We start from the raw sequence: 114,600 nt of genomic DNA, 5'->3' as shown, positions 1-114,600 counted from the left end.
CGGAGCACTGCTCCTTCACCTGAGGAAGACTGAACTGATCGGCAATATCCGGTGTGTAAGCAGGAGTCAGATATAATGCTTACTCGTGGTAAAAATCACTGGTTTGGTGTTTCCATTAAAGCGGACAGAGTCACAGAATAGGACCCCAAAGCAGTCGTGAAAATTACCAGTGTCATATAGTAGAAGCAGAATTTGACTAATTCCGCCAACCAATGATTGCTATTCTTCCTGATTCAAAACTGAGTTAGTTATACGTACAGTGCACTTGCTATTCGTAAATAGAACATGCACATTTCTCCCAAATATTGGACAGTCCTGCATGGGATAATCCAGCACAGTAGCACTGTTGCTTCACTGCACCAGGGGTTCAAGTTGATTCCCGGCTTGGGTCATTGACTGCGGAGTGTGCACGTTTTCCTCATGTCTGTGTGGGTTTCCTCCGGTTTCCTCCCACATGTCCTGAAAAGACGTGCTTGTTAGGTGAATTAGACATTCTGAATTCTCCTATGTACCTGAACAGGCGACGGAGTGTGACGACTAGGGGATTTTCACAGTATCTTCACTGCAGTGTTAATGTAAGCCAACTTGTGACATTAATAAAGATTATTAGTATTAATCCAGTTTCATTAAGTTTAAAATGTTGGCTTCTGCTACAGTATCTGTGTTTTTCACTATCACCCAGCATCAGATATGTCTAGGTCAGGTGTAACATGGATCAAAAGTAGACTAAATGTCTGCTCTATTTTAACAATGTCTTCGAACATTATCTTTACAAAGCTATCTGTACTGCATCTGTGCGATATTTCCATTCCCCACAAAGTGTCAATCTGCTGCTGCTTCTTAAGTGGGTTTGCCACCTCTTACCAATGTTATGCTGTGGCCTTTATCCAGTAGAAGATTAGCTAGGAATGCTCAAACTCACTTTCCAGAGAAAAAAAAACTTTATGGACATCAGCTGTATTTAAACCTAACTGTCAGAAGGATAAGTCATTTTACCACTCAGTTCTTTTTATTAAAAACATATAGCTTTACAACGTTGTTGGGTTCGGACATTTTAAAAATGATGACTTGGTATTAATGCATTTTCTCCACTCGCTCTTTCGCTGCCTTCCATTCTTACCTCCCTCGCCCCTCAGGGTGTCCCTGCTTTCCCTCTCTGCCCTGTACCTTGTGTCAATTATCTCTCTGCCCCCTCACCGCAATTGAGAGCTAAATATCTCCCTGACCTTGACTCGCTTTATGCAACATACGTATGAAATACATACTTTGTAGAACAGTTTCAATGGCCTGTTATTGTGCGGCAGATTCTATGTCAAGTTCCACGTGAGCTTGGAATCTTCAAACAACCCATCCGAGGGTCCCACTCTTCAGGCATTCGCCCATCACTGACTACAAAATGTGAATACCCGAATGTGCCTCCGAATAATGCTTTTCCCATTCTAACTACTTATTGGCTAATCATTCCTAAATTTTACTCAAGAACTAGTCCATGAACTATTTATATTTATAGAGTAAGAAGTCTGACAACACCAGGTTAAAGTCCAACAGGTTTGTTTCAAACACTAGCTTTCGGAGCATTGCTCCTTCCTCAGGTGAATGAAGAGGTATGTTCCAGAAACATATTTATTTTGAAGAATAAAGGGATTAAGAGTTATGGTGTTCAGGCCGGAATGTGGAGCTGAGTCCACAAAAGATCAGCCATGATCTCATTGAATGGCAGAGCAGGCTCGAGGGGCCATATGGCCTACTCCTGCTCCTAATTCTTATCTTCTTATATATATAGACAAATTCAAAGATGCCAGACAATGCTTAGAATGTGAGCATTTTCAGGTAATCAAGTCTTTACAGATCCAGTGATAGGGGTAACCCCAGGTTAAAGAGGTGTGAATTGTCTCAAGCCAGGACAGTTGGTAGGATTTCGCAAGCCCAGGCCAGATGGTGGAGGATGAACGTAATGCAACATGAATCCCAGGTCCCGGTTGAGGCCAAACTCGTGTGCAGAACTTGGCTATAAGTTTCTGGCTCTGCAATTGTGCCGAGTCGCACAAGTATGTACCGTGTACCTGGTGGGTGGTGTTCTCACGTGTAATGGTGGTATCCATGTCGATGATCTGGCAGGTCTTGCAGAGATTGCCATGGCCGGGTTATGTGGTGTCGTGGTCGCTGTTCTGAAGGCTGGGTAGTTTGCTGCAAACAATGGTTTGATTGAGGTTGCGCGGTTGTTTGAAGGCAAGTAGTGGGGGTATGGGGATGACCTTGGCTAGATGTTAATCTTCATCGATGACGTGTTGAAGGCTGCGAAGAAGATGTAGTTTCTCCGCTCCGGGAATGGACTGGGCGACGAAGGGTACTCTGTCGGTTGTGTCCCGTGTTTGTCTTCTGAGGCGGTCGGTGCGGTTTTTTGCTGTGGCGCGTTGGAACTGTCGATCGATGAGTTGAGCGCCATATCCTGTTGGTACGAGGGCATCTTTCAGCGTCTGTAGATGTCTGTTACGCTCCTTCTCGTCTGAGCAGATCCTGTGTATATGGAGGGCTTGTCCATAAGGGATAGCTTCTTTAATGTGTTTAGGGTGGAACCTGGAGAAGTGGAGCATCGTGAGGTTATCCGTGGGCTTGCGGTAAAGCGAAGTGCTGAGGTAACCGTCCTTGATGGAGATGAGCGTGTCCAAGAATGCAACTGCTTTTGGAGAGTAGTCCATGGTGTGTCTGATGGTGGATGGAACTTACTGATGTCATTATGTAGTCGTTTCAGTGATTCTTTGCCGTGTGTCCAAAGGAAAAAAACGTCATTGATGTATCTGGTGTATAACGTCGGTTGAAGGTCCTGTGCGGTGAGGAGGTCTTGTTCAAACTTGTGCATGAAGATGTTGGCAGATTGAGGTGCGAATTAGGTCCCCATGGCTGTTCTGTGCATCTGGATGAAGAACTTGTTGTCGAAGGTGAAGTCGTTGTGATCCAGAATGAAGCGGATGAGTTGCAGAATTGCGTCTGGAGATTGGCAGTTGTTGGTGTTGAGGACTGAGGCTGTTGCAGCAATGCCGTCGTCATGGGGGATGCTGGTGTAGAGTGCCGAGACGTCCATTGTGACGAGGAATGTTCCTGGTTCAACTGGTCCATGGGTGCTGAGTTTCTGTAGGAAGTCTGTCGTGTCGTGACAGAAACTGGGCGTACCTTGTACGATGGGTTTCAAGATGCCCTCGATGTAGCCAGTGAGATTCATTCATCCTCCACCACCTGGCCTGGGCTTGCAAAATCCTACCAACTCTTCTGGCTTGAGACAATTCACACCTCTTTAACCTGGGGTTACCCCTATCTCTGGATCTGTAAATACTTGGGGCAGTATTGTCACCCCCCCCACGGCGGGTGGGAGAATCGCCGGGGCGCCGCGCGAATCGCGCCCGCTGCCCTGACCCCGGTACGCGATTCTCCCCCCCCCCGAAACGAGCGCCGCACGTATCGTGCTGGGCCGCTCGCAGAATCGCCATAAACGGCGATTCTCTGACCCGGATGGGCCGAGCGGCTGCTCCGACACGACAGTTTCCCGCTGGCGCCATGCACCCCTGGTCGCTGCCGGCGGGAACACTGGGGGAGCGGCCTGTGATGGGGGGAGGGGGGGGGCTTCTTTACCGGGGGGGGGGGGGGAGGGGGGCTGCGATGGGGTCTGGCCCGTGATCGGGGCCCACCAATCGGTGGGGGCTGGCCTCTTCCCCCCCCCCCCCGGGGCTACCTCCTTCCGCAGCCGGCCCCAGAACACCGATGCCATGTTGGTGAGGTGTCGGCGCGCGCAAGAAGTTCCCCGCGCATGTGCAGGATGGCGTGGCCCAACTGCGCATGCGCAGGATTGAGCTGCCTCAACTGTGCATGCGCGGGTTGACGCGGCACCTGACGCTGGAGTGGCGTGAACCACTCCAGTGCCGTGCTGGCCCCCTATAGGGGCCAGATTAGGTCGTGCCCGGGACCTGTTTGCGCCGTCGTGAAATGCGACGGCGTTCACGATGGCGCGGGCACTTAGTCCCGGGAGCGGAGAATACTACCCTTGATTACCTGCAAATGCTCGCATTCTAAGTATAGTCTGGCATCTTTGAATTTGTCCATGTTTCCGGAACATACCTCTTCATTCACCTGAGGAAGGAGCAGTGCTCCGAAAGCTAGTGATTCGAAACAAACCTGGTGTTGAAAGACTTCTTACTGTGCTCAAAGCAGTGCAACGCCGGCATCTCCACATCATATTTATATTTTATTTACCCGAACACAATGTTCCTTGGTACTTTGGAGATTTCAGGACTACTTGCACACGCTGAGCACAGTAAAAGAATCAGACCCCGCGCCCCTTTTAATGCCCTGATTTTCCAAAACATGAACGCTGCGGATTTTAGTAGCTTAAATAAAGAGTAACATTAAATAAAGAGTAACATTGCCAACTCTCTGCATTGATTAGTGGTGCGGCTGGGCGGAACTGTCTCTTTGGGGGCCGGGGGGACGGGTTGTGCTGCGGCAGCCGGAAGCATGTGTTGCTGAATGTAGCAAATCGCCGAGTGTATCAGTTGTGGACGGTGCGGGCTGTCTGTCTGTTTCGGGTGGCGAGCCTCTCTCTGAGCAGCATGGCGTCTGCTCCACCCCCGGAGGAAGACGATGGCATGGATGAGTTCATGGACCAGTTCAAGGGGAAGAAGTATAAAGATGGCTTCAGTGAGGATAACTGGGAGAAGGTGGGATTTGGAGAGCTACTCAACAACTGGAGTGGGGAAAACCACTTGGAAATGTTTGGAAAATACTGATTTCCTCGGTTCAAGGAAAACAAACAAGCGATTCGGACAAGGCAGGGTTAAATAAATTGCCTAGGAATTTTGGCACAAGAGGATTTGACAAACACTCATTGTAAAACAATGTTTCTATAACATTGTATGGTTTCGAGAAGCAGTTAGACATAGCATTTAGGGTGATGGGGAAAGCGGGATTAAGTTGGATGATCAACCATGATCTGAATGAATGGAGAAGTGGGTTTGAAGGGTCGAGTGGCCTCCTCCTGTTTTTCTATGTTTCTATGGAAATGATGGCTGGCAAAAGTAACATTTGGAGCTTGATGAGGATGACTGAGCTGAGATTTGTTACCTCAGGGTCAGACAGAAATTACTTTTTAATCATTTTTTTCCACATCCATTGCTGTTGAATGTTGAACAGCGAGTGATTTGAGTGTCACTGGCTCAGGCAGCCCCAGTGATTGAAGCTTCTTTCTGATTCATTGCCACCTACTGTGGTCTCACAGTTGATGGTGTTGTAGATATAACCGTGACTTCACAGCGCCAGGGTCCCAGGTTCGATTCCCTGCTGGCTCACTGTCTGCGGAGTCTAAATGTTCTCCCCGTGTCTGTGTGGGTTTCCTCCGGTGCTCCAGTTTCCTCCCACAGTCCAAAGATGTGCAGGTTAGGTGGATTGCTTTGTCAAAGCTTTGACAAAGAGTCATCGGACTCGAAACGTTAGCTCTTTTCTCTCCCTACAGATGCTGCCAGACTTGCTGAGATTTTCCAGCATTTTCCCTTTTGTTAACGTCACCTAACTGTTGGACACTGAGGGGCAATTTAGCATGGCCAATCCCCCTAACCTGCACATCTTTGGACTGTGGGAGGAAATCGGAGCACCCGGAGGAAACCCATGCAGAAACCCATGCAGACACGGGGAGAATGTGCAAACTACACACAGTCACCCAAAGTCGGAATCAAACCCGGGTCCCTGGCACTGTGCTAACCACTGCACTACAACCTCAGGATGTCCCAAAGCACTTGACAGCGAAGAAGTGATATTGAAATTGTCATTGACTGTTGCATGACTCACGGATGATGTCTACTTGGAGTTGTCAGTCTGTTGTGGGTCTTTTTGTGATTGCACAGGCCAAAGTTCGACCCACAGATCTTTGGGCATGAGGGGCTTGGGTTCCCATGAGGCCGTGGGATCTAGATGGTAGAATTTTCTTACTTTTCCTTCCTTTTCCCCTGTTCTGCCTTATCATTAAGCCTTTTGGACTCGAAGCCTGCTGCAGCTAGATGAACAGGTTGTCACCATTTTGAACGATCGATAGCAAGCTCCTCCCTTGCATTGTTAATGCTGCCAGGCTTCAAGGAGAGCTTCAGAATGTTGTAGCGTTTTCTACGTCTACCTGTGGAATTCTGGCCTGTAATATGTTGAACACTTACAATACCTTCCCAACCAACTTCCTCAAAAGGCCACCAGTGACATGGAGATCAACATCGGCTCAGCTGCACTAGCTCAGTGTTAATGAAGACAAATGTAGGCTCCTTCCAGTCAGAAATAGGGGAATTTATAAGGGGAACAAAGAAATGGCTGGCCAACTAAATACATACTTTAGTTCTGTCTTTGCAAAGGGGGACACAAATAAGATACCAGAAATGTTGGGCAACATGGTGTTTAGTGAGAGGGAGATCAGCATTAGTAGAGAAATGGTGTTTCAGGAACTGATGGCTTGAAGGGCAATAAATCCCCAGGTCTTGATAATCAGATTCCAGAGTACTTAAGGAAGTGGCCCTAGAAATAATGGATGCATTGATGGTCATCTTCCAAGATTCTATAGACTCTGGAAAAGTTCCTACAGATTGGAGAGTAGCTAAAGTAACCCCAATATCTAAAAAGTGAGGTAGAGAGAAAACAGGGAATTATAGACCAGTCAGCCTGATGTCAGGAGTGGGAAAAATTTAGAATGCATTATTAATGATTTAATAGCAGAGTACTTGGAAACTGTGGCAGGATCGGACAGAGTCAGCATGGATTTACAAAAGGGAAATCTATTGGAATGCTTGGAAGATGTAACAAATAGAGTTGACGAGGGGGAGCCATTGGGTAAATGTGGCAGGTATTCAAGGGCAACAATATCTCAGCAACTGAGCAGGTTTTTGGTAAATGTATGAGGAACACCATAAGGACAACTCTTCCTTCATAATACTTTGATTTTCAAGTTTGCTTGACCAGTAGCAACATCTGAGCTTAAGTTTTCAGTTAAATGACAGCACCTCCAACAGTGTAGCCCACATTCAATCCTGCACTAGAAATTCAACCTGGTATATGCAATCGTCTTGAAAGTACAACTTAAATCAGCAATGTTTTGTTCCTGGAATAGGAATTCTGCCAGCTTAAAAGTTCAGGGATTGCTGTATTGTAATTGAGTTTATATGATTGTTTGAAATGTGAAAGCTGAAATGTGTTGTTAGCTACATTGTTGTGATTTCACTCTTGTGCTGCCTTCGGCGAGTGTAAGGCACTTCTGAGTTGTATTATTCAAGGCCATGAGCTTCACTTATCTACTCTTGGGTAGGAGTGTGTGATGTTTTTTTTCCCACTTATTCGCTTGCAACCACAGTGCCAGCCATTGGCCTCCATTCACCATGATAATCTTCATTATTGTCACAAGTAGGCTTACATTAACACTGCAATGAAATTACTGTGAAAAGCTCCTAGTCGCCACATTCCGGCTCCTGTTCGGGTACACAGAGGGAGAACTCGGAATGTCCAAATTACCTAACAGCACTTGTGGGAGAAAACCCACGCAGACAAGGGGAGAACGTGCAGACTCCGCACAGACAGTGACGCAAGCCGGGAATTGAACCTAGGACCCTGTAGACGTGAAGCAACAGTGCTAACTACTGTGCTACCGTGCCGCCCAACTTTGGTCTGTTCATCCATTCCTTCACCTCCATTTTTGATGCCCCTCTTTTCAAATAGACCGTTATTATTTCCCATCTCTGTAGTCTCGACTCCCAAAGAATGTTGACTTCATAGTATCTGGAGTACATCATGTTTAGCCTTCTATCACTAGATCTGGCTAGAATAGATTGTATCAAGCTCTACATCTCTCAGCAGCCTCTGTCAAAACTGATCACTGTTCCAGGATCAATCTTGAAAGCAAAGATAACCCCCTCTCATTTATTTTCTTCAATATTAACTGTCACCTTCAATCCCTCTCCTCAGCCCCCTCGGATCCAACAACAAGGAACCTATGGACTTTTTTGGCACTAAGACTGGGGTCATAGTTTAAAATCCCTGGTTGTCCTCCCCCCCCCCCCCCCCCCCCCCCCCCCCCCCCCCATTTGCCATAACTCTGAAGTTGGGTTTTTCCTCATAATCTTCATGTGTTTACTTGGAGCTGAGCTCATCCATGAGACCCACACCCTGTTCCAAGGACCCCATTCCCAATTTCTGAGTTGAGTGGTCACTCAGCCTCCTTTCCTAGCTTCCATGTCAGATGACATTTTAAATGTTTTTTTCTGCCCCTTTCAAAAACAATTATCAGCTCTGCTGTCTCAACCTCCCCTTGACCCCTCTTCCATGGAAATGACTGCCCATCTCCAACGTATTGTTCTCCTCCACCCATCTGAAATCCATGGCCATGTTTTTTGTGACTCTAGGTTTCGATTTCTCCAATCAGGTTTCTCCCCCTGTTGGAGCGCTGAAAAGACCGTAATTAAAGTCACAAATGATGTTGACTGTAACTTAGTATGATGCCTTTTCTCCTTTTTGTTCTGCTTGACCTCCTGCATACCGTCCTCCTCTAATCCCTGCTCTAGCTCAGTGGGTTTGCTCTCTTCAGTCCTCCTTATATAATTGTTGCCAAACCATCTCCACCAATGTTGTCTCTTCATGCTGCTTCTGTCCCTCAAAAATTTAGATTTGGCCCCTTTCTTAATCCGCAGATATGGGCAGCTTCCACCTGTATCCTGTGCACTTAGATCTTCCTGCCAAACCCTTGTTCTCTCCATTGAGGCTCCATCAACCTATCTGACACCCAGTCTAGGATACAGTGTAATTCCTTTCAATTAAACGTTGAGGAAACTGAAGGTAATTTATTTGTGTATACTCCCCCAATGCGAACCTATGCACACTCACTGGAAACATGACAGAGAATTGGTGAGGAAAGACAGCTTCCATAACATTTTTTCCAATGTTGTTGCAAGACAAAATGTCTTCCTGTGTCTTGAGAATAAAATACTCGCTTTATAAAGAACTTGCAAATTATGCCTTTGGAGGAGAGACATTTTCCCTCACTCATCCTTGTTAAGAAGCAACAGGAGCAAACGGAGGCAGAAAGGGACCGGGCAATGCTGACCACGTGTTTATTTTTTTTTCCTGTCCAGGAGTTTGACAAGATTCCAATGTTTATGAAAAAGGCACCTGAAGAACTTGATTCTTTGGAGCATCCGGAACTTGCTTGCATCCAGACAATATTGTACGATGAGGATCAATCTCCAGAAGGTACTGGAATCCACATCAATCAAAAAAGTTAAAGCAAAACCTGTTGCAATTTGCAAATTTTCATTTTGCAAATAACTGACTGACTTTAGGCAGATTCCTTCCTCAGAAAGGTCCGAAGAGTTAAATATTCTGTGACTGACAGAGTATTCAATGTTATGTATAGAACTGTACGAAGTCTTACAACACCAGGTTAAAGTCCAACAGGTTTGATTCAAACACGAGCTTTTGGAGCGCAGCTCCTTCCTCAGGTGAAGAAGCTGCGCTCCGAAAGCTCGTGTTTGAATCAAACCTGTTGGACTTTAACCTGGTGTTGTAAGACTTCTTACTGTGCTCACCCCAGTCCAACGCCGGCATCTCCACATCATGTATAGAACTGACAGCTAGTAATGTGATGATAGCCTGGCCATGTATATATTTTCACAAGATTACAAAGAAAAAGTGTACTCCTTTTTGAAATAAATGAATGTTTATTTATCAATGTAATTGGCATTGGAAAAAGTGCAGGTATTTATGGGAAAATCATTGGTGAGAATTGTATTACCATCTCTTCCAGAATATTGTTTGAAAAATATTTTTATTGGGATTTCTGGCATTTAGTAACAAGGTTTATACATGAGAGAACCGTTGGCAAAAAACACAAAAGAAGAAATCAAGCAACAGCAACTTCATAAACAATTTCTTACAGAATAATGCTGCAGACTTAACTCCTTTTGAAACATTTTGAGCCTCCATGTGAGATTAAATGACTAAATGGAGAAAGACTGCAAAAATTGCAGCACAGAGGGGTTTAGGGGTTCTCGTGCGTAAATCACAAAAAGCTGGCATGCAAGTTCAGCAGGTAATAGGGAAGGCAAATGGAATGTTGGCCTTTATTTTAAAGGAAATGAGTATAAAAATAGGGAACTCTTGCTAAAACCATGCAAGGCGCTAATTTAAAAAAAATGTTGAGTATCCAATTAATCTTTTCCAATTAAGGGGCAGTTTAGCGTAGCCAATCCACCTGGCCTGCACATCTTTGGGTTGTGGGGGCAAAACCCACACAAACACAGGGAGAATGTGCAAACTCCACACGGACAGTGACCCAGAGCCGGGATCGAACCTGGGACCTCGGCGCCGTGAAGCAGCAATGCTGACCCACTGCGCCACCGTGCTGCCCTCCAAAGCACGAATTTGATCACACTTGGGATATGTCAACCGTTTTGGTCCCCTTACCTAAAGAAAGACATACTAGCATTGGAGGTAATCCAGAGAAGGTTCACTAGGTTGATCCCAGGTATGAAGGGATTTTCTTGAGGAAAGTTTGAGTAGGTTGGGCCTGTATTCATTGGCGTTTAGAAGAAGGAGAGGTGACCTTATTGAGACATGTAGGATTCTCAGGGGGCTTCACAGGGTAGATGCTGAGAGGATGTTTCCCTTTATGGAAGAGTCTAGGACCAGAGGGCATAATCTCAGTAAGGGGTCGTCCAGTTAAAACAGAGATGAAGAGGAATTTCTTCTCTCAGAAGATAGTGAATCTGTAGAATTCTTTACTGCAGTGGGCTGTAGTATGTTCATTAAGTATGTTGAAGGCTGAGATAGAAAGATTTTTAATCAGGGAATCGAGGGTTATGGGGATAAGGCGGGAAAGTGGAGTTGAGGATTATCAGATCAATCAAGATCTAGGGCAGCACGGTGGCGCAGTGGTTAGCCCTGCTGCCTCACAGCGCCGAGGTCCCAGGATCGATCCTGGCTCTGGGTCACTGTCCGTGTGGAGTTTGCACATTCTACCCGTGTTTGCATGGGTTTCGCCCCCACAAGCCAAAGATGTGCAGGTTAGGTGGATTGGCCATGCTAAATTGGAAAAAATAAATTAGGTACTCTAAATTTATTTTAAAAGATCAGTCAAGATCTCACTGACGGGTGGAGCAGGCTTGATGGGCCGAATGGTCTACTTCTGCCCCTATGCATTATGGTCTTAAATCAGATTTTTTTTAAAAATCAGGTTGGTTGGCGATTTCTAATATTTATAGATTGTGTTAGACCTTTTCTTTTAAATTATATTTTACAGAGCTTGCAAAAACATACAAGAATGAAGGGAATCATTACTTCAAGGAAAAGAATTATAAAAAAGCTGTCATCTCCTACACAGAAGGGCTGAAGAGAAAATGCAGCGACTCTGAGCTGAATGTCATACTCTATACAAACAGAGCTGCGGCACAATTTTACTTGGGTATGGCTGGTTGGCACTTGCCCGTCCTAACTGCGTGGAAATGGGAGTGAACTGGGTGGCATGATTGTTCCAAAAATCAGATTTGAGGATGTAGAATTGAATTTAGGTCAGATAATGGGGGGGGGGGGGGGGGAATCTTGGCTCACTCGGGTGTAAACGCATGAAGTGAACTGAGTTTGGGACTGTGCGAATCCCAAATAATCGTGCTTGGGGATTGAAATGTTGTGTTCAACAGAAATATCACATTGTACGGTTGGGTGTGTTCTGGAGTGGGGCACAAGATTTAAAAGTGTTACTGTAACATGAGGTCAACTCTCAACAATTAGCTACAGGCCATAATTGAATACGATCAAAGGAAAAAACATGTGCCAGTAATAAAGTAGTGCCTTCTTCCACATGCCCAGTGCAGCCAAGTATTGCTCGTTCTTCGCTGGTGAACTGACACTGTGAACAAAGAAGTATATTTGGCTTTCTGACTCTTCTGATATTCTGTGTTTAAGGTAATAATCGATCTGCACTAAATGACGTGATTGAAGCTCGAAAGCTGAAACCAAACCATCTGAAAGCAGTAATTAGAGGTAAGGCTGAAGAAACAGTTATGTTTTATTTTGACATCCTTCCCACCTAAGGGGAAGGGCGTTCTGTTCCTCCCTTACTCCCCTCGCTTTTAGGAAGTCTACAAGGAGAGTCTGGAAGCACACGCTTCTATTTCACTTTTAATTTCAGGACACGGGTGGTATGAGGAACTCCAAATGCAGGGGACCACAAGAGTGAACTCAAACCCCACGATGATATATTGGAACTCCCAACAATTTGTGCCATGTACAGGGACAGATTAATTTAAAGCAATGCTGTGTTCCACTATATGATTTTTCTTTTGTCCTAAACTGAAGACGATAGTCAAAAACGGGATTTGAGGCAGAACAGTGTTGCACATAATCAATGTTTGTTACCAACTAGAGGTATGCTGGGTGATGATGTGCTGCCCCTTCCGACCTCTCACCCATTTTTGTTGCTGTTTCTTGTAAGGAAAATAAATTGAACATTTCTAAGAATCAGTACTTTCCCCAGAGTTCTTGCTTTGGTGATCATTTAACAGAGTCCATGTTTGATACTGAAAATGAATGCAATATTTTGGAACAGAGATGATGTGTTACCAAACTGACATCTTGCTATGACTTCTTGATTAATTAATAATCTTTTGGGAAATGGGTTCTTCCCTGTGGCTGCTGAAGTCTTAACTTTTGATTGTCGGTTTTGACAGGTATCCTTTGCCATATTGAACTGAACAATTACAGCAAGGCAATAGCATGGTGTGATGAGGGCCTTAAGTTTGAACCTAAAGAGAAGCAGCTCATTGAATTGAGAGCCAGCGCTGATAAGCAGAAGGTATGGTGCGTGACTGCAGGTTAAGTACTTGATTGTAGGAGATAGTCGAGGGTGACTATGTTGTGTGAGTGCTGAATATGGGAAATTTAGTCAAGTGTGTACTTTGCGGAAATGGTCAAAATGGTTCGGCATGGAAGAGCTTTGTTGATCTGGCATCTCATAGGTGCATGGGATTGCATAGTGATCTTGGAGATTGATTTGTGATGCCATCTTGTGCTCTCCAGGAACAGGTTGAGCCTGTCCAAACTCTTTTTGTTTAAAACCCGCAAGCAGAGAATGGTACCTGTCAGACAGTGAAGGGCATCCTCGGCTAGTGAGTGGGTCACATGTGCGGCCCACCTGCATCTCATTGGGCCACAAGATTGAAATCGGGCTTGTTCACTAACTATGACCCTTGAATAAGATTGAATATATTTAATGCACAGCGAATACTTCATAAGTTGCAGAAAATGCTTAATAATTCCTATATAGAACATAGAACAGTACAGCACAGAACAGGCCCTTCGGCCCTCGATGTTGTGCCGAACAATGATCACCCCACTTAAACCCACGTAACCCGTATACCCGTAACCCAACAATCCCCCCATTAACCTTACACTACGGGCAATTTAGCATGGCCAATCCACCTAACCCGCACATCTTTGGACTGTGGGAGGAAACCGGAGCACCCGGAGGAAACCCACACGCACACGGGGAGGACGTGCAGACTCCACACAGACAGTGACCCAGCCGGGAATCGAACCTGGGACCCTGGAGCTGTGAAGCATTGATGCTAACCACCATACTACCGTGAGGCCCCTATTAAAAGACCCGTCATCAATTTCAAGGATAAAAACAAAAAAGCTTTATGCTTGACACAGCAGGAGATGAAGGCTCTCACAGTCAATGCTGTGAGCAATCAGCATGCACCTCACTTCACCTGCCCTTATTCTATGTGCATCACTTCAATCATACTGGTAGGAAAAAGCTACGCAGGTGGAAACCAGCAAAATGTGGCAACTCTGTGCATGGGTAACAGTGAACAAAATGGCTTGTGGCCTGCACTCAGAACTTTAATAGGCTGTGTGGATCCCGGGCCACAGCTTGCCCACCACTGCTTTAATGCCATCATTTTGAACATGTTTTGAACCTCGGCCACATGTGAATGGTTCTGACTGATTATCCCACCTAGTCTTATGCTGAATTGTTAATTTTTTTTGTAGCGGGTTGAAGAACGTAATGTAAGGAAAACAAAGTTAAGGGAGAAGAAGAAACGGGTGCAAGCAGAGGCTTTATTGAAGGCTATCGAGGTAAGGAAATGTGAAACGTTGGAGAAAATGGCCAGACCATTCGAATGGCAGTGTATATTCAAGTGAAAATCAGCCTCGATGTAAAAGAGGATCAAATGACTTTTGGCTTAAAAAAAACAGAACTTTTCACATACAGGTTGAATATCCCTTATTCGAAATGCTCGGGGCTGAGAGTGTCTCTGATTCCGGAGTTTTTCGAATTTTGGAATACCAAGCTGCAAAGACCCTCGGCACTGCTCGGAGGCTTTTGGTGCTGTGACTGACGGTGGGTACACGGCTTCCCCCCCGATAGGGAATCGGGTACCAGGTTCAACTCTTTCGGTGCAACAAACCGGTGCTGTCAATTGGAAGGAAGCACACACACGCACGTGTGTTGGGCCACAGGAACGGGTCACAGTGCTAAGAGCAGCCGCATTAAAAATCGACCCTAGCTTTTAAGAGATCAGACTGAATTCTGATTTTTAATTCCCCAAGGTTAATTAATTTGAAGGTACAGACAGGAACTTTTAGGATTTCCCTCTGCCAATTCCAGCGGCCATCTCCCAGCCAATCGACAAGTCTGACGTGTAGCATGTAATCTATCACGATGTGGTGAGAAACAATAATAGGTACGTAGCTCAATTTAAAATGAATGTTGTAGCCTTCATCGAGAAGACTAATAATTGTGCGGCAACAAGAGAGGTTTACTGTTTGAGAAAATAATTAGGGAGACTGGAGAAAGACCTCCAATGAGGTAGAAAAACATTGAAGAATAAATGTGCCATCAGAGGAAGTCCGAGTAAGTGGCTTCACGTGGAGAAAAAGCAACCGAATGAGTGAACGAGCATCGGCTAAATGGTCATGTTATCACCGGGGGAGACATTTAACTCTGTGCCTTTAGAGAACAAGGAAAGATGGTAATCCAAAATTCAGGGCCAAAGCCGGATGGTGCACAAGATTCAAACAAGATCACCGACCCTTGTAAGGTCAACTGGCCACGAGAATCTGCAAATCGCAGTGGTTCACATTTGTATGACGGATGGCACGAAGTTAAAGCTGACGGTGATACTCAAGCGCAAAGCTCTCCCCAAAGAGAAATCCGGAAAGGGGTGGCAATTCATGTTCACGTGAAAGGCTGAATGGATGAAAACGGTTGCAGAAAATTGACCAAAAAAAATGTGGAATTACGACCAGGAGGACTAGGCAGAGAAAAAAGGTTTGCTTGTCTCGGGCATGTTCAGTTCCCACCTTATCGATGATGTAGTCCGTGATGTGAGATCAACTAACACCAACATGACAGTTATTCCTGACAGTCTTGTGAGTGTTATTCAGCCCTTGGGTGTGTGTAGAAATGAGCTTCTCGAGCACGGTATCCAAAAGACGTAGAGGGTGGAACAGTGTGAGAATCCTCACTAGCAACATTGTGCCCATAGGTCATGGACAAATACACTCAATGATACAGAGAACGATTACTTGTGGAACGACGATGCTGAAGTTACTGATAATGATGTTGAAGATGAGGAAGATCTATATGAGGATGCTATACAACCAGGCTGTTTGGACTAATTGTGCAGTGATTCAGAGTGATTTCAAATGATTTCATCGTGAGGTGTTGTAGTTAATACATTGTGATATATATTTATGTTGTGTTGGATGAATAGTGCCGTTTGTCATATTATAAAATAAGTAAATGCTAGAGAATCAATATGAATTTTCTGTGCTGTTGGTTTTTGCTTTATTCCTTTGCGACAGTCTTATTTGGGCACAAATCAAGCATGCATGCCAATCCCTCAAAAACATTATCCATGTAAATGTTGACCTCTTGACCTTTGATATAAAAACTTGGTCTCAAAAATTCAGTTTTTACGCAAGTATATATGGTAGACGTGTGTTTCGCATGAAAAGACTGGACAAAGATATGCTTTTAGAAATGTGGTATCTTGGGTTGACCCTCGTGTGAGAATCAGTGAGAGCTGCACCGGGGAGTAAAGGCACAGAGAGACAGAATGGGACTTCAGTGTTGAGCAGGCTTGAGAGGTTAAACGGCCTACTTCTGCTCCTACGTTCCTAGTGTATAGTGACTGTCTTGCAAAAAAAACATTTAAAAAATATCCAGTAGAGAGAAAGCAATGATGGAACAATGTTGAAATCATTTTTCAGAATCTCTAAAAACATTTATTCTGCACTGCTCCTCATGTGATTTTCAGACGGTGCCCAATCCTGAGGACCAGTGAATATCTTACCTTTGGGGATAAGAGATTGGATTGTTCTGCTAAGTGATGCAAGCATGCATTTTCCATACTCTCAGGTGTTTGCCTTAGTTTCATTTATTGTCTCTTGTAGGAGCGGAAGATAAAGTTATTTCAGCCTCAGGAGTTGTCCAGTCAAAATTCTGATGATGATGAAGGCGATGATGAGGAGGAGGACCGAGTGTTAAGAACACTGTTGTTCGATGGCATAAACTCTGAGAATGGAATTGTAGTCCATTTGGATGAAAATGGCAACCTAAATTGGCCTGTACTGTTTCTGTACCCTGAGTATGAACAAATGGATTTCATCTCTACCTTTCACGAAGACACCCGGTAAATATTAAAATAAAGATATCTTTCAGTTTAAGGCAAGTAATTTCAATGTCCTTCTGAGGTAGGCTATACTGTGTCTCAAAATAGCATCCGCAGTGATCTCAGCAAGGCAAGGACAGTTTGTTCCAGCTAATAGTTGATGTTCTTTTGATATGAACTGATATTTTAATTGTTATGCTGAAGAGAACTACGCACTCAATAGCAACTTTGAATAAATGAGCAACAACCACATCCAAATTAATTTCCACCTTTGTTAACTGAATGCTTTGTGTAAACACTAGTGTCTCAGTCCCTGCTTTTTCGAGATACTGAATATACTGGCAGTTTGCAATCTTTCTTTGTTCAAGTCTTTATGTGATGAAATTGGTATGAGACAGTTGAGTCGCAGACACTTTTCCAAAGGAAGTGAACCCAGGTCACAAGGTGAAAAGACGAATGTTCTGACTGATGCCACCGTGTCTCCTTGAACTGAATTATGACTTTTGTTAGTGCGTCAGGGAAGGGAAGGAATCTGGCCTTCCAGAGAATTAACTTTGGCTGTGTTTTCTTTTCAGGTTTATTGATCATTTATCTGTGATGTTTGAGAACTTTCCCCCTTGGGATACAGAAAAAAAATATAAGCCAATTAATTTGGAGGTACAGTATGACTTCAATTGCATTTAAGAATGTTGTCTTAATACACAAATAACATACCAGAAATATTGGGGAACGCAGGTTTTAATGCAAAGGGGGAACTGAAGGAAATCAGTATCAGTAGAGAAATGGTGTTAAGGAAATTGATGGGGTTGAAGGCTGATAAATCCCCAGGGCCTGATAATCCACATCCCAGGGTGCTGAAAGGAGTGGCCCTAGAAATATTGAAAGTATTGATGGTCTTCTTCCAAAATTCTGCAGACTCTGGAACAGTTTCGACAGATTGGAGGGTAGCTAATGTAACCCCACTATTTAAAACGGGAGAGGGAAAATAAGTGAATTATAGACCAGTCAGCCTGATATCAGTAGTGGGGAAAATTCTGGAGCCCATTAAAAAATATTTTAATAGCGGAGCACTTGGAAAACAGTGGCAGGATCGGACAGAGTCAGCATTGATTTCAGAAAGGGAAATCATGCTTGACAAATCAACTGCAATTCTTCAAGGTTCAACAAATAGAGTTGATGAGGGGAAGCCAGTGGACGTGGTATATTTGAACTTTCAGAAGGTTTTTGACAAAGTCCCACTTAAGAGATTGGCGTGTAAAATTAAAGCACATGGGATTGTGGTAGTGTATTGAAATGGTTCGAAACCTGGTTGGAAGCCAGGAAACTGAGTAGGAATAAACAGGTCTTTTTCCGAATGGCAGGCAGTGACTAGCAGGAATTGGTGCCAGGATCCCAGCTATTCACAATGCATATTAATGATTTAGTTGAGGGAACTAAATGTAGTATCTCCAAATGTGCAGGTAATACCAAGCTGGGTGGGAGGGTGACTCTGAGGAGGATACAAAGATGCTTCGGGGGTGGGGGGAGGGGGGGGGCGCGCGGTGGCACAGTGGTTAGCACTGCTGCCTCATGCGCGATGATCTTGGTTTGATCCCGGCCCCAGGTCACTGTCCGTGTGGAGTTTGCACATGGGAATGTGTGATGATGCTAGGGTGTCCTTTTACATCAATTGCTGAAGGTAAGCATGCAGGTGCAGCAGGCGGTAAAGAAGGGAAATGGTATGTTGGATTTCATTGTGAGAGGATTCAAGTACAGTAGTAGGGAGGTCTTGCTGCAATAAAAAGAGCCTTGGTGTGGCCACACCTGGAATATTCTCTTTATCTGAGGGAGGATGTTCTTGCTGTCACCATAGTCCAGATGACCACAAGTTGATTTTCTCTTTGACGAGAGAGCTGACTGGTGGTGATTTAGTCTGAGGATCACCACACCTCAGGCGAGGGACAAAGCTGAGAAGTTGCTGCAATAGTTCATGAATAACCTCTGCTGGGTTCAGGAATTGAACCCGCGCCATTCGCCTGCGTCACTATCCAGCCAAATGGCTACCAGATCCTGCTGTAGAGGGAGTGCAAAGAAGGTTTACCAGACAGTTTCCTGGGATGGCAGAACTGACGTATGAGGAGCGATTGAGTCGGATAGGATTATACTTGCTGCAGTTCAGAAGAATGAAGGGGGAATCTCATAAATCTTATAAAATTCTAACAGGACTAGACAGTGTAGTTGTAGGAAAGATGTTTCTGACGGTGTGGGTGACCAGATCATTTATGCCAACTCTCTATTTCTTGTTAGCAAGCTAATCTTCAGTACATGCCAAATGTTACTTTGCACTATGAGCTTTTATTTTCTGCAATAACCTTCGATGTGGCACCTTATCAAATGCCTACTGGAAATCCAAGTACAATACATCGACTGGTTTCCCTTTACCCACAGCACATGTTACTCCTTCAAAGAACTCCCAATAAATTGGTTAAAGGTGAATTCTCTTTCACAAAATCATTATGACTCTTCCCGATTGCCTTGAATTTTGCCCTGCTTAGCAGCTTTAATAGTGGCTTCTAACATTTGCCCTATGGCAGACATTAGGCTAATTGGCTTGTAGTTTCCTGCTTTCTGTCTTCCTCACTTTTTGAATAAAGGAGTTACATTTGCTATCTTCCAAACTAAGGTCATCGTCCCCAAATCCAGGGAATTTTGGAAAATTATAACCAATGCATCAACTATCTCATTAGACAATTCTTTCAAGACCTTGGGATGAAGTCCATCGGGATCAGGACATTTGTCAGCCTGCACACCCAACAATTTGGTCAATACCACTTCCCTGGTGATTGTGATTTTCCCACGTTCCTCCCTCCCTTTCATTTCCTGCTACCAGAGCAGGTGAAAGGCTGGGAATCCTACCTCTTGACCCCCCCCCCCCCCCCCCCCCCCCCCTCCCTCCCCCAAAGCCTGTCCACCACCTACAAGGCACAAGTCAGGAATGTAATGGAATGCTCTCCACTTGCCTGGATGAGGGCAGCTCCAACAACATTCATGAATCTCTGCACCATACAGGACAAGAGAGCCCGCTTGATTGCTACCCCTTCCACAAGTGATCAAAATCTTGGAATTCCCTCCCTAGCAGCAATGTGGGTATACCTGCACCACGGGGACTGCAGGGGTTTAAGAAGGCAACTCACCACCACCTTCTGAGGGTCAATTAGGGATGGGCAGTAAATGTTGGCCTAACAGTGACGCCCACATGTCATAAATTAATTTTTTTAAATTTGCAGCTATCTCTGGGATGTTTTACTTGTGTCCTTTTGTGAAGACAGATCCAAAATACATGTTTGTTTCATCCATCGTGGCCCTACTTTCCATTACCAATTCCCCAGATGTACTTTCTACAGGACCAATCTATTGAGTTGAAGGTTTGTGAGGGAGAGACTAGTGTTCATGTGTGGGTGGTGTGTTAACCATAATAAAATGGGGACAGGAATATTTATGTTTCTGTTGTGGAATCTGTAAACATCTAATACTTCACTGTTCTCTGCTGTAATAATTCATGAAATGGCAAAGTAAGTGAAACGTCTCTGGAGAATATTAAAACAATTGAAAAGCTGCTTTTTTGTTGACCAATGTCCACAGCTATACTTCGAAGATGAGCAAAGGGAGGATCTGTACCAAGTGGACCCCATGTGCACTCTCCGGCAGGTGCTGAGTCATGACAGGTGAATAGAGTGAACATCCTTCTCACCATGTGTCTGCTGCTTTCAGTTCCTGCTGATTCTGTGTCTTAGCTGAGTGTAGAATGGCCGTTAGGTTAAAGCCATTTAATTTTTATTTTAAATTCCATTACAAGTTGCAAAGCCAATGTGTAGAGTGGACAGGGCAAGCCCTTGTCACCATCTCCTTGCTTGCTCCAAAAACAATTCAAATTCAAATAGAATCCAATTCATGGTCCCCACAAAGGAAACATTTCAGTTCCAAGCTGACAAGAACAGGCTTTACACCTGATCTCGGGCTTGATCTTGGCCAAAAGACTGAGAAGTGATTAAGTTGAATATTCTAAAAATGATTTGATAACTTTTGTTGGTGTGTTACAGTTCACTCAAGAGAGTTTGAGTTGATGTTGCAACATGCACTTTAATCTGCATGTTTTATTCTAGAGCTATGGATAATAATGGTAGGGGCACCAAATGTTCTTTTCATCACATGACTGACCAGGAATCGCTCCCACTCTTACCACCCGCCAATGACATGTCTTGGAAGGATTTGCAGTTTGATACTCGACCTGTTTGTTCATATTATGAATATGCATTCCTTGGCCATTAAGAGCTGGGGTGGGACTTGAACCTTGAGTTTCTGGCTCAGAACATGACGCACTGCGCCAAAGTTACCTTTTGATAACTTGTATAGAATATTCGATATTACAAAATCATAGAAGGTGCTTGGGTAGTGTCGCCAGTTAGCCTTTTAATCTTTTTAATTTGTTGATTTAAAAACCTTTTGGACTAAGGCTGCTGAGTGAAGTGAAACTGGACAGTATCAACTCTGTACTTCTTTAATTTCTTCCTTCCCCAACTGCTTATGGGGTGTTGCCTGGCCTTTGGATCAACTCGGTTGAGATTGAAAACGTAGCAGAGTGACGGTTGCATGTCAACGTACAGTGACAGCAAATAATTTTGCTTCAACCTGCCGCAACATTGAGCTGGCTATCTGCTGTATTTTATGTTTCTAACTGAGTACAGATTTTGTATATTTGGACTGATGTTCCTTCTATTATATTAAAGTGGCTGTTGGTTGATAGTAATTAATACTTCATTGAATTTTTTGTGTGTCTAGATATGTTGTGAAGGCTGGCAATCCAAGAATCCTCGTTCTGGTTAGAGGTTCATCGTTCTTTCAAGACTTTTTATCCGGAAAGAAACTTCAAGGGGCTGTTTAGCTCACTGGGCTGATCACTGGCTTTGAAAGCAGACCAAGGCAAGCCAGCAGCACGGTTCGATTCCCGTAACAGCCTCCCTGAACAGGCGCCGGAATGTGGCGACTAGGGGCTTTTCAGAGTAACTTCATTTGAAGCCTACTCGTGACAATAAGCGATTTTCATTTTCATTTCATTTCAAGCAAATTGAAATAAAGACTTAAAGTGCTGAACCTACTCTGGTCTGGCAGCATCAGTGGGGAGAGACAGAGTTCATGTTTTGAGTCGTATGTGACTCTTCAGACCACCTTTTGATCTGCAAATTGAGTTGTCTAACTTCATATTAGTATATGAACAGCAATAAATGGAATACCACGTAAAAAAACACAAAAAAAGACATATTTATCATTGCCATTTGAGCACTCCACCCAAAAATGGGGGAAATAAAGGAGCCTGATCACATTTCAGAAATATCTTGAAGTATTTCCCATCAGAATTTTATTTGAAATGCAGCAGCCATTTTATCAATGGTGAAATTCCACAAATAATAACAAATGACCAGCTAATCTGATTTTAATAATGTTGATTGAGGAAGTAATGCTGGCCAGGACAGCTGGCAAAAACTGCCTGTACTTTTTCAAATAGTGCCTTGGAATCTTTAGGTAGTATTGGACTGTACTGTATAATAGCGTATAATCTCACCAGTTTTACCCCACATCTAAATAACTAAATTGGCTGTTTAAAAGGCTGTAATTGGTTAATTACTATAAAGAAATATTAACTCGAATTGTAGATTTCCCTTTGTGCTGGCTTCACTTTGACTATCGCTTAAAGAGGGAGACAGTTACCTCCCTGACGTTGAAGTGACGAGCAGTTGTCTAATTAAAAACAAAATCCTGCAGAGGCTGGAATTCCGCAATGGAATAGAAAATTCTGGAAACTCAGTAGGTAGGTCAGGCAGCTTATGTAGGGAGAGAATCAAAGAGAACAACAAAGAACAAAGAAAATTACAGCAGAGGAACAGGCCCTTCGGCCCTCCCAGCCTGCGCCGATCCAGATCCTTTATCTAAACCTGTTGCCTATTTTCCAAGGTCTACTTCTCTCTGTTCCCCACCCGTTCATATATCTGTCTAGATGCATCTTAAATGATACTATCGTGCCCGCCTCTACCACCTCTGCTGGCAAAGCATTCCAGGCACCCACTACCCTGGGTCCCACTACCAGGCACCCACTACCCACTCACGGTAGCATGGTGGTTAGCATCAATGCTTCACAGCTCCAGGGTCCCAGGTTCGATTCCCGGCTGGGTCACTGTCTGTGTGGAGTCTGCACGTCCTCCCCGTGTGTGCGTGGGTTTCCTCCGGGTGCTCCGGTTTCCTCCCACAGTCCAAAGATGTGCGGGTTAGGTGGATTGGCTATGCTAAATTGCCCGTAGTGTAAGGTTAATGGGGGGATTGTGGGTTACGGGTATACGGGTTACGTGGGTTTAAGTAGGGTGATCATTGCTCGGCACAACATCGAGGGCCGAAGGGCCTGTTCTGTGCTGTACTGTTCTATTCTATTCTATTCATACCCTCTGCGTAAAAAACTTTCCACCCACATCTCCCTTAAACTTTTCCCCTCTCACCTTGATATTGTGACCTCTTGTAATTGACACCCCCACTCTTGGAAAAGCTTGTTGCTATCCACCCTGTCCATACCTCTCATAATTTTGTAGACCTCAATCAGGTCTCCCCTCAACCTCCGTCTTTCCAACCAAAACAATCCTAATCTACTCAACCTTTCTTCATAGCTAGCACCCTCCATCCCAGGCAACATCCTGGTGAACCCCCTCTGCACCCTCTCTAAAGCATCCACATCCTTCTGGTAATGTGGCGACCAGAACTGCACGCAGTATTCCAAATGTGGCCTAACCAAAGTCCTATACAACTGTAACATGACCTGCCGACTCTTGTACTCAATACCCCGTCCGATGAAGGCAAGCATGCTGTATGCCTTCTTGACCACTCTTATCGACCTGCGTTGCCACCTTCAGAGTACAATGGACCTGAACTCCCAGATCTCTCTGTACATCAATTTTCCCCAGGACTCTTCCATTGACCATATAGTCTGCTCTTGAGTTAGATCTTCCAAAATGTTTACATCAGTTTACATTTCAGGGTGATGACCTGAAGGCCTGGTTTCATAAACTATAAATTTCTGACCGATGTTCAAGATTGTATTTAAAATAAACTGGTTAATTAGAAAATGCAGTGACGGCAGCTGAATTGCAATAGACTGTAACCCCTGCTGCCAACAGGAATTGATGTGCATGTTCACTCAGCCCCCACTGCGGCTACTAGCACATGCACAACTCCTGACACTTCAGCAGCAGGAGTTTGGATCATTGAAATATTCAGCGTGATTTTACAACAGGCTTAAATTCACATCTAGTTTGCACATCACCAGTTTTAAATTCTTGCTGTGTGTCCCATTAATCGACCTAGGTAGACATTTGGCCAGATCAAGCATGTTAAGGTTTGTGTAACTCAGTGCAGATAGCTCAATTGGTATCTTATGGGACTCTTAATCCCAGGATCATCATTGAGTCCCAAATTGGGTAATGAATTTTTGTTTAAAAATTTCTAGTCCAAGAATTTTTTACATTGATTTTTGCCAGAAATGACCTTAAACTAAATATACCATCAGTTCCCCATGTTGGAAGGAGAGAATCTCATTTACTGAAATTTTCTGATTATATATCTTCAGTATTTGCTGACTCGTCAGAAGCATATTTTAGAGAGGGATCAGTTGCTAAGTCAACGATGGACTAGATACAACAACTTGCAATCGGTTAAAGACTGCACAGGCCTGAAACTGGGGACTTGAACTTTGTTAGTCTGTATCAGTCCAACTTGCCCTCCAAGCCTGTGCCGACCACGCTGCCCGTCTAAACTAAAATCTTCTACACTTCAGGGGTCCATATCCCTCTATTCCCAACCTAATTCATGTATTTGTCAAGATGCCCCTTAAACTTCACTATCGTGGGCAGCACGATAGCACTGTGGCTTCACAGCGCCAGGGTCCCAGGTTTGATTCACCACTGGGTCACTGTCTGCGGAGTCTGTACGTTCTCCCCGTGTCTGCGTGGGTTTCCTCCGGGTGCTCTGGTTTCCTCCCACAGTCCAAAGACGTGCAGGTTAGGTGGATTGGCCATGATAAATTGACCTTAGTGACTAAAAAGGTTAGGAGGGGTTATTGGGTTACGGGGATAGGGGGGGAAGTGAGGGCTTAAGTGGGTCGGTGCAGACTCGATGGGCCGAATGGCCTTCTGCACTGTATGTTCGATGTTTAAACACTCTGAGACTGAACTGAGCATGTGCAGGAAGTATTAACTCCCTAGAGTTTAAGCATAAATGAATTGTGATAAAGCTGTTTGGTGTCAAAGAACAATACAGCACAGGAACAGGCCCTTTGGCCCTCCCAAACCTGTACCGGTCATGATACCAACCTTTGCCAAAACCCTAAAGAACAAAGAACATAATTGACTTGGAGACTCTCTTGTATTGAGCTCAATTTACAGCATTGGATTGGATTGGATTTGTTTATTGTCACGTGTATCAAGGTAGAGTGAAAAGTATTTTTCTGCGAGCAGCTCAACAGATCATTAAGTACATGGGAAGAAAAGGGAAGAAAAGAAAATACATAATAGGGCAACAGAAGATATACAATGTAACCACATAAGCACTGGCATCGGATGAAGCATACAGGGTGTAGTGTTAAGCATACAGGGTGTAGCATTCTTGGTAACACTCACTTGCAATGTTATTTTGACACTCCCACAGAAACCTGCATTTAAACAGCATCTTTAGTGCAGTAAAATATTCTAAATGTGTTTCAGAGGAATGTCACCAGGCAAAATGTGACTCAACCATGTGACAAAAGCATGATCAAAAAGGTATAGCGAAGAGCTTAAGCTCTAGGTAGCTGAAGTCACAAGTGTCAATGGTTGGGTGAAGGAAATCAGTGATGCACAAAATACCAGCTTTGAAAGAATGCAGCATTCTCAGAGTTGCAGATAATAGTTGCAAGGCACTTTCACCTATTTACCTGAAGGGCTGTGTATCTATTGGTATAGGATAACCAGTAGTATTTCTGCAGTGGACCTACACATGATTTATAGTTTACGGAGCCTGACTTTAGATTATTTTGTTTTCTTGTTATGGTGAAACCTGAGGAAGGAGCAGTGCTCCGAAAGCTAGTGTTTGAAACAAACATGTTGGACTTTAACCTGGTGTTGTAAGACGTCTTACTGTGCTCACCCACCCCAGTCCAATGCCGGCATCCCCACATCATGGTTCTTTCCGCTGACTTTTTGGGAGGAACTATCACAGCGAACTTTAAAAAACAATGCTGGAGTCACTTCATCTGCTATTCCTCTGTGCACACACACAACCAATTACATTTTGTAAGTATGTAAAGTTTAAGCCCACTCTGGGGTTTGAAAGTATGCCATGTTTCATTAGGATTCATCTCAGCACAGTCTGCAAACTCAGCTGTCATTTTCTTATGCTGTCGTTCTTCGGCAGGATGAATGGGATATATCTAAGTAACATTTCAAGTTCTCATGACTCGTAAATAGACTCCACCATTGGACATTGAATCTTTAAATATCTTACCCAGAGCACCTTTATAATGTGGATAACTTGGCTGCCATGGAGAAGTACAAACTTATCCCATTACAGTGTCCCAGTGCAGAGAATTTCTTCTGCTAGTGTCAATAACATCATTTGTGGTTATGCATCAAGCCAAGTTTAGCCCCACAATACAGTTTATACATAACTATTAAAATAGTATCCCATATTAATGTAACTTTCTGGGTCTAAACAAAATTATATGCAAGGGGCAAAAACATTATAGAAAAGTGCAATAATGGATATTTCCAAAGTTTATATAACATTCTGGCAATACTGGGTTTATTGACATTAGAAAAATATTTATTAGTGTTTATGATTCTACATCTTATACAATTATATAGAATGAGAAAATCTATAGAAGTCGATTGGCTAAAAGGTTGGTGAATATATGGGGCAGACAGCCTCACGAGGTATATCCTATTAACAAATTGGTAAGAACTAGGTAAATGGTTGATAAAGAGATGAGAGATAAGAATAGTGGATAACATTTTTGAATTTTGGGCTAGCCATATAGACCACCATAGTCTCTTCTAGTCCAATGTGTTCCTTGGAAAGGTATAATTGCACATATATCAATTCAGGCTAATCACCAGCACTAATAGTTATTTCACAAGATTATGATATGCACAATTCTCCTCAGTTGCACTCCCAAAACTGGGCAATCCCATCAATTTGGGGTGTGGGTGTGAAAAAGCCTGATAACCCACTTACATATACTCTTCATTACACATTGCCTGGGAGCCAAAATGAGGCTACAGAAATCTACTGCCCAGATTCCAGCAGTATGTCATCTTCCATTTTAAAACTTTCTGCTTCTGATTATTGATTTTCTTTCTGTTTGATTTATTTCCCCAAATGGTGACACAAGCACTTAAGTATATAATTATTGGACAGATCGTGTTGGATTATAGTCCACAATCATAATCAACACAACAAAGTGGTTTACATTTCAAGTTCTCATGACTTGTAAATACACTCCACCATTGGACATTGAATCTTTAACCCAAAGCACCTTTATAATGTGGATAACTTGGCTGCCATGAAGTACAAACTTATCCCATTACAGATGATGCAACACAAGTTACACAAAGAGGAGGTGTTGTGATACAGTGTTAGTTGGTGTGAAAACTTCTTGTATTTGGGATTACTCTCCTTCAGCTTGTTATAGGCCTCTCTGTTGATTGACAATCCAATATCCTTCCCCAGCCCACAACTCTGTTCAATCAGATGCATATCGGCCATGATTTCAGAAGTTATCTTGCCAAACCATTGGGCATTGAGCCCCGCAACAGTCACACAGATAAAGAGAATGATAATCTGAAAGAAAATAAATTGGATGTAACCATTTTGAATCATCATCGCTGACCAGATCGTATACGTCAGTCAAATGTAAGGCAATGTTTCTTCCAAGCTGCCGATTTAATGATCAAATTTAAGATAATTTCCATTGATCATCAGGAGTTAGGATAAGGCTAAGAAAACACGTTACACTTAGAGCCCCAGTAACAAAGCAAGCACCCCAATAAAAATGGCACGTTTAACAACTTATACCCTCATTTTGATATTTTAATACCTATTTAAAATAGGCAGAGAATATTGTTGAGTGTACTTGTGTGTTTGTGTGCACATTACAATCATTGGCACAAGGGACCAGACTTCAACCTAACACTATATTCTTCAATTCAGATTACTGCATTCTGCTTAATGTCCAACCCCTTAAGCAACCAGTTAAATATATAGTGTAGAGTCCTGCTCTAACACATCTATCCTGGTCCTCCCAAGGACCTGCAGTAGTATAGCACAAGATAGTGCTTTGATTATCTGCCATACCGAGCAAAACAATTCAGAGGACGTTCCCAGAATTCTGATCATTACTTAACACCCCCAGGAGGCTTTAGCAGTTCACAATGACTCTTGAATTTCTTTATATGATGGCAAATTACCAGACAGCACCAACATGCGACACTTCACCTCAGCCAAATTCTGTATATTGAGGAACCCCACAAAGGTAGCAACAAAAAAATAAATAAAGTTATGAGCTGCATTGCTGTTCAAAGCAGCAGAGCCAATGAATACATTGATGGGGGTTTGTGCATAATCCAGACAGACCTGGAAAAAAGGAATCAATAGGCTTTGAATGAAAGGGCTACATTCCATCCACAATGATGACCATTAATCCCAACATGCTCTAATCCATTCCAAACCCTCCCTTGTGTGACCACAAGCTCTGTGTGCAATACCTGAAATGTCTCTTCTTCGTTTAACAGTTCACTAGGGTGATACATTGTAAAGATGGTTAAGTTAAAGAAAGCACAGGCAGATCCAAGGTGAAAGTAATATGGAAAGAGTCTGCTCTGAATGAAGCCAAATGTGTGTCTTGTGAGGTTACTGCCCATGATCAGACCTGTGGAACAAACAAAGTGACATTAAGGACTTCTGAATAAACTGTTGGTGAAAGCAATGCAAATCGACCATAACTTCAACTGCAAAAATTAAACTTCAAATAAGGGAAAAAAATCATACAAAATCAGGCTTAGGCTATTAACTTTGGTTATCTTGTTCACTATTTACACAATATACATATGCAGCTCTGCATGAAATCCTTTACGCCACTCCCAAGTATATTTTGCACTGCTGAAAACAGTAATTATGGATGGCCACTCAGGCAGCTTTGCTGGAGCAATAATTTAATTGAAAAATATATATTTATAATAATCTTTATTGTCACAAGTAGGCTTACATTCACACTGCAATGAAGTTACTGTGAAAAGCCCCTAGCCGCCACATTCCGGCGCCTGTTCGGGTCACAGAGGGAGAATTCAGAATGTCCAAATTACCTAACAGCACGTCTTTCGGGATTTGTGGGAGGAAACCGGAGCACCTGGAGGAAACCCACGCAGACATGGGGAGAACGTGCAGACTCCGCACAGACAGTGACCCAAGCCAGGAATCCACTATAGGTTCTCTGATGCTAATATTAAACTGGGTGTGAGGGTACTTATTTATGAATGTAAATGTCTCCAGAGTCGATCATCAGACTGAAGTTTAAATAAAGCACAGTAGTTTTCACAAAGTAAGCCTGCACAAGTCAGCAAATGGAAATTCAGTAAGAGACAAAATATTTGGAAAGGAAAAAGGACAATTTGTGCAACAGATAATCGCTACAAAGCAATCATTCCGCAGAGCTTCATAATGCAATAGAGGGTGGACTCACGTTTTTCTGAAGCCCTTGATTCCCCAATCCAACACATGACTTGTGACCAAGCTTGCCTGAAACACCTCAATTTTAGAATAAAGGTAAATATTGGATTAACTGGTCCAATGTTCAGTCTTGCCTGCACTTGCAATGCAGAGTTCTGACATTTTGATTGGGTATTACTTTCCCATTTTAATTTGGTTACAGACACAGGAAAAGTAGTACAGGTTTGGCCTGCGGTACACTGCTGAGGGCAGGAAAACCTGGTAAGGGGGTAGATCATAAAAGGGCTGCATAGTCATGAAATTGAAGAAGAGGGAGAGCGGCTGGGAGATGGGGGTTCTAGAGCATAAGGCATTGTCACTAAATATGAACAAGGGGATTCGGAAATGCAGAAAAGGAGGAGACCAAATAATGAGAGTTCCACTGTGTTGGACAACTTTCAATGTTCTGGTACATCTGTGTGCTGCAGAGGCACATTCATTGTGACATGTTTGGACCTGTTCATAGATGGTTCTTTAGTCTGGAATTTAACTATTAAAAGCAATAGTTCAAGGTGGAAAGCTATTAGAATAAAATAAAAGAACTTGCCTGATATAAATGTGACCCATATCTGCATTCCCCAGAATGTAGACAGGAACATCAGGTGGAGAAGTTTGGCAAACGTTGTAGGTTCTCCTTCAGTAGCCATGGCAGCTGCAACAGATGGCATCACACAACCAAGGGAGGAAGAAACCCTGCACCAAGTCACAGAGAAGACATGGAATGGAAGAGAAGTGCCCAAAGAAAGTTAAACCAAAATGGTTATCTCTGACACAAATTGTGATTAACAAAAGGCAAAATACATATGCCCTCCAGAATTAATTCTGAAGAAACTAATAGAGGCTTTTAAAAGTATGAAAGGAGTGTATAAGAGTAGACAAAGGGAAAGTGTTTTCACTGGTGGAGAAATGTAGAACTAGAAGCCATCAAGGGGCAGCACGGTAGCATTGTGGTTAGCACAATCGCTTCACAGCTCCAGGGTCCCAGGTTCGATTCCAGCTTGGGTCACTGTCTGTGCGGAGTCTGCACATCCTCCCCCTGTGTGCGTGGGTTTCCGCCGGGTGCTCCGGTTTCCTCCCACAGTCCAAAGATGTGCAGGTTAGGTGGATTGGCCGTGATAAATTGCCCTTAGTGTTCCAAATTGCCCTTAGTGTTGGGTGGGGTTACTGGGTTATGGGGAAAGGGTGGAGGTGTTATCCTTGGGTAGGGTGCTCTTTCCAGGAGCCGGTGCAGACTAGATGGGCTGAATGGCCTCCTTCTGCACTGTAAATTCTATGTAAAAAAAATATGAGATTGTCACCGAGAAATCAAACAGGGATTTGAGAAGAAATATCTTCACCCAGAATGGTGAAAATGTGGAACCCACTATCACAGGGAGTTGTTGAGGCACATATTTTAGATGCATGCAAGAAGAAGCTAGGTAAGCCTCTGAGGGAGATGGTGTATGTCTAAGAGATGAGCACTCGCTACCCCAGAGTGCGGCGGATGCAGGGTCAGTGAGTAAATTTAAGGAGGAGTTGGACAGATTTTTAATTGGTACTGGATCGAAGGGTTATGGAGAACAGACAGGACGGTGGAGTTGAGGCCAGGATGGGGTCAGCCATGATCACATTTAGGGTGTTAGACCTGGAAGCCTAAATTGCCTACTCCCGCTCCTAGGTCATGTGTTCTAGGGGGGAGATGCTCTGGCTGATTTCGCAATCCAACTCTTGGTCTGTAACATTGTAGGTGGCAGATGAGGAACATATCAGCCATGATAGAATGGTGAAGCAGACCTGATGGGCCAAATGGCCTAATTCTGCACCTATATCTTATGAACTTATGAGAAAGGATAAGAGGTTTGAGTGGATGCCAGTATGCTCTCATTAGGCTAAATAGCCTGTCACTGCTATATATTCAATGTAAACATGGTCCTGCCTGTCCCAATACAGTCATTAGATCTTCTGCAATAGCTTTTCCTTCAGGTTCATATAGTAATTTCCATTCTGGAACCCATTTCATCCTCATCTACATATAAACACTTGGCAACATTATTTAATTTATCAAAATTGATTGATCCTACTAGGATGCAACATCTTAGCCCCCAATTCAGAGGTCCTTTTACACCCTGGTCTAAGCTTCAAGTCATCGTATTATCCATCAGCAAGATCATCTAATTCCACCTCCATAACACCAGTGTCTCTCTATACTTCATCTCCAGGATTACTGAAGCTCTCATATATTTAATTATATAAAAGCTGCGCATCTCCCACTTCCTTTCCATCTATATAATTCTGTATGTTCCTACCTTGCTTCAGTTCTGTATGACAGATCATTTAGCTCTGAACAAACGTTAACTCGTAGAATCATAGAATTTACACTGCAGAATGAGGTCATTCAGCCTATTGAGTCTGTACCAGCCCTTAGAAAGAACACTCCACTTAAGCCCCGCCTCCACCTCATCTTTTTGGACACTATGGGCAATTTGGCATGGCCAATCCATCTAACCTGCACATCTTTGGGTGCAGGACGAAAACTGGAGCACCTGGAGGAAACCCAGGCAGACACAGGGAGAACGTGCAGACTCCGCACGGACAGTGACCCAAGCCCGGAATCAAACCTGGGACCCTGGAGCTGTGAAGTAACTGTGCTGCCCTGCTGTGGAGCAAATCACTCACAGATGCTGCCAGACTTGCTGAGTTTATCCAGCATTTTCTGTTTTATTTAAATACGCATTGGGCTCCACAGCAGAAACTTCAACTTGTGTATAGTAATACGTTTCACTCACTTATCACAAAGTTCTGATGAAAGGCCATCGACCTGACACGTAATCTCTACTTCTCTTTCCACAGATACTGCCTGATGGTGCTAAGCCTTTCCAGCAGTTTTTGTTAACTAAGAAAAAAGAATCACACTGCTCGCTGGTGCATGGATTGCCTATTTGTGCCAGCAATTAGCACCCCCCGCTGCTTGCGGAGTATTACCATTTCTCTACCACCCTCTTTGTTCCAGGTTGTTTATCTTCCAGTTTTGAAACCTGACCAAGGGTTATAACCTCTTATTGTTTTTCTGCAGCTCCGTATGTTTTTACGACCGTACGTATTTCCAGCATTTTCAACTTTCATGAAAAGATAGACCAGAGAGGTTCTCAACTAAGGTTTGGGGGCAACAGTTTTAAATTCTGGGGTGCAATCAACACAAAATGGATCTGAAAAATGACCTTGTGGTGAGGGGTGAGGGGGATGTTAGTAGATGTGTGTGTGGTGGGGGTGGGAGGTAAAAGGACGATTGGCCAACGGGAACTGTGTGAGGGTAATCCATTTTCTGAGGCTGTTGCAGGCGTCATTAAAGCTGTGCAGAGTTGAACAAATCTGCATCAATTCCTTTGGAGGAGAAGACATTTCCACTCCTTAATGCATAAAAACATTCAGACCTTACTCCAGGGTTTATGCCAAAAAGACCTAGATCATGACAAGAAGTTAAACTTTTGAATCCGTACGGCTCCTCTATCCATTAGGAATGAAAATAACTTTACAGTTACATTTGCTACTCAATCTGCCACTGGGTGAAATAATTGGGGTGAAATGCAAGAGCGCTTACCCGGTGAGTTTTGTTTACCCCTGAGCTGGGCTATCCCAGAGCATTCAGCCTGCTTTGCTCCAGCGCTGCACTCTCATCCCAACTTGGATGTCAGCCTTCGTCACCCACCCCCCTTGCCGCTCTCCTGATTGGTTCCGGCGGCCGTCTGGACACAATGTCAATCAGCTGGAGCGTGACCCCGCCCCTCGTCCGACCGCGCGTGCGTTCCGACGAAACGCCTGGCGTCACTGGTTGTGTAGTCTTTCAAGGCCAGGGGGGGGGGCATAGAACAGTACAGCACAGAACAGGCCCTTCGGCCCTCGATGTTGTGCCGAGCATTGTCCGAAAGCTGGCAGTTTTATTTCAAAAAGCAGCGCGAGCGAACTTTAAAACAGAAACCTTGGTGGGGTGGGGCATAGCATGTAGGAGGATGACATCCAAGGACGGGTGGGGGGTGGCTTTGTGATTGTTTACATGGAGAGATGAGGGAACAGCGGGATGGGAAAGCCATCACCCTTGGAAACCTCAATCGCTTCGGGAGAGACGGAGAGCGAGCATCAGGTGGGCGGCTCCGCCCAAGCCCCGCGCGTGCGCACACGCACACGCACGGCCGGCAGCCGAGTAACTGATTTGGCGAATGGAGTTCGCGCGGGTGCGCGAGCTGGTCGGGGGCGCGATGACGTAACGGGAAGAGGAAGCCGACTCTGGATGCACCTCCCCTCCGCCGGGCAGCACTGAAGTGAGGATGGAGACACTGCGGACTCGTCTGTTTGGGGGCAAGCACTCCGCGGCTTCAGAAACTATCAGGCTGAGAAAGAGAAAATCCACGTTATACAGCAAAGAGCGCTGCAACACGGAGCTGGGCACAGGTGCAGACAGTCAGCTTTGTTATTTTATCTTACACCCCCCCCTCGTTTCGACACTGCTCTGTGCAAATGTTCATTACATTTCATCTCGCTGTATTGTGTTTGTAAAAACCCTGCAAAAAATTCTGTGCTGGGGAGATTTTTTTTTTTACAGCTGCCAATCCAATGGGTAGTATAATCTGCAGCAATGTAAGTGTCTATGAACATTATACATCGTTCCAAGTGCAGTATTATGATCTTGGTACACGTTAATCTGAATGCACTCTCTGGAGGGAAATGTTTCTCAAGCTGGGGTGAAGTTTTTCTAAAGTATTGAAGGATCCTGGAGGTCACCACAGAGCTTTATAGCATTTGATCCTCCATCTTACCTGTGTCAGATGTTTGCGAGAGCAATCCAAACTAATCTCATCTGGCCTGATGAAAGGCTATGGTCCGAAAACGTTAACGTTTCTTTCTCTGTATATATGATGTATATGTGGGGCGGCACAGTCGTTCGCACTGCTGCCTCACTGCGCCGGGGATTCAAGTTTGATTCAAGCCTTGGGTGACTGTGTAGTTTGCACCTTCTCCATGTCTGCTTGGGTTTTCACTGGGTGATCTGGTTTTTGCCCGCAGTCCAAAAATTTAGATTTATTGTCACATGTGCATGGAACATATGATAAATACACAATGTAAATACTTAGACATAGTTATGGGGTGAAGCATACAGCGTATTGTACTATAACAGTAGAGAAGATGCATAGAGATATCAGTTCAATCCAAAGAGAGTCATTCAGGTTACAGTGGGGAAAAAGCTGTTTTTGAATCTGTTCGTGCGTGTTTTCAGGCTTTTGTATCTTCTGCCTTATGGAATAGAGAATAGCCTGGGTGGGGAGGGGGTCTTTGATGCTGCCCACTTTCCTTAGGTAGTGGGAGGTGCAGACAGTCAGTGGATGGGAGACGGGTTCGCTTGATGGACTGGACTGTGTTCACGACTCTGTAGTTTCTTAAGGTCTTGGGCTGAGCAGTTGCCATACTAAGTTGTGATGGAGCCAGATAGGATGCTTTCTATGGTGCATCTATAAAAATTGGTAAGAGTCAGTGGATATGACGAATTTCCATAGTTTCCTGAGGAAGTATAAATGTTGATGTGCTTTCTTGGTCATAGCGTCAACATGAGGGGACCAGATGTGCAGTTAGGTAAATTGGCCAAGCTAAATTGCCCCTTAGTGCCCAAAGATGTGCAGATTAGGTGGGGTTGCAGGGTTAAGGGGATGGAGTGGGGGAGTGGGCCTGTGTGGGCCGCACTTTCGGAGGGTCGGTACAGAGTCAATGGGCTGAATGGCCTCGTTCTGCACTGTAGAGGTTATCGGCTTCTACGATGCCTGATCTAAATATATCTTTCACTTTCCTCCTGGAAAGGGAAGCTGGAATCAGATGTAATGAAAAAAAAAATGAAATGAAAATCGCTTTTTGGCACAAGAAGGCTTCAAATGAAGTTACTGTGAAAAGCCCCTTGTCGCCACATTCCGGCGCCTGTTCGGAGAGACTGGTACAGGAATTGAACCCGTGCTGCTGGCCTACCTTGGTCTGCTTTAAAAGCCAGCTATTTAGCCCTGTGCTAAACCAGCCCCTAATTGTATGGTATGTAATGGTATTACAATTAAATAAGGGTAACTAGAAAGAGGGAGTAGCTGGACAGAGTTGATTGTAAAGGGAGCCTAGCAGGGAATACAGTGGAACAGCAAAGGCAGGGCTTTTTTGGGTTATTGGGGAGGCACAACGGAAATTCATCCCAAGGAAGAGGAAACATGCTAAGGAGAGGACAAGGCATCCACGGCTGATGAGGGAAGCCAAGGACAGCATAAAAGCATAGAAAATGGTGAGGATTAGTGGGAAGCCAGAGGATTGGGAAACCTTTAACAGTGAGCAGAGGACAACTAAAAAAGCAATTTGGAGTGAGAAGATGAAATATGAGTGTAAGTTAGCTAGTAATATAAAAGAAGGTAGGGCAGCACGGTAGCATGGTGGTTAGCATAAATGCTTCACAGCTCCAGGGTGCCAGTTTCGATTCCCGGCTGGGTCACTGTCTGTGTGGAGTCTGCACGTCCTCCCCGTGTGTGCGTGGGTTTCCTCCGGGTGCTCCGGTTTCCTCCCACAGTCCAAAGATGTGCGGGTTAGGTGGATTGGCCATGATAAATTGCCCGTAGTGTCCTAAAAAGTAAGGTTAGGGGGGGGGGGGGGGGGGGTTGTTGGGTTACGGGTATAGGGTGTATACGTGGGTTTGAGTAGGGTGATCATCGCTCAGCACAACATCGAGGGCAAAAGGACCTGTTCTGTGCTGTACTGTTCTATGTTCTAAGGTAGGAAGAGTTTTTTTTCACGAGAGAGACAAAAATAGACATTGGGCCACTGGAAAATGAGGTTGGAGAAGAAGTAATAGGAAACAAATAACAAAGAAATGGCAGAGGAACTGAATAGTTACTTTGCATCAGTCTTCACGATGGAACACACCAGCGGGATTTCAGAGCTCCAAGAGAATCAAAGGGCACAGGTGAGTGCAGTGGCCATTACTAAGGAGAAGGATCTGGGGAAACAGACAAGTCTGAAGGTGGATAAATCACCTGGCCCAAATGGACTATACTCCAGGGTTCGAAAAGATGTAACTGAGGAAATTCTGGAGGCAATGGTGGTGATCTTTCAGGAATCACTGGAGGCAGGGAGGGTCCCAGAGGACTGGAAAGTAGTTAATGCAACACCGCTGTTTAAGAAGGGAGGGAGGCAGAAGATGGGAAACTTTAAGCCGGTTAGCCTGACTTTGGTCATTGGCAAAATTTTAGAGTCTGTTATTAAAAATGAGATCGCGGAGTACTTGGAAGTGCATGATAAAATAGAACTGAGTCAGCACGGCTTCGTCAAGGGTAGGTCATGTCTGATAAATCTGTTAGAGTTCTTTGAGGAGGTAACAAGAAAGTTAGACAAAGGAGAACCAGTAGACGTGATTTATTTAGATTTCCAGAAGGCCTTTGACAAGGTGCCGCATAGGAGACTGTTAAGTAAGTTAAGAGCCCATGGTGTTACGGGAAAGATCCTGGCATCGATAGAGGGTTGGCTGACAGAAGGGATGAAAGGGTCTTTTTCAGGATTGCAACCTGTGACGAGTGGTGTGCCTCAGGGATGGTGCTGGGACCGCACCTTTTCACTGTATACATTAACGATTTGGAAGAAGGAACTGAAGGCATTGTTGCTAAGTTTGCAGATGATACAAAGATATGCAGAGGGACAGGTAGTATTGAGGATACAGGGGGTGCTGCAGAAGGACTTGGACAGGCTATGAGAGTGGCCAAAGAAGTGGCAGATGGAATAGAATGTGGAAAATTGTGAGATTATGCACTTTGGAAGGTGGAATGGAGGCACAAACTATTTTCTAAATGGAGAAATGCTTAGGAAATTACAAGCACAAAGGGACTTGAGAGTACTTGTTTACAAGACTCTTAAGGTTAATGTGCAGGTTCAGTCGGCAGTTAGGAAGGCAGATGCAATGTTAGCATTCGTGTCAAGAGGGCTGGAATACAAGGGCAGGGGTGTACCTCTGCACTGTATAAGGCACTGATCAGACCCATTTGGAGTATTGTGAGCAATTTTGGGGAAGGATGTGCTGGCTTTGGAAAGGGTCCAGTGGAGGTTCATAAGAATGATCCTTGGAATGAAGAGCTTGTCATATGAGGAACGGTTGAGGACTCTGGATCTGTACTCGTTGAAGTTTAGAAGGATAAGCGGGAATCTTATTGAAACTTACAGGATACTGTGAGGCCTGGATAGAGTGGACGTGGAGAGAATGTTTCCATTAGTAGGAAAAACTTGAACTAGAGGGCACAATCTTGGATGTAAGGGGCGATCCATAAAACACAGATGAGCAGGAATTTCTTCAACCAGAGGAGGGTGAATCTGGAACTATTTGCCGCAGAAGGCTGTGGAGGCAAAATCACTGAGTGTCTTTAAGATAAAGATAGATAGGTTCTTGATTAATAAGAGAATCTGGGGTTATGGGGAAAGGCAGGAGAATGGGGATGATAAAAATATCAGCCATGATTGAATGGAGAGCAGGCTTGATGGGCCAAGTGGTCTAATTCTGCTTCTATGTCTTATGGCCTTTCAGCCTTCTGAGGGACAATTCCCTCTGACAACATGGTGTACTTCTCACTTCCCCAGAGCACCATCTTTTCTTATCTTCCAATCAAGCACAGGAGGTTCAACACCTGTCATTTTAACTGGTTCTGTCCTTGGCCCTCCTACATTGTTCCATCGAAGTTCAACATAAGTTTGTGGAAAAGCACGTCATCTTTTGGTTAGGTAGTTTACAATTTCTGCATTGAGTTCAATAATCTCTAATAACGTTTGCCCTCAGTTTTTCCGATGATGTTGATGACTGCTTTCCTATTTACATCCTCTTTTGGACCCATCTTTCGTTAATTATGTCATTAACACCATCATCTCTTTTGTTATTTGATCTCTTCTGCCAGTGACAGAACTTGCTTTCGTACTTCCCGTCTTCCTCCTTTCCCAGTCTCGTCTTTACTTAATATCTGTCACACTGCATACCTCTTTCTGGTGAAAGACTGTCATTGCAGTGTTAATGTAAGCCTACTTGTGACACTAATAAAGATTATTATTAGCTGAATTCTGTTTCTCTCCCCACTAATGCTGCCAGACCTGTTGAGTAATTCCAGCATCTTCTCTCTTTTACTTCAGATACAGTTTGGGATTTGAATTACTAGCACATTAGATTCCTCTGCCACTGAAAATGGGAACCCCTGTTGATATGTTTGTCTAAATAATATGTCTCAAAAACAAATGGATGGCTTTAAGCACAAAGGACAAAGCTACCTGCTTGATTTCTACTCCTTCCAGAAACATTCAATCCCTCCAACGTCGACAACAGGAGCAACAGTGTGTACCATCTGCAAGATACACTGCAGAATCTCACCAGTGTTCCTTCGGTGGCACCTTCCAAGCCCATGACCACCACCATCTCGAAGGACAAGAGCAGGTACCCTAACCCTGACCCTGGAAGTTCCCCGCCAAATCACTCGCCGCTTAACTTGAAAATATATCGCCGTTCCTTCACTGTTGCTGGGTTAAAATTCTGGAATCCCTCACTGACTGCACTGTAGCTGTACCTCCGTCTCTGGTACTGCAAGAATTCAAGAAGGCAACTCACAATTTCTGACCCTCATTACAGCCTTGGTTTAAACGTGGACAAAATAGCTGAATGCCAGAGGTGTAGTGCGAGTGACTGCCCTTGACATCAAGGAAGCATTTGACTGAATATGGCATCAGGATCAGGGGCTGAGTGATCCTGGCGGAACCCAAACTGAGCGTCCATGAGCAGGTTATTGCAGAGTAAGTGCCGCATGATGACCCCATCCATCACTTTTCTGATGATCGAGAGTAGACTGATGGGGTGGTAATTGCCCAGGTTGGATTTGTCCTGTTTCTTTTGTACAGGCCATTCGTGGCAGTTTGCCACATTGCCGGGTGAATGCCAGTGTTATAGCTGTACTGGAACAACTTGGCTAGGGGCATGGTAAGTTCTGCAGCACTAGTCTTCAGGCCTACTGCTGGAATATTGTCAGGGCCCATATCCTCTGCGGTGTCCAGTGCCTGTAGCCGTTTTCTGATTCTGATATCACATGGAGTGAATATAATTGCTGAGTACTGTCATCTGTAATGCTGGGGACCGCTGAAGGATGGCAAGATGGATCATCCATTCAACATTTCTGGCTGAAGATTGTTGCGAATCCTTCAGCCTTATCTTTTGCATTGATGTGTTGGGCACCTCGATCATTGAGGATGGGGTTATTTGGAGCCTCCTCCTCCAATCAAGTATATTTTCTCTGGACTTCTGGTGGCGTATGCGAACGGAGCGGTCGGGTTGGAGAGAGCCATTTTGGCTTTTTCTGGGGGTTTCCCCGTTGTTCCGCCGATCGGGATTCCTTCCGCCGTTGGGGCCTGAGGGACAAGTGCCGCGTTGGGCCGGTTTGGAGCCAGTGGGGAGCACCAGAGGAGGAGCAGGGACATTGAGCCCTAAGTGAGTGGTGGGAGAGGATCTTGAGGCGCGGCCTGAATCCAGCACTAATAAAAATCGCTTATTGTCACGAGTAGGCTTCAAATGAAGTTACTGTGAAAAGCCCCTAGCCGCCACATTCCGGCGCCTGTCCGGGGACGCTGTTACGGGGGGAGCAGCGCACACCGGGTGGCCCCCGTTGAAAATGAATGTTTGGGATGTTGGAATTCCGGTCCCAGGGGAAGAGATTTTTTAAAAGTTTGATTTTTGAAAATTTTGTAAAAAATGTGTTTATTTATTTATTATTTACTTATAATTTTTACTTTTATTTATTTATTTATTTATTTATTTATTGGAAGAAAGAAGGAGAAAAATACTCAGTGGTTATGGGATGCCAAAAACAGCTATGAAGAGGGGAGGAAACGCGAGTTTGCCGCCGAATGAGAGGACCAGTAAAAGCGCTGACAAGATGGCGGATGACGGACCCCTGGTGGGGCCGCACTACTTGCAGTGGAAAGTATGACCTAGATGATGGCAGTGGAGCTGGAGAATGTTGCTCGTTTTGCGAAGTGTGCTTTACACTTAATTTCTCTGTTTTATAACCTTGCTCTAGAATCGCCAGGTATCTTTATGATACCACCACGAGGTTCAAGTGCTGATCAATAACTCAATACACCAGCTAGTAAGGTTCAAATCAAACCACATTTATTATATACACAGTCAATCGCTACTCATGCATAAAATACTACAGAACTAGACTATTTCTACCACTAAAGGCCAATACTTAGCTTTGGAAAAGGAACCCACTGGGTCAGGGAACAATGGCCTCTCGTTCGATCCTGAGACTGCAGGCTTCCAGCTGGTATGGACTAAGGGTTAGGAGCGCCTATCTTGTAGCGTGCGTTAACTGGACACTTGCTTGTTGGTGCAGCTGCAAGGCAAGTCTCTCCGAGTTGAGAGTCACGGTCGAGTTCTTTGAGGACTGCTAAGAAAACCTGCCAAGAGAGCGAATTGAATTTGGGATTCTACTTTATAGTCCCCAGGGGCTTTGCGCCATTTTGGGCGGACCCCGTACCTGGTTCCAATTGATTGGACCATGTTCCAATCGATTGGTTTGATTTCCCCAATGATGGGACTGTTCCCTAATCGCTGGGCGGTTCCTAAGTGTCCGTTGGCTTCTTTTGTTTTGGCTCCTGCTGGCGCCGAGGAATCTGGCTTTGCCTCGATTATCTTAACTGTTGCTATTGTTCCCGGGGATCGCTCATCAATATGCAGATGGTCGTCAGTTTCAGTGCTGTCTGCTTTCTGCGAGTCTTAATATACAGGAAGCTTTGCATTCTGCTTGCTTCCCTGTACCTGTCCATTTTTCCCTGCGTTCTTAGTGAATCTCCATTTTAAAGTCGGGTAGTGGCCAACCCAGGTGGCTACAAGAAGCAGTTTGCGAGGCACATGGAGGTGTTGAGGAAGGAGATGGTGGTTGCACTGAGATCATTGGTGGAGGAGGCAATCGCCCCAGTGAGGGTGGATGTGGTAAAGACATTGGCCAAGGTGAGAGAACAAGGTGAAAACATGAAGGAAGTGGAGGAGGCCATGTTGCAGCATAGCAACCAGCTCACCATGATGGGGGACAAGCTGCGGAGGGTGGTGGAGGTCAGCAAAGGACTCTGAGCAAAGCTCGAGAACTTGGAGAACCGCTCGAGGCAGCACAATCTGAGAATTGTGGGCTTGCCTGAAGGGGCAGAGGGCTCAAGGCCAACAGAGTACTTTGCTAAGATGCTAGCGGAGTTGATGGGGGCGAATGAAGACCCCTCCTGGTATGAATTGGACCAAGCTCCTTGGTCGTTAGGGCCGAAACCCAAAGTAAATGAGCCGCCGAGAGCAGTAATTATCTGCTTCCATAAATACCACATGAACGAGAAGGTGTTAAGCTGGGTGAAGCAGAAGCGGGAGGTGAAGTGGATGGTGCTAGAGTTCGGATTTACCAGGACTTGACGGTGGAATTGGCGAAGAGACGAGCGGCGTTCAGCCAAGTGAAGGCAGCACTATAACTAGGGGCTGCGTTTTGGTATATATCCGGCAAAGCTGAGGGTGACGTACAACACCAAAGATTTTTATTTTGAAATGGTGGAGGCAGCTGAGGCTTTCATGAAGGCAGAAGGCTTGGGACAGAAGTGACGAGTGGAGCAGGAAAAGAGATCATGGACGATGATTGGGGAGCTGGAAAATGTATAAATGTTGCAACTTTCTTTTCACCGACCCTGTATTGTAACTTACTTGACTTCACATTGTTATAGAGTTCAAGTTTTTGTTTGGTTTGATTGGCATTTTCGTTCCTTTTTTTTGTGGTAACGGTTATATGTTATTTTATTGAATTGTATGGGTTAGATTGTTTTTCTTTTTCTTCTGGGACTGGGTGGGAGGGGACAGTATGCCTTGGGGGGGGGGGGGGGGGGGGGGGAGGGGGGGGGTGGAGGGAAACCTGCGTTAGCTAACTAAAGTCGGCTAGTGAGCGGAGGTGAGAGGAGGGTTGCGGGAATTGGAGCCTGGGTAGCAGGTTTCGATGGGCCTATGAGGTGAGCAAGTGGGGGATAGAGGATCAATACTGGTTGAGTTTTTTTAAGGAGGTGCAGGGGGGATCCTGGGAGGGGATCGATGTTAATAATGGATAGGGACGGGTCAGGCTTGGTGGGGCAGGGCCTGATGGTATGATGGTGGATAAGAAGGGGGGGGGGAGAGGAGTGAGAGATCCCCCCCCCAATTAGGATAGTGGGAGGCCCAGTCAAGAGGTTAAAGGTGCTTGCGCATCTTAAAAGGCTGATGTAGCAATGCTGCAGGAGACTCACCTGAGGGTGAAGGATCAAGTGAGACTTAAAAAGGGCTGGGTTAGTCAGGTGTTTCATTCTGGATTTGATGGAAGTGCTCGAGGGGTAGCAGTAATGGTCAGCAAAAGGGTACGCTTCCAGATGGAGAAGGTGGTTGCAGATCGGGGGTAGGTATGTGATTGTGACAGGGGCGCTGGAGGGGAGGCTAGTGGCGCTGGTGAGTGTATGTGGTCCCAATTGGGGCAATGTGGGGCCATCCCCGACTTGGATACACACGAACTGCTAGTGGCGGGGGGGGGGACTGGAACTTGGTGCAGGAGCCAAGATCGGATGGTCACAGCCACGCTTGCTGGTTCCGTCAGGAGGGGGAAGGCGCTGGCTTGGCTAATGGCGGAAATGGGAGGGGTTGATCCTTTGAGGTTTCTGCACGCGAGGGAGCGGTGTACTCGTTTTTCTCAGCGGTCCTTAAGGTGGGGAAGGCACATGCTGGCTGGGGTTAAAGGGTCGGAGTACTCGGCAATTGCGATATCAGATCGTTCTCCGCATTGGGTGGATATGTTACTGGAGAAGGGAATCGTTCAGAGACCAGGGTTAGATGAAGGACTGTTTTTATTTTATTAATTTAGAGTACCCAATTATTTTTTCACAATTAAGGGGCAATTTAGTGTGGCCAATTCACCTAACCTGTACATCATTTGGGTTGAGGTGAAACCCACACAGACACTGGGAGAATGTGCAAACTCCACACGGACAGTGACCCAGGGCCGGGATTCGAACCCGGGTCCTCAGCGCTGTAGGCAGCAGTGCTAACCACTGTGCCACGTGCCGCCTCGATGTGGGATTGTTGGGGGACCGAGGGTTCTGAGACAAAATTGAAAAAGTATTCGAGGACTATGTAGGTTTTAACTGCACAAACTCAAAAACAGCTTCTTCCCCACTGTCACCAGACTCCTAAATGACCCTCTTATGGACTGACCTCATTAACACTGCACCCTGTAGGCTTCATCCGATGCCAGTGCTTATGTAGTTACATTGTTTATCTTGTGTTGCTCTATTATGTATTTTCTTCCCTTTTCTTCCCATGTACTTAATGATCTGTTGAGCTGCTCGCAGAAAAATACTTTTCACTATACCTCGGTACATGTGACAATAAACAAATCCAATCCACAAGGGAGGAGTCGAAGGCGGTTGTCTGGGAGGCTTTAAAGGCGGTAGTGAGGGGTGAGGTGATCTTGTTCAAGGCTAGGCTAGACAAAGAGGAGAGGCTGGAGCATCCGAGGGTAATAGATGAGATGCTGGAGGTAGACAGGAGATATGCAGAAGATGGGGACCCAGCGAAGTTGGACAAGAGGAAGGAACTCCAGGGAGCTTTGAGCGACTATCTACCAGGAAGGCGGTACGCCAATTGAGGCGAGCAAGGGGGGCAGTTTACGAGCATGGAGAGAAAATATGTTCGCAGGTCTGTTCCGGAGGGAGGCTGCGGCAAGGGAAATTGTCCAGGTGCGGGACAGGGCAGGGAAGTTGGTAGCTCCAGATCAGATTAACAAGGTCTTTAAGGAATTATATGAGAGATTGTACACGTCAGAGCCACCTGGGGGCGGCCGGGAGATGCAGGAGTTTCTAGATGGCTAGAGTGCCCGAGGCTAGGGGAGGGGGACGGGCTACATTAGAAGGGGTGATAATGGAGCAGGAGATAAAAGATGCGATTGGGAGGATGCAGTCGAGGAAGGTGGCAAGGCCGGATGGGTTTCTGGTGGAATATTATAAAAAAAATTAAAAGATGAGATGGTAACGCTGATGGTGGGGATGTTTGAGGAGGCAATAGGGAAGGGGGTGTTACCACAAACTTTGGGGCAGGCAAAGATTTCCCTGTTACTTAAGAAAGATAAAGATCCAACAAGAGTGTCGGTCGTAGGCCTATATCACTTTTAAACGTGGATGCAAAGATATTGGCAGAGGGACTGGCGGGTAGGCGAGAAGACTGCCTCCCGAAGATGATAGGTGACGATCAGACGGGGTTTGTGAGAGGGAGGCAGCTCTTTTCGAACATTAGGAGGGTATTGAACGTGGTTATGGCACCGGCGTTGGGGAAGGAAACAGACGTGGTTGTGTCATTGGACGCCGAGAAAGCATTTGACCAGGTAGAATGGGAGTAATTGATGGCAGTTCTGGAGCGGTTTGAGATTGGGCTAAGATTTGTGGACTGGGTAAAGCTATATGAGGAGCCTAGGGCGAGTGTCCGCACAAATAACATCAGCTCGGAATACTTTCCACCGTGGGACTAGGCAGGGATGTCCTTTGTCCCCCTTGTTGTTTTCACTCGCGATTGAGCCATTGGCCATCGCGTTAAGAAGTTCGGGAGTATGGAAAGGGATAGAGCATAGGGTGTCCTTATATGCCGATGACTTGTTATACGTGTCAGAACCGAGTGTGTCAGAAGGGGGAATACTGGAGCTGCTTTGGTTGTTTGGGTCCTTCTCAGGGTACAAATTAAATCTAGACAAGAGTGAACATTTTGTGGTGAATCGGCTGCGGGTGGGGGCAGGGATGGGGGGGGGGCTGCCATTCCGTAGGGCAGGGACTCACTTTAGATAACTGGGGGTAAAGGTTTCTTGGGATGGGGGGGGGCTCAATAGGTACAACATTTCTAGGTTGGTGGGGTGGGTGAAAGCTAATCTGGCAAGGTGGGATGGTCTCCCTCTGTCATTGGCGGGTTGGGTACAGGTGGTCAAAACAAATGTGTTGCCCCGATTCCTGTTTATTTTCCAATGTCTGCCGATTTTCCTGCCAACGGCATTTTTGAGAGAGATTGAAGGGATGATTACCTTGTTCATATGGGGAGGGAAGGTGGCCAGAATTAGAGAGATACTACTACAGAGAGGAAGGCAGGCAGGGGGTTTGGGTTTTCTGAACCTGATGTATTATTAATGGGCGGCGAATGTGCAGAAGGTATGGAGCTGGGTCAGAGGGGTTGACTCCCAATGGGTCAGAATTACGGAGAGTTTGTGTCAGGGGTCGGGATTGAAGGTGCTAGCCACAGCGCCGCTCCCGACGGCCCCGGGGAGATACTCGGGGAGTCCTGTAGTAATAGCCTCGTTCAGAATTTGGAGGCAGTTTCGCCAGTACATTGGGTTGGGGGTAGGGTCAAGGGAAATACCGATTTGGGGAACCATAGATTTGAGCCAGCCAAGTGGGATGGAAAGTTTCGGAGATTGGGGGAGAAAGGAATTAGGACACTAAAAGATTTGTTTCTTCTGGGTCGGTTTGCAGGATTGAAGGAGCTGGGAGCAAAGTATGGGCTGGAGCAGGGGGAAATATTTAGATACATGCAGGTTCGAGACTTTGCCAGAAAGGAGATACAGAGCTTCCAGGATAGCCAGTTTGCACATTGCTGGAGGAGGTGCTGACGTCAGGGGACTGGAGAAGGGGGTAGTATCGGCTATTTTGGAAGGAGAGGGTATGGAGGAGGGGTTCTGGTGTGAGGTGCTCCGGAGGGTGAACATCTCCACCTCATGTGTGAGGTTGGGGCTGATGCAGCTGAATCTGGTATATAGAGCACACCTCACAAGGGTGAGGATTAACCGGATCTTTGAGGGGCTAGAAGATGTATGTGAACGTTGCAGGGGGGCCCCGCAAAACTCGTTCATATGTTTTGGTCCTTTCCAAAGCTGGTGGATTACTGGAAGGAGGCTTTTAGGGTAATCTCTAAAGTGGTGCACGTGAAACTGGACCCAGGCCCTCGGAAGGCCATATTCGGGGTGTCGGACCAGTTGGGGTTGGAAACGGGTGCAGAGGCAGATGTTGTTGCCTTCACCTCGTTGATTGCCCGAACGGGATCCTGTTAGGGTGGAGATCATCCTCTCCACCCTGTGCCCTGGCTTGGCAGGGGGACCTGCTGCAATTCTTAATGCTTGAAAAGGTCAGATTTGAACTGAGGGGAAGGATGGAGGAGTTCTACAATACATGGGCGTTATTCATAATGCACTTTTGAGAATTGGATTACATCGAACATTACGGGGGGGTGGTGTTGGGAGGGGGGGGGTGTGGGGAGAGGGGGACTATATGTGTTAATGGTGACTATGGATGATTCCTGATTCCTTTTTGTCATTTGTTTATGTTAGCATGCGCGCTGATGTTTGGGGGTTTGGTGGGAGGATGGGATCATTGTTATTGATATGGGGATTGACATTGCATTCGTTACTGATTGTTGATTATTGTTGGGTGTAAATTTGGGAAAAAATATGAAAAGGAGGAGAATAAAAATATATTTTAAAAAAAGTATGTTTTTCTCTCTCGTTGGTACTCTCTCCGCCTGTCTCAGTCTCGCAGCTATGTACTTTTCGGACCTGGCCAGCTCAGCCTGTGGTGCAATACCGAGTCACTCGGTGATGGACATTGAAGTCCCTCACAGAGAGTAGTGTATTCTGCCACCCACAGTGCTTCCTCCAAGTGTGCTCGAAATGATACAGATTCATCAGCTGAGAGTGTGTGTGTGTGTGGGGGGGGGGGGGGGGGGGGGGGGAGACTGTGCATGGTAATCAGCAGGAGGTTTCCTTGCCCATGTTTGACCTGGTGCCTTGAGACTTCATGGGGTGCAGAGTTGATGTTGAGGGCAGCTCCCTCCCGACGGCTGTCACCTCTGCTGCATCTGCCCTGCCAATGAGACAAGACATACCCAGGAATAGTGATGGCGGTGTCTAGGATGTTATCTGTAAGGTATGATTCCGTGAGTATGACTATGCCAGACTGTTGCTTGCCTAGTCTGCCAGAGAACCCTCTCAATTTTGGCACATGCCCTCTGATGTTAGTAAGAGGATTTTGCAGGGTTGACAAGGCTGGATTTGTTGCCGTAGCTTGTTGCTAGGTAGACCATCCGGTTACATTCCTTTGTGTATTTTTTTGTAGCAGTTGAACTGAGTTGACTTGCTCGGCCATTTCAGCAGGCATTTAAGAGTCAACCATATTGCTGTAGGTCAGGAATCGCATGTAGGCAGAAATGTAAGGATGGCACCTGTCCTTCCATAAAGGGCTTTAAGAATTAATTAGATCTTTATGAAATCGACATTAGTTTTTCGTCATAATTAGACTTTCAATTCCAGATGTTTTATTGAATTTAAATTCCATCATCTGTTGTGGTGGGATTCGATCCTTGGAGGTCCCCAGAGGATAACCTTGGGTCTCTGGATTATTAGTCCAGTGACAATATCACTGCATCACCGCCTTCCCTTACAGGCAGACTACATCTAGATGGGCACCTCAAGACTAGCATCTAGATTACATCGAGATTAGTATCTCTTTCACCAAACATCCAGTAAACTGAAGTCCTCTCCCAACTAACTTGCGCACACATCTCACAAAGCAAGGCTAATATTTAGTGCAAGAATACAATTTTTCGTAAGAATAAAAAAATGAATTGTGCACAGTTTTTTTTTGTATGTTTTTTTCCTTTTGAATTATGATTCTTATTCCTAAGCAATAACATTTACTTAATGTGTTTAGTGTGACACTGTCTTCCTCAGAAAAACACAGCTGGTAACTGCAGCCACCAAATTATTTTTGCTACTTTAGTAATTCTAATGTTTCTGTTTCTGAAATTTAGGATTATTGGGTCCAAACACCTACTTAATTATGTTCAGTGTAACGTTGAGGATGGTTAACTGCTTTCTGGTCCAGACAAGCTTCGTTCCTGATGAGTATTGGCAGTCACTTGAAGTTGCTCACAACATGGTCTTCAAATATCCTTTCCGTTTTCAATTTGTACATGCACTGTTGTATCTGTCCAATTCAGATACTTTGGACCAGTTCACTTAAAGGTTTTGCCTAGGTGTCTTTTAATAGCGAGGAGAACAAAGTGCAAAGACAAACACATGTTCAATAATCTTTTATTTAAACACAGAATTACCCGTATGTTATCCACAAAGTATTTCTAGAGGTACCCAAGATCAGTTTATACTGCCCACAAAGATGGCTTGTTAAGGCTGTGGATCCGGTCACTTGAGTCCCTCTGCTCCGTCGTCACGAGGGTGGTTCTTTCTCGCTTACAGTTTCTTTCCTTTCCCTTTCCCTTCCTGCCTGCAGGTCGCTGCATTTTAATTTTAGCTCTTCCAATTGTGTCAGTGTGGTGTCTTTCTCACTGATAGCGCACTGTACTTTTTGATTAGCATTATTGTACTGAACCTGAAACTGCTCATGTGGGGTTGAGACCGTATCTCTCCTCCCTCTGTGCTACATTGACTTCTAAGTGGTGAATGCACGGGGTGGCGTCCACCATGTCCTGTTGTAACTGTTCCTCTTTTTGTCTTGCTTTAATTTGGATATCTGGGCTTCACTGTCCTGTTTAATGCTGGTTACTACCATCTCAGTTCCACAGTGCTGCAGACAACTTGCGATTGCAATTGCTTTACAGAGTTTGGGAGCCTTCTTACCCACCTCTATGGGCACGGCGCAAACAATTTTCTCCTTCGGATCTCCAATCCGATGTCGGGGTGTCACCCCACTGTACTCAGTTGGGCCATTTATTGTTCAGATATGTATGGAGTACTTCCTTTCAGTCGGCATGACTGGCCATTACCCGTTCTAAATTTAGGGTTTGCCGTGGGGTATTGGAAACCGATTGGGATAGGGGTCCGGTTTGCAATAAATTCCCTAATTATTTTGACTATCCTAATACTAAATACAGTTTGTAAACCTCGTGTTCTGGACACCTAGTATATGGCCAAATTTACTGGTCGAAATTTGTATTAATCCTTCACTCACTGACCAACACATGGGATATTTCCCCTCTTAAGAGTGTCGGAGAATACCGTGTCGATGGGTCCCACTTCAGAGCAATGCAGTCACTTCTTATCAAAGGACCGAATCTGTCCAATTCTGATACTTTCAACCAGTTCGCTTACTCAAAGGTTTTACCTAAGTGGAGAACAAAGTACAAACACAAATACACGTTCAAGAATCTTTTATTTAAACACACAATTACCCATATATTACCCACAAAGTATTTATAGAAGAAGCCAAGATCAGTTTCTACTGCCCGCTAAGGTGGCTTGGTAGGGCTGTGGATCTGATCGGTCCCTCTGGTCCATCGTCACAACGGTGGTTCTCGCTGGCAGCTTCTTCCTTCCTTCTCTGGTCTGGTCAGTCAAGGTCACCTCCCACATCGAGTGTTTTCTCCCGAGGTGTCCAGAGTGTCTATTTTTATCCCCCTTTGGCTTTGCTCCCTTTTGCCACTTCCCCTGGCTTTCTACCAATGGAGTGTCAAGAGGGGTTTCAGTGTCCAATGATCTGATTGATGCCCAATTGACAGGGCACCTGGGTCCACCCTAGGTGTTCATCTCCAGTGGCGTTATTCACACATACACCTTTACCAAATAAGATAACGGCGGGAACTCTAAGCGACTGAGAGTCTGGCTCGATCTGGGCTTTCAACAATTGATCGATTATCTCTTGATGGCTGATTGACAAGACAGGCCCGGACATGTCTTGGCAGCCTGTCTGGCCTTTAGTGTATTTTAATTCCCATGGGGCTGTGTGCTGGAGTAACTGTGGCTTGATTTAAAGTGCCCAATTTTTAAATTTAAAATGCCCAATTTTTAAATTTAAAATACCCAATTTAATCAGGCCTAAAAGCTGGGCCCTGGTAGGTCACCACAGCACTTTCTAAAAATATTATCTTTTAGATCAGCCTTTTGAAACTCTCAAGTGTGCGAATCTTTTGGACATTACAGACCCAGTATAACCTTTCTGCTCTTATCAGTTACATTTTTGCCTATTCATGACAATAAGATAGTTGCATGGAATAGAATTGGGTCATAGGTATTCATGTGCCCCTAAACAAGGAAAGGAGCTAATATTTGTTTAAAAATAACCTTGAGTTCAGAAAGCTGCTGAGTCCCTTCAATTAATTACGTAAATAACATTTAAAAAAAATAAATTTATAGTACCCAATTCTTTTTTTTGCAATTAAGTGTCAATTTAGCGTGGCCAATCTACCTACCCTGCACATCTTTGGGTTGTGGCGGTGAGACCCACACAGACACGGGGAGAATGTGCAAACTCCACATGGACAGTAATCAGGGGCCGTGATCGAACCCGGGTCCTCAGTGCCGTGAGGCAGCACCGCTGACTAGAGGCTTTTCACAGTAACTTCATTGCAGCGTTAATGTAAGCCTACTTGTGACAATAAAGATTATTATTATAACCACTGCACCACCGTGCTGCCCTATCACACTTTTTAATTGCCGTTTATATTCTTCTCTCTCCCACACAAAATAAAACTGCTGGAGTAATAATAGAACTATAGAACAGTACAGCACAGAACAGCCATGATCACCCTACTCAAACCTACGTATCCACCCTATACCCGTAACCCAACAACCCCCCCCCCTTAACCTTACTTTTATTAGGACACTACGGGCAATTTAGCATGGCCAATCCACCTAACCCGCACATCTTTGGACTGTGGGAGGAAACCGGAGCACCCGGAGGAAACCCACGCACACAGGGGGAGGACGTGCAGACTCCACACAGACAGTGACCCAGCCGGGAATCGAACCTGGGACCACCATGCTACCCTGCTGCCCTATGGTTTAGATGCCTGGAGCTAACCGCTGTATGAAATTCAAATGAACTTGGGGAATGAAGGGGAAGTTGACCTTTCTTGTGGTTTTCAATGTACAGCTGTCTGATAGCAAGTCTTGTGCCCATCTGTCTTTGATGAGCAAATAGTAGAATCTTAGGAAAAGGAACAATAATTTCTCCTCGGCGTTAGTAGGTGGTACATTGCAAATGTAAATTTCCTTTTAATTGCAGATGCAAGCTTTGAAAACCATTCTATGTTCTGCAACAAGATCTCAAACTTGATCTAGTGCTGTGTATCTCATTTGTTGACTGGGATTGCGAAAACTAAATACAATTTGCATGTAGTGTGGAAAGATTTCGGAGCAGCTAGATTTGGCTAACAGAATACCGAAAAGAAAAAGATAGTGTCACCTAGTCGCATTTAAAATTAAATTGACAATGGTTTTGTAAAGTACAATTTTAGTCATCAGTGTCTTGATGAGTTTGACACATGAGAATTCTCAGCTGTTTTCTGTTGACCACAGTGCACTGTACTGAGAAAGATAAATATGCCATTTTTTAAAGAAAGCACTGGATGCTTGCATCACATACAATTGGGAAGGAAAAATCTGATATTATTAACTTAAACTTTCATTATAAATCTCCAAGTGCATGTCTATAATGTAACAGTCTAGGTAAACTTGAAATGTTTTTCTTAAATAATATTTTATTAAGGTATTTGAAAATTTTTATAACAGTAACAAAAACAATGACATCAACATGGTAAAATAAATATCCCCCCCCCACCCAGCCCAATCTTCACACACCTCAACCATACAACAACAATCCGCTCCCGCCCCCCCTTGGAATTCAGCATCTGCTGACATTTTAATTTTCCCTGAGAAAGTCGACGAACAGCTGCCACCTCTGGGAGAACCCTAACATTGACCGTCTTAAGGCAAACTTTATTATCTCAAGACTGAGAAACCCAGCCATGTCACCAACCCAGGTCTACACTCGGGGGCTTCGAGTCCCTCCACATTAATAAGATGTGTCTCGGGGCTACCAGGGAGGCAAAGGCCAGGACGTCGGCCTCTTTCGCCCCCTGAACTCCTGGATCTTCCGACACTCCAAAGATTGCTACCTCCGGACTTGGCACCACCTGTGTTTTTAGCACCGTGGACATTGCCTTAGCAAAACCCTGCCAAAACGCTCTAAGCTTAGGGCATGCCAGAAACATGTAGACATGATTTGCTGGGCTTCCCGCGCACCTCACACACCTATCCTCTACCCCGAAAAACTTGCTCGTCCGAGCCACTGTCATGTGTGCCCGGTGGCCTACCTTGAATTGTATCAGGCTAAGCCTGGCACATGATGAGGAGGTATTAACCCTGCTTGGGGGATCTGCCCATAGACCCGCCTCTATCTCTCCTCCTAGCTCGTCCTCCCACTTGCCCGTAAGCTCCTCCACCAGTTTCCTCCGCCTCTGAAAGCTCCTGGTAAATATCCGATACCTTCCCCTCTCTCACCCAGGTACTGGAAACTGCTCTATCCTGTATCCCCTGTGGTGGCAGCAGTGGAAAGGCCGGCACCTGTTTTCTCAGGAAGTCGGGCACCTGCAAATACCTAAAACCATTCCCTGCTGGCAATGTAAATTTATCTTCCAAAGCTTTCAAGCTGGGAAAGCTCCCATCTATAAATAGATCTCCCATCCTTCTAATTAATGCCCTCTGCCAACTCCAGAACCCGCCATCTAGCCTACCCTGGTACAAACCTGCGGTTGTTATAAATCGGGGTCCAAATCGATGCTCCCTCCACTCTCTTGTATCTCCTCCACTGCCCCCAGATCCTCAAGAGCCGCCACTACCACCGGACTTGTGGAGTATCGGGCTGACGAGAACGGCAGAGGTGCCGTTACCAATGCTCCCAGACTGGTGTCTTTACATGACGCCGCCTCCATTCACTCCATTGCTGACCCCTCCCCCACTACCCACTTCCTGATCATGGCTACATTAGCCGTCCAGTAGTAGTTGCAGAAGTTCGGGAGCCCCCCCCGCCCACTGCACTCCGGCAACACTTTCTTCACTCGCGGTGTTTTACTGCCCACACAAAGGCTGAAATAATGTTATTCACCCGCTTGAAATAGGCCTTGGGGATGAAGATGGGGAGGCACTGAAAGACGAGCCGTAATCTGGGGAGGACCGTCATTTTCACGGTCTGTACCCTCACCGCCAGTGATAGCGGGAGCATGTCCCATTTTTTAAAAGTCCCCTTCCATTTGTTCTACCAACTGAGATAGGTTGAACTTGTATAGTACCTCCCATTTCTGGACCATCTGGATTCCCAGATATCGTAAGATCTTCCCTACCATTCTAAGCGGCAGCTCTCCCAGTCTCTTCTCCTGCCCTCTTACCTGGATCGCAAACATCTCCCCATGTTCAATTTATACCCGAAAAATTGCCAAATTCCCCCAAGATTCGCTTTACTTCCCCCATTCCCTCCAACTGATCCGAAATAAGAGCAGATCACCTGCATAGAGCGAGACCCGGTGCCCCCCCACCCCATCCCAACCAGCCCTTTCCAGTTCCTAGAGGCTCTTAACACCATGGCCAATGGCTCTATGACCAGAGCAAACTAATGGGGAGAGGGGGGCACCCTTGCCTTGTCCCTTGGTGTAGTTCAAAATACCTCGACCTCAGCTGGTTCATACGCACACTTGCTACATGTGCCTGATAGAGCAACCGCACCCAGTCAATAAAGCCCTCGCCAAACCCAAACCTTCCCAGCGCCCCCATAGGTAATTCCACTCCACCATCTCCACCTCCTCTCCTTCTGAGGGCATCATAATAACATTTAGAAGCCTTCGAACATTGGCCTCGAGTTGCCTGCAATTAACAAATCCCATCTGGTCTTCCCCTATCACCCCTGGGACACAATCCTCTATCCTTGTGGCCAGTATCTTAGCCATCAGTTTGGCATCCACATTTAGTAGAGAAATCGGCCTGTATGACCCGCAATGCTCCGGATCCTTCTCCTGTTTCAAGATCAATGAAATCGAGGCCTGCGACATTGTTTTTTTTTTTTTTTTTTAATAATAAACAATTTTATTGAGGTAGTTTTTGGCTTTATAAACAGTTACAGACATCATCAGAAAGGAAGCAAAAAAGGCAAAAATGTGCAAACATCCACGTTCTTTCAATACTTCCACCGTAACATATTGCACAAGCCCGCTCCCCTCCCATCGGTACTACCCGCCATATTTGGGGGGAGGACTCCCTTCACTCGTGCTTCATTAAATGTCCTCACCAGCAGTGGGCTCAATATCTCTGAAAACTTCTTATAGAATTCCTTGGGGCCTTGCCCGACTGCATGCCCTCCTGCCCCTTGATTATTTCCTCAATCTCAATTGGGGTTCCTAGCCCATCCACCAGGTCCTTCTCCACCCTCGGGAACCTCAACTAATCCAGAAATTGCCTCATCCCCTCCACCCCAGCCGGGTGTTGCGACTCATATAATTTACAGTAAAAGTCCTTAAACACCTTGTTCACTCCTGCTGGGTCCAAGACACCAGCCTCTTTTCCTGAGCTGGTGTGCCAACATTCTGCTTGCCTTTTCCCCGTACTCATAAATCGCCCCCCTTGCCTTCCTCAACTGTTCCACTGCTTTCCCTGTGGTCAACAGCCTAAACTCCACCTGTAACCTCTGCCCCTCCCTCAGTAGCCCGGCGTCCGGAGCCTCTGAGTATTTCCTGTCCACCTGGAGTATCTCCTCCACTAATCCATCCCTCTCAGCCCGTTCCACCTTTTCTCTGTGGGCCCGTATCGAGATTAATTCCCCTTTGACTACTGCCTTTAAAGCTTCCCAGACCGTCGCTGCAGAGACCTCCCCCGTATCATTAGTTTCCTGGTAGTTCTGTAAATGGCTGCCACCTTCGGGCGAACCCTAATAGCGAACCTCTCGATGCGAACTTGACTTTCTCCAGGCCAAGAAAGCTCACCATGTCTGATAGCCATACCTCACTCAGCCTTCTGGGGCTTTGAGTCCCTCCATGCTAACAATATTCGTCGCCGGGCTACCATGGAAGCAAAGGCCAGAACGTCGGCCTCTCTCTCTTCCTGGACTCCCAGGTCCTCCAAAACCCCAAAGATTGCCACCTCGGGGCTCATTACCACCCCAGTTTTCAATACCCGGGACATGACATCTGCAAATCCCTGCCAGTACCCCTTGAGTTTAGGGCACGACCAGAACATGTGTACATGGTTAGCCGGCCGTCTGGCGCATCTAGCACACTTGTCCTCCAGCCGAAGAATCTGTTCATCCGGGCCCCTGTCATGTAGGCCTGGTGCACGACCTTAAACTGAATCAGGCTGAGACTGCCCCCACCCCCCCATCCCCAAAGCTCCTCTTCCCACTTTAGCTTCAGGCCCTCAGTCTGCGTATCCTCAGCTCCCATTAGTTCCTTGTAGATGTCTGAGACTCTACCCTCTCCCACCTCTCTCCTAGAAACTACCCAGTCCTGCCTCCCCTTCGGCGGGAGACGTAGGAAGGATGGCACCAGTCTGCGTACTAAATCCCGCACCTGTATGTATCTAAAGTTGTTCATTCTCGCCAGCCCAGATTTCTCCTCCAGCGCCCTTATGCTCGGAAAGCTCCCTTCCAGGAACAGATCCCCCATCCTCACAAACCCCGCCCTCCTCCGCAGTCGATACCCACCGTCCATGTTCCTCGGGGCAAATCAGTGGTTGCCGCAAATTGGGGCCCACACTGATGCTCTTACCTCCCCTACGTGCCTCCTCCACTGGCCCCAGATCCGAAGAGCCGCCACCACTATCGGGCTGGTGGAGTACCGTGCCGGCGGAAGTGGCAGAGGCGCTGTGACCAGGGCTGCTAACTAGTCCCCCTGCACAAAGCAGCCTCCATCCGCTCCCAAACCGACCCCGCACCCACCATCCATTTCCTTATCAGCGCTATGTTGGCCGCCCAGTAATAGTTGCTGAAGTTTGGCAACGCCAGCCCCCCTTCTTCTCTGTTCCTTTCAAGCATCACCCTCTTCACCCGCGGGGACTTCCCTGCCATACAAATCCCAGAATAATTTTATTCAGCCTCTTAAAGAAGGACCGCGGGATAAAGATGGGGAGACACTGAAAAACAAACAAGAACCGCAGGAGAATCGTCATCTTAACAGTCTGCACCCTACCTGCCAATGACAGCGGGAGCGCATCCCACCTCCGGACCTCCTCCCTCACTCGTTCCACCAGTCGGGACAGGTTGAGTTTATGCAACTTGTCCAAGTCCTGTGCCACCTCAATCCCCAAATATTGGAAACTCTCCCCCACTAGCCTGAACAGCAACCCTTTCAGCCTACTCTCCTGCCCCCTCGCCTGAATTACAAACATCTCGCTCTTCACCATGTTCAATTTATATCCTGAGAACTGGCCAAATTCCCTCAGGATTTCCATAATACCGTCCATCCCTACCATTGGGTCCAAGCAGATCGTCTGCGTATAACAAGACTCTTTCCCCCCTGGACCAGCCTTTTCCAGCCCCTAGAAGCTCTCCGTGCAATTGCCAGCAGCTCTATGGCCAGCGCAAACAGCAGAGGAGAGAGAGGGCAGCCCTGTCTTGTCCCACGATGCAGTCTAAAGTAGTCCGATGCCGTCCTGTTCGTCCTTACACATGCCTCTGGGGCCTGATATAATAACCTAACCCAGTCAATGAACCTCGCCCCAAACTCGAACCTAGTACCTCCCACAGATAATCCCACTCGACCCGGTCAAAAGCCTATTCAGCATCCATGGCTAACACTATCTTTACCTCCCTACTCTCCGGGGGCATCGTAGTCACGTTGAGCAGCCTTCTTAGGTTGGCTACCAGCTGCCTCCCCTTTACAAACCCGGTTTGGTCCTCCACAATTACATCCGGTACACAGTCCTCAAGTCTGGTCACCAAGATCTTGGCCAGTAACTTGACGTCTACGTTGATCAAAGAGATCGGCCTGTATGACCCACAAGCCTCCAGGTCCTTATCCCGTTTCAGAAGAAGCAAAATGGTGGGCTGCGACATCATTGGGGGTAAACTCCCCCTGTCTCATGCCTCGTTAAAGACCCTGACCAGCACCGGCCCCTATCCCGGCAAATGTTTTGTAAAATTCCACCGGATACTTGTCGAGCCTTCAGGCCCCCCAATACCTCTTCGAACCTGACCAGGGCCCCCAGTCCGTCCACCAACCCCCTCCCCACTCTTGGGAAGATCAGTCCGTCCAGGAATCCCCCCCCCCCCCGCTCCCATGGGGGGTTCCGAAGAGTACAGCTTACTATAAAAGTCCCTAAAGAGCTTGTTCAGCCCTGCTGGGTCACCCACTAGATTACCCTCCCCATCCACTACCCTCCCTATTTCCCTAGCCCGTTTCCCTCTTCCTTGGCAGTTGCGCAAGCATTCTACTGGCCTTCTCCCCATGCTCATAAATCGTACCTTCATACTTTTTCCCTTTCTAAGCTGCTCTACAGCCTTGCCTGTAGTCAGCACCCCAAATTCGGCCTGCAGCCTCTGTCGTTTCCTGAGTAACTCTGGCCTCGGGGATTCCGCGTAACCCCTGTTCGTCCGTAGAATTTCCTCAATCAGTCGGTCCGTCTCTGTCCTGTCCCTTTACGCCCGGATTGAAATCGGCTCCCCTCTCACCACTCCTTCAGTGCCTCCCAGAGCACCGCTGCCGAGACTTCTCCAGTATCGTTCACCTGCAGGTAATTCTGCATGCATTTCCTCAGCCTCTCTCACACTGCCTCGTCCGCGAGTAGTCCAACTTCCAGCCTCCATGGTGGGCGCTGAAAGCTGTCCTTATAAAACTGCAGGTCTACCCAGTGCAGAGCATGGTCCAATATGGCAATTGCCGAGTATTCTGGCCCCACCATTCCGGCCAGCAAGTCCCTACTCAACACAAAGTAGTCAATTCGGGAATACACCTTGTGGACGTGGGAGTAGAATGAGAACTCCCTCGCCGTCGGCTGGCAAAATCTCCACGGATCTGCTCCCCCCACTTGCTCTATGAACCCTCTCAGTTCCTTTGCCATCACTGGCAACCTGCCCGTTCATGAACATGACCGGTCCAGGCTTGGTTCCAGGACTGTATTAAAGTCCCTGCCTATGATCAGCTTACGCGAGTCCAAGTCGAGGATCTTCCCTAGCATCCTCTTAATAAAATCCACATCATCCCAATTAGGGGCATACACACTGACCAGGACTACTCTCACCCCTTCAAGCTTACCCCTCACCATAACGAACCTGCCACCCCCATCCACAACTGTGCCCTCCGCCTCAAATTGTACCCTTTTATTAATCAGGATCGCAACCCCCCTTGTCTTAGAATCAAGCCCCGGATGACCCAGCCCATCCTTAACCTAACCTGGTCTGCCACTTTCAGATGCGTCTCCTGCAACATGACTATGTCCGCCTTCAGAATCCGCAGATGCGCAAACACACGCGCCCTCTTCATTGGCCCGTTTAACACTAACATTCCAGGTGATCAACCTGGTTGAGGGGCACTTTGCCCCCCCCCCCCCCCCCCCCGCTGCCGATCAGCCATCCCCTCTCCTTGGCCAGCCCCCCAACCATGTGTCGCGCTTCTTCTGGCCCACCTCCTGACTGGCTCCACCCATGACCTCCTCACTGTTGCCATGCCCAGCTTCCATCCCCGTCAGCAGAACAACCTCCTCCCCCCCCCCCCCCCCCAACATCATCCCCTGCTCTAATCTAACTATACACACAGCTCCCACCTTGGCTTCCGTTGACTATCTCCACTCAGCTAGCCTGGGGCTCCCAGCCTCGGCGCCAGCATGTCTCCCACCATTGTTCCCAGTCACCCTTCCCCAGACCCATCCATACCACTTCCCCAGATCAGCCCTACTTAAGCCAACACTCTATGCAAGTCATAAACAGCCCCCACAATAGCACAATTCAAGTTAAGCAAAACAAAAAAAAATAAAGAGTTAAGAAGTAACAGGCACTCTCAGTCCTTCCCATACAGGCACAGAAAAGATTGTACAAAGTTCTGGCGCGACTGAGGGAGCCACCAAATGTACAATCTACTCCCTCATAGCCGCCACCGGAAGTTCCTCCTGGATGGACTTGTTAACCCACCCACAGACCGCTCATCCGCTAGGAACTCCACATCCAGTCTCCACAGTGGGCGTTGCCCTCTCTCCACACTAACCTGTAGATCCACCTAGTGCAGGGCATGATCCGACACTGCAATTGCTGAGTACTCCGTATCCACCACCATCGGTATTAGCGCCCTGCTCAGAACAAAAAAGTCGATCCGAGAGTATACCATGTGGACATGTTTAAAAAAAGGAAAACTCCTTCGTCCTCGGCCGTGCAAACCTCCATGGGTCTACTCCCCCATCTGTTCCATAAAACCCTTCAAGTCCTTTGCCGCAGCCGGTCTCCTCCCTGTCCTGGATTTTGAACGGTCCAATTCCGGATCAATAACTGTGTTGAAGTCCCCTCCCATGATCAGGTTTGTGACTCTATGCCTGGGATCTTACCTTACACCAATCTCTTACATTCCACGTCGTCCCAATTCGGAGCATATATGTTCACAAGTACCACTCGCACCCTGCAGCTTACCACTCACCATTATGTACCTACGATTATCTGACACGATTCTCCCTGCCTCAAATGCCACTCGTTTGCTGATCAAGATCGCTACCCCCCTGGTCTTTGAGTCCAGTCCTGAATGGAACACTTGCCTAACCCACCCCTTCCTCAATCTCGTCCGGTCTGTAACCTTTAGGTGTGTCTCTTGTAGCATTGCCATGTCCACCTTCAGTTCCCTCAAATGAGCGAACACGCGAGCCCTCTTGACTGGCCCATTCAGACCCCTCACTTTCCATGTGATCAGCCTGGACAGGGGGCTTCCAACCCCCCCCCCCCCCTCCCCCCCCCCCCCCCCCCCCCCTTGCTGACTAGCCATCGCTCTTTTTAGGCCAGCCTCGAGCTTGCGCCCTCCGCTTCCTCGAGCTCCCACTCGGGCTGTCACCGTTCCCGACCTCCCATTTGTCCCCCAGTAACAGTTCCTCCCCTGTCAGCAAAGCAGCACCCCCCCCCCCACCAACAACACTAAAACCCAATCGCCCAAGTCAAGCTCCAGCTTAGTAAACTAGAAATTATGTCATTACACCCTCATGCCAATAGTGGTAGTGCTCCAGTTTTCTGTGACATGGTTCCTCGGTCCATGCTGCATAGAGGATCTTGGGCTATATTTTTGCTACCAAGGCAGAAAGTTCAAATTGGTAAATTTCCCAACTCGGCAAGCCCACCTTGATACAAAAGGCCCGTCACATGCAATTTCACTCCATTGAGTTGGGCCTGTTGCCTGCAGACCTAGTTCAGATTTTAAACATTTTTTTAAAAAAGGTTCTCGAGTTGCTGGCACTCTATGGAAATTCGGCTCTAATCCTCCAACTATTTCTACTTCTCACCGTTGGAAACTGTTGGAAACTTTACTATTTAACTAGATGAATAGAATGTATAACTTTAAAATGCAGACTTATTTACATCTGTGCACACTAAGCTGATTATTCCCTGCTGTCTGGAGCATCTACAGAAATGGAAGAAAGCCTGTGTTGTTTTTGACAAGTGATACTTTACAGTAGCACAGTGGTTAGCACTGCTGCGTCACAGTGCCAGGGACCCGAGTTTGTTTCCCGTTTGGGTCACTCTGTGCGGAATCTGCAAGTTCTCCCTGTGTCTGCATGGATTTCTTCCGGGCGCTCCGGTTTCCTCCCACAAGTCCCAAAAGACATGCTTGTTCAGTGAATTGGACTTTCTGTATTCTCCCTCGGTGTACCCGAACAAGCACCATAGTGCGGCGACTAGGGTATTTTCACAGTAACTTCATTGCAGTGTTAATCTAAGCCAACTTGTGATAATAAAGATGATTATTATTACATATTTCAACATCCTCGTTTACATAAAACTTTTGTTAATCTACGAGGAAAGAGAAGCAGGGCCATTGCAAGTTGAACACGGAGAGGAGTAAATTATTTAATTTTGAGTTTTGCTGCTGAGTGAAAGATCAGGGAATTGTTGAGTAGAAAGACTAGCCACTATGGTGGTATGTGTATTGTATCAGAAAGTTGCTAAGCACTCTTAAGCATAAGCATTAATCAAAAAGTGGGTCATGCCCAAGCAGAGCTCACATTTTGGCGTTTGCATTGTACTCTATTAATTGATCATGATGCTTAAAACAAAAGAATAATTTTGTTTATTTAAAAAAAATAAATGTTTAATTCTATCACCTTAACATTCACAAATATGGTTATTTAACCTGGGAATGGAAAGAAAGGCTTCGAGGTTACACCTATCCATTGTTCTTTGCAAGCTTTTATAAATTGTTGCAAATATTCAAGAAGGATACAGTTCAGTTGCTGGTAAGGTTTTTAAAAATGTTGCTGGATACTAATCAGCCCTTATTTTGACTACCCTTTTACTATTTATGTTTTTATAAAATATGTTTGCGTTTCATTTTGTGTTAGTTGCTATTCTTCTACCCTCTTTGTCCCACTTTTTCCTTTTTTAGATCTCATCTGTATTTTCTATATTCAGCTTGGCTCCGTATGCATTATATTTTTGAAATCTGGTATAATCCTGCTTGTTGGGGCAGCACAGTGGTTAGCACTGCTGCCACACGGCGTCGAGGACCCAGCTCCGATCCCGGCTCCGGGTGGTGTTTGCACATTCTCCCCGCGTCTGGTATGAGTCTCACCCCTCAACTCAATATGCAGTAGGTAATTGGCCACTCTAAATTGCCCCTCAGTTGTGAACAGAATAATTGGGGTTCAAAAAAACCTTGCTTTTTACGCAAATAAGGAAATGTATTATTAAGTGCATCCTGCAAAAATATCAAATGAAATGCCATGATTCTAGCATATGGTTGATCTTCAAACTAGCCGGAAAATGCTGAAAAGGAAGGCCTTTTAAGTATTTTATTTGTTCCTTGCTGCACTGTACGAATGGTAGTATGGATGGGATGATTTTTGGTTCAATCTGTTGAAATTCTAAAGCAGAAGTGTTATTTAAATGAGGTGGCGACTTGAAAATGGGTGCTTCCTTCAGGAAACGTGCTGTCACCAAACAGCATTTACAATTTTGTTATATCTGGCTGAGCAGAATCTGAGGTGGAAGCCGGGAAGCAGGAATCTGTTGAAATCAGAAAAGCAGTAAAATTCTCTTTCCCAGTTTGTCATTTACATGCAGTTTTAAAAATCAGTATCTTTGTGTGATGGAAGTAGCTCTCCACTTTCCTGACATTTGTGCATACCAGGTTTGGTAAATAAATTATAAGTGTAGTGACCTGTACATCCGTACGTACATCTGCACATACACCAGGGACTGCAGCACAGATGTAACAGCCACAGCATCACTAGAGGGCAGCATCAGTGACGGGTATAAAGGGTCCAGCCCAAGGGAGGATCGCCTCTTTCAGAAGCACAAGGCTAGTGAGCAGCAGCAGACAGACAGCTCAGCATAGGTAGTTTGTTTACCTTAGCTTCACTGGTCTGTATTATAATACTGACTGTATTATATCTAGTTAAGCTCTGGAAACAGAACAAACCCACTGAATAAAGTATTTGTGTTAACTGGAAGTCTACAATCTTCTTTCAGACTTGGAGAATAGCATAATAAGTATAGACAATAGTAAAGATTAAGATTTTGCATGGTTCAATCTTTTCTATTCTGATACCCTCTCCTGTCTTTGTGGTGTGTTGCTGCTTATGTAAGTGAAATGAGCTGCAACCAGGCCTAATCTGGCCACAGTGTGTTCTCTTATTTCACCCTGCTTTGACACATTAAGAATTAGAATTTAATGGATTGTCGTCTAAGAGCTGCAATTTGTATTGTGTTGCGCAAAATGCAGGATTGAAGCAACTCAGATTATTTAGAAAATGTTTGATTGAACAGGTAACTAATCATTTTTTTAAATTGTAAGTTTCACATCCATCTGTGCTTTTGTTAGTAATTGTGCAAGAGGGCAAGGACAATTATTCTTTTGCTGTTGCAAGAATAGCATTCCCTAGACAATAATTTACTATCTGGACTCCAACATAAACTTTGCTGCTGTCAATAAACGTGCCATAATTGTTTTTGCAGATCTGGGTTCCTCGACTAGTCCAGTCTCTTCTAGCAGCCCTGGCTGATGTAAAACTATATTCTATGATGAAAAGACAGGAGAATGCAGAAATTGCGACATGGGTGGTAGGCAGATATCTTATTCTATCTTTCACATTTAATTTCCTTTCATTGTGGGATAGAATTTTTTCCAAGGCATGTTTGACTCTGCCTCATGTCTTTCTCAACCTCAAAGTGAGACTCAATATGTACATGAAAGAATTTATATACAACAAGATCTGAAGGCACGAGAGGTATTTGGCACACCAATAAACTTTATAATGTGACAAATTGTTGCAACAAAAGTGAACTGGAGCTTTCTTCTGTGAATGAAACTATGCCCATTAAAGAGGCTATTACCAAGCTAAATCATGCATGAGAGTGTATGATATCGAAAAGGAGGAATAGAAGTTGAAGAAATTAGATAAGAGGAGCACATACTTTTTAAGTATAAAAATAAATCCAACCCATAAAGAATATATTTGTTTTGTTGGCAATATTTTCTACTATCTCCAGTCTACAATGTTTTGAGTCTGATCTTCACGTCCTCCACTACTGTTAGTGCACACAAACTTGACTATTCCCTTAGCTTTAGCCTATAAGCAAGACCTTACAAGGTGCATTTTCAGGAAATCAAACTTTTATGTGCAAGGAAATTGCAGTTTAGAGATCTACAAAGTTCTCTACCTCATAGGATTAACACCATCATGAATTGAGTTTGCTGAAATGGACTGTGAAATCTAAAGGCGGATAAAATACATTGACGCAAAAGATCTTGGATTCTGCAGTCCACGTTGTGACCAAAGCCTTCCTTCCATTATATCATTCTGTAAATTTCACAATTGTACAGGTAGAAAGGTAGCTTGTGTGTCAAATGCACGGTTAACAACTTCTAATGTCAGTAAAGGGGAATTAAATTGCATTATTAAGATACACATTCAAAGCCCCAAACCGGAAATGAGTAGGTTTGTTATTCTTGACTGTTTTACAAATATATATTTTGTGTATTTAGAGAATTATTTCATGTAAACTTATTAAGTATCCATATAATTTAAAGTTACAAGGCTGTTACTTTAAAAGGATTTTTTTCAATTCTCTTTCAGTATTTTTCCCAACTGTGTTCCTGGTTCACCTGGTATTGCAGTACCCGGACAATTACGAATAGTATGGAAGCTGTTCTAACCAGCTTTACACTTTATTACTACCCTTTTCAGGGTACAAAGACTGGGAGTAGGTCAGGAAAATGTTACATAGTTTTAACTTTTAAAAATGCTATTGCATAATTTAGAACAGTATCTTAATGTGATGAGATGCAAGCTTTGTGCTCCTATCGTCCCAAACAGAGTAGTCTGACCTCGACTTCACTCTGAAGCAAACTATTCTACAGTATTTGTTACGATTTCAGCTGATACTACTGGACAGTCAGGTCCAAGAGCGGAACCCTGGCTCAATAGATCGTAGCTTTTATTTTTTGTTCAGAGATGTGGATGAACAGAGTTGAAGCGCTGTCGATTAACTTTTAACAAAAGAATAAAACATTTATTAAACATGAAAAGATTGACTAAAATATACCTTCACCCCACCTATATTGTTACTGGTATGCACAGATTTATAAGGATAACACAAGTTACAATTATCTGGTACTCTGATGTTCTCAGTAAGTACACAATCCATGTAAATCGATGTGCAAAATATGGTCCAACACATCATGTTCTGAAACCATATGACAGATGCTCCCCAATACAGCTGACTGGTCTCGCTGGAATTTTGACTTCCACACAAGTGTTTCCAAACTCCACTCTACAAAAACAAACTTGGAATTTTCTCCCAAATAATGCTTTCTCTTAGATGTCTTCACCAAGGATCCACTTCCAGGATTTCTCTCTCCTTTCAATATTCCTCTGCCTTGGATTTACATATGCATTCAAGTTTCTGCACTCTCTTTCAGGGACCCAGCCATTCCAGCAGAACACTATTGCTTGTAGGTGGTATTAAGATGTCGCCAAACATTTGAATTGCATCTGATTCTTGCAGCTGTCTCTTTAACTCTGAGCATTTTCTCTGCATTTTACTTTAACTCACCCTTTAACTCACCCAACAGGATCTTGTTCAACTTCTTGTTCTTTGTTCCTTTAACATAACTGCCTTCCTTTTTAATTTTTTTTTTTAAGGGGCAATTTAACGTAGCCTTCCCACCTACCCTGCACATCTTTGGGTTGTGGGGGGTGAGACCCACACAGACATGGAGAGAATGTGCAAACTCCACACAGATAGAGACATAGGGCTGGGATTGAACCTGGGTCCTCGGTGCAGTGAGGTAGCAGTGCTAACCACGGTGTTACCATGCTGCCCTATAAATGTCTTTCTGAGATATACTTTTTGTCCCAACTCCCTGGTTTCTGGACGTTTGTTCTTTTGGGAAGTCTCCTTTTTTTCAGCTGCCTGGTCCTGTCCAGCTTAAAACTAAACTCTATAAAAGTTCTTTCTAACCTAGGGTGGCCCTAGTTTGCTAAGCAACAACCTAGATTTTATTTAAGCTCTGTTTGCTTTCAAGTCGTAAACTTTCATTACCATTCAGGCACCTGGACAAAACTGAGGTCATTAACCCTCTCAAATACAGAACACAATATTGAACTAACTTAAAGCTATGCCTTATTTCTAATACCCACACATACAAATATGGATTTTTTTTGTAAATATTTTTATTCAAAATGTTTACATCATAAATAACAGAAAAGAAAAATAGAAACAGAAGAAAAAACAACCACCCACCCCATCCCTGAACACAGCAATGAAAACAGCAAAAATAAATAAACAACTAAACAATGCAATGTACAATGAACATTAACCAATAAACAATAATAGATCCCCAACCAAACATAGACAAACCCCCCACCCTCCCGGGTTTCTGCTGCTATTGACCATCAGTCCAAAGATGTGCGGGTTAGGTGGATTGGCCATGCTAAATTGCCTGTAGTGTCCTAATAAAAGTAAGGTTAAGGGGGGGGTTGTTGGGTTACGGGTATAGGGTGGATACGTGGGTTTGAGTAGGGTGATCATGGCTCGGCACAACATTGAGGGCCGAAGGGCCTGTTCTGTGCTGTACTGTTCTATGTTCTATCCCCTGTTGCCACTGACCATCCCCTAACGCTCCTCCAGGAAGTCTAGGAACGATTGCCACCGCCTGAAGAACCCCTGCACAAATCCCCTTAAGGCAAATTTCATCTTCTCCAATTTAATAAACCCTGCTATGTCATTAATCCAGGATTCTGCGCTTGGGGGCCTCGCGTCCTTCCACTGAAGCAGAATCCTTCGCCGGGCTACCAGGGATGCAAAGGCCAGAATACCGGCCTCTTTCGCCTCCTGCACTCCTGGCTCTTCTGACACCCCAAATATTGCAAGCCCCCAATTTGGCTTAATCCTGGAGTTCACCACCTTTCATAGCATCCTCGCTACACCCCTCCAGAACTCCTCTAACACTGGGCATGCCCACAACATGTGGGTATGGTTTGCAGAACCCCCCGAACATCTCACACACCTATCCTCACTCCCAAAGAACCTGCTCAGCCTTGCCCCGGTCATATGCGCCCTGTGCAGTACCTTAAATTGTATCAGGCTAAGCCTGGCGCAAGAGGAGGAAGAATTCACTCTTCCCAAGGCAGTCGCCCACGTATCCTCATCGATCTCCTCCCCCAGTTCCTTCTCCCACTTACCTTTTAACTCCTCCACCGAGGCCTCTTCCTCCTCCTGTATCAACTGGTAAATTGCCGAAATCCTACCCTCTCCGACCCACACCCCGACAACACCCTATCCTGAATCCTGGGCGCCGGCAGCAGCGGGAACTCCACCACCTGATGCCTGACAAACGCTCTAACCTGCATATATCGGAAGGTGTTTCCAGGGGGGAGCCCGAATTTCTCCTCTAGTTCCCTAAGGCTCGCAAACGTCCCGTCGATGAACAGGTCACAAATATGGATTATTTAAAACTACTGGTTTACTTGCATTGCCCATGGGGAAAAAGGCGGTATATTCACTTCCTAAGTTTTTTTTTAATAGAATGCCATTGTCCACTGCTATTAAATGTCATCAGCATGCTCTTTCCTGAAAGGCATGTTTTGTGGGCAGGATCGAATGAAGAAATGATAGAAGATGTGAAAGAAAACTTCAATTTCCAAGAAAAGTACAAACATTTGGAATTAGGTTGATGTAATCGTAACTATTAATCAAATATTCTTGTAATCAGTATCTTCACTAGGGATTTCTGTTTTTGAAACTGGCCAGTAGGGATGGCCAGACTCCTATTTGGGGTGAGAATGTGATTGTGAAAAGGTATAATCACTGGTATCATACGGGTGGGTCTATATAGCCTTGCATAATGCAAATACAGTGGTTGTGTAGGTTATTTCCTATGTGAGAGAACCCTTAATTGACAAGCATACTATGTGTGATTGAAAGAACAATTTAAATACTTCATCACATGATCTGATGTGTCTGAGGTTTCTTTGGAGTACAGAGAACAGCACAGGAACAGGCCCTTCAGCCCTCCAAGCCTGTGCCGATCATGATGACTTTCTAAACTAAAATCTTCTGCACTACCGGGGTCCATATCCCTTTATTCCCATCCTATTCATGTATTCGCCAAGATGCCTCTTAAATGCCGCTATATCTTCCACCACCTCCGTCGGCAGCGTGTTCCAGGCACTCATCACCCTCTGTAAAAACAAAAAACTTGCCTCGCACATCTTTAAACCGTCCCCCTCGCACCTTAAACTTATGTCCCCTTGTAATTGACTTTTCCACCCTGGGAAAAAGTGTCTGATGATCCATGCTGTGTCATAATTTTGTAAACCTCTACCCCTCAACTTCTTTCATTCAGTGAAAACAATCCGGGTTTATCCAACCTCTCCTCATAGCTAATACGCTCAAGACCAGGCAGCATCCTGGTAAACCTCTTCTGTACCCTCTCTAAAGCATCCACATCCTTCTGGTAGTGTGGCGACCAGAATTGTATGCAATATTCCACAGAAAATTTACAAAACCCTTGAAATGATCTAAATGCTAAAAGTGGCTATTGTGTACTTTCTGACAATCTTTTCCCTGAGTTACAGCTAAGAGATCAAAACATCTTTTTAGAATTCAGAATCATTGTATTTGGTATTTATAGAGTTTAAAATTATTACAAACTTTGTGTCAGCAATGGTTACTTCACTCCCACAAATAATTTGGTTTTCCTCCCCTACTTGCTCTCTAATTCCTTGCATAGAATATGCAAGAGCACATGAGACAAAGATACATTGTCCTACTTCATCCTTCAGGACTTGTCTGTAGCCTTTGATATGTTGACCACACCATCCTCCTCCAGTGCTTCTTCACTGTTGACCAACTGGGGTAGGACATTCTCACCTGGTTCCATTCAAGCCTATCTAACCATATTGAGTATCATCTTCAAAGGTTTCTCTTTGTGCACTGTTATCTCTGGTGACCCCCTACAAATCTATTCATGGGCATCCTCCTATTCCTGATCTACATGCTGCCTTTTGGTGACATCATCTGAAAGCACAGCATTAGTTTTGATATGTACACTGGTGACACTGAACCCTCCACTGTTGCTATATTGTCTGTCTGCTTATTCAATATTCAGTATTGAAAGTGCAAAAACCGAGAAGAATGAAGCCTTATTTTCAATCCCAGCTCCAAACTCTGTTTCCAAGCGACCAACTCCATCCTCCTTCCTGGCAACTGTCTGAGGTTAAACCAAATTGTTGGAACTTTGGTGTCATGTTTGATTTGAACATGAACTTTTACCATATTTTTGCAGCATTGGGAAGGCCACCTATTTCAATTTCTGTAATATAATTTCACTTTGACCTGCTTCTGCTCATTTGCTGATGACATTTTCATGCCTTTATTACTTCTAAACTTGACTATTTCATTGCGTTACTGGATGGTTCTCCCATATTCTAACCTTCATAAACTGGAGGCCTTCAAAAACTCTGCCCTAATTTGCATCTGCAGACAACAGCAGAAGGTTACACCGTGGGCTAAATAAAAGTGAACTGGTCAATCGAAATGAATTTATGATGTGAAGATGCCAGCATTGGACTGGGGTGAATCGAAAGCTAGTGATTCAAAACAAACCTGTTGGATTTTTACCTGGTGTAAGACTTCTTGCAAATGAATTTAAATTCCACTTCTCCGTGTAGATCCCTGCTCCCTGGCATTGAAGTTTCTATTATCAAGAGTTTTTTTGCTTTATCAGTGTTGGAAGCCATAGAGTTCAGTTTTTGTCCTCCCAGTAATGTTTTCAAGTGAATTTCCCCCCTGACAAAATTGGTCTATTTGTTCCCTTTTCTTTTGAATCACTGTAGTATGATAGATGTCAGAATTGTTTGTAGTTGTCCGTAAATAAAATGTGTTCAGCTCTTGGGGTGAGGGATAATTGATGTCCTTTGTAGTTCCTTAAATGTTTTATTTTTAACTTGCGCACTACTAAAAGATTGTGGCACAGTACTTGCTATTTCAGTAGATTTTTCTTTGCAGATTTCTCTGTGCTCAAAACATTTCTTTGTGGGATTTTGGGAAAATAGAGAAGAGAGAGAGCGAGAAATATACTTTAATAGTCTTTTTTAGAGACAGTAGGCTGACATAAATTAGTAGGGAAAGCTGTGGGAAATTGTTAAAGACTGGATGATAATGTAAAATTGGAAATGTCACTGAAGGGTAGAAACTGACTCGTATTATCACTTTAATAGGGAAGATGGCTAAAAATGGGTTAGTTTTGTAGCAGTGATGTTTATTTTTATGATAACATTTCAAGGGCAACTGATATCATATCTGATTGTGTCTGTTTATATTTTTCTCTACTTGCAGTTTAAAATATCTGGCCCTGACTGCTTTTGCAGTTGTTGTGCGCCCCACCGCTGTCATCCTTTGGCTGCCGTTGCTATTTTATCATTTCTGGCAGGAGCTGAAGAAACTGGATCTACTTTTGTACAAATGTCTACCAGTTGGGTATGTTCAACGGGGGGAGGGGGGGGGGGAGGGGGGAGAGGGGAGAGAGTTCCCCCCCCCATATTATTCCAGAGACGTACTACTTAGAAAAAACAAATTAATAACCTCTTTTATTTGCATTTTTTGCTGTTGAATACTATTCAGAATCGTCAACTAAATTCACTTGGTGAAGGTGCTTCGTATTTGCACTTCAGGTCAGGGTCCGAGTTTATACTGGAATAGAAAGTGGCAAAGTTCAAATCAAAATAATTTGTTGTAAAATTTTAAATGTGGGAGCAGTATGGCTCTGACCTTGATAAAGATCAATAATAAAGCAGTACAGTGCCTCCTAAGATTGTGGGACCAACTCTCAAAACATTATTGCTGGCATGGGCATTATCCACACCATCCAATGTTGGTGGTTTAATACGACTGACCTCCAGCCTGATGTTAATGGGGTATAACCCAGAAATGCACGATTACTATTCTGTCTGCTCTTGGAAAGGGGGATGAGGTAGGGATAGGACATTAACAACAGCAGCAAACAATTCCTCAACCATATTTCAAATCTTGTTCATCTTGAGAGCTGTAACTCTTGCCTGAACATCTTGAGACTTGACTTCCAGATAACCCTGACATGGGCAAGAATTTCATTTTGGACTCGAGTGAAAATTATTGACTACACAAATATGAATAGGATTACTGCTCCCACCATCTACGTGGATTGGCTCAAGTCCATTTTGAAATAATCTAGGCCACTTATTTATTTGACTCAACCCAAGAAGCTTTCTTGATTCCTGAGCGATTAATTTTTACAGAGCTTCTTGGTATTATTTGAACTTAAATTCTAATTGTGTTCAGTTGAAACTTTAACCATTTAGGCAACAAGAGACAATTTGAAGTAACTCAGGAAATCTTAAGTTGTATATATCTATTAAAGATGGGCTGAAACTTGACTCTCTTACTAGGGCTCTTGCTTTCCAGTTCAGCCTTGGGTCCAGGTTGACACTCGATCTCTGTTCTCTCTCGGTAACTTCAGCTTCCCTCTGGACAGCAGTCATTTGCTGCGCAAGTTGCTCAGTGAAAGCTTGTGCTTATTAACTTATTCCAAGCCACAACCCACAGTGTGATCAATGATATTGCATTCGAATTAGCCTAAATGAGACAATTGGTTTACGGGGTGCATGATCAACTAGGTAGGCATGAGAAGTTTTTAATTGGTTCCTTGGGTGTGATGGTCATCTATTGATGTCATTTCCAGTAGTCCCCTGATTGGCCCTCGAAGATGAAGGTGGCACATAGGAACTGGCTAAAGTCTGCACCTGATATGCGCATTGACCTCTCCTTTTGAACTTGATTCAAGTGAGATTGTGAGAACCAAGCGGGCTCCCCTTTCATGGGCCCTGAAGGTTAGCTGGTTGGCAAAATTGGGTCCTGGGGAAAGCAGTTTGAAAAACACTGCTATATGGTTTCAATTACTTGAGGAACTATCTCTAAAAGAATGTTTTGATATCTTGCCTATTAGTTCTGGATGGTGGAAATATGCTGTCATGCCCCCATGATTGATATCTTGAGCTCATAGTCTGAAAACCTAATTTAATTGGTATTAAATCCGACCCATACCAGTGACTGTGTTTTGCTGTTGCTTCTCTCCAGTTACTTGGAAATAGTTACTTTATTTTTAAAACTAAGGATAAAGTGATAAAGTTTCTTAACCTTAAAACTAATGAAGAAGTTTACAAAAAACAAATTTGAAATGTATAGTGTTATGTATACAATGTAAGTGAGAGTAGCTTTTATGGCTGCTTTTACTTGAGTTAAGACAGTATGCAATGTCTTGGCACATGGATTCATTGGATGGCTAATTGATCTATAGGACTTCATTAAAACAGGTGCTTATCAATGTGTTTTTGCAGAGACAACTGCTTTGTATGCGTTCTTATATTAGTCAATTAACCTTACAGAATAGTTTTTCAAACGCACAAATTACAGTCTATATGAAATACATATCAATACTTGAAAGTGATTGGTGTGCTAAACATAGCACAAAACATTCAATGAACAGATATTCAAATTTAAAAGAACTGCAGACTTACAAGAGTTAATTACAGAACTTAATTCTAAACTTACAAAATCAAAGATGGTTACATAGTGTGAAATAAAGTGACTTTCCTTGAACATCGCAAGTTAAACTGCACTAATTTAATGCACAAGGCTGAATGTTTTAATAATTGTTTTTCTTTGCATAATAGGACTTTGAATTTAGAGATCAAAGTTGATAATTTTAATTGCTAGTGAGGTGGATAGTTCCATGCCAATAATCGTTCAACCTCCACATCTTGCACCACTCACTGCTTTAAGGCCATATGTGGAGATGCCGGCTTTGAACTGGGGTGGGAACAGTAAGAAGTCTTACAACACCAGGTTAAAGTCCAACAGGTTTGCTTCAAATCACAAACTTTTGAATCTGATGAAGGAGCTGCACTCCGAAAGTGATTCGAAACAAACCTGTTGGACTTTAACCTGGTGTTGTAAGACTTCTTATTAAGGCCATATGTTTTTTGTCCCATGTCAGGTTTGCGTGTGATGCTAAGACTAAGTCATGTGGCGAGCTTGTTGATATACTTCAATTGTGTAAACAAAACTAAAACTAATCATCAAACCTCAATTTCCCTGCATTGTGATAAACCTCTCTGTAATTTCCATTGACAAAACAGAGAATCTTCAGTGCAGGTTCAGTCTACGCTCCTGTAAAGGAGCCCAGAAGGTGGCTTATCTGGGACAGAAAATTGTATCCAACATGTGGTGGCAGAAATGCTAGAATATGAAATCTTTTTCTACTTTCTGATGTTGAGGTGGAGACAGGTGCAGAAGACTATTTCCATTGCATGCTGTATGCCATTCTTGGTGAGCAGCTGCCATCAGTCTTCCAGCATTGTTCTTTTGCACAGTTCTCAGCCGTAGATTACGGTAGTTCTAGTTCTTGTGACTCGTTCCTTCCTGGCGACACAGCAGAGATCATGAACAAGTTGAGTGGAGGAAATTGGGTGTATCCTACTCTGGATGCTACGTTGGTGTGCTAGGTATTTTTAGTTGAAGATTGCATTTATTTTACAGATGCTTAACACTTGGGATTTCTCTAATGATTGACCGAATATTTTACGGTGAGGTAGGATGCTTTTTCATATTTTTGAAACTGCTGTTGAGCTGTGTAATATAACTACTATAGCGTGGCCATCATGCGATAAAGCCACTGGCCTGGCCTACTTTGGAGAAAATTGTAATGCACTGAGACACTTTACGTTTTAAATATTTTAAAACAATTTTTTTTTTAACCAATTCATTTTATTTCCAATTAAGGGGCAATTTAGCGTGGCCAATCCACCTAGCCTGCACATCTTTGGGTTGTGGGGTGAAACCCACGCAAACATGGGGAGAATGTGCAAACTCCACACGGACAGTGACCCAGAGCCGGGATCGAACCTGGGATCTCGGCGCCGTGAGGCAGCAGGGCTAACCCACTGCACCACCATGCTGCCCGAGGCACTTTACTTTGAACAGATCTTGGTACCTGTTATTTCCAGCATCATGTATTTAATTATTTTTGCTTAATTAAAAAAAAAAAATAATCCTTGGGCCTTGTGCTCCAGCAAAGCAAAGAGTGTCTGCTTCTGTACCTCCGCCAATAGTGCTATCAATTTGGCTGCTGATGCATAAGGGTGGTTAGGGAAGGATTTACTGTCCATTAGTTTCATTCATTAATTTAGCAATGCTAACTGCTAAGTAGTGTATCTGTGTAATATGATGATTCTGTAGTACTTATTTCTGTTTCTAGAGCCTATACATCTTAAAATGATCAGTGATACAGTGTGGATTCAGAAACTTGCATCATATAGTACCTCCGTTTAAGAAAATATGCCAGGGCAAGGCTAGCAAGATATTTGTCTTTTATTTTACTTGTTGGTAATATTCATGCTGTTATCATGTTCCATTTACAACCCGATAACAATTTGCAAATATATATTTTATTCCTGCCTATCTTTTGCTTTTTATCACCCTTACAGTGGGTTATGGTTCAATGGAATTTCCTCAGATTTAACGTGATTCAGAACATGGGATCATTCTATGGCTCACACTCGTGGCACTGGTACTTCACTCAGGGATTTCCTGTTATCATGGGAACTCATTTTCCCTTCTTCATTCATGGATGCTTGGTGGTGCCTAAGAAGTACAGAGTTTTGCTAATAGCGGTCATATGGACTCTCGTGGTGTATAGGTGTGTACCACTCAGTTTGGGGTTTTCTGTGTAGAGGATAATGGTCATCTTGGACCAACATGACAGGAATCCTAATCATTGATTCAAAACTATTTCAACTCTGAAATTTACAGATATTGAGGTTTCAAGTCAAGATGCAACCAGTAGGGTGGCGCAGTGGTTAGCACTGCTTCCTCACGGTGCTGAGGATCCAGGTTCGGTCCCGGCCCCATGTCATTGTCTGTGTGGCGTTTGCACATTCTCCCCGTGACTGCGTGGGTCTCACCCCCACAGCCCAAAGATGTGCAGCTTAGGTGGATTGGCCACGCTAAATTGCCCTTTAATTTAAAAAAAAAAGATTGAACCTTGTAATTCACTCCCTGCTCTGGTTTGTTTCTGCAACCTCCTTCAATGACGTTGCTTCTCTTATAAAATATAAAAATGTGAAAATAGCAGCACAGCACCATCTCTTATCCAGCAGAAGTTATTAAAGGGGTGTGTACTTAATGCATTTTAATCACATTTAATTTTTAGATAAATTCTTTGTCCAGTTTAATAATTTGTTTTTGTACAGGTGCAAAATCTCACAAATAGGCACTCTCAAGTTATACAAAAAAATACTATTATCCTGTTAATTAAAGATGTACCATTTAGTGTGGTGCTGCAAATGAACAAGATGCAAGTCTCTTCTCACCAATTTAAAGTTTTCCCTTTTCCCCCTTCCTCCATCCTAATTTAAATGGTGTTTCCTGATCTGAGAATATAAGTGGAAGCAAGGTATGGCTGCACAGAACCATAAGTGCTTACAGCACTTATGACTGAAGACAAGATTATTAGTCGAATGGGTTTCCAAACTATTTGATCCAATGTGCCTGTTCCAGGTTTTTGCCAGACCAATCCATGACTTGCCGTTCTCCCCTTGCTGTCTTCCCATAATTTTGTTTCCTCCTCTCTTTCAGATACTTATCTGCTGTTCTCTTAAAACTTGCTCTGTTTACAATGTAGAATAATTTGTTGTTTTGGGACTAATGCAGAAATTTAGAATGAGGAGAAGTGTTGGTACAAGTTGAGGAGTTACAGTAAATACTTAGTACAGTTACTTTCTTCATCACTAACACCCCATGAACTCTTACAGTCAGAAATTGAGAGTAGAAAAGATGAAATATTTGATGATTTGGATAGTACATGTACTCTGATTTAGCAAAAGCCCAACTGGACATCATGACTCAGATTGTGCTGGAGCCATATATTGGGCACTGTGTGACTGAATTGACATATTCAGACATAGTTATAATGGGTAACCCACTGTAGTGAATCATTATTTCACGATAGTAGGCACTCAAGTTATTTTCTGCTTTTGAAACAGACACTGGGTGGTGCATGGATGTTTGAATTGATTATCTTTCCCTTTGCCTGCTAAATCTGGATATTGAAGAGATATTGACAGTTTTGGATGGGACAGCATCCTGATGCACTGACGTGCCACATTAACCGATTTGTGCACATACACACATTCTGTTCTAAATGTAAGAAATTTTTATATTTGTTGCAGTAATGTTATTAAAAACCTGGGTAAGATACATACAGGCAGTATGTCTGTGAAAGCTGTAGGTAAGGTGTTGTCAAAGGGAGATAATCCTGGATTTTGCAGGGGCTGTTTTTGTTCTGCTCATAGATTTGAGAAGCATTTACTTGCTCACAAATGGATGGCTGATGGAATATTATTTTGGATTGGAGGTCCCTGGGGTGCAGATATTGTATTTGGTCCTGGTTAAACAGGGCATGGGACACCTTGTGGGAGGAGACAGAAGAATGCCTTGTGTAGAGTACAGATGATGTAATTAAAGGGAGGAGCCAGGTCTGTCTATAATTGCAGTCTGCCATAGGATTTTAGTCTCAAAAGAAGAGCCTTTCAGTTTGCTCCTGAAAGATGTTCTCCAAGGTCTCTGCACAGAGAAAAGCAATAAAACCCGATTGGCTGTTGACTTCATTTGGAAGTGGTATTTGAACTGTATTGGTTTGCATAATTGGAATATTTAGTGGCAGATTTATAAAGTAAGTTAGAGATCCTCCTTTGATTTAAGAATTGGACCTGTAAATCTATTTATTTGTTGTTAATGTGGTTAATTATGTGTTTAAATTAAAGTTTGTTTTAACATAACACTGACCAAAAGGTGTATTTTATCACTACTGTTGTGCAGTCACCTTTCCTCACAGTTTTACAAATTGAAAGTAGTTGGGTTCTAATTGGGATCCTAACAATACTTTAGAATATCACCTCTAAAATACTTGTATTTTAAATATATGTATATATATATATTCTTTATTACAGTTTCTTGAGCCACAAGGAATTCAGATTTATTTATCCGTTAATGCCTCTTTGCATGGTGTTTTGTGGTAAGTATCTGCTCCATAATTCTATCACAAAACCAGTGTAACTGATGTTGTTTAGGATTTAAAAGAAAATATCTTAAATTAAGAAGTTTTCCATATAATATTTGACTTTGAAAAATATAGAATGGATGAGCAATTTTAAATCCATGCTCAGACTAGTGATCTTATCTTCAGTCCTTCGGTGCACTTAAGGTTCTTAAAAGAAGAAATTAGGTTCCTTGTATAATGTTTCAAAAGATATAATATCTCTTTGACTTCAGCCTGTTTATTTCCAGAGGCAGTTTGATTTGAGGTATTTTCCCTAACTGTCCCCTGATGTAACTTTATGACTGTAATAGTGTTATATACTGTTTTGTATATAACTTCAACCAGTGATTGTTGAAATACTTGTAAATTAAATTGTGATTAAGTTGTGATTAACTTCAAGTGTAAATCTTTTAAAATGCATACTCTGTATAAAAGTATGGAAAAATAGTTGAAATTATTTACTCCTGGTTGTACACAAAATGTTCCAGGTTTTAGATTTCTTTTATACATTTGTATTCACTTAAGTAAAATTACATATTAAAATCCTGATTTGATTCTCCCTTCTGAATAGGCTACTCATTGGCTAATTTGAAAGCATGGAAGATGCCAGCAATCAGTTTTCTGTTGTTTTCTAACGTGTGTCTAGTGCTATATACTGGATTAATTCACCAACGTGGAACATTGGATGTAATGCAGCACATTCAACTGCTCTGCAAGGACACACTCCCAGAGAAAGACAGACCCTCTTTGCTCTTCCTGATGCCTTGTCATTCAACACCATTTTACAGGCATGTTATGTATTTTGCAAAAACAGCTAAGATAGGAAGTGAGGGAGTGTAAGCTTATGAGTTTTTAAAACCTTTGACATTTGTTTTTAAAAAAACATTGTAATATTGGGTGCTTGTACAAGTAAGTTCAGAGTTTGAGGATCTGACTCATTTTCCAGCAAGGTCTCTGACAACTAGACATAACAAATACCAAGGTAACCTGGGAGTAAATGTTTTGTTTTGTGATGAAGGCACTATGTATGTTCTTTCTGGATGGATGAACTGAGATGAGAGAATGGTGTTTCTCATTGCTCTGCTGTCACAAACAAAGGATAAATGCAAGAAGCTGTGCCAAACAAAACAGCTTCAAATAGTCATCATGTTGCTGTAGCCCTTGTAAAAATACAAATTGACTATTTATTTGGTAGAGACTAGTTGTAGAATGGGTCATAAGTTTGATATTCTTCCTCTTTCTGAAAAAGAGGCAGGAACCCTCAACATTTAAGAAACATTTGAAATGCCATAGCGTACAGGTCTATGGACGAAATTGGGATTAGAATTGGGTGCTTGATGGCCAGTGCATGCACGATGGGCTGAAGAACCTCTTTCTATGCTGTAAAGCTCTGACTTTTAATATAGTACATACAATCCAGTTCCCATTCTAATTTTAGAATAATTGTAAAGTAGGCTATAATGTCATTTTGTAATTACAAAAATCTTATTCCAGCCATGTTGGCGACTGATCATCTTACTGTGGAATCGGTGAGATAGACATATTTATTCTCTTCTCTTCCTACCTCTGATCAGATGAACTGCTGATTCTGTTACGGGGAGATGGGGATCAGAGGCCTAATGCGGGAGGATGGGAAGATCTTCGAGGTCTGGGGAGGTGGAGATCAGGGATGGGGTATGGTGTCAGCTCATGAGCGTTCTGCAGGCAGGTATTCTGGATCCAGGAGGAAAATGTAAAAAGGTACTCACTCCTGGATCCTCTGTCCTTACCTGTATGTAGCTGCCAGGTTCCTGAATTTCCTTGCAATGCAACAGCATCCACCCATACATTATCAAAGAAAGACCATCACATTTCAAAGAAACAATGCAAACCTCTCATAAATATCTGGATTTTCTTGACTCTTTGTAATCTGGATAAACAAAACCTGGATGAGAACTACTTTATCATCTTCTTGTTCCTGGGTACAGAGAGAAAATAAATTTTAAGCTGCTTATCAGGGTATCGGCAGAGACATGTGAGTAAGTCTCCACCTATTCTTACAGTTGGAAAAGTCACTTGATTTGAGGGGACAAATCAAAGGCAGACAAGGAGAAAATAATTAATAAAAATGCTTATTTTTAGAAATTGTCTGTTGCATGAAGATTGCCTGTATCACTTATTATTTCTAATTTCTCCACAGCCATGTTCATTGCCCAATAAAAATGCACTTCCTGGAATGTCCTCCAGATCTGACTGGAAATAATAGCTATGTTGATGAAGCTGACATGTTTTTTGAGGAGCCACTTAAGTGGCTGAACATAAGATTTTCTGGTCAAGCCTCCCTTCCTACTCACCTAGTATTTTATAATGTAATGGAACAGGTATGTTTGTTTGAATATATTTAATTATTGGTTCCACTATGATGAAAAACGGGTACGATATCATGTTGGTTGTAATACTGTGCTCGTAATCTGAAGGCTGGACTAATGATCCAGAAACACAAGTTCAAATCCCACAAGGGCAGCTGGCAAATTTAAATTCAAATTAATTGAATATATCTAGGATTAAAAGCTAATATCAGTAATGGTAACTCTGAAATGGTGAATTGTTGAAAAAAGAATCTGTTTACACTGCTGTCCTTTAGAAGGAAATCAACTGTACTTGCCCAGTCTGGACGACGTGATTCTGGACCCACAGCAATGTGGTTGACTTTTAATCGCCCTCTGGAACGGTCTAGCACGACACTCCGTTTTATCATGCTGGATAAATAAAACCGACTAGACCATCTGACAACAACCTTCGTACCAAACATGACAAAGGCATACCCTGCCCAGTAAAGACTGCAAAGCACTCCTCACTTAAATCCGGGAACTATTTCCAAAATTGGGAGTTGTCCCAAAGGCAGATGTGGCAGAGCGACTGTTGAGCCACACCAGGCACATTTCATAATCTTTATGAAGTGGAAGGCTGCCACAGATGCCCACAGATTAGTCATAGTCACAAAACCATGCTGTGGTAACTTGACCACAAAAAGATAGTTGAGACACGTTAATAAGTTGATCTTTAGTATATAAAAATAACAAAGTTTAAAATACAGTATGGGCTCAAAAACGGGAGCAGCTAGCTAAACATTGAAATAACAGCAACAGAAAGAATTAGAACTAACAACAGTTATATACGAATAGACACTGGTAACAACAACAAGTAATGACATCACAGCACTTGACTAATGACATCAGCAATAGCTTTAAATAAGAAGATGCATAATAATAGCATTCCTCACCCCTTAAATTTTAATCCTCCTTAAAAGAGAGAAATACAATAAACCTAATGACTTAATTATACATCAGTCTTTCAGGCGCTTTGCGACTATGCTGTGATCTTCGCAGTACCACTTGTAACTCTGTCAACTCTGGTGATGCTTGAACTTAGTTCAACTGAACTTGTGGGTGCAAGAGTAGGTTGAATATCTGTGCTTGAGTGTCCCTCTCCTGAAGTAGAGTCCACTCAAGTCTTGACACAACCGGAACCACTTGATGAATTTTCACAGCAGCATTTCCTTCCGTTATCTTGAACTTTTGCTGTCTCGGAGTCATGTGTAGATGAAATCTGATCTTGGTGCCTGTGAATAACTCTTCCATTGTTCAATTTCACTACCAACCATACTGGACCACTTTGGGTAAGAATAACTCCAGGTAGTCAACACTGGTTACTGCCAAAATTCCTGTTATAAACACAATCATTTGGGTTAAAATGTCTCTCCTTGATAAAATAAAAACGTCTCTCCTTTGCTTTTCTTGTCTTCTTTCCACTTTTGCTTTGACAGTCCAAAGATGTGCAGTTTAGGTGGATTGGCCATGCTAACTTGCCCTGCTCATAATGTATATTTGTAACCACATAGAATGTGCATCCACAATGACCTAAAAACATGTGACCCATGAAATGACCTGCAAAATCCACATGAACTCTCGAGCAAGGATGATCAGGACACCCGCAAGAATATAATAGTGTTAGTGGTGCATCTTCTAAGATTGACATGCAGACCAGGATTTCTCTTTATTCACCAAACCCTGGTCCATATTAGGCCATTGAACACACGACCAGACTGACCTTTCATTCGAGAGGCACCTGAATGAGCCTCATGAATATCATTCATGACTTGCGAAAGACCAGGGGGTGGAACGACCACTCTCAAACCCCCCAGTATGCAATCATCCTGCACACTTAACCCGTCTTTGTGCCTCACATAAGGCTTCAATTCACCAACGTCTATGATAGACGTACAGATATTCAATCATCCTTGTATCAGAAATCTTTTAACTTGTGACAGAATAGGGTCTCTTTGTCCACTGTTTAATTTGTTTAGCACACTCTGGAGATTGGACAAGTCTCTCTCGTAAAACAATTGTCTCGGGAGGACACAATACCTGAGTGGCAAAATCCGGTAAAGAGAGATGACTTAACGCATCTGTGTTTGCGTTGTCCTTCCCTGCCCTGCACATAATGCTGTACTGATACGCTGACAATGTAAGCATCCAGCGCTGTATTCTTCCTCAGGCTGTGGGAAGAATATATTTTGACGCTGAAAAGGTTTGTCAATAGCTTTTGGTCGGTGCATATGGTGAACGAACAACCATTGAGACACTGCTGGAATCTTTATACTACAAAAACGATAGCTAGGCCTTGTCTAACTGTGAATTCCTCTTTTCTGTCTCTGGCAGCATTGTAGATGCAAAACAAATGGGTTTTTGGACCTGTCCTCCATTACATGAGAGAGTACCACCTCCACACAGTAGGGTGAGGCATTGCACGATAGAATAAGTTCCATGTCTGGATCAAAAGGACGAGCAAACTTATCAATTGCAGAACATTTTCATACCTTTTTAAGAGCCTCCTTCTTCCCACTTCCATTTTGTTTTTGTGCAGAAGTAGATAGTGGAGCCAACACTATAAACGGGTCTGGCAAAAACTTTCCATAATAATTTATCAAACCTACACATGACCTGAGCTTGGCCACATTCCTGGGCTCCAAAGCTGCTTTAATTGCTCAAATTTTCCCTTCCACAGGAGATCAGCCTTGTGCAATGATTGTGGCCTAGATACTCCATGCTCAGTGCCTGATAAATGCACTTGCTCCACTTCAGATGCAGTCCCGTCTCTGACAACCTTGTTAAAACTCAATCCAGGTTGCTGGGGTACTCCTCATCTGTCTTACCGTCCTTAAAATGTCATCTAAATAGGCTTCAACATGAGGAATGCCTTGTAGCAGGTTGTCCGTGCCAGACTGGAGGATATGCTAAAAAAACCGAAGAATTATGCTTGGGGAGGTGGTGGTGTAGTGGTATTGTCACTAGACTAGTGAACCAGAGACACCGAGTAATGCTCTGGGGTTCAAATCCCACCACCACAAATGGTGAAATTTGAATTCACTAAAAATCTGGAATCAAAGGTCGAATGATGACCGTGAAACCCTTGTCAATTGTCGTTAAAAAACCATCTGGTTCACTAATTTCCTTTGGGGAAAGTAATCTGCTGTCCTTGCCCGTTCTGGCCTACATGTGACTCTTAACTGCTCCCTGATGGGCAATAAATGCTGGCACAAGGGCATAATGGTGGTGCAGTGGTCAGCACAGCTGCCGTACAGCATTGAGGTCCCAGGTTCGATCCCTGCCCTGAGTCATTGTGTGGAGTTTGCATCTCCCTGTATTTGCGTGGGTTTGGCCCCTACAACCCAAAGATGTGCAAGGTAGGTGGATTGACCACGCTAAATTGCCCCTTAATTGGAAAAAATGAATTAAAAAAAAGTAAATAAATGCTAGCACAGTTGCCCACGACCCAGAAGCGAATTTAAAAAAAAAACAATCCCTCATGCTTGCTTCAAATCTTCCTCCAGCAAGAGTTGTTGAAATGCCTGCCCAGTTTTGCATAGGTCTTTCCTCCTGCAAGGGTTGAAAAGAGATCCTCTACCGTTGGCAATTGGTGAGAGTCCTGATTGGAAACCTGATTAATGGTAAGTTTGTAATTCCCACATATGAGCATGGTACCATCACTTTTAACAACAGTAACAATTGGAGCTGCCCAACGTGAAAACTGAATGGGCTCAATGATTCCTAGCCAGTGAAGCTCCTCTGTTTAAGTGAGAAGTAGCCTGACGATCAATGAGCAATTCAACTGTAGTGCCCCAAAATGTACCCAGTTGGTCTTTGAAAACCTCAGGATATTTCTAAATGACATCCTCTGTCATTTTGTGTGCTTTCACCTGAACATTCCTGAGCCACTCACACCCTAGTAGGCTAGGTCCATGTCTTTTTACCACCAGGAGCCCTGCTCTTCTTGTCTACCTCCAACGCTTCAAGCAATGGTATAATCTCGCTGGTGTACATCCGAAATTTGATTCCTGCATGAGTAAGGGCTGCTGCCTGATTGAGCCCCAAATCTTCCTCAAGGTCTCCTCACTGATTGCTGATGCAGAGGCTCCTGTGTTCACCTCTGTCTTGGTTTTATGTTCATTGCACTCCACTGTAGGAAAAAAAGACTCTGCACTACCTCATATTAAACATGTTGCAATAGTGCTCTTCTGTGTGGTCTTAGCTTTCCATAACAATGCATCGTCGACTGAAATGAAAATCGCTTATTGTCACGAGTAGATTTCAATGAAGATACTGTGAAAAGCCCCTAGTCGCCACATTCCGGCACCTGTTCAGGGAGGCTGTTACGGGAATCGAACCGTGCTGCTGGCCTGCCTTGGTCTGCTTTCAAAGCCAGCGATTTAGTCCAGTGTGCTAAACGGAGGCTTCCTTGCATTTGAAGTTCCCTGTTCAACCTTCAGCTTTCTCTTTACTTGGGCACATTTTTGCTAAATGCCCCACCGTGTTGCACTGGTGATCAGCAGCATCCACAAATATCCAATGATTTGCATAGTGACCCTCCACACCTAAAACACTCTACTCTCTTAACCTTTTTACTTGCAGCTTTTTCTACTTGATGCAGTTTACCTGCCAGTTGCTGCCATTGGCCTGAATATCTTTTGCATTATTGGCAGCGATTTCCATGGTCTGAGAAATGTCTTGGGCCTTTTAAAAAATAAGCGTGGTTCCTCCCAGCAAACACCGCTGAATGCTGTCCTTGTTAATGCCACAAACTAGTCTGTCCCGAAGCATGTCTTCAAAACTGCCCCGAACTCGCAGTGTTCAGAGAGCTGGCACAGACTGCCCTCTCTTCAGAAAATGACCATAGCATTTGAACTATTGTATAATTACTAACGGCTTAGGATTGTGGTGCTTCTGAACGAGTGTAACTAAATCTGCAAATTAAATGCCCCCCCCCAAAACACACATTTCCGTAGTGCAGCTAAATTTCTTACTAGCTTGTACGATGTTGTGTCACACACTGGAGAAATGCATGCTTTCTGGTATCGTCTGCGATCCCATTTGTCCAAGAGAAATGCTCCAACATTTCCACATATTCAGTTCAGCTCACTGATAGACCCTAACAGAGCCATTGTGCTGCCAACTTGTCAGTAAACTTAACAAAACTTCATCTTGAGCGTACTGAAATTCAAATTTATTTTATTCTTATCGCCAAAAAGATGTGGTAACTTGACCAGAAAAATGTAATCAAACCATGCTGTTAATAAAGTTAATAAATAATGTCAATCTCCTTTATATAAAAATAAAGACTAAGGGGCAGCACGGTAGCATGGTGGTTAGCATCAATGCTTCACAGCTCCAGGGTCCCAGGTTCGGTTCCCGGCTGGGTCACTGTCTGCACGTGCTCCCCGTGTGTGCGTGGGTTTCCTCCGGGCGCTCCGGTTTCCTCCCACAGTCCAAAGATGTGCGGGTTAGGTGGATTGGCCATGCTAAATTGCCCGTAGTGTCCTTAAAAGTAAGGTTGGGGGGGAGGGGGGGGGTTTGTTGGGTTACGGGTATAGGGTGGGTTTGAGTAGGGTGATCATTGCTCGGCACAACATCGAGGGCCGAAGGGCCTGTTCTGTGCTGTACTGTTCTATGTTCTAAGTATGTACTCAAAAACAGTAGTAATGAGCTAAACATCAAAATAACAGTAAAATAATAGAATTAGAATGAATGCTAGCTAACAACTAATGCCATCACTGCACTTACTGATAACATCAGAAATTGATTTAAATAAGATGCATAACCATAAACACTATAATAGATACCTTTTTAGGCAACCTCCCATATTCCACCATCAGCATCCCTGGGTACGCTCAGTCCAATTGGTAGTGCAGACTCAACAAAAGTGACAGCACAGTCATGTACAGTCGAGAAGGAGTGGCCCTAGGTATCTTCATCACTTAGGACAAATATCAGCAAGGAAACCTCATACTGGCCACGGCCTACTGCCCTCCCTCAGACATTGGAGAACTACTGATTCATATTAAACATCACTTGGAAGCAAACAGGTTACAGAATGTACTCTGGATGCAGTTATTGATTGCCCATTGCCAAGTGTACCTCCGTAGCACTATTATTGACCAAACTGGCTGAGTCCTGAAGGACATAGCTGTTAGAATGTGCCCGTGGCAGGTGGCGAGAGAACCAACACAATGGAAAAACCTACTTAACTGTCCTCATTAATCTACCTGTTGCAGGTGCATTTGTCTATTACATTCTGAGTAAAAGTGCTGACCATAGTCTTTGTAGAGATGAAGCCGTTTTCATGTTGAGGACACTTCCATTATATTATGTGGCACTATCACTGTGCGAAATGGATTATGTTCAGAATTGATCCACCAGCTGAACACTGTGCATTCATGAGGCCCTGTGACCCATCAACAACAGCAAAATTATGTTCCACCACAATTTGTTATCTCATGCCTCAGCATATATACCTCAGTCTAATGTTACCATCAAGCTAGGGATCAACCCTAGTTCAATTATGATTGAAAATGAAAATGAAATGAAAATCGCTTATTGTCACAAGTAGGCTTCAAATGAAGTTACTGTGAAAAGCCCCTAGTCGCCACATTCTGGCGCCTGTTCAGGGAGGCTGATACGGGAATTGAACCGTGCCGCTGGCCTTCCTTGGTCTGCTTTCAAAGTCAGCGATTTAGCCCTGTGCTAAACTAACCCCCTGATTATAAAAGAGGGTGCAAGGCACGTTACCAAGTATACTTTAAAATGAAAAGTAACCTGGTGAAGCCACAACACAGGTCTATATACATGCTAAACAGTCGAAGCAGCATGCTATAGACAGAACTAATCAGTCCCACAACCAACTAATCAAAGCCATGGAGTTCTGATTGTAAATGGTGTATAATTAAATCCTCATCCTTAATGGTGGAGCCCGGCACACTAGTACATAAATTATCATAGAATTTACAGTGCAGAAGGAGGCCATTCGGCCCATCTAGTCTGCACCGGCTCTTGGAAAGGTCAACACCTCCATCCTATCCCCATAACCCAACCCAACACTAAGGGCAATTTTGGACACTGAGGGCAATTTATCGTGGCCAATCCACCTAACCTGCACATCTTTGGACTGTGGGAGGAAACCAGAGCACCCGGAGGAAACCCACACAATCACGGGGAGGATGTGCAGACTCCGCACAGACAGTGACCGAAGCCAGAATTGAACCTGGGACCCTGGAGCTGTGAAGCGATTGTGCTATCCACAATGCTACCGTGCTGCCCTAAATAAGTCGAGACTGAAGCATTTGCAGAATTCTTTAGCCAGAAGTGCTCATTGGATCATCCGTCCCTGCTTCCTCCTGAGGTCCCCAGAATCATAGAAGCCAGTCTTCAACCAATTCTATTCATTCTGCCTGCTATCAAAAAAACTGCCAAGCACAATAATACAGGAAAGTTTCTGAACCCTTCAGCTCCAGAACTCGTTGCCTCTCTAGTAAAGTTGTTCCTGTACTGCTACAACAGTGGCATCAACCCAACAAAGTGAGAAATTGCCTAAGTATGGCTGGTCCACATAAAACCAGACAAATCCAGCCTGGTCAATTATTGCCCCATTTATCTAATCTCAATGAACAGAAACGCGTTGTCAGCAATGCTATGAAACCATACTTACTAATAACCTGCCCTCCGATTCTTAGATTGGGTTCAGATTGGAGCCAAGACCAATGGGCTCCAGACTTCGTTACAACATGGTCCAAAATGGACAAAAGAGCTGAATTCCAGTCACGAAGTGATTATGGCTGTCTTTGACATCAAGGCAGTTTATAACTGAGTGTGGCATCAAGGTGTCCTAGTAAAATTGAAATCAATGTGAGTTGCCTGGAGTAATATCTAGCAAAAAGGGAGATGATTGTGGTTGTTGGCGGCCAATTATCCAGCCACAGGACATGCTTATAGAAATTCCTCGGGGCACTTGATGGAGTCCCAACCATCTTCAGCTGCTACATCAATTGCATTCCCTCCGTCATATTGCCAGAAGTGATACATTTGCTGACAATTGCTATATTTAGTTCCATTCACAACTCCTCGACTAAGAAATGTGTGCCTACATGTAGCAAGACCTAAGCAACAATTCAAGCTTGGGCTAATGGGCCACACAAGTGCCAGGCAATGACCATCTCCAACAAGAGAGTCTAACCACCTACCCTTTCAACAACATTATCATTGCTGAACCCCCATTGGCAAGATCCTGGGAGCTCACCATTAATCAGTGGTTCCAAGAGCAGGTTAGAGGCTGTGTATTCTTTGGTGAGTGACTCATCTGACTTGCCAAAGCCTTTCCCCCCCATCACCAAGTGTCTGGATTGAGTGCTCCCCAACAACACTAAGGAAGCTCAATACTATTCAAATCAAGCAACCCACTTGATTGTACTGTATCTGCCAGCTTAAACATTCATTGTCTTGAATGATCACAGAATTGTTACAGTACAAAAAGGGGCCATTTGGCCCATTTTGTCTGCAGCAGCTGTTTGAATTAAATGAAATGAAAATCGCTTATTGTCACAAGTAGGCTTCAAATGAAGTTACTGTGAAAAGCCCCGAGTCGCCACATTCAGGCGCCTGTTCGGGGAGGCTGTTATGGGAATCGAGCCATGCCATGCTGGCCTGCCTTGGTCTGCTTTCAAAGCCAGGAGCAACTGTCCCTAGTGTGGTGGATTGTCCTTTGACACACTACTTACCTCTTCTGCGCTTAACACATTCTGGTCTCTTAATGTGCCACTAATAGTACCCTTCTTAAGTCATTATCACCATCATTTATATTTTTGTCTTTTTGTCCACGATACCGTCAAATTATATAATCATAGAATCCCTATAGTGCAGGGGGAGGTCATTCGGCCCCACTGAAAGAGCACCCTAGCTAGCCCTCTCCCCCACTGTATCCCTGTAATCCCACCTAATATTTTGGACACTAGGGGTAATTTATCATGGCTAATCTACCTAACCTACACATCTTTGGACTGGGTGGAAACCGGAGCACCCGGAGGAATCCAACGCAGACACGGACAAAGTGCAGACTCCACACAGTCACTGAAGGCCAGAATTGAACCTGGGTCCCTGGCACTGTAAGGCAGCAGTGTTAACCACTGTGCCACCATGCTGCAATCTCCACCTATCGCTGACCCTCTATCCAGCCCACTGTTCCACACATCGCCCCCACCTCCCCAACGGTAATGTATTATAATGTTAACCTTTTATAGATTTTTGTTAGTTACTGTTCTCAGATTAAGTTAACCAACATGTTTGTTTACTGTAAATTTAAATAGAGATTCAAATCTGTTGTTTATGCATCTTTTAAACTGGAAATTTTCTCTTTCTCAAAGAAAATAGAGCCATTTCTGAAGACCAGGAACTATGTTAAAACTGCAATATTTTTTCATACTCATTTGCCAGATGGTCGGATTGGAAGCCACATTCATCTATATGAAAGAAAGATGATGGATGATAGCTGACTTTTCTTTACATTTTAAACTTGTATGTAAATTTTTCTACAATCTCAACTCTTTTTATAAATGTGTTCCTTCGCTTTCAAACCCATGTCTTGTGTATTTCTGGACAATAGAGTAGATGAGAATGGTATCTGTTTAACTGATCATTGAGAGCTATTGCAGCGAAATGCACTATAAACTGCTGAAAATGTGTTCCTGAAATGGAGTTTCAGCAAAAGCATAGCCACACACCACGGACATCAAGGAGTTAGTTTAAAGTGAATACTGGAAAATTTAATTGATTAAACCCATGGGGATGTTTATTTAACGGGACATTCCTGACCTGTGCCAATAAGGTCAGGAATAGATTGTTGATACAAATTATGCTCCTGTGTTTGTTAAAGAAATTATTGAAAAGGTGGAGGGGTGAAAATAGGATCTGCTGTGTCCCGTTATCCATGATTTATTAGCTCTTTTTTAGCTTCCAGGAATTTGTGTAATTATTAGGCTAGGTGGTGGTGTAGTGCTATTGTCTTTGGATTAGTAAAGCAGACCCAGAGTCATGCTTTGGGGACCCAGGTTTGAATCCTACCACTGCAGACCTCCGATGACGGTGATGTGAACCCGTCAACATGTGTCACCTGGATTGGTGAATTTGCTAAAAACAAATGCTTTTTCTTTGAATTTAAGATTATATAAACGGGTGCCTTTTGCACCTATTGTAATTCTCTTTATCCACATTTGTTTTGTTAGGCTAGTTAGAAGGTCTTTGTAGCCAATCCATTCTTTTTTTAAAATAAATTTAGATTACCCAATTATTTTTTCCAATTAAGGGGCAATTTAGCATGGCCAATCCACCTACTCTGCACATTTTTGGGTTGTGGGGGCGAAACCCACGCAGACACGGGGAGAATGTACAAACTCCACACAGACAGTGACCCAGAGCCGGGATCGAACCTGGGACCTCAGCACCGTGAGGCGGTTGTGCTAACCACTAGGCCACCGTGCTGCCCTTAGCCAATCCATTCTAATATTAAAATGACGAACCCACTTGGTGAGCAGATTGGTCACCCAACGTCCAACCTGTCATTACTGGTTGGAAGTGGTGGGCATAAACGAGTCGAGAAGGGATGAATCCATGGGGTCCGTGCCTTTACAGCATTATATTCGCTGGAGTTTAGAAGAATATAGTGGGTAGTGAGTGGGGGGGTTGGGGGAGGGTGGACCTTTATAGAAACTTATAAAATTCTAACAGGAGAAATTTCTTCACTCAGTGGTGAGCCTGTGAAATTTATTACCACAAAGCAATTGAGGCTAAAACATTGTATGTTTTCAAGAAGGAATAGATATATCTCTTGGGGCTAAATGATATGGGGGAAATTGGGAACAGGTTACCAAGTTGCATGATCAACCATGACCACAATGAATGGCGGAGCAGGCTCAAAGGGCTGAATGGCCTATGCCTATTTTCTATACAACATGTGTTTGTGTTTACAACCACTTATTAATTCATACGGTAATTATTAATAACATTCTTCCAAGTGTGAGGTAATCCTGTTTATAACATCTATTCATTAATTCTGCACCATGTTCTAATTTAAGTAGAGATAATATTCTTCATTAGTGTCACAAGTAAGCTTACATTAACAATGCAATGAGTTATTGTGAAAATCCCTTAGTCGCCACAATACATCGCCTGTTCAGGTACACTGAGGAAAAATTCAGAATGTCCAGATAGACAGTGATCCAAGATGGGAATCAAACCTGGGACCCTGGAGCTGTGAAGCAACAGTGCTACCTGTCACTTTAAATCCCAACCCACATCTCCCACAGCATGGAGAGATATACCTGACCTTTTCAATGATTAAGTTAGATCATTGTTTTGAAATATTTCTGGCTCTCAACATAATTAGGCACATTTCGTTGAGATAGACTTTGGACCAGAAATTGATTCATTTTTTTTAAATGGTAAATTATTGGTATGTTCTGGAGAGCATTGAGCAGTGCTAAAAGTTTGAATGTAGCCATGCACGTTTATTGTTAATTGTTTATGAATGCAAATCTCCTCGAGATATAGTTGGAATATTAACTCAATTAAGAATACTAGACAGAAGGGTGGGCTTTGGTCATTGTCAAGAGTTCTCCGATTTGCACTGGATTGCTAAAATAATGCAAGTTATCTTCCTGAGTTAAAAATCTTGAGTTCAGCGGAATGGCTTATCTTGAGATCAACAGAAAACATGAAAGGACAATGCAAAGGAGCCTCTTTTTAACATAATCATACTCTTCTACATTTCTGCGATTTTGCTGTTTAATTTAAAATAAATTGCTTTACTGTTTGTAAATGGCTTGAAATGGGGTTTTGATATCATTGTACTATGTACAACACTTAAAAGATATTTTATTTGAGGTATTTTTGCATATACACACGAAAAATCTGAAGAACAACAAAACAACTCAATAAACAACCACAACCCGCCTGCACCCCCGACACCAACACCCCACCACATCTCGGCCTTCCCCATTTTAACATCACTTCCCCCCCCCCCCCCCCCCCCCCCGTTCGCAAGGCTTCCGGCCACGTCTCAACTCCCGACCACCCGCCCAGGCCCTCCTACCACTTACGCCTAATGTTCCCCACTAGGGATCCCTCCCATTCCATCAGTTCCTTATATATACCGGAGACCTTCCTCCCTTATTTTGTCCTTCAACAGCACCTTGCCCTGCAACTCCAGGGGTGGCAGCCCAGGAACGGATGGCACCTCTCACGAAGTCCCGAACCAGCAGGCACCTAAAGCCATTTCACCTGGGCAACTCGTACACTTCCTCCAAGCTTTCCAACACTGCAGATTTACTCCTTATAAACAAATGCCCAAAGTGCTCAATCCCTACTTGTCGCCACCCCCGAAGCCATGCATCCAGCCTCCCCGGCAAAAACCTATGATTATCACAGATTGATGGCCACATCGAGGCAGTCTCCAGTCCTAAATTCTGCTTCCACTGCCCACACAGTTCTCTCACCACCACTGGGCCCGTGGAGTATCTGGCTGGCGAAAATGGTAAAGGCACCAACAACAAAGCCCTCGAACATGTTGCCCTACACAATGCCACCTCCACACCGACCCCCTCCCCCATGGCCCAGTACATACAATGTATGTCTGCCAGTAATAACTGATCATATTTAGCAATGCCAGCCCCCTTGCTCCCGCTCCAAAAGCTTCTCGCACCCACAGGGTCTTCCCTGCCCACGCAAACCAGGAGATCAGCCCTTTGACCTTCCTAAAAAATGACTGGGGAAAAAGTTTGGGAGATTTTGAAACACAAACAAAAACCTCGGCAACACCGTCATTTTCAATGTCTGCACCCGCCCTGCCATCGATAGCAGCAACACATTGCACCTTTTTTTATCTGCTCCACCAGCCAAGCCACCTGCGCCCAAATCCGCATCCCCTGGATACCCAAATACCCACCACCCTAAATGGCAACACCCCTAGTCTCCTTTCCTGCCCTGTAGCATTAATTAGGAACACCTCATTCTTTCCCATGTACAATTTGTATCCCAAAAACTGGCCAAATTCCCTCAAAATCTTTATAATAACGCTTAATCATGTCCACCGGATCCGAAATATATTGTTACAGGTCACCCGCATACAGTGAGACACTATGTTTGGGGGCCCCCCACTCGCAACCGGTGCCTTATATAGTAACCGGACCCAATCCACAAACCTCTACCCGAACTGTCCCAACACCTCCAACAAATATGCCCACTCCACCCGATCAAAAGCCTTCTCTGCGTCCATCGCCACCACTACCTCCACCTCCTGCCCCTTGGAAGGCATCATAATTACATTGAATAGCCTCTGCACATTTGTCAACAGTTGCCTTCCCTTCACAAAACCCATCTGGTCCTCGCCTATCACCCTGGTACACTCCTCAATTCACGATGCAACACCTTCGCCAGCAACTTGGCACCTACATTCAATAATGATATCGGGTGATACGACCCACACTGCTCCAGGTCCTAATCCTTCTTCAAAATCAGGGAGATGAAAACCTGCGACAATGTAGGGGGAACCCCCCCCCCCCCTCCCCCGCCCCCGCCCCCGCCCCCGCCCCCGCCCCCGCCCCCGCCCCGCTTCATTATACATCTTCACCAGCAGTGGTCCCAGCTTCGCCACAAACCTTTTATAAAACACTATTGGGAACCCCTCCGGCAGTGGGGCCTTCCCTGCCTGCATCGTTCCCGATCCATCCATCACCTCCCTCAGCTCATTTGGGGTCCCCAGACCCTGAACAAGCCGCTCCTCTGCTTTAGGAAACTCCAACCGAGCAACACGGTGGAGCAGTGGTTAGCATTGCTGTCTCACGGTGCCGAGGTCCCAGGTTTGATCCCGGCTCTGGGTCACTGTCCATGTAGAGTTTCTCCCTGTGTTTGCGTGGGTTTCACCACCAGAACCCAAAGTTGTGCAGACTAGGTGGATTGGTCATGCTAAATTGCCCCTTAATTGGAAAAAATTAATTGAGTACTCACTGCTGCCGAAACTCTTGACGACTTGTGACTCGACCGGTCCAAACTCGGATCTATGACCATGTTAAAATCACCTCCATACGATGCGACTCCAAGTCCGGAACCTTCCCCAGCACCCGCCTCAGAAAATCCACATCATCCCAATTTGTGGCATTAATGTTTACTAGAAACACCGGCATCCCGTTCAGCTGCCCACTGATCATCTGCTCAACTCGCTCAATCGCAGATTTCAGTGGTTCCATACCGTGGCCAGGTCTTCAAGGGCCTCTTTCCTCTGCTGCTGGAACTTATTGTTCAAAAGCTCCACCAACTGCTCCAACTACTAGGCAGGCAGTGTGCCCCCCTTGCCCTCCTCCATCCTTTTTGGCGCACCACAAAGACTCTCCTGCTCCAACTGCTCTTTCCTTCTTGCAGCACCCTTTGCCTGTGGATCCATATGCCAGCCACCTTCCCTGGGAACTCCTGCACTTTTTGCCCTCGAATTCTACCCTTTGGGCAGGAGAAGACCAACAAAAATTCACCTTGAGCGGGAGCCACCAAATGTGCGACCACTCTCTCCATGGCTGTCACTGAAAGTCGCACTACACTGTTAATCATATTCCACTATGTGGATAACTATTTGTCACCAACTCCTGTATTAGCAAATCTCAAAAGGACAGTTTCTGGATAATGAGAGGTAGGATCTGATTATAGGATCTGCTTTGAAATTGTTGAAAGCAAAATGATTATACTTTTTAAAGTATGGAACAAATGGGGTAAAGGTTGTACGTAATCCCTAATATGCAGAGTGACACGCAATCGGCAGGGGGTAATACTGGTAAAGCCATGAATGGAAATTTGTATAAAAACAAATGACTGCAGATGCTGGAATCTGAAACACAAACACAAAGTACTGGGCAATATCAGCACATCTGACAGAATCTGTGGAAAAGGGAGCTGACGTTTTGAGTCTGAATGACTTTGTCAAAGGAAATTTGCACCTTGCTCCTCGGTATGGGATTCGACTTGGAGGGAGGATGAAATTAATTTATAATAGCTTCATTAGTCAACATAAAACCAACTTTGTTCGATACAAATGAATCATATAACCTGCTCACTTTAAATTATTCTCGCCCTCTTTCATATGCTACCACGAGTGAATACAATATCTTGAATCAACTAATTAAAATGATCTCTAGAAGCAATATTGTGAATATTGTTTAATTGCTTTGAGATTTTGCGATGCCAGTTTTTGTGTGTTAAAAGCAGTGGTCCCATCCTACTTTGATCTTATCAAGAGTTTCTAACTATATCCCCACTCAAAATCCGTTAGGCACCAGCTATCAAAGAGTAAACCAAGCATGATTTAAAAGAAATGAAAGGTTTGAAACATTCATTAGATTAGGCAGCTTCTGTGCAGTTAGGAACCGAGTTAACGTATCCGATTGAGAACTAAAATCAGAACCAAAGACAATGTTGATAGCATCACAATGAAGTCGCAACTTTGTGTACTATTTGGGATGCTTGTTGAAAAAAACAGAAATATTTCCCAGTGTTGATTAAATGCCGCATTTAGTCATTATAAACGAAGCTTCGGGTATGATTTAGCGTTTTTTCCACTTTTAGAATAAAACATAAAATGCAAATTGATTATTAGCAACGCCTGTTCCTGTGGCTTCTAATTGAAATGAATGGAGACATTACCCGGAAGTAGATGTTGCCAAACCACTTCATGTTGCTGAATACGATCTATACCTTTGTACGGGCCATCCGGGTCTTCGGGCGATGACGTCATTACAGGTCGGTGGAGCATGCGCAGATCTTCTTGCCGGGATCTCTTCGCAAGGTCGGCACCATGGGGCTGGAGGATGAGCTGATGTTAACCGGAGGACCTGGGGAGGTGAGGCCCGGGGACAGGAAAGTGGGACAACTCAGTAGGGCAAGGCGAAGCAATCTGAAAATCGGGGTCGGGCTCTGAAAGTCGTGTGAGGCCGGGTGGGGACGCGGAAGCAAGGACAAGCCTGGGCCCGGACTGAGCCGGGCCCTCGGGGTGAGTCCAAGGACAGAGAGGCAGGGGGGTGATCGCCGGGCTATGAGGAGAGCCGGGTTGAGGAACAGCGTAAGAGGGGGTTACTCCGTCTCGGGATGGTTCTCCAGATCCGGTCACGAAATCCAGTGACTGCTGATTTTTCCCCAGTGATACTGACCGGACCTGTGTTAGCAGCAAGCACTTTCCAGCACCTCCGAGCTCCTGCAACATTGTATAGAGTTTAGCTTCTTCGCTTAGCTTTCTCCCGCCATTCCCAATGCAAATCATTTTATTCTTCAATCATGACTGACATTGAGTTGCAGTTTGCAACTCTGCAATGAGCAAGGCAGAGAATCGCAATGCAATGAGGAAATAACAACCGTACAAATGGATATGGATATAGGTTAGGTGAGTGGGCCAAAATGTGGCAGATGGATTTGAGTAAATCATGCATTTTGTTTGTAAAAATGAAAAGGCAACTTAAAGACGTGCAGTTAAGTGAATTGAACATTCTGAATTCTCCCTCTATGTACTCGGACAGGTGCTGGAGTGTGGCAACTAGGGATTTTCACAGTAACGTCAGTGTTAATGTAAGCCTACTTGTGACAATAATAAAGATTATTATTCTTACCTAAATCGGGAGAGACTTTGGGGTGCTCCAGCACAGGGGGATCTGGGGGCCCTCGTTCATAAGTGACAGAAAACTAGCATGCAGGTGGAGCAGATAAAAAAGAAAGCAAATGGAATGTTGGCATTTGTAGCTAAAGGAATCGAGTATAAAGGTAAGGAAGTGTTGTTGCAAGTATACAAGGCATTGGTGAAACTGCACCTGATGTATTGTGCACAGTTCTGGTTCCTTTATGTGAAGAAAGATGTGGCATTGGAGGCAGTTCAGAGGTTCACCAGGTTGATTCCAGAGATGAGGGGTTTGTCGTATGAAGAGAGATTGAACAGTTTAGGCCTATAATCTCCAGAGTTAAGAAAAATGATGGGAGATCAAATTGAGGTATACAAGATGATATACGGTATGGATAAAGTAGATGTGGAGCGGATGCTTCTTGTGGGACATTCTAGAACGAGAGGTCAGAGTCTTGGGATAAGAGGTAGTAGGGCAGCACAGTGGTGCTCTGGTTACCACTGCCTACGGCGCTGAGAACCTGGGTTCGATTGCAACCCGGGTCACTGTCCTTGTGGAACATAGAACAGTACAGCACAGAACAGGCCCTTCGGCCCTCGATGTTGTGCCAAGCAATGATCACCCTACTTAAACCCACGTGACCCGTATACCCGTAACCCAACAATCCCCCCCATTAACCTTACACTACGGGCAATTTAGCATGGCCAATCCACCTAACCCGCACATATTTGGACTGTGGGAGGAAACCGGAGCACCCGGAGGAAACCCACGCACACACAGGGAGGACGTGCAGACTCCACACAGACAGTGACCCAGCCGGGAATCGAACCTGGGACCCTGGAGCTGTGAAGCATTGATGCTAACCACCATGCTACTGTGAGGCCCCTGGAGTTTACACATTCTCCCCGTGTCTGCGTGGGTTTCACCCTCACGACCCAAAGATGGGCAGGTTAGGTGGATTGGCCACTAAATTGCCGCATAATTGGAAAAAAATAATTGGGTACTCAAAATTTATATTTAAAAAAAATGGATGAGGGAGCAAATTTAAAAGGGAGTTGAGGAGAAACTACTTCTCCCAAAGGTTTGTGAATCTGTGAAATTCGCTACCCCAGAATGCGATGGATGCTAGGACAGTGAGTACATTTAAGGAGGACTTAGATTTTTAATTGGTAATAGGTTGAAGGTTTATGTAGAACGGGCACGATGGTGGCCAGGTTGAGATCAGCCATGATCAAATGGTGAGCAGATTCGATGGGCCGAATGGCCTAATTCTGCTCCTATATCTTATGAATTGGAAACCTAAAAAATCGCCCAACCTTTTTTTTAGAAAAACTTAATCCAGTTCTATATTCTGTGTCCCATCATTATTCTACTTGCATGGATGGTTGTGGGAAGATATTGATCCTATAAATTCAGCAGGTTGTCACTTTTCTAATACAACATTAAAGCAAAAAAATACATCAGTTACTTGAAATTTAAAACAAATGCATCAAGAGTTAACATTTCCATTGGGACCTGTAAGCTAAACTTTATAATTTTTTTTAAAAGAAGTATTTTTATTTAAATTTTTACATTTGACACACAATATTACAAAATATACCCAACACCCCAAACAATTTCACCTGCCATATATTTGGGTCCAATCCAAAACCTTTCCAAAACTGCAAAGAAATAGCTCTACTCCATACAATCAAACGCCTTCTCTGCAGCCACTGTCACCACCAGATTACTTCCTCCTTCTGTGAGAGAAAGCACCACGTTCAACAAAGATATATGCCTTAATGAACCGCACTCCACCGGGTCTTTGTCCTTAAGCAACAGCGAAATGGATACCTGTCCCATTGTCTCCAGCAGTGCTCCCTTAGCCACCGTGACCTCAAAACATCCACCAACAGCGGTGCCAACTTATCAAACATTTTATTAAACTCTACAGGGAAACCATCCGAACCCGATACCTTACCCGTCTGCATTTTCCCTAGCGCTACCCGCACTACTTCCACCCCCACTGTCTCCTCCAACCCTCGTCTCCTACTACGGGACACTCCAATCTCCCCAATAACTCTCCTTCAACTCATCCCCCAGAGGCTCTTGAGTAATACAAATTCTTATAGAATTCCTCAAATGGCTTGTTCACCTGCTCCGGTGCCACCGCCTTGTCCCATCCCGGACCCAAACAAACTCTGGTAGCCACCTGCCGGCAGAGCTTGCCAGCCAACAAACGACTGGCCTTCTCCCCATACTCATACACGGCCCCCCTCGCATGCCCCAACTGCTGAAGCGCTTCTCCCGTGAACAGAAGAAACCTCGCCTGCAGATTCCTCATCACCAGAAGGTCCAGAGTCTGATCCTTCGCATACCTTTCATCTACCTCCAAAATGTCCTCTATCAACCGCTGCTGCTCCTCTCTTGCCTCTCTGTCAACCTGAGCCTTAAACAAGATGACTTCGCCCCTCACTACTGCTTTCAACACTTCCCATACCACTAATGGTGAAACATCCCCATTCCTATTGAACCCTATTTTGGTACAGAAATTTGGGTCCTCCAGCAACCCCAAGTCCAACCTCCATGTAGGCCTCTGAGCTAGCTTCTTTTCCAGGACCATATGCACCCAATGTGGAGCATGGTCCAAGATAACAATCGCAGAATATTCTGCCTTCCTCACCCCAGCCAACAGCGCCTTACCCATAACAAAAAAGATATCAACCCTTAAACACACATTGTGTTCTGGCGAAAAGAATGAGAATTAGGGCAGCACGGTAGCATGGTGGTTAGCATAAATGCTTCACAGCTCCAGGGTCCCAGGTTCGATTCCCGGCTGGGTCACTGTCTGTGCGGAGTCTGCACGTCCTCCCCGTGTGTGGGTGGGTTTCCTCAGGGGGCTCCGGTTTCCTCCCACAGTCCAAAGATGTGCGGGTTAGGTGGATTGGCCATGCTAAATTGCCTGTAGTGTCCTAAAAAGTAAGATTAAGGGGGGGGGATTGTTCGGTTACGGGTATAGGGTGGATACGTGGGTTTGAGTAGGATGATCATTGCTCGGCACAACATCGAGGGCTGAAGGGCCTGTTCTGTGCTGTACTGTTCTATTCTATACTCCCTATCCTGCTGGTGGCAAAACCTCCACAGATCCGCCCCTCCCATCTCCCTCATAAACACAGCCAACACCTTTGTGCCCCCACCCCCAAGGAGGTCAGCAAACGTGGTTTGGACCTACCCACCTTCGGATCCAACAGTGTATTCAAGTACACCCCCAGTATTAACTGGTGCATATCCAAATTTGTTGCGGCAGCCAACGTCTTTTTTATAAATCCCACGTCATCCCAATTTAGTGCATATTCGCTAACCAACACGACCAACCTCCCCTCCAAAGCACCCATTACTATAACATACCAACCCCCTTGATCCAGCCACTGCGTATCCAACTGGAATCTCGCCTCTTACCCACCTGAATCAAAGCCGAAGTGGAACACCTGACACACCCAGCCCTTCCATAGCCTTACCTGGTCATTCAGCAACAGCACCGCAATGACTTTCAAGCTCTTCAAATGCTAGAAAACTCTCGCTCGCTTCATGGTCCCCCCAACCCTCGCACGTTCCATGTCATCACCTGGACCAAGGGTGTCTCCCCCTCCCCACCCCTCCTATCAGTCATGGCCTCTCCTCCTGGCCACGCCCCACAGATGGGACCCTGCCCTGCTCTGAGTCACCGACAGCTTCCCCTTCGCAGAAATCCCCCAGCCAATTCCTCTTGAAATCACCTCACCCCATATTGTCTCCATTTCCCCTCCATTCACACCTCCCAGGCCCATTGAAGCCTGTCCATAAAGGTTCCAATGACTGCGGACCTTCCCTCTCCCACACCACGCTCCTGGACACTAGCCAACTTACGTTTGCTAGTGAGGTGGCCCCTCCCAAAGCCCCTGCCCCACATAGAAAAAAGCTAAGCGGGTGGAGGCGGCTTCGTGCAGGGGCTCCAGCTTGGCAGCCCTGGTCACGGCTCCTCTACCGCTGCCGCCGGCCAGGTACTCCACCAGCCCGGTAGTGGTGGCGGATATGGGGCCAGTGGAGGAGGCATGTAGTGGCGACGGTGGCGTCGGTTTGGGCGCCAATCTGCGACAACCATCGGTTTGCCCCCTGGAGTATGGATGGGGGGTTTTGAGCATGGCGGCGGGCGGGGGTGGGAAGGGTGGGCGATATGTTCCTGGAAGGGAGCTTTGTGAGTTTGATGAGCTTGGAGGAGAAATTTGGGCTGGTAAGGGGAAATGATTTTAGGTACCTACAGTTGCGGGACTTTGTTCGTAGACAGGTCCCATCTTTCCCACGCCTCCCGCCAATGGGGATCCAAGACAGAATAGACTCTAGGGGGGAAGAAGGGGAGGGTAGAGTCTCTGCTATTTATACGGTGCTCATGAGGGAGGAAGGGTCCCAGGCGGAGGAACTGAAACTTAAATGGGAGGAGGAGCTAGGTGGGAAATGGAGGAGGGGCTGTCGGCAGAGGCCCTGAGTAGGGTACATTCGACCGCAACATGTGCCAGGCTCGGGCTGATTCAATTTAAGGTCGTTCACCAGGCCCACGTGACGGTGGCTCGGATGAGCAAATTCTTTGGGATAGAGGACAAATACGCTAGGTGCGCGGGAGGACCAGCGAATCACGTTCACATGTTTTGGGCATGCTCTAAGCTTAGGGGGTACTGGGAGGGATTTGTGGGCGTCATGTCCCGGGTGCTAAAAACAAGGGTGGCAATTTTTGGGGTTTCGGAAGATCCGGGAGTCCAGGGGGAGAAAGAGGCCGATGTTTTGGCCTTTGCTTCCCCGATAGCCCGGCGACGAATACTATTGGCGTGGAGGGACTCAAAGCCCCCGAAGACTGAGTTGTGGCTTGCGGACATGTCGAGTTTCCTGGGTATGGAAAAAATTAAGTTTGCCATGAGGGGATCTGTACAGGGGTTCGCCCGGAGGTGGCAACCATTTATTGACTTCTTTGTGGGAGAGTGAGCGTCAGCAAGGGGGGGGTAGAGTAGCGTAGGAGGGATAAAATGGTGGGTAGTACTGGTGGGAGAGGAGTGGGCTTGTGCAGTATGTTACGATTGAAGTATTGAATGTACGTGGATGGTTGCAGATTTTTGCCTTTTTTGCTTTCTTTCTGTTGATGTCTGTAACTGTTTACAAAGCCAAAAACTACCTCAATAAAATTGTTTATTTAAAAAAAACTAACTAACATCAATACCCCCCACACCCAAACCTTCCAAACTCATAGAATTTACAGTGCAGAAGTAGGCCATTTGGCCCATCGAGTCTGCACCGGCTCTTGTAAAGAGCACCCTATTTAAGCCCATACCTCCAGCCTATTCCTGTAACCCAATAAGCCCACCTTAACCTTTTGGACACCAAGGGCAATTTAGCATGGCCAATCCACCTACCCTGCAAATCTTTGAAGGAAACCGGAGCACCCGGCGGAATCCCACACAGACAAGGGGAGAACGTACAGACTCCCACAGACATTTACCCAAGCTGTGAATCAAACCTGGGATCCTGGAGCTGTGAAGCAATGGTGCTAACCACTGTGCTACTGAGCCGTCCAACACAATAATCCCTCAAACCCAAAAGAAGCAAGTCCCAACCAATCACTACAAAGCCCCTAACCAATCATTACAAAGCCCCTAACCATCCCTTCCCAAACACAACTTAAGCAAAGAAAAACAACAAAGACAAAAGCGCAAGGAGAAAAAAAACAGTAGAAAAAAACATTAACACCACCAAAGTCCAACTCTGTGTCTGTGCCCCTCCCCGGGTGTATTTGGCTGTCAACCGGTCTTGGAACAAGTTGGTGAACGTCTTCCATGTCTTGTGTGAGCCCTCTTCTGACCCACGGATGTGACTTGTATTTTCTCCAGTGGGGGGAATTCTGACAGGTCGGACAGTCAGTTTGCAGCTTTGGGGCAACCTGACCCAGTCAAATAAAGCCCCGCCCAAATCCGAACCGTCCCAGTACCTCCCACAGATAATCCCATTCTACCCGATCAAAAGCCTTTTCTGCATCCATTGCGATCACTGCCTCCACCTCCCTACCTTCCAGGGGCATCATGATCACTTTTAACAACCTTCTTAACATTTGCCACCAACTGCCTACCCTTAACAAACCCCGTCTGGTCCTCCCCAATAACGTCCAGAACACGATCCTCAATCCTGGAGGACAAAATTTTGGCCAGCAATTTGGCATCCGCATTCAACAGGGATATCGGCCTGTAGGACCCACACAGCTCCGGGTTATTGTCCCGCATCAGATTCAGCGAAATTGTGGCCTGTGACATCGTCGGGGGCAGCACCCCTCTTTCCCTTGCCTCATTGAAAACCTCATCAACACCGGCCCCAATATCCCAGAGAACTTTTTGTAAAACTCCACTAGGTGCCCGTCCGCCCCAGGGCTTTATCCAACTGCATGGCCTTCAGACCCTCCACTATCTCTTCCAACCCGATCGGGGCCCCCAGCCCTTCTACCAGCTCCACGTCCACCTTTTGGAAATTAAGCCCCTCCAAGAAGTGCTTCAGCCCCGTAGGGGGTTCCGATCTGTACAGCCTACTGTTGAAATCCCTAAACGCCTTATTCGCCCCTGCTGAATTCCCAACCAGGTTCCCATCTCCGTCATTTACTTTCCCTATCTCCCTTGCTGCTTCCCTCTTTCTAAGCTACTGTGCAAGCATTCTGCTGGCCTTCTCTCCATGCTCACAGATCTCCCCCTCGCCTTTCGCAGCTGCTCCACCGCCCTCCCTGTGGTTAACAAGCCGAACTCCGCCTGTAGCCTCTGTGTTCCCTTAAAAGCCCTGCCTCTGGGGTCTCCGCAATCCTCCTATCGATGTACCAGTTGGTCCGTCTCTGCCCTGTCCACCATCTCCCAATGGGCCCGTATCGAGATCAGCTCCCCTGTGACCACCGCCTTCAGTGCTTCCCAGACCACCGCTGCTGAAATTTCCCCCGTGTCGTTGACCTGCAGGTAGTTCTGAATACATTTCCTCAGCTGCTTGCACACCCCTTTGTCAGCAAAACGTCCCACATCTAACCTCCATTGCGGCACTGGTTACTCACTTTCTTTATTAACCTGCAGGTCAACCCAATGCGGAGCATGGTCTGAGATTATGATCGCCGAGTACCCCGTGTCCACCACCCCTGCCAGTAAGGCCCTGCTCAAAATAAATCAATCAATCTGGGAGTGCACTTAATGCACGTGTGAGTAGAAGGGGAACTCCTTCACCCTCGGCTGCCCAAATCTCTGGATCCACTCCCCCCCCCGCCCCCATCTGCTTCATGAACCGTTTTAGTTCCTTTGCCATTGCTGGCACCCTGCCCGTTTTTGAGCTTGAGCAGTCCAAGCCAGGGTCAATAACTGTTGAAGTTCCCTCCCATGACCAACCTGTGCGAGTCCAGGTCCGGTGTATTCCCCAGCATCCTGTTTATAAACTCCACATCACCCCAAATTGGCGCATATACATTTACTAATACCACCTGCACCCCCTCCTGTTTCCCACTGACCATAATGTACCGATCTCCCACGTCCGAGACTATTCTACCCGCTTCAAACACCACCCGTTTATTGATCAGGATCACGACCCCTCTAGTCTTTGAGTCTAGTCCCGAGTGAAAGAAATGACTGACCCAGCCTTTCCTCAATCTAATCTGGTCAGTTACTCTAAGGTGCGTCTCCTGCAACATTACTATGTCCACCTTCAGTCCCCGAAGATGCGCGAACACAAGTGCCCTCTTGACTGGCCCGTTTAACCCTCGAACATTCCAGGTGATCAGCCTAGTTTGGGGGGGGGGGGGGGGTCATTGCCCCACTCCTTCGCCGATCATCCATCCCCTTTGTTGGGCCCACCTCCAGCCCATGCTCTGCGCCTCCACCGGTCCACCCCCAGGCAGCCTCTGCCCCCAACCTCCTCTCTGTCCCTTAATAATTTCGTATTTATGACTGATAATTGTTTCTCCTTAGGATGAAGAGGAGGAAGAAGACGTGGTGGTAAGTAGACAAAGATCTTCCGTGTAAATTCTAGATATCTGGATTTGGTTTTTATTACTTCTGCTTTGGATGTGGGCTCGGTTGAATTTATTGTCTGTCCATATTAATCCAAGAAAATGTTGATGGATCTTTTCCTTAACTGCTGCAATCCCTTGTATTCCCAAAACAGTGTTAAATAGGGCATTCCAAAGTAATCGTCCAGTGACAATGAAAGAATAGCAATATTTCCAAGACACTGCTGTTCTTGTCCTTCTGAGGACATTGGTGAGATTGCATCTTGAATACTGAATGCAGTCTTGGGTTCCTTATTAAAGAAGGACGTAGATGCACTGGAAGTTGGTTCAGAGGAGGTTTATAAGATTGATAGCTGCAATGAGCGAGTTGTCGTTTGAGAATAAGTTGGACAGACTGGGCTTGAGGAAATTACTCGACTGATGATCTTGAATTGTTTTGACTGACAACGTAGATGTGGAAAGGATGTTTCCTGGTTTGGGTGAATCCAGAACTAGCGTGTAATTTTAAAACGAGGGCTTGCCCTTATAGGACAGAAATAAAGAGAATTATTTTCTCTCAAGGGTTGTGCGAGTTTGGAACTCTGCCTCAGAAGTTGGTGGAAGTGGATCATAGAACCATAGAATCCCTACAGTGCAGAAGGAGGCCATTCAGCTCATCACGTCTGCACCAACCTTCTGGCTCCTGTCCCATCCCTATGACCCCACTTAGCTTGCACACTCCTGGACACCCAAGGGGAAATTTTAGCACAGGCAATCCACCTAACCCGCACATCTTTGGACTGTGGGAGGAAACCGGAGTTCCCCAAGGAAACTCACGCAGACACTGGGAGAACAAAACAGTCACCCAAGGCTGGAATTTACCATTATAACCATTTATTCACTTCTCCCTCGCGCTTCTCTAGTTTCCCTTGAAATGCTTCAATCATTGTGATGATGAGTTTCACATTTTTATCACTCTTTGGGTGAATAAGTTTCTTCCTAATTCCTGATTGGATTTCTTGGTGACTCTTATACTAGTGTCCTCCAGTTACGTTTTCCCCACAGGAGGACACATTCTCTTTTGTATCCAATATAATGTACTAATCATTTGCTGTGTCCTGTATGCCATCGAACTTTGAGTTGTTGCATCTGACAGGCCAGTGTGGCCCATCCCTCTCCTGATCTGAGCCTTGTAGATGGTTGTTAAGTTTTAAGTCCAGTGGTGAGCTGAGTATCCAGATTCTGTTCAGATCCTGCAGCTATGGTGCTGGTATAGCTGGTTCAGTTCACTCTAGTCAGTGGTGTCCCCAAGATGTTGATAGTAAGTACTGGGCTTTATTGTGCTGCTTAAAGCTGCAAATTAAAAATACTGCTGCCTCATGGTGCTGAGGAACTGGCCCCAGGTCACTATTCATGTGGAGTTTGCATATTCTTTTTTTACCTACCCTGCACATCTTTGGGTTTCTGGGGGTGAGACCCACGCAAACACGAGGAGACTGTGCAAACTCCACACGGACAGTAATCCGGAGCCAGGATCAAACCCGGGTACTCAGCGCCATGAGGCAGCCATACTGACCACTGTTCCACCCGAGTTTGCATATTCTCCCCAAATCATCCTGAAGGTCATGTTCTCTTCCACAAACTTGCTGATAAATCAAACATAACCATGGTGCTGCTAACTTTTCTTTTTGAACGTGCTGAAACTCAAATTTGTTTAAATTCTCATCGCCAAAAAGATGCAGTAACTTGACCACAAAAAGGAAGTCGAATCGCATTGGTAATAGTGTTACTATATAGTTAATCTTCTTTAATGTATAAAACTAATGAAGTTTAAAGTACAGTATGGACGTGAAAACGGGAGCAGCTAGCTAAACATTGAAAAACAGTAATCGAATTAGAACTAACTACAGTTAAAAGAATGTACGCAGGTAACAACTAATGACATCACAGCACTGATGACATCAGCAATGGATTTAAATAAGAAGATGCATAATAATATCACTCTATAACACCTTGCCTTGTTAATCTTCCCAAAATGCACCACCTCATATTTTTCATGGTTAAATGCCATTTGCCACTGTTCTGTCCATCTGACCAGCACGTCTATATCACCGTATATTTGAAGGCTTTCCTCTGTGCTATTTACCACCCCAAGTTTTGTGTCATCTGCAAACTTACTGATCATGCCAACCACATTCCTGTCTGGATCGTTAATGTACTCTAAATCAGCAAGGCACCCAACACACCATTGGACACAGGCTTCCAGTTGCAAGAACAACCTTCGACCAATGCCCTGTTTCCTGCCATGAAGCCAATTTTGGATCCAATTTTTCAAATTGCCCTGGATCCCAGGGGCTCTTATCATCTTGATCAGTCTCCCATGGGGAACCTTGTCAAAAGCCTTACTGGAGTCCATGTAGACTACATCAACTGCACTTCCCTCATCTACATGCCTCAACACCTCTTTGAGGAAATCTCTTGGACATGATCTCCCTCTGATAAGCGAATACTGGCTATTCTTGATTAATCCTTGCCTTGTCAAGTAGAGATTAATACTACCCTCAAGTTTTTCCAATCATTTCCCTACCACTGATGTTAGAGTCACTGGCCTGTAATTACCTGGTTCTTCTGTACTACTTTTCTTGAATAATGGTATAATGGTACCGTATTAGTTATCCTCCAGTCCTCTGGCACCTCAACCTGTGGTCAGAAGAGGATTTGAAAATTAATTTTTTTGATATAAATTTAGAATACACAATTATTATTTTTCTAATTAAGCGGCAATTTAGCATGGCCAATCTGCCTAACCTGCACATTTTTGGGTTGTGGGGGTGAAACCCACGCAGACACAGGGAAAATGTGCAAACTTCACACGGACATTGACTCGGGGCCGGGATCGAACCCGGGTCCCCAGCGCCGTAGGTAGCAGTGCTAACCACTGCACCACCGTGCCTCCCTACGATTTGAAAATTATGTCAGAACCCCTATGATCTTCGCTCTTGCCTGAAACTGGTGACACTTTCTGAAAATGTGGTCATCCAAACTGCATGGAGCTCAAGGAATTCCCACATACTGCAAGCCATGCAAAACATGGGACTGAGCCGTCCAGTCATACTTTTAGCTTAAATGACTCTTACATTAAATTTATTCCAAGTACAATTTTTTAAAGCTAAAACTCTTGCCTTTCCTTTAATGTAACTTTAAATTGGAGAGAAATAACTTGTCCACTAGTGACCAATCAGCTCTCTCCCTTATAGCCACCTGCAGCAGGGCAAGACTCCTCTCAGCCAATCAACTTATAGCTTTCCTTAGATGCCGCTTGTCACTTTGTTTTCAATTTCTCTGCTCCCGCGGGTATCTCTCGCAGGTCGGCCTCTGCTCCCGTGGGTATCTCCCGCACTTGGGCTCTGTGCTCCCGTGGGTATCTCGCGCAGGTCGGCCCCTCTGCTCCCGCGGGTATCTCGCGCAGGTCGGCCTCTCTGCTCCCGCGGGTAACTCCCGCAGGTAACTCCCGCAGGTAACTCCCGCAGGTCGGCCTCTCTGCTCCCGTGGGTATCTCCCACACTTGGGCTCTGTGCTCCCGCGTGTATCTCCCGCAGGTCGGGCTCTCTGCTCCCGCAGGTATCTCCTTCAGGTTGGGCTCTGTGCTCCCGCGGGTATCTCCTGCACTTGGGCTCTGTGCTCTCGCGGGTATCTCCCGCAGGTCGGGCTCTTGTGCTCCCGCGGGTATCTCCCGCAGGTCGGGCTCTCTGCTCCCGCGGGTATCTCCCGCAGGTCGGGCTCTCTGCTCCCGCGGGTATCTCCCGCAGGTCGGGCTCTCTGCTCCCGCGGGTATCTCCTGCAGGTCGGGCTCTCTGCTCCCGCGGGTATCTCCCGCAGGTCGGGCTCTCTGCTCCCGCGGGTATCTCCCGCAGGTCGGGCTCTCTGCTCCCGCGGGTATCTCCTTCAGGTCGGGCTCTCTGCTCCCGCGGGTATCTCCCGCAGGTCGGGCTCTCTGCTCCCGCGGGTATCTCCTTCAGGTCGGGGTCTCTGCTCCCGCGGGTATCTCCTTCAGGTCGGGCTCTCTGCTCCCGCGGGTATCTCCTTCAGGTCGGGGTCTCTGCTCCCGCGGGTATCTCCCGCAGGTCGGGCTCTCTGCTCCCGCGGGTATCTCCCGCAGGTCGGGCTCTCTGCTCCCGCGGGTATCTCCCGCAGGTCGGGCTCTCTGCTCCCGCGGGTATCTCCTTCAGGTCGGGCTCTCTGCTCCTGTGGGTATCTCGCGCACTTGGGCTCTGTGCTCCCGCGGGTATCTCCCGCAGGTCGGGCTCTCTGCTCCCGCGGGTATCTCCCACAGGTCGGCCTCTCTGCCCCTGCGGGTATCTCCCGCAGGTCGGCCTCTCTGCTCCGGCGGCCAGTGAAGCTGCATGCTGTTGACCTGTGGCGGCTTTTGCATTGAGATTACTTTGAAGCTTTGTTGTGATGAAGAGCAGCTATAATCACTGCAAGCTACCGTTCAAAAACATAAGTAAGACTGCTGTTGCCCCATCCATTTACACCATTCAATCCCACATAAGGCGGGGATTATAAACTGACCGATGTGGAGCCAGTCGGCCTGAAACCTGTCCCTATCCCTCGGAGTTCCACACTGCTGCCCTTCATTTCCGAGGTCCGAGTAACATAAACCTGCTCAAATAAAAATTGAGAATTAAGTCTAATTTGATAATTTAAAAAATACACACTTTTTTTGAAACAATAATTTAAATAGTGGGCAAATGTTTAGTATTAAAACACAATAAATTTAAATAGTAGCTTTGTCTATGTAAGTTTTAAATAACATTCTATTTTCTTGTGCAGGATCCCATAACAAACATCAGGGATCAATGTGAGCAGATTGAAACTTGTGTGAAACTGCGAGAAATACTGGACACCTGTACAGAGCGAGTGAGTTCCCGATCACAAACCGAAGAAACCTGTACCGAGGAGCTGTTTGACTTCTTGCATGCCCGGGACCACTGTGTAAGTTCTGTGCTTATGTGATAAGATTGGTATCAATGTTATTGTTTTGACTTTTAGGGAGGACTTCCAATTTTCCTCATGGATGTTGTTCTCTCTTGTTTTATAAAGTGTCTTGATGGCACACAATTCCTATTTGCAGTACCAACATAGTAATGTAGATCTTCCATTGAATGCATCAAGGATGTTTAGACATTTAAAATTGATACTATAAATACCTGTTTTTTATTTGACGTGTAATCACACCAAAGGTTGATTAAATAATGCTGAAAATGTTATTAGTTTGTAATTGAAATGAATCATTGGAAAGTAAGAAGATTCTTAAGTTATAAATAATTGTTTTTAAAAAATAAATTTAGAGTACCCAACTCATTTTTTCCAATTAAGGGGCAGTTTATCGTGGCCAATCCTGCTAGCCTGCACATCTTTGGGTTGTGGAGGCGAAACCCACGCAAACACGGGGAGAATGTGCAAACTCCACACGGACAGTGAGCCGGAATCGAACATGGGACCCCGGCACAGTGAGGCTGCAGGGCTAACCACTGCGTCACAGTGCTGCCTCAAGTTATAAATAATTCTGATTGAAATGTAAACTTTTTTAATTTCTAGAATTATCAAATGATGTGGAACAGAAAGAGATCTAATCCCCTGCCCTAACCCCATCATGGCCAACAATCCACCGCCCTATCCCCATCATGGCCGATCTGTTTGTGTCCTGAACTCCGCGTTCCCATCTAGCCCGTTTTTCTTGCCTAACAAGAATCTGTCTACCTCTACCTTTTAAATATTCAATTACCTTTTCTCTACCGCCTTCTGAGAACAAGTTCCAAAGTGGCACAACCCTCAGGAAAAAAAATATTCTTCATCTCTGTCGTAAAAGGGTGACCCCAATTTTAAAACTGTGCCCTCTAGTTCTTGGCTTACCCAGAAGAGGAAACATCCTTTCCACGTTCATCTTGTCAATACCATTTAGGATCTTTTATACATCAATCAACTCGCCCCTTAATCTTCTAAACTCGAGTGGAAGCAGGCCACGGTTGTCCAACCTTTCCCCGTAAGACAACCTGCTTATTTCAGCTATCGGCCTCGTCGTTGGTAGCCCCTCGGAAACCAGGATGATGTCCGTCCGACTTGGTGAGTCTTCAGATTACTGAGGAGCACAACTCTGGATCCACAATATCTTTCTGCAGTGGGGGCATTACGCAGGGAACTGGAATTCGCAGCCCCAGGTTGGCTTCCCTCTTCCTTTGCCATTCTGTCTTGCTGTCAGGATTCTGAGTCTCAAAGCGGTTTGTGCCTTGATGAATGACGTGGATGATGACGGCCAGATATACGATGAACAAGGTGAGGACGATCACAACCTTGTTTAACACTGTCCGGATGGGACAGTTTGTGATCTTCCTCTTAAGACAGTGGCGATTGTATTGTCATGCAGGAGTCTCAGGATGGTGACGAGCATCAAGAGGCAACCAAAGCACTGGAGGACAATTCAAGAGCTACATTTGTAAAGAATAAAACTCCCTGATCAAGTCAATGAAGGCGAGGAAGCTCCTCTTAACTGCATGCAATGCATTTACATCCTTAAATAAGGAGACCAGAACTGCACACAGTATCGAGATCGCGTCTCACCAATGCCCAGTATAACTGAAGCATAACATCCTAACATCTGTGTTCAATTCCTCTCATAATATAGATAGCATTCCATTAGCTGTCTTAATTGCCGTACCTGCATATTTATTTTTGTTGCTTGTGTACTTGAGTTATACATTTCCTCCCAATTTACTTATATGATATTGATGCACAACTGTTCCCAATCTGCTCTCTGTCTCATCCACTGTGCTCTCACCCATGATAAAACTTTTATTTTTTGTTCCAGGTGGCTGAAAAAATCTTCAGTAAGTTAAAGTGAAGTCCAGTACCCGAGGAACTCGACTGTATCAGAATTCATAACAGTTGTGGGGAACCCAATTCACTGATTTCTAACTGAGAAATGGATGTTTGTGGTCCTTTGAACGATAGTTCAGGCATTGCCTTTGTTAAAGGTTTACTATGTTTGTGATTTGGTGCCAGAAATTGTTTATTTTACTTGCTATTATAAGTAAATTTATTGAACTCCAAATCTAGTGTCTTATTTCATTCTTTTTGTTTTATTTAGGCTGATGGTTTAGAGTTGAAGCAGGTTACCATTGCACTGAAATGATAGTTGTGCCCTCTTTTTCCTGTACAAAGATTTATTTCTATCCCCTCCCACTTATAATGATGCCTCAGCTTTAGTAAACAAATGGTTGATCTATATCTTAACTCTCTTTAACCTGCTTTGGTCCCATAACCCTTGTTTAATTTCACGTGAGGAAAATGTGGTTTGAGTTTGGCAATAAAGCTGCGTAAATTTACATAGTAGAATTAACAGTGCAGAAGGAGGCCATTCAGCCCATCGAGTCTGCACCGGCCCTTGGAAAGAGCACCCCACTCCTCTACCCTATCCCTGTAACCCAGTAACCTCACTTAAACTTTTTGGACATGAAGGGCAATTTAGCATGGCCAATCCACCTAACCCGAACATTTTTGGACTGTGGGAGGAAACCGGAGTGCCCGGAGGAAACCCACGCAGACGCAGGGAGACCGTGCAGATTCTGCACAGTGACCCAAGCCGGGAATCGAACCTGGGACCCTGGAGCTGAGACGCTACTGTGCTGCCCACTCCTGTAAAAGTTAACATATTGATCAGTCAGAAATTTATTGAATGGCATATTGAGTGTGAGGGGTTGAATGACCATGTGTACCTAATGCTGAGGGGCTGCAATATGCTTTCCTGGTACAGGTGCTGCAGCAGTTGCCATTCGGTGTTCCTGCTGTTTTGTTCTGTGGGAAAAAATTTCTCCCAAGAACATAAGAATTAAGAGGAGTAGGCCAGACAACCCCTTCAGTCTGCACTACCATTTGATAAGAACATGGCTGTTCTTGAACCTCAGCTACAGCTGCCTGCACTATTTCCAGATCCTATGGTTCCCTTGCTATCCAAACATCAGGCGATTTGAATATGCGCAACAATTGAGCATCCACAGCTCTATACGGTTTTTTTAAAAATCCAAAGGTACACCTTTTTTTGAGTGAAGAAATTTCTCCCCACCTCTCTTTCAAATGGCCAACACTTATGATATGGAACCCTAAAGTTCAGTGGTGGGCATCCTGAAGTGATAACGCATGCAAAGCAAGGGCAAGTGAAGTGAGGTGCATGCTAATTGCTCACAACATTGACTGAGAGTTGTGCGTTCAAACTGTAAATATTTTGTTATCATTTGATAGTTCTATTAATATATAAATGATTAAGCATTTTCTATATATAACTCATTACAAAATATTCTGAGTATTAAATCTTATTCATGGTTAGTGAACAAGCCCAATTTCAATCTTGCAGCCCACTGAGATGAAGGGAGGCCGCTCATGGGCCCACACACTAGGCAAGATTGCCCATCACTACCCTAGTTCTTATCTCTGCCAGGAGAAATGATTGTCCAGCAAATGTACCTTGTCAAATCCTCTTAAGAATTTTATGCATTTCATCGAGATCACCTCTTATTCTAAGTGCTACGGAATCTAAGTCTAGTTAGACTACTTGATCTCTTCTTAAATCCATTGCCCCAGAATTGTGTAACAAACCTATATCACACTCCCAAGACAATAAATGTACACACTAATCCTGTTATGATCTCGTGACCCTGTGTAATTGCAGATGATAGGGTTGATGCTGTGCCTTAATTGTATTGTACATTTTGAATTAAAGGCATTCAATGGAAGCAAATGAAAACTGCATTTTGCTATACGTTGATAAACTTTCATAATATGTTTAATTCCTTACAAGTAAACAATAACTGCAAAGATTGCTAGCCACAACCTCAGTTTTGATTAGATTATGTATAAATCCTCAGGTAGCACTTTCTTGATTGTCACTTTATTGCCGGAATTGCAAATGCAGACCCACATGTCCAATTTATTTTGAAGTGCTTTCTTTTGCCCCATTATGGTAGTCTCAGTGATGACTGTAGTGATATCATGGTTGTGTTGTACTTCACCGACTGACCACTAGGAGTCTCATGAGTATATAAGTGAATATTAGTCAGGTGACCCTTCCGACTGGCTGGAGGAAGCTGGAGAAATGTTGCCTATGCATGATCTTAGTTATTCATCTGTTGTTTTGTATATAGTTTACCCACAGTTAATGCTAATAAATTGTTTATAGCTTTAGCTACAAGTGTCTTGTCAACCATCGACAAGAACATTAGAATGATTGTATTTTTGTATAGTATTAGAGGAAGGGGTTATATTTATTTTAAAAAACACTTCACTATTCCATGTAGGCCAACCTCTTGGCCCATGACACATTCAAAGCGCTGGACCACATTAACACAACATGCAAAGAATGGATCAGACTGAGAAAGATGGAAAATAAGTATATAAGTACCAGCAATACTATGAAATTGGGACCAAGAGTCATAAAATCACTTCAGTGCAAGGGAGGCCATTTGGTCTGCACCGACTCTGAAACAGCATCCTACGTAGGCCCATGCCTCCACCCAATCCCCATAACCCTGAGCATTAACCATGGCCTATCCACCTAACCTGCACATCCTTGGATTCCAAGGGGCAATTTAGCATAGTCAATCCATCTAACCTGCACATCTGTGGATTGGGATGAAACCGCAACACCCTGAGGAAGCCCAGACAGTCACCCCAGGCTGGACTTGAACTTGGAGTCCCTGGCGCTGTGAGGCAGCAGTGTTAACTGCCACCATGCCACAAAATATATTTTGTATTCCAGCCTTTCACTCGGTGCTGTACTTGTACGATCAGATGTCATGTTTCAGATTAGGTGAATTAAGCTTCTCTGCCCTGTCTAATAGATGATTCCATGACACTTTACAGAAATTCTTCCTGGCATCCAGACCAATCTTTATTCCTCAACCACCATAACAAAATCATTGGGTCATTAATCACACAGTTTATAAGGCCTTGCATTATGCAAATTGGCTGTTTCATGTCCCTGTATTTCGCTGATTAAATGCAGTAGAATGGAATGCAATGGAACATCGTGAAAGGCAGTGTATAAATGGAAATTATTTTTTTAGACATCTGCAGTGTTGATAGTTTTTAAATATATGTAGTTAGACGATTGATAAAACAGAGACCTATCCTCTAAATAGAGTAAATCACAATGAGATTTGTCAAAAACGTGTTGGCAAGAATCGTTTTTGAACTAATAATGCATTGGAAATTTTTCACTCCAGTTATTCACCAGAAAATTTTAGAAACATTTATTGCCACTGGAACGTGTGTAGTAGAAAATAGCAAAAACATGAAGTAATTTTAAAATGACTCCAGCTACGGTTCTGCCGAACAATAGCTGCTTTAATTTAAATACCAGCAC

At 44.7% G+C, this 114,600-nt stretch overlaps 4 protein-coding genes across 5 annotated transcripts; 3 read left to right on the top strand and 1 right to left on the bottom strand.

Annotated features, from left to right (window-relative positions):
• The first annotated feature begins 4,491 nt into the window (after positions 1-4,491).
• Positions 4,492-21,971, top strand: ttc4 (tetratricopeptide repeat domain 4). Its single transcript, XM_038794042.1, has 10 exons — positions 4,492-4,709; positions 9,141-9,258; positions 11,306-11,467; positions 11,968-12,045; positions 12,732-12,856; positions 14,059-14,145; positions 16,468-16,706; positions 17,261-17,342; positions 20,307-20,389; positions 21,504-21,971. The coding sequence occupies exons 1-10, from the start codon at positions 4,602-4,604 to the stop codon at positions 21,604-21,606; spliced, it is 1,185 nt and encodes a 394-aa protein (XP_038649970.1). The 5' UTR covers positions 4,492-4,601; the 3' UTR covers positions 21,607-21,971.
• Positions 21,972-26,515: 4,544 nt separating this feature from the next.
• On the bottom strand, positions 26,516-33,257 carry si:ch211-121a2.4 (transmembrane protein 205). The gene is made up of 4 exons (XM_038794040.1): positions 33,076-33,257; positions 30,046-30,191; positions 28,499-28,662; positions 26,516-27,575 (listed from the first exon to the last, which is right to left on the bottom strand). Exons 2-4 carry the CDS (start codon positions 30,164-30,166, stop codon positions 27,273-27,275), a joined length of 588 nt encoding a protein of 195 aa, XP_038649968.1. The 5' UTR covers positions 30,167-30,191; positions 33,076-33,257; the 3' UTR covers positions 26,516-27,272.
• An 82-nt stretch (positions 33,258-33,339) lies between these two features.
• On the top strand, positions 33,340-95,267 carry pigb (phosphatidylinositol glycan anchor biosynthesis, class B). 2 transcript variants are annotated; one of them, XM_038794039.1, is made up of 13 exons: positions 33,340-33,923; positions 48,388-48,523; positions 61,654-61,771; positions 63,492-63,596; positions 64,613-64,743; positions 70,380-70,520; positions 73,617-73,668; positions 74,564-74,775; positions 77,087-77,151; positions 77,747-77,963; positions 79,355-79,535; positions 88,904-89,054; positions 95,142-95,267. In XM_038794039.1, exons 1-12 carry the CDS (start codon positions 33,800-33,802, stop codon positions 89,030-89,032), a joined length of 1,611 nt encoding a protein of 536 aa, XP_038649967.1. In that variant the 5' UTR covers positions 33,340-33,799; the 3' UTR covers positions 89,033-89,054; positions 95,142-95,267. The 2 variants fall into 2 exon arrangements, with proteins under 2 accessions (XP_038649967.1, XP_038649966.1); XM_038794038.1 differs by lacking the exon at positions 95,142-95,267 and having other exon boundaries at positions 33,341-33,923; positions 88,904-89,113.
• A 16-nt stretch (positions 95,268-95,283) lies between these two features.
• Positions 95,284-111,294, top strand: LOC119964486 (cytochrome b-c1 complex subunit 6, mitochondrial). Its single transcript, XM_038794041.1, has 4 exons — positions 95,284-95,415; positions 104,164-104,190; positions 109,017-109,178; positions 111,052-111,294. The coding sequence occupies exons 1-4, from the start codon at positions 95,371-95,373 to the stop codon at positions 111,082-111,084; spliced, it is 267 nt and encodes an 88-aa protein (XP_038649969.1). The 5' UTR covers positions 95,284-95,370; the 3' UTR covers positions 111,085-111,294.
• Positions 111,295-114,600: the final 3,306 nt, after the last annotated feature.

This window comes from Scyliorhinus canicula, chromosome 4 (assembly GCF_902713615.1).
Source record: "Scyliorhinus canicula chromosome 4, sScyCan1.1, whole genome shotgun sequence".
Classification (NCBI taxonomy): Eukaryota; Metazoa; Chordata; class Chondrichthyes; order Carcharhiniformes; family Scyliorhinidae; genus Scyliorhinus; species Scyliorhinus canicula.
The sequence above is the reverse complement of the archived record's forward strand: the minus strand, read 5'-3'. Positions and strand labels throughout refer to the sequence as shown.

Excerpts from the sequence above, each read along its gene's own strand:
- ttc4 (XM_038794042.1), top strand. The coding sequence starts at position 4,602 with ATGGCGTCTGCTCCACCCCCGGAGGAAGACGATGGCATGGATGAGTTC. Across the intron at positions 12,046-12,731 it reads TCTGAAAGCAGTAATTAGAG|GTATCCTTTGCCATATTGAA; the intron begins GTAAGGCTGAAG and ends CGGTTTTGACAG. Across the intron at positions 12,857-14,058 it reads CCAGCGCTGATAAGCAGAAG|CGGGTTGAAGAACGTAATGT; the intron begins GTATGGTGCGTG and ends TTTTTTTTGTAG.
- si:ch211-121a2.4 (XM_038794040.1), bottom strand. The coding sequence starts at position 30,166 with ATGCCATCTGTTGCAGCTGCCATGGCTACTGAAGGAGAACCTACAACG. Across the intron at positions 28,663-30,045 it reads ATGGGTCACATTTATATCAG|GTCTGATCATGGGCAGTAAC; the intron begins GCAAGTTCTTTT and ends TTTGTTCCACAG. Across the intron at positions 27,576-28,498 it reads ACGAAGAAGAGACATTTCAG|ATTATCATTCTCTTTATCTG; the intron begins GTATTGCACACA and ends ATTTTCTTTCAG.
- pigb (XM_038794039.1), top strand. The coding sequence starts at position 33,800 with ATGGAGACACTGCGGACTCGTCTGTTTGGGGGCAAGCACTCCGCGGCT. Across the intron at positions 70,521-73,616 it reads TACAAATGTCTACCAGTTGG|ATGCTTAACACTTGGGATTT; the intron begins GTATGTTCAACG and ends TTTATTTTACAG. Across the intron at positions 73,669-74,563 it reads ACCGAATATTTTACGGTGAG|TGGGTTATGGTTCAATGGAA; the intron begins GTAGGATGCTTT and ends TCACCCTTACAG.
- LOC119964486 (XM_038794041.1), top strand. The coding sequence starts at position 95,371 with ATGGGGCTGGAGGATGAGCTGATGTTAACCGGAGGACCTGGGGAG. Across the intron at positions 95,416-104,163 it reads TAACCGGAGGACCTGGGGAG|GATGAAGAGGAGGAAGAAGA; the intron begins GTGAGGCCCGGG and ends GTTTCTCCTTAG. Across the intron at positions 104,191-109,016 it reads AGGAGGAAGAAGACGTGGTG|GATCCCATAACAAACATCAG; the intron begins GTAAGTAGACAA and ends TTTCTTGTGCAG.